At 38.6% G+C, this 121,321-nt stretch overlaps 2 protein-coding genes, 1 long non-coding RNA gene and 1 pseudogene across 3 annotated transcripts; 2 read left to right on the top strand and 2 right to left on the bottom strand.

Moving 5' to 3' along the window:
- The first annotated feature begins 6,292 nt into the window (after positions 1-6,292).
- Positions 6,293-11,292, top strand: LOC141571544 (uncharacterized). The gene is made up of 2 exons (XR_012496349.1): positions 6,293-8,434; positions 10,453-11,292. It is a non-coding gene; the product is annotated as an uncharacterized LOC141571544 (long non-coding RNA).
- Positions 11,293-19,143: 7,851 nt separating this feature from the next.
- Positions 19,144-81,332, bottom strand: MSH2 (mutS homolog 2). Its single transcript, XM_019748649.2, has 16 exons — positions 81,037-81,332; positions 72,927-73,081; positions 69,624-69,902; positions 68,570-68,716; positions 64,795-64,944; positions 64,204-64,337; positions 55,217-55,416; positions 43,513-43,622; positions 33,128-33,251; positions 31,476-31,626; positions 29,187-29,284; positions 26,624-26,869; positions 25,338-25,542; positions 23,952-24,199; positions 21,800-21,975; positions 19,144-19,455 (listed from the first exon to the last, which is right to left on the bottom strand). Exons 1-16 carry the CDS (start codon positions 81,245-81,247, stop codon positions 19,285-19,287), a joined length of 2,805 nt encoding a protein of 934 aa, XP_019604208.1. The 5' UTR covers positions 81,248-81,332; the 3' UTR covers positions 19,144-19,284.
- On the top strand, positions 75,609-77,113 carry LOC141571752 (cyclin-dependent kinases regulatory subunit 2 pseudogene; annotated as a pseudogene).
- A 7,214-nt stretch (positions 81,333-88,546) lies between the features above and the next one.
- On the bottom strand, positions 88,547-99,037 carry EPCAM (epithelial cell adhesion molecule). The gene is made up of 9 exons (XM_019748593.2): positions 98,759-99,037; positions 96,505-96,612; positions 95,988-96,228; positions 95,089-95,154; positions 93,977-94,040; positions 93,007-93,108; positions 92,139-92,339; positions 90,240-90,284; positions 88,547-89,019 (listed from the first exon to the last, which is right to left on the bottom strand). The coding sequence occupies exons 1-9, from the start codon at positions 98,832-98,834 to the stop codon at positions 88,978-88,980; spliced, it is 945 nt and encodes a 314-aa protein (XP_019604152.2). The 5' UTR covers positions 98,835-99,037; the 3' UTR covers positions 88,547-88,977.
- Between the last annotated feature and the right edge of the window lie 22,284 nt (positions 99,038-121,321).

The following is a 121,321-nucleotide window of genomic DNA, read 5'->3' as shown; positions in this document are numbered from 1 at the left end:
GGTCCTATTTTCTAGTCTGGTCTTTTGGTCTTTTTAATGCTGGTCAAAGCTACTACATTGATTTCATGACCTGCCTATGAATCACCCCCAGCAGTTTGAAAAACACTAGCCTACAGTGTTTCTGAAAAGAAACCTCCCTTTTATGCTGCTTCCAGCTAAGCCCCATTAGCTCTCAGTGGAGGGGTCTGGGCTCTGGCCACCCATCAGCCCTCCCTTCTCTTTGGGTCTCCTGCCCCAGCTGTGTAATCAGCTCAGATAGGTGTTTCGACTGCATGGAGTGGACCTTCCCTTGCCAAGTTCTAAGGCCTGTGATTCCTATGACATTCTAGACTCCCAGCCAGCATCCCTGGATGGACTGCCAACCCTCTCTCTTCCACGATCGTTACCTTTCTGTGCATATATTTGTTTTCCTAATGAGAAGATTAGAAAAAGGAACTTACATTTATCAATCAGACCCTGGGACAAAAAGATTTGCCTATTTCTCTCACTATCCTCTACCAACCCTAGGAATTTGGTACTTTCCCCCCATTGTGTACTGGGTCAGAGAGGTTAAGTAACTTGTCTAGTTTGGGTGCAGCACCGCCACCACCACCCCACCCGCCCACCCCCTGCCTCCCAGGGTGAGGAGCTGGAGAGAAAAGGGTGAGAAAGGCAGCACAGCCCTTGCTCTCCTGAACCCCAGGCTCGTGAGAGGCTAACAGGAGACAGGACAGGGCACCCAGCACGGCAGGATGAGGGCTGTACGCCACGGGGTAGTCTGGGCTGTCAGGGGCACCCAGGGACAGCCAGCCAGCCTGCCTGGGCAGCCAGGAAAGGCTCTCAGAGGCAGGCTGTCCACGCTGAGCCCAAGAGGGAGCCTCAGTGAGCCTGCTGAGGGGGGCAGGAGGTGTCCAGGCAGAAGGGACAGGAGATGAGAAGATCAGAGAGGGACCTGCATGCAGGTCCACAGGACTGAGCCTGCAGAGTACTTTTTTGACTATAAGAACTGGAGTCTGGGCCAAGAAAATTACATTCCTGGCCTTTTCCTACCCCATTCTGTGGGAAATGTTCACAGAAGGGATGTTGGTGGAATCGCTAAAGAAAGGCTTAACCATAAGGCAACAAACGCGCGGTAATGAGAGCTCGCTTCTGCTCACTTCTGGCTGACTGTGAGCAGATCCCTTTCCCTCACTAACCTCCTTTTCCCCGTCAGCAAAATGCGGGGCTGTCCTTTCTGCTCAGTCGCTCTGAGGCTCGGGAGGGCGGGGAGGAGAACTGTAAGGGTTCCACGGGGATTCCTATCAAGAACCACCCTTAGCAAACACCTGCCAAGTGTCTGAACCAATGTGAACAATGTGTGCCAGTTCTCTTTCCATGGACTGGGCTGAGCAGGACCGCCATCCGGATGCAGGATGGAAGGATATGTGTCCTGCTGAGGACTGACCGGCTTCCTGCTGAAAGCTGCAGCTTCTACACACATACCCAACCCTGCAGGAACCTTTCCGAGCTGCAGGTCTCTGCTGTCATTGGTCTCTGCTTCCTCTAGGACAACTACAGTCCATTTTCTAGAGATGTCCAATGCAGTAGCCATATACAACTATTTAATTTTCAATGAATTAAAATTAAATTAAAAGTTTAGCTCTTCAGTTGCACTAACCACGCTTCAAGAGCTCAACAGCTACATATGGTTAACGGCTACCATATTGGACAGCACACAGAACATTCCTGTCGTTGCAGCAAGGTCTCTTACATAGTGTCCCTCTAGAGCAGGGGTGTCCAAACTGCGGCCTGCGGGCCAACTGCGGCCCACAATTGATTTTTAATTGGCCCTCAGCAAATTCCAAAACTATATTTACTTAAATAAACCAGGTGAGGCAATATGTACTTTACCTCGAGTGAGTGGCCTGGCTGTTTGTGTATTTTACTGCATATGGCCCTTGGTGAAAAATGTTGAAAACAGTTTGGACACCCCTGCTCTAGAGAGATCTCTGAGACCAGAAATCTTGAAGTCCGTGGCAGCCCTGGGATGGGTCGGGGGCGCTGTGGCAGAAGCGGAAGCCCTTCCCTAACCACAGAGCAGCATTGTGGTCTTCTCTGCCTCCAGGTGGCCTTTCTTCCTTGTCCTCTATGGAAAGCCCCCAGCTGCTGTTCACCACGAGGCACCCATCCCCCCACCCCCAGGGCCTCCCTTAGGACTTTAAACCAGCGTGGGTAACGTCCATGCTCTATTGGCATCTCCCAATAAAGGGGGAGGCTCTCTCACCAAGGCCACTGCAGATGTTGGGGTTATGGGTACATTTCTTTGGGATACATGTACCTACACAGATGAGAGCCATTGCTTCAAATACATATATGCACAGGCACACAAACATTTATATTAAAAGCCTAGTTCTAGGAAGTGCTGCAAGTAAGACATGGAGTAAAACTTTATGGAACAGGCCGGCCCGGTGGCTCAGGAGGTTGGAGCTCTGTGCTCTTAACTCCGAAGGCTGCCAGTTCTATTCCCACATGGGCCAGAAGGCTCTCAACCACAAGGTTGCCAGTTCAACTCCTCAAGTCCCACAAGGGATGGTGGGCAGCGCCCCCTGCAACTAAAATTGAACAAGAAAACGGCAACTGGACCTGGAGCTGAGCTGTGCCCTCCACAACTAAAACTGAAAGGACAACAACTTGAAGGTGAATGGCACCCTCCACAACTAAGATTGAAAAGACAACAACTTGACTTGGAAAAAAGTCCTGGAAGGACACACTGTTCCCCAAGTTCCCCAATAAAGTCCTGTTCCTCTTCCCCAATAAAATCTCTAAAAAAAAACCTTTATGGAGCTGCTCCCTTAGACTCAGACCTTCATTGTGGAATATTCTGGCAGAGGGGCAACAAAAGAGGAGCATTCACTTGACTCTGCAGGTGGAGATGAATGAGGCCCAGCAAGAAGTTGACATAGCAATTCACTAATCTCCAGCAGAAGCCAGATATCCTTCCTTCCAGCTCACAGCTCAGTCCAGCCCGTTTGTTTGGTCTTGAGTTCATTCATTCAACATATACACATGAGCACCTACTGTGTGCACAATCTGTGCTAGGCCCTATGGAGATTACAGGCAATAAGACATGAATCTGGCCCACTATAGTCTAGGAGCCAGGACATGGTGGCAGATGACCATAGAAGCAGGTACATCCAAGGCAGGTACAGAAGCAGGTACATCAGAGAGGCTGCTTCAGGGCTGAGCCCCATACCCAGCACTGAGTTGCTCTGTACTTCACCCCCAGCTCTGCTCCTTTGCCCCCACTTCCTCATCTACCTTCCATCAGGCAAAGAAGAGATACATTCTTTGTTTATCAAAATCTCAGCAACCAGTTAACACCAGTTTATAGCCCTCTTCTGCCTATACTCCGTCCTCTCTGCTTCTCCATCTAACATTGGTCCAGGCTCATCAAGTTCTCCTCAGACCCAAGTCACAGCAGACCTTTGCCAGGTGGAGTGTCTGCTGCAGGAGGGGAGAAGGCGGCCACTGTGCAGAGGACGGCAGAGTCTAGCTGCGTGCCTGAGTCCAGCGGTGGTCCCAGAGGCCTGGCGCCTGCAGTTTTTCCTCCAAATCTGGAGCCTCCTCAGCTTTCTTCCCACCAGTGTGAGCCAGTCACTTCCCCCTTTGGCTATGGGGTGAGTTAGGTTCCCTTGCAACTGAAAACATTGGGGCTAACACTGTCTCTTTACCCAAAACAAACTCCTTCCTTGCCCCTGGAGTGCCAAAATGCCTTTTACAGCAATAGCAACTTTCATGGGAATGTTCAATCATGGAATGCAGTCATCCCTGGGACTGAGAATACAAATGACACTGTCACACTAAAGTGTAAATGACTGGCAGTGGAGCCTCTCCTGGGACCAGGTTCTGAAGGAGTAGAGGGAGGGAAAAGCCTTGGGTCCTGGCAGATAGAGACGGGAACCCTACTAATCAGATACAGGCCACAGGAAAGGCCATTTGAGCCTCGTGAATCAACTGTGCTGACTTCCAGTTTCAGAGAAATTAAGCGGAGTGTAAGCCTTAACACTCTTTCCCTTAAAAAATAAATTTCTAGGGGCCGGCCGGTGGCTCAGGTGGTTAGAGCTCCGTGCTCCTAACTCTGAAGGCTGCCAGTGGGCTCTCAACCACAATGTTGCCAGTTCAATTCCTCGAGTCCCGCAAGGGATGGTGAGTAGCGCCCCCTGCAATTAAAATTGAACACAGCACCTTGAACAGAGCTGTGGCTGAGCTCCCGGATGGCTCAGTTGGTTGGAGCGAATCCTCTCAACCACAAGGTTGCCAGTTCAACTCCCACAAAGGATGGTGGGCTGTGCCCCCTGCAACTAGAAAACGGCAACTGGACCTGGAGCTGAGCTGCGCCCTCCACAACTAAGATTGAAAGGACAACAACTTGACTTGGAAAAAAGTCCTGGAAGTACACACTGTTCCCCAATAAAGTCCTGTTCCCCTTCCCCAATAAAATCTTAAAAAAAGAAAAAAAAAACAACTTTCTAGCCATTCCCGGATACATTTCTAACAAATGCTTGGTCTCCAGTGTTGACTTAATGTTTATGTGACAGGGTCTCTGCGTCCTGCCCCCAGCTTCAAATACTGTTAACCAAACACCCCGATATTTGCAGGAGTCTGTCAATCTGTCTACCTCTTCTGTGTTCTGACTTCCCTAGATTCTTCTCGGAGCATCCATTGGGGGGTGGGGGGGATTTCCACTAACAGGAGAGACAGAGAACATCTCTGTTTCAGAAACTTTGAATGTTTGCCCCTTCTAGTCCCCCTATCCGCACCCCACCCTCCCTAATAAGGGATTTCCATTTCCATTGGTTAAAATTCAAAATAATAAAAAGGGAGAAGAATATTACTCTGGAAAGTTTATTCACTGTAAACAGGTTAATGAGAATGATGCAAAGGCATGACAGGCAGATCAAGCTTTTGGGCCCCGAGACGTCTTGGGATGCAACCTTCTCTAGATGTTGCTATCCCCTCAGCCCCTTTTCCTGAAGGCATCAAGGCACCCCTCTCTCCTCTCACAGCGTCATGTGCAGTGGGCGCCCGTCCTCCCTGCACCATGACTGTGGGGGCTGCACCAGGATGCCAGGCAGGGCTCAGGCCCAGCTGCTTCACCATTGATGTGATTTAGCTTTGCTCCTGCTGCAGAAACTCCAGACAGATTTGCCACCAGGTCCCAGTGTCTTCTTAGAGGCAGTGGTAAAACAAGTCATCTGACCCCAGGGGGAGCAAGCCGAGGGTCACTGGCCTCTCATTCCCTGCTTCGGCTCACCTGCTGTCCATTGGGGCACCTACCTAGAGCCGCACAGAAGAGCTGTCTATGGATGAGGCCAGATTGCAGCCTGGGTCGGCCCCTCTCTCCTGGAAAGCAGATACCTGCACAGGCCGCCCTAAGCCCTGGTTTACTCTGACCCTCTTACGTCGCAGATGAGGCACGGGGTGGGGGGGAGAAGTGAAGCGACTTGCTCAAGCCTCCTGGTTATATGTGGGGAAAGCCTGGACTCGAAGCAGAACAGCTGGCACTTCTGACAGAGAGCCTCTGCTTTTTCCACCATACCAGCCATAGCTAGGAGAACGTGGCCCTCACTCCCAAGGGGATGCTCTACGCCGCTGCTGTGGGTTCCCTCTTTTAACATTTCCTTTCCATTACTCATGTCAAGGCCTTCAAGGTCTAACCCCAGGTGACCCCAGCCCACCTGGCTCCCTAACCCCTCTGCCCAGTGGCACTACACTGTGTCATACCCAAAAGTACTTCTCCCCACAGGACTTCAAGATCCAGTACCAGTGCCTTAAGTCTTTGCAACCTCACAGGGAGTTTCCTCTCTCCCTTGACAACTTCCTGCTGGATGGGAGGAAACAATCTCTTTCCTCCATCTTGGGGGGTGCGTTCCAGGCACCAAGCACCTACACCAAAGGCCACGAGAACCCCTGAGAGTCCCTTTACAAATAGATGCCAATACTACCTGGGCCTCCCAGAGTTGTCAGGTAAGCAAATGAGCCCCCCACAGGGGTACCAGTAAGACAAGGTTATAACAATCCATGCCCAAAAGATGGCATATGTGAAATGATAGTGTCTATTATTGAAGGCCATATGAATAGACATGAAGATTACTATTCTTTTTGCTGACAGAAACATTTTTCTCCACAATATGATTTGCGGTATAAATAACAAGAGAGAAAGGAGATATTATGGTTTCCACTTACACTTCCATAAATAAATGACTGATAACAGAACCCTACATAGGACTGTTTATGGCAAAGCTAAAAGCAGAAACAACAGGCCTCACTGGCACCTCCAGGGGCTGGAGGGGGGGGGGGGGAGTGGGCACAAGGCTAAGCAGCTTCCCCGTTTATCAGAAGCTCAGAAGCCCAGCCTCGAGGAGGACAGAGCAGCCACAGCAGCTTGTTTCATCAGGGGTGGGCCTGCTGACGGGAGCCTCAATCCCCAAGTCACCAAGACGGCTTCTGGGAGGTACAGCCAACAGCCAGGATGGGGATAGGCTTTGGGACCAGGACACTTCAGCAGGTCAGGCCACGATCTCTCTGGGCTGTCACACCCAGAATTCAGTCTCTAGAATTAAATCCACAGTCGGGGCTTCCAAACCCTTTTGTCCATTGGCTTCTGTCTCCTCTGATAGTGACATCAACGTGAGGCCAGTCCTGGGTTGTTCCTGGGCCACCTCCACACACACAATGAAGCCTCATCTCTCCTCCCCCGAGGCGTGCCCATTCAGGTGACACCTCTCTCAGCTTTTACACTCTGGAATAAGCATTGAGAAGGGTCGAGTCAGCTGCCTGTGGGGAAGGCTAGGCTGTGGGAGGGGAGGAGGGCTGAGATAGGCAGGGCCAGCTAGTCTGGGCCCGGGCTCCACCTGGCCCAGCACACAGCATTCTAGGACAGGTCCGTTGAGAGCAAGGCCCCACCTGTCCTCACACTCCTGTCTAACCAAGGAGGGGAACAGTTTTCTGAGACTGACACTTGAGATCCCCAGGCCTGGGGGAGGCCAGCTCTCTCCTCAGCCCCTACTGCAGACCCTCAGTCATGCCCAAGTCCTCTCTACTTGAAGCCACTTTAATCCAACATCGACACACTTTCTGGGTAAACCACGTCATACAAATCAACTTTCGGTGTCTACTTGGTGACAGGTTGACTTTTAGAGTGGGGCTGAAGTAGATGAGGGTCCCAGTAAGCAAATTCTTGAAGCCCTCTGAGCATCAGTTTCAACATCTTGAAATAGGAAAAGAAACCTACCTTCCGCATCGGTGTGAGGATTAACGGAAATGATGGTTATAAGGGGGCACAGTGTGTACCACTGATTATCAGTGCCCGTCTTCCCTCCCCTCATCATTCCACAAGTTCTACTTTTCCTGTGCCAACCCGACTACCAGGGGCCATCCAATCAACCATCTACCCATCCATTCATCTAGCCATCTAGCCATCCAAGCATTTATATTACATCATTTATTGAGCACCTTCTATGTACAAGCTGCTGCAAGCTGTCCACAGACGTGGACAGAGAAACATACAATCTACAAGCAAAAATTGAATATTATGACCAGCATATAAATAACTTGGCAGAAAGTGAAAAGTGTCCTAAGGGAGGTACAGAGAAAGCGTGGGGAGATTAAACACTCCCAGGCTTCTCCTCAAGCTCCAATAGAAGAAAATTGTCAGGATGACTATGACTTTTTATTGGATAAAACATTTTTCTCTAATATCAACGACCAGGACTCTTTTTTTCCTTTTACACAAGGACGAAGCCTCCGATTCTAATTATCCTAACCTGGGCAATGGCTTTGTCTCACCTTTCATTTTACTGTGCTCAGCTTAGTCACTTCACCAAGGACCACATACAGAGGCCAGCTTCCTTCCAAGATTTTAATTGGACCATCCTATCTATGAGGGATTATGAAGCCAACAAAATGAGCTAAATAAAGAGATGACGGATACATTAAAGACAGCTGCCTCAGACTAGACATTCCCCACACAACAGTGTGCAGGTGAGTCAGTGAAGGGAGGGTTTTGCAGTGTCAGCAGCCAACCTCCAGCTACTTATAGACCTTCCCCCACTACCTGAGTTCTGCCCACACTTCAGTCAAGAATTAAGGGATAAATATCTCCCTACAGAAAGTGCCTGATAAACAGCATGGAGCTGCATTTCTCAGCAAATGGAAAAGGAAAATATCACACATTTTGTTGCCACAGTGGGAAACGAGAACCCAGCAACATGAGGAATGAAACGGTCTGCACAGGCCTCTACTTACCCCTGCAGGAGGAATCTGACCGCAAGAGTCCTGCAAACACATTGCCAAGAAAATGCTGCCAGATGCTGCACCAGCTGAGTCGTTTGGTGCTGTGGATTTAGAGACAGAAGACCAGCCGTGTGAGTTTGGGCAAGGCCCTTCACCTCTCTGAATCTCCATTTACTAGTCGGTAAGTGGGGAAATCACCTGCCTCGCCCACATTAGGCAGCTTGTTTGATTGTGACCGTGCTTTCTCTGGGAGCACAGGAGGAGCAAGGCATGGTGGGAAGCCAGGCCTTCCATCGTTCATTAGCTCAGGAACCTTGAGCAAGTGACTTCACTTTCCTGAGCCTCCATTTCGTGTCTGTATAGATTACAGGTTTGTGTGCAGGTTAACTGAGATGTGTGCAGAAGCATGGCTCAAGCCTGGAAGCCCTAGAAGAGGAACTAGAGAGGGTAAAAGCTACACGTGGAATGAAAACAACTCAGTTTCAAGCCAAGGGGGTGGTCCTTTCATTACTAGGTTGTTGGGCTGCCAGGGCCCAGCTGGGATGTACAAGAGAATGTCTTAAAGTTTTAAGAGGCCAAGTCCCCAGAGCTCCCAGGGGATGCTGCCCTCTCTTGAGCTGTTACCTGGGATCTCTGATGACCATAGAATCTGGGCAGGAGTCACCATGGGACTAGCTCCGAAGGACACTGTGGGGCCTGCACACGCTCACCAAGTGTCCTTAGCCAGAGAGACGGAATTGCTCACTAACCCGAGAGACTTGGAGGAAGGGCTGCCTTTGAAACGCGTGAGGCCAGTTGAGGACAAACAGGCGTCTACGTCATCTAAGAAGGAACGAAGAGACAGACCTGGATGGATTCCCACGGTCTGAGAGATAATGTTAAGAGAGTCACAAGAAAGCAGAAATGGCCTCAAAGAACCCTCTGAGGTGACTCTCTATCAGCAGGATTCTGGGAAGGACAGCATTTGGCCAATGACCATGTATGTCCTGAACTGGCCATTCTTCCCCAGAGCTTGCTCTCCAGTGAGGTGTCCTAGAAGCACAATTTTGTCCCCAAAGAGAGCATGGTACTTCCAGCACTGCCCTTTAGAAATTTGACACACTCCTAGAAAAAAGGAACTGTTCTTTCTTCCAGCACCTTTATTTTCTGGCTTGTCAGTTCTCACACCAAAGGAAAAACTGGTGGGAGAGTAGATGAGAGAAAAGGATCATCTTAATAAGTATTATGGTCTTTCTAAAGTCTATAAACAAGGTACAAGTAATTACCACTTAGATCTAGTGCTCAAAGAAAAATCAGTTCAGTTTCATTATTTCCAGCAAGGTTAATCAATCCCAAGAGGAGGGGAGGAGAGAAACAATTTCTGAATACATAAAAATTTATTACCCATTTCTATTTTATTTAATGACTGTGTGATGAGGCTCTGCCTGGAAATCAGTGCTTGATTGAGAAGCTCTGTAGACAGGGTAGGTGGCTGGGGGTCAGGAGGACCACCAACCAGGTCAGCTCTGCAGCTCAGCTCTGCCACCAACCAGCCCTGAGACTTAGGACATGTCACCTGACCTCTGCATTCTGGCTTCAGTCCTCTACCAGTCTGCTCTGTGGAGGGTCATTTCGTTCCAGCCATGCCAATGTTCCAATGCCCCACTACCCTTCAGGACAGCCCAGAGGGAAAAGCATATACGTTGGGGCATATCAGAGTCCCTGCTCAAAGGTGTCAATAATCCAGGTCCACAGGGAGCTGATACTATACACAAGTATTCCTGAGCGCATACTCCATGTCTACTGTGCTCAGAACTGTGGGCAAGACAGACAAGGTCCTGAGTTGGATTCAGTGGAAACAGTGATCACAGAACAGAATGGAGTCCAAAGAATTATGAGGGAAAGAGAAGGAAAGAACAGAAGTCAAGTGATGCTTTGAAGGGGAAATAAAAATTAAAGACTAGGTGGGGCTGTGAAGACAATGGGTAGAAGAGGAAACATTATCATACGAAAGCATTTACTAAGCACTAAATTAAAAATCTCTGGCCATTCTCAAAGCATAGTTTTCAAAATGAGTCTTGGTCAATTGCCCTTACGAGGTGGGGAGATCTGATAAAAGGCTCCACTTCCCAAGTTCTCTCAGTGTAGACATGTGGCTCAATTCTGGCCAAGAAGATGCAAGTGGAAGCAATGTGTACAACTTTCGTGTTTTCTTTCAAGGTGGGAATGAGCCTCCTGTACGCTGTTCCTTCCTGCGGCCTAAACTGTGGATGCATTGGTTGGAGCCCCAGCAGTTGTTTGGGGCCATGAGGAGACTTTGGAAAAAGAAACCATAACAAGTAGAGGAACAAGCTCAAAGGATCCAGGGTCCCCAGTGCTCACGGAGCCACCTTACCTAGACTTCCTACCTCCAGATTTCTTTTATGTGAAAGAAAAGTAACTTCTGTCCTAATCTCCTCATGTATGATGATCTTAGGCAAGTCACTTAGCTTCTCTATACCCCAGTTTTCTTATTCGTAAAACAGAATAATAGTATCTACCTAATATGTTGTTGAGATGAAACTGAGTGCCAGACACATAGCACAATAAAAGTGTTGGTTATTATTATGTCTTATTTAAGCTACTATTTTGGACAGCTTTATTGAAATATTATTTACATACCACATAGTTTGCCCATTTAAAAGGTACAATTCCGTGGTTTCTAGTATACTTACAGAAATTTGCAATTATCACCATAATCTAATTTTAGAACATTTTTATCATCACCCCAAGAAATCTCATAGTCTCTAGCAGTCACCCCCCATATCCCCCCTTCCTCCTCTCCAGCCTTTGATATGTTTTTTTTTTTTTAAATAGTATTCTCTTTAGTCACAATTTTAAGGGCACTTGAAGATATTTTGTGATACTCCTTGATTTGAGACAGATTTTTCCTGTCAATTTAGATTGTCTCCAAGAGAAGGACCTTAATTATACAGTAATGCAACCACAATGGACATGTGTTTGTTGGATTTTTCTTTAGCTGTTAACATGCAAAATAAGAAAGATCACTATTTAAATGTACTTTGAGTTTTCTTCTGTGTTCATTTCAATTCAATATTGCTTTTTATCAAAGTAATTAATGTAATTTTTAAAATTCTAATTGTAGTATCATGAGGTTTCTAATGAAAAACAACAGCCTCCTTTTCGGTGCTGCCCTGTTCCCTGGCCCAGAGGGAGCCACTTTCAGTTCTTAGAATCCTCTGGCATTTATTTCCACATTTTTAAATAACATGCTTATACGGCTATTTCCTAATTTCTAATTTTAGACATTATCTCACAGAAACAGTGGCAGATTTACTCTTACACCCCTCCTCCTCCCAATTATTTGTAGTCGTTTTATACTATTTTTCTTAAATCACTTGTTGGTGTTTAAATTATTATAATTAAATGAGTAAAATTCGCAGTTGAGGTAGGCAGTGTACTCTCTTGATATTTACTGTTTAAAAATAACTTTCGATATTCCTGGAGTTAATCCCACTCCCTTCCCCCAGTGGCTGTTACTCTGTAGCTGTTATTAACTCAACCCCAAACTCCTCTCATTGCACTGACACAGCAGGTCCGCTCGTTCCATTTTCTTCTTGTCCATCCTTCCAGGGATTCCTGTCCTCCAGCTAGTTGATGTTTAGATTTGTTTCAAGCTACTAGTTTTCAGTCTTGAAGGTTGGTTAAGTCACCTCCAATTCTGGCAGATACAGCCTGCTTTGTCTCCTGACCCGTTAAGATGGGCTCTCCCCAAAACCTAGACTTAAGCTCATGGAGCTGAAAAAGCACGGAGCTGCTTTGATCTAACCACCTTGCCTTGCCTTTCTCAGAGGTCCTCTCCCTTTCTATCTACTTGGAATTCATTGGGTCTTTTTTTCTCCATGTCTGATTCTAGTGAAAGGGCCACCAAAAGTGTTTCAGTGAAAAGCATTATCAATGAATATTTCCAAGCCTCAATGTACTTAGATCACAGCTAATAAAAAATAAAGCAGCTGAAAAAAAAAAAAAAAAGGAAATGAAATAAAAAGAAAAAATACAAAGCAATGAAAAGATTTTAAAAAACAGAAAAAACAAAAAATAGAAAGCAGCAAAATGCTGCTGCTGATTAGAGAATAGCAAGTTAAGACTATTAACATGGAACTTAAAAGGGGAGGGCTGAGGGCAGGACCATGTTGGGCTGGCTATTTGGATGCTGGCACAGACTAACTGAAACAGGCTTCAGCTCTGTCTAGCATGTATGGAAAAATCATTTCATATAATCAAGAAATATTAGATACCAACCCAGGGAACAAAATCAGACCTGCACTCCTTTTCTTGATCAGCAGTGTTTTTAAATTTTTGAATGCTTTCGGGTTGGGGTGTTTACCTTAACCCCACTATTCTCTGCACCTCGCAACTGCCTGGACCTGAAGATGTGGCATTTGACAACTCTAATAATCTAACCCCCTTAAATTACAGAAGAGGGGAAAGAAATCCAAGGAGTAGTTTCAAGACACCAGCTAGATGGCAATGCAAGGACTAACCCCACTCAGCCTTCCTCATACACCACATTGTTGCTCCCTTTAACTCCATGTTTCCAGGTCTGTGCAGGCTCCCTAAGCACATACTCAGAGCAGAGTGATGGAGAGAATCTCTAGGGTTATTCCCCATACGCTGGATAAAACATTCCTGGCTCAAGACAGAACATACATAACCTCCCAGTCCCGTGACCAGAAGATGAGTGCACCATCTTCAGTGTCTTGTTCCAAACACTGTGGACATTCAATTCTAACTCATTTTCCAGGCATGTGGCTGCCATCTTTCTCTCCTCACTGAAATATAATCCTTTGCCCAAACACAGTACATTGCAATCCCTTGATTAGATGTCAGCATTTGGTGACTGGTGGACTTCTGAAATAATGCAGCTTCTTCATGGCTGGGTTTCCCAAGTGGGCAGTGCGTGCCCAGGTAGATGCCTCTTGCAGTGTCTTTGGCAGCCAAGAGACAAGCCTTCCACAACAGAATTAGAAATGCATAACATCTGTACCACACCTTCCTCTACTTTCCTTAACTCCTGTTGCATTGCCTACAGCTCTCGTTTTTACATTAATATTTAGAAAGATTAAATTTATCATGTGTGCATCTCAGGTTCCTAACTATATTTTAAGCCTCTGAATTTAAAAAAGAAAAAAAGGTCTTGGAGATGCATTGCTGGGGGTCAAATCCCAGCTCTATTAATTTTGGTTCTGTGACCTTGGCAAGTGATTGAACCTGAGCCTAGGGGTTGTCAATCTATGAAGCACAGAGAATAGAAGTACATACCTACCTTTCAGTATTGTTTAAGAGGAGCCTTTTGAGGAGCCCAGCACACTACCTTACCCTTTTCAAAGTATTTAATCGTGCCAAATTGTTCACCCACATTGTAATATCAAGGATTCAATGTGGAAAGTCTATTTCCATGATTGACGTGGCTGAGCCAACATTGAGCAATAAAACATCACATTAAAATTGATAATATATGAGTACTGATTGTTATGTGAAGAAAAAAATGAATAAAATACATCTTGCTGGATGGATGATGTGTATTAAAATTTCAGATCAGTGGCTAAATTGAAAATAGTTGTATTGTCTTAGATTTAACGACCCTTGATTTGGTTTTAAGCTATCTCCATTCAAAATTATTCATAAAGTGAAAGTGACTGATAATCTTAACTGGGAACTGTCAATAAAATTCTAGGAAATAAACACAATAGTAATAGTGTGATAATATTGGTTAATTGCTATGGTTTTGTTTACTGATTGATTCTGAATTCAGCCCATTGTTGTGTTAGAATAAGAAATTGTCCACTGACAGCTTTTGCCTTCTTCATTTAACCATTTAATGGAGCGTATAGTTTTTATCGCTTTGAGGTGAACCAAAGGCGGCAGCAGTGTAGTCTTCTATTCACCAAGTCTAGAAATAAGAGCCGTTTGGTCCAACATCCCATACTGTTCATGCCACTGCTGAATTTCCCACATAGCTGGATGAAAGGTGTGTGGGCACTTCTGTTTGGACCAGCTACAAGCCAAAGCAAAAATAAGCTAACACCCATTGAGTCTGGACCATGTTCTGAATGTTGTCAGCCACCACGAATGCTGTGCATGCAGAGGTGGGGGAGCCGCGAGGCGAGAGCTCCCCACTGCCCTCCTGAGAGGACAGGAGGCATTGCTACCAGCAATGAGACATTGTTGACAAGAGACTCCTTCCTCTGATACCTGCGCACTCACACTAAAATGTTCAGACATCTGAAAACTGGCAAAATAGGGAAATTCTGCAGCAGAACAATGAGAGAAAGCAGCAGCCTATGTATCAAGGAGAGTGGAGAGAACATCAGTCAGAAAACGATTATTTTAAGTTGGGTTCCACTTCCAGTTTTAGTCTAAAAATATGTGTATCATTATGGGCATTTTTATCATCTTCCCTGGCCACACCCTGTCACCTTAACCCAACACACTGAGCCTAGGAAGGCAGTAACAGAGCTTTCCTTTGTAAACGAAAACTCTCCTTACTCACTTGTTTTTCCCCATAAGCTGATTAGCATTATTTCAGACCAGGGACTGGTTTTTCTTCTGCACACCATTTTAATCAACAGAATGTAACTAACAAGCTTAAAGAGCCACTCAGTACTGAATCAGCAGCTCATACCATATGCTGTGGGTACAAACATAACTTCCCAAAAAAGCTAAATACAGAAAGACCAAGGATAGAAGATGCATTGAATACTCAAGAAGTCTAACAGGATGTGCTTAGTATGTGGAACATAGAGATTTTAAGAAGAAAAAGTTATTCTTTAAATATATATCTATCCTAAAACATCTTTCTTCTGTTCTGTTACAATTTTTACCCTCAAAACAGTATTTTTAAGGAAAAAAATCAAATTACAAAAACAATTGCATCTTGGACGGATTCTTAGTGCTCACTTTAAAAAAAAATGCAAACCAATATAATCTCCTGTATAAATTTAGATGTAGAGTTTATGAATTACGTGTAGCATAATTCCAAAGTAAGAATTTTTGTATTTCCATCTGCTTTTTTCTTATGTCTCTTGTTGACTTACATTTGTTTTCTCTTCCATTTTATTATTGAAATATGTTCAAATGTCCATTACTTATGCTCTACTAAGTGTACAAACTGGGTTAAGCAGATATAGGCCTCATTCTTTAGGAATTAATGCAGTTCAGTAAGAACAGACATGAAAGACAGAGAAACCTGTACAGATATCAAATACATATTCTGCCTCAAAAAGATGCAAAAACTCATGTATTTTCTCAGAAAAAGGTTATGTGACCAACAGATTTCATGATAAAGTATGGTTGAGTTCACAATCTTGGATATTTCTATATTTGCCATTATTCTGGAGTTACCCAAGTTCATGTCCGAGTGAAGAAAAAAGCCACATTACAATTAAAAATTTTATATGCAACTGTCTTTTCACAGATCAGAAATTAGTTTATCTTTTGCTTTACATCTATCACTCCAAAGAGAGATTCACTGAAGGCCTGGTTGCTTCATTAGCATATTCATGTAATAAGCACGGCTTCAGTCTGAAACATCTTAAACAGGTCTATTATGTTTTTTCATTTTCAAAAACATCTTAGGACTAAACACTAAGTGTCTTTTAGAGAAATGAATGCAGCCTGATTTATCAGAGCTTCATAGACTAGTTCTCAGAATCAACACCCCTGCCCCATTGTTGTAGCCCTCACAACTGAAACCGTGGACAGATTTCCATTTTACACATGCTTTTCTGCAGCAATCTAAACTCTCTCACAGCTAACCAGGAGATGAGATATTTCACTGGAATTTTAAAGTTGCTTTTTGACCCAGTGTTTCACTTATAAATGACTAAATTATTTTGTTAACCAATAAAAATGTCTGCATTTAAATTTTTCCTGTTGAGTTTGTCTTGTTCCCAAGTTTTTGATATCTAGAAAAGAAAAACTGATCTAACTCACTCTAATGATAAAAAAAGAGCACGGTAAATGAAGACGAGCATTTTAAACGGCTCATTGGTCTTAAATTTTCATTTGTAGTCATACCAAACTTTAAGTACAATTACATAGTTTAACATTATAAGCACCTGCAAAACCACCACTCAGGTCAAAAAACAGCATGCTGTAGTGCCCCAGAAGCCCTCCAGCATTTCATACCCCTGGGCAGATAAAACCACTCAGACTTATGAATGACAAAAACTTGTATTATTTCTTGTCATTTGCTTACTGTTTTGAAGATCCCATCTATGCTGTGTAGCTGTAGTTCATTTTCGTAGGGGGGTTGTTCCCATACTATCACCTTCTTGTATGTGCCGTACGTGGCACATGTGTATAAGCATCTAGACTATGCACCTAGGAGCAGAGCTGTGGGGTCATGTGTGTATTTTCAGCTTTACTAATCATTCCCACCAACAGAGATGTCGCACACCCTCACCAGCAGTTGGCACTGTCACACTTGAAAGGCTGTGAACCTGGGGAGGGGGTCGTGAGGGGTAACTTAGCATGGTTTTCATTTTTCTGACCGGTGCTTGAAGACCTTTTCATGTGTACGGACCATTTAGAGTTCCTCTTGGGTAAAGTCCCTGAATTTTTTGAAAAACGAGCTTTGAGATATAATTCACATGCCACACAATGCACCCATTTAAAGTTTAAGGTTCAGTGGCTTTTAGTACATGCAAATACGTGCAACCATCACCAATTTTAGAACATTTTCATCTCAAAAAGAAAACCCATACCCGTTAGCTATCACCTCCCCAGCCACCCTCATCCCTGCCTGCCAGCCCCATGCAACTGCTAACCACTGTTTCTGTACTTTCTCTATTTGGACTCACGTGAACGGAATCACATACTCTCAGGACTGGCTTCCTCATTGTTTCCCAAGTTCATCAAAGTTGTAACCTGTAATCAGTACCTCATTCTATTATGGCAGAGTAATATTCCATTGTATGGATATCCCACATCTTGTATATCCCTTCATTCATTGACATTAGGGTTAGTTCCACTTTTTGCTATTATAATACTGCTATAAAATTTGTGTACAAGTTTTTGTGTGGCCATGTTTATTTCTCTTAGATATACTTGTATACCTAAGAATGGAAATACTGGGTCATATGGAAACTGAAGAAATGCTAGACTGTTTTCCAAAGCAACTGCACCATTTTACTCTTCCAGAAGTAGTGTATGCGAGTTCGTTTCCCCACATCCTTAATACTTGTTACCCGACTTTTGATTTTAGATATCGTAACGGGTATGAAGTGACAGCTCATTGTGGTTTTGCTTTGCATTACATGATGACATCCTGCATCTTTCCATGTGCTCATTAGCCATTTGTATATCTTCCTTGGAAAAATCAGATCCTTTGCCTTTTAATTGGGTTGTCTTTTTGTTACTTAGTTGTATTAAGACTCTGAAGTATCTGTTTTCTTAGTAACGTTATAGTTCTTTATATAGTCTGGATATAAATCCTTTAATATTTTATGTGGTACCAATATGTTCTCCCATTATGGATCTAGTCTTTGCACTTTGTGATGTCTTTTAATGAAAAAAAAGTTAATTTCAATATAGCTAAGTGTTCAAATTTTATGGATGGTGTTTGTGACTTAAGAAATCTTTCCCAGGGCCGGCCTGGTGGCTCAGGCGGTTGGAGCTCTGTGCTCCTAACTCTGAAGGCTGCCGGTTCTATTCCCACATAGGCCAGTGGGCTCAGCCACAAGGTTGCCAGTTCAACTCAAGTGCCCGCAAGGGATGGTGGGCAGCACCCCCTGCAATGAAGATTGAACACGGCACCTTAAGCTGAGCTGCTGCAAAGCTCCCTGATGGCTCAGTTGGTTGGAACGCGGCCTCTCAACCAAGGTTGCCGGTTCAACTCCCGCATGGGATGGTGGGCAGCGCCCCCTGCAACTAGCAATGGCAACTGGACCTGGAGCTGAGCTGCACCCTCCACAACTAAGACTGAAAGGACAACAACTTGAAGCTGAATGGCACGCTCCACAATTAAGATTGAAAGGACAACTTGACTTGGAAAAAAAGTCCTTGAAGTACACACTGTTCCCCAATAAAGTCCTGTTCCCCTTAAAAAAGAAAAAAAGAAAGAAATCTTTCCCAAGGCCGAGGTCATAAAAATATTTCCCTTATTATTTACTATAGAACTATAAAACTAAACACTAAAAGCTTAGTAGTTTTGCCTTGTACATTTGGGTCAAAAATTCACTGGAGTTGATTTTTGTTTGATATGGAGCAGGGATCCAAATTCATTGTTTCTATATAGAAACGCCATCATCCCATCACTATTTATTGAAAAGACTGCCCTTTCCTCCCATGTTCAGCAGGGCTCGTCACTAACTTTTAACCTCTCCATCTCTTTCCTTTAAAACAAGAGGAGTTAGACTAAGTCAGGGTTCCCAATATAAAATGTTTTGTTAAAATCCAGATTCTAAGTCTCCCCACAAATTGGGGATGGAAGAAGGGCAGCAGACAGGATGGAGGATGACTAGGCCTCTGGATTCATAGTAAGTACCCTGGCTAATGTGGATGCAGCCAACTCCTGCCAACACAGAAAATTATTTCCCGGTATTATTTTCTATAGGACACTAGAGAAATCACTGGAAATAATTTTCATGGTTTCTTCTGGCTTTAAGATCTTTCACTTTTATAAAACCTCTGGGCTACTTATTTCTTCCCCACCATGTGGGAATAAATATGTGTACGAGTCCTGTTACAAAGAAATACAATGCACATCAAATTTCACAAACTACATGATTTTATTTATAAAACTCAACATATTGCCTACTATTGCCCATGTCCATTGAAGTAGTCCTCAGTTACGACTATCATTTGTCAAAATAAAAATCTTTGAAAACACACTCAAGTAGAGCAAAGTATTACTAAAGATTTTATTAAGTTGATATCCCATGGGCATCAATTGCCAACACTATGGAAAAGAGGTTAATATAAAACAATACAAAAGGATTACAAACAACAGCTTGTCAGTATTATGTTCATTCCATTGGTGGGATTTTCTCACGTAGAAACCTTTATTCGCGAAATGATTTTATTTACAAACCCATTATTCTTTGCTATCACCTCAGCTTTCAGCTGTTTTAACTTTAATGTGATGTCTTCTTCCGACATTTCAGTCAAAGGCATTTGCTTCACCTTGCATAAAAACTCCTGAATAATTTTTTCACCTTCCTGAAAAACGTGAACATTCCATTAGTCCTTAAAATACCTTTTCTAAAAGTCACATTAAATAGTAATGCATTGTTTCATTAAATTTCCATCTCAAAATGCCATCGAATATTTAAAGAACATTCTTTAAATTTTAAGCGTGTACTGTCTAGAATATCCAGTTGACCCCTGAACAAAGCGGAGGTCAGGACTGCTGACCTCCCCGGGTAGACTCCAATCCTTGTGTAACTTTTGACTCCTCAAAAACTTTACTATTAGCCTACTGGTGACCGGAAGCCCTACCCAAAACATAAACAGTCAATTAACACATATGTTAACATATGTTATGTTATATTTATTATATACTGTATTCCTAAAATAAACTAGAGAAAAAAAATGTTAAGACTATCATAAGCAAGAGAAAATACATTTACAGTATTGAAAGAAACCCATGTATAAGTGAACCCATGCAAATGTAAACCCATGCTGTTTAAGGGTCAACTGTATAGCAGAGCCCTTAGTTGACCATATTTCTTCATAGGAGACCATTAAAAGGATATTCAGCTGCTAATGCATTTTCAGCTGCTAATGACAAAGGGGCTGAACACATATTAGCAGTTCCTAGATCCCTCAGTGTTACAAATGATAAAATCTTAGTCTTCCGGGAAAAAAGAATACCATAAGGCATAAACAGTAACTGAAATTTAATACTCATACACAGGATGTTTCTTTTATTTATTTTACTGCCCAGTTATTGTCATTCTAAAGAATGTTTATTATTTGCCGTATGACCTTATCCACATTCCTCACCCATAAAAAGGGGAAAACAGTATTACCAACCTCACCGGGCTGTTGTGAGAATTAAAAGAGTTAATCTGTGTAAAGCGCAGTGCTGGGTAATGGGTAAGCACGGTGTAAGTGTTTATTATTGCATATGTAGCAGAACTAAAATATCTGCCTTTCACACAGGAAGCTATTAGGTTGGTGCAAAAGTCATTGCAGTTTAAAAGGTTAAAAATGATTGCAAAAACTGCAATGACTTTTGCACCAACCTAATAGTTGGTAATAAGTACCCTAAAGGTGAAAGATAGCTATCAAAATAAGATAAAGGAAAAACAGTTCTCTATTAAACAAGTGCACTTTTGTCTCCCCTAGCTTAAATTTTTTTCAAAATACTTTGTAATTAATATTATCGAAAGTACATCATTTCTGTTCCAACTGGAAACTAGATTATCTAAAAGAACCTTCCTAATCCCAGATCACTGATAGCTGTCGTGCTGATACCACGACCATTTCCAACTGAACATAGCAATCTTCCATATTTAAAACTGTTAACAAAACTATAACCCATTTTTCCTGCTTATATGGGTACAACAGATAAAACCACACTTTAAAGCTCAAAAACCATACACATCAGCGATTACCACATCAATTATCCTTCAAGTAAGAACAAAAAGTTCACTTGGTGAAAGCTAAAAGTGTGACAAGTAAGAAGTTGTCACAATGAGTACCACAGTAAATGTTACCAGGACCCAGCAGTGAACTAAGGTCCTTTTATTTTCATTATTACAGAGAACTAATAATCCCTTAATTTTTAAAAAGTACATTGGGCATAGGCTTGTACCTCTAAATTTCACCCATCACGCAGAGAAGGCCCACTTCTTCGATGACAACTGAAACATCCTGCCCACAAAGAGCTTTCCCCAGTAAACATTTCTCATATTCGTTATTCTTATCTCTCCAACTAGATTCCAGACAACGCGAGGGCAGGAACTATTTTTATTTCTTTGGTATTCTCTTAACTGAACACTGAGCAAGTATGCAACCTAAGTGAACTTGATCTATTCATTTATGAAGTAGTCAAAGATCTGCTGGACATCTATTAACTCCCTGGAATTATTTTAAACCTAGACTAATACTCCTATCCTCCTCCTTTTTAACTCTGGTATTTAAGAATGTTATCTTTCGGTCATGCAGACGTGTTTCCCTGAAAATAAGACCTAGCCGGACAATCAGCCCTCATGTGTCTTTTGGAGCAAAAATTAATATAAGATGCAATATTGTATTACATTATAATTATACTATATTATATTATATAATTATATATTATTAGTAAAATAAGACCAGGTTTTATATTAATTTTTGCTCCAAAAGACACATTAAAGCTGATTGTCCGACTAGGTCTTATTCTCGGGGAAACACGGTAGTACAGAAATCAAAATGAAAGATTCTTTGCCATGCCAAGAAATGTTAAGTGAAAGCCAATAATGAATGAACAATAAATATTACAATCATATGGAACAAAAATAACTCCTCTTGTAACCTCTTGTAACAGAGGTTAAATAACTACAAAAGCAATCTGACAAACCTCTCTTTCCAGATAGCACCTCTTTGCTGCTGGTTCCATTTCGTCATTTTCTTGTGATTCTCCAATATTCTGAAACTCCTCCAGTTCCAGGGCTTTTTGTTTAGCACACTCTATTACATGCTTAGGGAAATTAGCAAGCTCTGCAACATGAATCCCAAAACTTTGATCACAGACACCTACAACAAAATTGGCAAGTGTGAAGGGTAGGGTCGGAAGAAACAACAATTTATGCAAATGGCACTTTTCCTTCTTACCTTGTCATTAGAAAACTCAATTTTGTATTATTTCAAACATATTAGCCAACTGTTTCAGAGTAACTTAGACAAAGGAATTTTAATTAAGCCTCCAGCGAAAAGTGATTATGACTTGGCACATAGTGCTATTATTTTATCCTTGACAAATGTAGTAGGAAAAATAAAAATAGCAGAGAAAAAGGCTTGACAGATAATCCTCAAAGGCCTAGGCAAATATCTAAATCCAAAAAAATTAATCAACCCAATATCTCTCTAAGGTTTTCTCATTTCCTAAGGGAGGAACTAAAGTACTAAGAAAAATAAATAAATGTAAGAGTGTCACTAATTAGGAGGTGCATTTAATTCAAAATATACTGACTTATTATTAGTGAATGGTCTGTTCTCTGGATCTACCTACAGCATTTTCTAGAGATGTTGACTCCGGAAAACTGGCTGGATAAATCTATTTAAATATTTACAATACTTTTCTTGGAAAAGTTACCTACTATTCTTACATAATCTCATTCTGATTCTGCAAACAAATGACATTGGAATTTCTTTTTTTTTTTTAAACATTTATTTAAGTGTGTTTTTCAGGATCCATCAGCTCCAAGTCAATCTAGTTGTGGAGGGCACAGCTCACACTGGCCCATCTGGGGATCGAACCGGCAACCATGGTGTTACAAGCATTGCACTCCAACCAACTGAGCCAACCAGACCCTGACAATGGAATTTTTGACCCAAATCACTAATAAACTTATAGACTAGGTAGGTGATCTCCATCCCCATTCACAGAAAATAAACTGACTTAAGACATTACTTCCAAACATTTAATACAAATGATGCGAAGTTATTATGGAGCTTCCATTTTTGCCTCAATTATGTAGCAACTGTAAATTTTGGGGGTGCCTAGTAATGTACTCCATGCATTCTTGAGCTGGATACTTTGCACAACTAAGACAAACAAATAAAAATAAAACAGAAGCCAGTGTTTGATAAACAACCACAGTGAAGGACAAACTTTTTCCTACCTTCTCGGTACTTCACCTGGCCTTTTTTAAATATTCTAAACCCATTTCTGTATCATACAAAACACAATGATTTATAAGCAAACCCTCAATTTCATGCTAAATGCCAAGTCCAACTAAAAGTGTCTATTTTTTGTGTCAATAATAATGTAAACACAGTAACTCAAAAGGATTCTCACTAAAACATAAATAACAAATGATAAAAGACCAAAAATAATGCACCATTTATGTGCAACCAACTGATGCAGAAAAACATGTTCATGGAAAATCAGAAAGCCATATTAAATGTTATTCTGATGACTGGTGAAATGTTTAATAACGTACTTTATAGTATGTTGATCTTGACTTAGTAATCTGATTAGCTGCCAGACCCACAAATGACAAACTTTTCTGAAAAGATGAAATGCCAACAAATAAGTCATTCCTTATGTGCTAACTACTAACAATTTCAGGATTTCTGGAAACCCCAGTTTTAAATGAACCCGTTTAGGTAACACACACTAACAATCAGATACTCCCAATAAGTAGTTTATTAAATAGTTAACAGCTGGAGCCTTAGAACGTCAAGGCTTACTGTTACTATCTGTTATAGTAGCTAATTTGACAAGAAAATGTACTGCCACGGGAGGTAGTATAAAACCCCTCTGAGATGATGTTCAGGAGTATAACTCATTCTTTCTGTGATTGTTTTAGAATGAATGGTCCTATTACGAGACACAGAAATAGAAATAATGTACCACATCCCTGCCCCCAGACTGCGAATTAAAAGTAAATGTGTTCTGTAAAAACACCAATTAATTCATACTAATCTAGAATAAGGTCATTACTGATGATTTCAAGTCTCCCACTGTCACACTCTGAATTCACGGTACACCAGCGGTATACACTCACCTTTCTTCACCTGATAAAGCATAGTTAAGGTCTCTTCAGTAGTTAGTGCTGTGACATGTAGATTATTAACAGTTGGTATCTGATTAGCCAAGGCAGTAAGTTCATGAAAGTGGGTCGCAAACATGCAAAAAGCACCGATCTTTGTTGCAATGTACTCTGATATAGCCCATGCTAACCCAAATCCATCATAGGTAGAGGTTCCTCTTCCCAATTCATCTATGATTATTAAAGAATCTTTGGTCGCAGACCTGAAACACATGGTTACATGAAAATTTCCCATGACACAGTATGTGGTAATGCAAAAAAATATATATATGACAACACAATTGGAAAAATGTGCAACAAACCTAACAAATTCATTATCTTAACATATTTAAAAAATTACAACAAAGTCAATAAAGGGCACTAAAACTTCAGTAGAAAAATGGGCATGGACATGAAAAGTGATGGAAGAAGAAACAAAAGGTGAATACATTATTTTTAAATTACCAATCTCACTAGTAATAAAGAATTTCCAAATAAAGCAGCTATCATTCATTTCTTACCAATCAAATCAGTAAAATTAAAAAACAATAATACCACCTGAAGATGGAACAAGGGTACGATGACATGAACAGTGGGATACACAGCTGATTGTCATGAAAATTTGTGTGCCTGCCACAATGCGAGATATTAGCAGTCTTTCTTTTTCCTATCTTTAACCAAATGTAAGAGGGGGGAAATTATTTTTAATTAGAGAATTTGACAGTTCTTCATGTACTTATTAGTCATTTATTTTTTTCTGTGAATTGCCACTGAATTTTAACTTGTTGACTAATTATTATACCAAACAAATAATAGATACATAATTTACTAAGGACACCAAGAATCAGAAGGCATGGCCTCCCTTCCTTCAAAGAAACTCGCAAAAAGTGAAATACAAGTAAGAGATTTCAGTAACCTCTAAAATAAAAACCTAGTAAATTAGAAGCATGTCAGAGTTCAATGAAGAAACACCCATGACCTTAGGCTCATGTGACAGAGAAAATCACTGGAGAAGTAGAATATTTCTGTCATTAGGACCTGTGCACATGGGAAAGGACTTGAGTTAAAGACAAGGAGGGACCATGCGGGTAGTGTGAACAGTGCAGGCAAAAGCATGGCGGTGGGGCAGATTTACAAGGTGAACAACTACCAGAAATCTTAAGACAACTTTAAAAAATCAAAGAAGCATTCCACAACTATCACCAATCACCCTTTTAAGATAATACAAAGTACATAAAGTTCACAGGAAAACTATTAAACTACATAAAAGTTCTCATATGATTTATAGATGAATCTGCAAATGTACCTTCATAGGACAGGGACATTTATTTCCATTTTCAGGGGACTCAGAAATGCACTCACCTGAGAATAGAAGCAGTTTCTAACATTTCAGCCATGAAGGTGGAGACTCCTTTCAACTGACTGTCACCAGCCCCGACCCGGGCCAAGATACAGTCCACGATGGACACTTCTGCTGACTCACATGGCACAAAACACCCAATTTGGGCCATGAGAACTATCACCCCAGTTTGGCGAATATATGTTGATTTACCTCCCATATTGGGGCCTATGAGACAAATTACATCAAAAAGCAAGATTATTCATTTATTTCTGCTACTAATAAATTAACTTTGAGTCCTAAATTACACATTGGTGACTAATCACCTAGGTGACGTGATATGGCACACAAGCAGAACGATAAACTGCCCAAAGACACGGAAAAGTCACCGCCCACACTATTCCCTGAAGTAACACTACTTTCTCTTTGACAAACCTACACTGCTCCCTTCATGGAAAAGGACCCATAAAAAATATACCATAACTGTAATTTGACCACAACCTAGAAAGACCATATAGACATTTTCCCATAGCTCACAGAACTGCTTGCAGCATCATCTTAAAGGCTTAATTGACTAATTAAACTAAACACTGTAACTCATTAATAAATGGGCTTTTAGTGAACAGATCAGTATGGTCAAGTCCTTCAAATCACTTAAACTCCACACTAAAGCCCTAAGACATGACCCTACTTTTGGACAATGTACAATTTACATGTCTGGATTAGATATATGAGCAACTTGAAAATCCATTTGGAGAAAGAACGCAATCACTGACGATTTCCCCAATACACTTGCCCAAAGAATCTTAATTCCCTCCCCTTTGTTTTTAAGAATGTAGTTAAGATCTCTCAAAACACTTTAGTAGTTTGAGACACATTACACTCGTCTATAAGCAGGTTACTTTTTTTGAGTTTCACACAAATCTAGTGCCACGTCTTTAAAAGAACTGCTACCCTAAGCTGAAGTCATTCCAGCAGCCAATTCTGCTTGGCCTTCAATGACCTCACTATTGAAAGGTCTGACTCAAAGGTAAGATTTGAGGGTGAAAGAGTGTTCATTTTCAAATGCACTGAACCCCTGGAACAGAAGTTTCACATAAATACAATATCATCTTATAAGCTTTCCCTCGTCTTCCAAATCTTCCCTCTAACCCAAATGTGAATACATTACTCACTAGTATGAATAACATGTTCTTTTTCTAATGTCAAGGACTATGATTTTCTTCATCAATTTTAAACATACTTCTCCAACATTTAAAAAAAAAAAGGAAACATTATCCAAAAAAAGCCCATAAACTAGGTTTTTTACCAGTGATGATGTGGAACATCTGTTTATCTTTTTCAAAGTGAACGTCATTAGGAATAAATGCAACTTCATCTTGAACTTCAACACAAGCATGTCTGGATGCTTTTAATTTAATTCTTCCTTGTCCTTTCTCCAAAATGACCGGCCGCACATATGGGACAGGTGCTCCATTTGACACATGAGCAAAGCTGACAACAGCATCTAGCTGAGCTAGCACATCATTGAGCGTCTGCATTGGTTCTACGTAGCCTATATAAAACAGAAAATGTGCACAGAAATATTGAATAAAAAAATACATATAGGCAGCTGTAAGAAGAAATGTAACTTACCCATTGGGAATTCAAACTCTATCTCCTAATTTATATAATTTTAAAAAATTAATAGACGTTTGCCATAACTAAACTTGAAAGTAACACCTAAAACTCACATGAGGTTAAAATGTGTTGCTAAATCTTCCCCCAGTATAAACAGATTTCAAAAATACAAAGAGTTATGCCCCTCCCTTACCAAAACCATTAAAATATAAAAGCACACACTGCCCATAAAGAAATGAGGTAGAGATTAAAAAAAAAAAAAACCTAACAAGGAAGCTTTCATAATATGTTGGTAAGGTGAGAAAAGCAGGGTGCAGTAACATCTGAGGCATTCTTGCAACTCTAAGACACACCTTTTACTAATTTTTTAGAGTCTGAAACCAGGAAGGCATTTCACAATTAACGTAAAAAACATACAAACACCAGGTAATAGATATAATGTGACCTTCAGGTCTACACATGTAAAACCTGACCGTCAGACTTTTACTTGAGCCTTTTTTCCCCATTGATATCACATGCAATTGAATTTTAGCATAAATTTAGTTCCACAACTGTCACTTAAAATACTTCCAACAGCATTCTACTCTGCTAGAGCATTAAAACTAAAAGCTAATTAATCGAGGGGTATCGTTGCCCCTTAGAATAGTAACAGTCAATATGTTTCTTGGCTTCCCTCAAATACTCATTTGATAAAATATGATTTGCCTCTTAGGAACTTGTAAATAAAACTCTGCTTCTATTTAACAGTTCTTATTTGATACTGGACACCAGTATGACACTTATAAGCTTAAGGGACTTTTCATTAGAAACAAAAGCAGATCAGAGAACATGTCTTATGGTTAAGGGTAAACAAAATTGAGAACTAGATGTGATCTAAGTTTTTCACGGTAGTAATGTCTGGATTGAAACTCTAAGCATTTCTCTAAAACTATTTTTATTCCATAGAGAAAAAAATCTTAACACATAAAATGAAAAACAAAACAAAACAAAAAAACCTAAGGGCTAGTATGTACATTAAAAAGTCACTGACACACGCTGGGCAAAGCATGTTTAGGCAATAAAACTGTCAAAATTTCAGAATAGATTCTAAAATTTTAATAGGTTGGAGGGGTTTAACAGACCCACATTTATGTAGAACTGTCACATAGACATCAATGTGCCAAAAGCTTCAAGGGACATTCAAGAGAATAGTGTTCAATTTTAGAAAAATAAAATTTGAGTAGTCAAATGATAGTAATTTTGACTCATCATTAATTCCCTTGCTCCTCATAAGTGATAAAATGTTTTGAAAATAAAAATTAACTATGACTGGCCAAATACAAATAATTCTGTTTCACCACTTTAAAAAAACAAAGGAAATACAGTTCACACTACACTATCATGTAGTAAATAGGACCCTGTGAGAATTACTTACACATTAGTCATTTCTAATTACTTTAAAACTCACAAAACTTCTAACAAATCAATAAGCATATGTTTATAATCGCTGTTAACAGCACCTCTTCTGGTTTAAGAGCAAGATAGAAAACTATAAAAATGACCCATTACATTTTTAAATATAGTTGTAAATGTGTGTACTAAACCAAGATTTCATTTAAATTCAAGGTGACTCCAAATACAAAACCTTCAATTTAAATGTTTAAATCTAGCGGCTTTAACTTACTAGGTGCTTAATGAATATTAATTAGTTTTTGAGAAAGATTCACAGTTTGCAGATATAGTGTTTACAGGGTTCTTAAAAATGCAGTCTAGGCTAAGGAACATGATTCAACAAGGAGATTATAATGCTACAGTTACCTGATACCACCAAGCAAAAATGTAACCTTTACAAATCTCATTCATCTCATAACCAATATAAGTTCTATGTCTCATGAGTAATTTCTATTTGCGTTTTGGTGGTATTTGTTTCCATAACCCAGAGCATGAGCCTGCGGATAATCTGCTGCTGCCTGGTGTTTCTTGCCCTTGTTACACCTACAATAAGTTTTGTGCTTTTCTCTACACTTGTTTTTCAGGGTATTCTCATTCCTTAGGCTGCACTAGCTTCTCTTTCTATGTACCAGGGTAATTTCCAATTACTTTTCCCACCACAATATAGCAGGCATTATTTGGTAGGTAACCTAACATAACAAACAGTCACAGTGTGTAAAAGCTTTTTAAAAGAACCACTCTTCAAGCATCCTGATGTTTTTCTATTATCAAAAATCAGGTCACATTTAGAATATTTAATATATTGACTCCATTAAATTTACCTGAAGAAATATTGACAATTTCTTTAACAATAGCATCCTGCGCTTCCTCATACTCAGTTTTATTTTTGGTATACTCTTCATTGAGAGATGTCAATGTGCTGCAAATCAAGATAATGATATTATTAAAAAGATTAAAACATCTACTAAAGGTAATGTGCACTACATAAATATATCTAGATCCTATAAAGCATCAAACCAATAATTAAAATGAAAATATCACTAGAAAATGAGCAACTCATTAGAGGCAAATGTGGCTGGAATTCAGTGTATCAATATTTATGCTATTCACAACAGTTCACTGGAATAATTCTTCCTGTAACAATAGTTATTCAGTTACATAAAATTATAATCTGTGATCTTTTCTAAAATGTTTAAATGGAGTAAGTCCTCATCCTGTTAGGATAGAGGCCATCCCCCTTTTAAAACACACACGTGCACGGGCGTGCATACACACACATGGATATACACATATACAAACACACACAGTTTCTCTCATTACTGTAATTATCTTTTGATACTGAAGGCTGTCAAAGTAAGGAGAATGTTTCGAAAACTAAATCTTATTGAGGAATTTAAAGAGAAAATAAACAAGGTAGAAATAAAAAATGCTGCAGATGAGAATAAAGTGAAAAATACTCACTGGTATCAAAGGAAGGGGTTGAAATTAAAGACAAGTGAGGAGGCATAAAGAGAAAGAGGGGGAAGTACTTATCAGAAGAAGGGTATCGGTAAACCAAGGCAATAATTGTGAACTTGATGGAATTAGTTAATGACCTAAAACACATAGCTTACAACTCAAGAACAGTACATGGGCAAGTGGCAGCACAAAAAGACTACTAGGAAACAGGTAAATGGAAAGAATTACAGGAAGAAAAAGCAAGAGGTAAAGACATTATAAAGTGAGACCACTATGTGAAAGAAAGGGAAGCAAGAGATAAAAGCAGAGGTGGACAGCAATCAGATTGTATAGGTCATTATAAACATTTTAGTTTTCTGGATGACAGATACTGGAAGATTTAAGAAGAAAAATTAAATGAGCAAAGTCAGATACAAAAGCATTCAATTGTTGGAAAAAAGATCAACGAAATGAATTTTTCACAACTTTTGGAATCACTGTAGTCATTCAGTTCAATCTCTTTTATATGTTATAACTAACAAACGGGTTACTTGAAGATGATTGTAACACCCACGAAGTTCTATCTCGTCTAAGCTAAAATATATACACATTTCTTCAATCAGGGATATAGTGTGATAGAAAAACAACAACTATTAAATTTGGCGAGATGTAGGTTTGAGTATCTAGCGTGACTAGCTGTTTAACCCTGGGGAATTGGGAGTTTCAGCTTCTTCATCTAAGAAATTAGAAAAATATACCCCAAGCTATTATTTCAGAGAACTGTTATGAGGAACAAACTAAACTGACTGTTTTCATTACTGGGGTGTCTGAACACCTAATAATGTCTGCACATAATAGACACTCAAAATACTTGTTAAATAAACGGATAAAAGGGAATCGTGTCTATATAAAAGCTACCTGTAAAATACTGGGAATATTCAGGAGAGGTGAAAAGCAAGGCTCGCCATAAGTTCTAGCACAGTACAGAAGAGAAAGGAAAAACGCTCTCCCTCTCCACTCCCAAAGCCACATATTTATTTTAAAATAATTATCTTTCTTCACCTATGAATAACTTGCTTATGTTAGAGATTCCTAACATCAGCAAGGGAAAAGGTAGGAAAAAAAACTGGGAAGGTTTTTTTCAACATGGAACATGATTTTTTTAAAAAGCTGTAGTCTAATGAGTGGCCTCATTAAGGCGGGGAGACATCTCCCTAAACTAATGTATACGGCCACTTAATACAGCAGAAGAATGTTTTTACTTGACAAATGATAACAAAGTTTTCTTAGGAAAAAAGTAAAGGTGAAAATAACTAAAGCAGAACTATGAGCGGGAACTAACTCTTAACGGATATGGAAACATAAAATAAATGTAATACAATCTATTTCATATTGACAAAAGAATGGTGAGACAGGTGAAAATCTAATCTTATAAACAAAAGTGTCAAAGTGCCACTTCTCTCAATGAGGAAGAGAGGGATAGTTTTAACAAGTGGTGATGGGACACCTGACTAGCCTCCTGTAAGAAAACAAAGCTTCAATCTTACCTTATGCTTTATATCAATTAATATTAAATCAGGTAAAACTTCCTTATCATCGAACATTCACATCAGAGAATAATTTAGTTCTGTGGAACTACTGAAGGCTTAACAATATAATACAGGCTTACAAACCTATTGGTAAATTTAACACCATTCTTCTGTATATCTACTGTACTGAAGTTTTTATTGTTACGAAGGACTTTTTCTTCCTTACACGTTACGCGAAAGTAATATCCAAACTGTGAGTTGGAATCCAGTTTAATCTGTTTGCCAGAATCCAAGCCTTAATGATCAGGAAAAAAAAGAATAAGTTTGTCATGGATATCCACAGCCATTTTTCCATGTAAATGTTTAAAATAATTAAATCTAAAGGGTGAAAAACATAGTTTTATTACATGACAGCATACTGGAAATTATTAATATTATCTAACTAGGAAGGACATAAATCTTACTTCACTTCACTAAAAAATTACATGGATTAAGGGGTATCCATAAAATCCTTAAACTCCCTTATTAATGTTAGCTTCTGGTGTGGAAGTGCTTTCTGGGTAAACCCATCCACGGCTGCAGAGCACCAGCAGTGGGCAGCACAGGCTGTTCTAGATGCTCGGGGCATGAGGATGAAGAAGGCATGCATGGCCCCTGCCTTGAGAAATTCTGACGAGGGTTCTTAGTTAACCAAAGTATTTCTCTGGAAAACAGAGCAAATTAAAGTAAACAAATACACTTTCCAAACAAAAACTTGAGACTCTGACAATGAAACTCTAGAAAAACTAGGACATATATTTTCTGTTAAGTGTAGGAAACGTCACAAACAAGCAATGATTGATCAGCTAGACTTTATGCAACAAAGATTTTTGAGTTTTTGTAAGTCTGTCCTCATAATCTTATTCATGAATGTGATCTTTAGACCACAAACCATAGTATCTACAAATTTATTTGCTGAAATGTGACTCTCGAATGTTAGTAGAAGCAAACAACTATAGACAGACCTCATTGACAGGAGGGAAAGGACTGTAGAGAGCTACGATGTGAGGACAGTAAACTTCACTATTCTTCAAAAGCAAAATTGTTAAATCCAGGATCAAGTCCATATATGGACTCTCCATGGAAAACCGTGCACATTTTTTTTAAATATGAAGACATGGGCATATTTCTGGGAAAAAGATCTGTAACTTCCATCAGATTCTCCAAAAGTTTTACTGCTCTGAGGGGTCTTCTAGTTCTTATGCTAAGATTCATTTATTCATTCAACACACATGTGAGAGATGCACAGAACAAAGAGGTTTACAAATTCAGAAAACAGAACAAAACAGTATGAACAGTGTGAGACAAATTAGGGAATTAATACCTGATATGGAAGGCAGACATTAAAAAAAACAAACCAACTTGATATTAATGAAGTGCTTGGGTACCCCAAAGCCAAATCAATTAACTTTACTAGTAGAATTAGACTATAGAGGAGGTGACATTTAAAACAGGTCTTATTATTATAAAAAGGCAAGATGCAAGGATCTGTAGGGTGATTTGTTTGGCAGGAATGTGGAGTTATTTGGGGCTTGAGGGAATAAGAGAACAGTCTGGAAGGGGAGGCAAGGATCTGAATGTAAAGTTCCCTATATGTGAACTCTAAGTGTTTGTAATTTTATTCTGTAGAAAAAGGGGTTGGCACTTTAAACAAGGAAGTGGTATAATCAGCTATCTTCTGGGAAAATAATGCTGGCACCAGTATGGATACTATGCAGACAAAACAATTATTCAAACCTCCAACAGCCCATTCTTACCTAGATCTCTAGCTGTACTTATTAATGTTGATTGCATCTTCTTTTCTAAATCATCCATTATTTCTCTTAGTTCACTCAAATTAGGATCAAATGAAGGTTTTACAAGGAATTCATGATTTTCCACCTACAGACCAAAGAGTAGCTAAATTTTATAAACAATAGGTAAAGATGGAAGTCATGAAGCAAGCATTTTCTTTTACTGAATTTAAATTTCACTCAAATTTTACGTTAAATGATTCAATACCCATAAGTTACTCAGTCACAACCATAAGGAGTTTCTATTTAATCAAGAGATGTAACGTTGTTTATTAGCTTAGAGTTCTAGATGTACAAAAAGTATTCATATGAAACAGACAGAGTGCTATTGATGCATGTCACTAATAGTATTCATTATTTTTATTTACATTTTTCCCCCTAAACAATGTTCAAAACATTTTCCCTAAATATTATAAAACAATATTCAATGTTCAAAGCCTATTAACAGAATGTGTAGTTTTTGTCCAAACCAAAGGTCCAACTTAGGAATCTCAAAAAGTCAGTTCTAAACCAAACTATAGAATTTTATTTCTTCAAACTGAAAGTTCATCAAAATCTCATAATTTAAAAACATACGCCTAATACTTTGTTTCCTTAAATTCTTACCAGTAATAACCATCAATAAATCAAAATGAAAAACCAATAAATCAAAATGAAAAACAGACCTCACTTACAATGGAAAAATATATACAAAACATTGAAAAACAAAGTCAATTATATAGAACTTTTATAAAGATAACTGCATATAGCAAGATTTAAAATAATTGATGTGAAGAGACAAACTATGAAAAGAGAAAACTAAATCAAATATTAAGATTTCTAACCACTGTCCAACAGGAATTGCTTTTTGAAAGAAAACAAAATGACTGAAGTTTAAACACAAAATTATGAAACATTTTTTTAAAAATAAAGCCTATCCTTACAGATATTAAGAACTATTAAAAAGACGTATATAAAAAAAAGCATAATATAAGAGTTTTCTAAAACAAGGAGATTTTAAAAAATTCAGTAAGTGGGATTGATATAAATTCCCAATTACTATCCACTTAATCAGATCATACCTCCACACACCATGTGACCACAAGAATAAGGAGGTAAAATCAAATAACAGAAAGTTAGCAAAAAATAAAACATTTATCAATAACTTTCTCAATTTAAACTAACAAAATCAAAGACAGATTTAATTATATATTAAAATTTAAGTTTTTGAATAAACCTAACTTGAAAAAAATGTTTTGCAAAGTATGAAAATATAAAGGTCAATATATTTTTTTTAACAGCACTTGTTTGTACGTATAAGAAAAACAGCAAGATCATTAAATGGGCAAGTATAAAAACATACAACTCAGATGAGAAAATAGGTAGTAAGCAAACCCAAAGGAAAATGTTAGAAGTGCCATAATAATAAAAGACATGAATATTTAAGCACCAAAGATATGAATAATTTAAGATATTATTCTACAGCTTTTTTTTTTTTTTTTTAGAAAAAAGAACCCACCAACAAATACTAATGAAGCTAAGTGAAATTGGTATACTCATTCATTTCTAGTGAGACTCTAAAAGTTGGTATAACCTTTGAAAAAGAAAAAAGCAATATACAACAAGACTCAGATATTTGTTATTCTCCTTGGCACAGCAATTCTCCTAGAAATCCAAACTAAGGAAAAAATGCAACAGAAGCAAAACAACACAGGGATGAATAAAACCTCTGCAGATTTATTTGTTATAGTAAAACCCAGAAATAATAAAACATCACTATATTTGCACAATGGTGTATCAATAGAATATTAAAGTTATTTAAACAGACAATGAAGATGATCTAGAAACAAGGAGCAAGACTTATAATTCCAGGGGGAAAAAATAACACTACAATGGTGGACTGACATGACTACAGAACTTGCCTCTTCCAATGAACTTAAGAGAAAAAGCACAGCACAGCCAAGTTCCTATCCTCATCCTCACCTTCCAGAAACCCAATGGTGAGTCCACAAAGGCGTGAGGATTCTCACTAACAATCCTAAATCTAGAGAGAAACAAGTTGAGTGGGTATCCTTCCATTTTTCTCCCTTGGATGGGGGAATACTGCTTTGAAAGCACTGCTGGGGAGACCCAAGTGGAACAAGGGAAAGTGAATGACTGCGCTCTAACTTACTAAAGTAAATACTCTAAGGGTCACACATCAAAATGAGTATCTTTCAGGATTACATCACTCCTCCCAAACAATTTGGGGTAATAAAATTAGGGTTTCCAGGCAGGAATCCCTGCCCATTCTCAGGAATTTTTGCTTTCCCGTTCCAGAACCCTGAGATATAAACTGTTTTCTGTTCTCCAAGATGAATCTTCCCACAAAGTGATGGCTGGTACTACCAACCACCTGGGTTTAAGGAGCCAATTTTCCCGATTTCCCGACCAACTTTTCTTGGGATTCGGAACGGAAAAGCAAAAAAAAAAAAAAGTTCCGAGAACAGGCGGGAATTCCTGCCTGGAAACCCTAGCAATAAATAGGAAAAATGTCTAAGAGATACACTGCTAGTACATTTATTTCCCATTGTGGGTATCACTGGGTTCAAGGAGCCGGTTTTCCTGATTTCCCAACCAACTTTTCTTGGGATTCGGAAATGGGAAAGCGAAAAATATTCCTGAGAACGGGCAGGAATTCCTTCCTGGAAACCCTAAACAAAATATACCATCCAACGCACCCATTGCATTAGACTGCACAAAGCTAGAACAAAATAAACCCAGGCTTGAAACTCTGAAATGGGAAAATGAAACCAAGAAGCAAAAAGAATGAGGAAGGGAAGTTAGGTCCTAACAATAGCATTAAAATACAAATAAATACAACATCGCAAAGAAAAAAAAGAGATACTATTGAATCATATTACCTGTACTAACATAATAGAAAGGCTTGATATAACCTGAAAGAATTCACATGAAAGCTAGAGATTAAAGTAATTGGAGAGGAGAAAATATGAAGGATACTATATATCTTTAAAAAAAGCTCCACTATCCTAGAAATACTCAATAAAATATAAGCTTCCCCCCCCAAAAAAAATGTATAGATTAAGAGAAAACCAGAGGTATGAGCTCCTGCAAAGAGGAGACTCCTGAGCATAAAGTCAGGCCAAGGCGGGGCATTTAAAAAACCCACCTCTTGACAAACAGCAACCATAGGGAAACCTGCATCTGTCAGCCTGGGCCCCTGGGAAAGGGAAGGCAGAGTCTACTCCCTGACAATGTGTGACTAAAGGCCTGCCTTCACTGGGATTTGGATTTCAAACATCTACTATTGGTGTTGGCAGTGAAAAAGACTACGGGTTGTTGCCATTTCTATTATCTCCTCCTCCTACAGTGATGGAACTGACAAACTTTCACAGGACACATAACTACTAAGAACAAAGAATACATTTTGCAACTTCCCTTGCAGCTAGGTGTGAGCATGATGAAATTCTGGCCAATAGAATGTGAGCAGAAATTTGTGCCATTTCCAGACTGTGTCGTCCTCTTTTCCCTCTGTCCTCTCCATTGGCTGGAATGAAGGTAATACCTGTGCATAACTGTTCTTAAGAGCACCATTCATAATAACCAAAAGATAGAAACAACCTAAATACCCATCAACAAGTGAATAACCCATGGTATATCCAGACAATGGGTTATTGAGCCATAAAAGGGAATGAAGTACTGCCACATCCAACAATGTGGATGAACCTCGAACACATTATTTTAAGTACAGGCGACAGTCACAGAAGACCACATATTGTATGCTTCCATTTATAAGAAATATCCAGACCTGAAGACCATAGAGACAAACAGTAGGTTAGTGGTTCCCAGCATCTGGGAAATAAGGCAAGGGGAGTGACTGCTAATGGGTACAGATTTTCTTTTGGTGATAATGAAAATATTTTGGAACTAGATAGAGTTAATGGTTGCACAATTCGTGAATGTACAATTTTGTGTTATGTAAATTCACCTCAATTTTTAAAAGTGGTAATAGATATATACGATGTCAGAAGGGCAATAGATTGGGGAAGGGGGGTTATCACTTTGTGAGGGGTGCATTGTTTTGTACACCTGAAACTAAAAAAGTGGTAATCATTGGAAAGGAAAATACGTAATGTTCATGGATAGACAGACTCAATGTTGTAATGACAGATTATCCCCTAAGTTAATTCATATGCAATTTAATCAAAATACAGACATTATTTATAAAGTTTAGAAATAGTGCACTTCATTGTAATGAAACACATGAAAATGATAATACACACCAATTTCAGGATAGCATGTATTTCTGTGCAGGGATGTGTGCAAACTGGACTCTATAGTGAATATGTAAATGTTGATTATATTAGTAATTGTATGACAAGTACTTTACAACCAAAATTTTAAACTTTTAAATACCTCAAAAAGGAGAAAAGTGGGTGGATAAATTAGTGGGGGAAAGGATGTGAGTAGGAAGAAAGATGGGGGAAGAAAGGAACAAAAGTTTTGTAAAAGCTCAGGGGCCAGACAGAGGAAAAGGGGGACAGTGAAAGTGGAGAAAGACAAAGAGGGGAAAAGATTAAAGGAGTGAACAACAAGTATGAGGAATTCTTCAGGCATCCAGGCAGAAAAAGTAAATCACCTCGAATGTGGGGTGGGTAGGGGTGGTGGCAAATCAAAGTGGTTAACAGACATTTTATTAATACTGAACGTCGGAGGATTGTAGTGCATCACCCTCAACGTTTGGGAAAGCTGTAAATAAAATTCTCAAGATTTGTTCGAAAATAAAGCTAAAAGCCATATATCAAGCATGAAATAATTCAAGGACTATAATATCCACCAACCTTTCTTTAAAAAAAACAAAACCAAACAAACCCCAAAATACCTGAAAAACAAATCCAGCCAAATAAAAGTGAAAATCAAAAATTTTAACCCCAGGAATGGTAAAAAGGACTGATGGTGAGCACTGAATCCATTTATATATAAACATAAACATTAAACAACACTAGAAATTGCAATTATAGCTACAGGCATATTGTGCATGTTTTAGACCTGAACGATGTAAAAATATAACCATTAAAAATGAAGAAGTATGAGGAGAGGTAGAAGCACATAAAAGGGTGGTTAGTGCTCAATTTTCATAATACTGTCCAAAATTGAAACATGTCATTCAAAGAAATCTCCAATCTCTTCACATTTTTTTCTAATTTAGTTTCTTTAAGAAACTAAACCTATCTTTTAGATTATTTTCCCTCTCTGTGAAAATCATTCATTTGAAGTTCAATAATTCCATAATATTTTTTGTTACACTGAAAAACATTAAGTTGAATCTTTTCAAAATTAAAACTACAGTATAACCTCCTATGCATCTGTCTGTATATAACCATAAAAACACCATTAGCTGTGTCTCAATAGGGGCGTTACTGGCACTCTGACTGGAACAATGCTTTGTTATAAGGGAATAAAACGCAAACCTTCAACACCAGTCCTCAGAACCTCAAACACTGCCCCTACTTGATTGAGAACAGGCTAAATGTTTCTACGACTTTAAACTTTCATCTCTACCTTTCTGCGTTGTTTGAATGATTTATATAGATACCAGTTTTACAACAGTGTTTTGTTTTGTTTTCTAAAGGGTAACTATAAACAAAAATATTGACATGTTTTGAGAATTAATTCTAGATGGAAAAATATGAATACTTCTTTTTAAATTCCTTTTTTGTTTCCAAGAACATTTTAAAGCATTTATTATACATTATCTTTAAAACTTACATATACTCATACAATAATGATACAGTTTTATCAGGATCATGCAATTTTTAAAAATTATTTTAATTTTTTTCTGTCCGAGCATTTAGTAAAAATTTATCTAAAGTTACTACTTTTCCAATAATAAATTAAATATCAGTAAGTGTATGTGAAAACTAATATTAAAATATAAAATGGTCAAAACTCTATATAAGAAGTTTTAAAAATGTATTGGGTTGGTGCAAAAGTAATTGTGGTTTAAAAGGTTAAAAATCACAAAAACTGCAGTTTAAAAGGTTAAAAATAACTGCAAAAACTGCAATTACTTTTGCACCAACCTAATAATACATTTCACTGAATCACCCAATCTAACTGAAATTATTTACCTTTCAGTGAAAAATCATTATTTTTGAACCATGTCTTGGGGTGATTTTTATCTACATTTACTTCAAAAATAGAAAATCTTTCTATAAGATTTATGGAAAGCAGCCACAAAAATACCTGAAGTGTTATATATAAAGCTAAGCCTAAAAAGAGAAAAAATTAACCTAACCACTTGTGTAATGACTGCTTCCTTCATCACGCAAATTCTAAGTGCACAGCTGGAAAACATGAGCAAAGCTTTCAGAAATCACACATGAAACAATTGCTATCCTCTTGAGATTTTCTCAAAGTGGCTCTGAGTCACGCAATTTTAAATGCCTAAATTCATTACAAATATCTACAACAGTGAAAGACTGAATTCACCTTATAACCTAAGACAAGTTTAAAGGTTTATAACTGAGAATAAAGATATTATTTATTAGGTCAACTCTCTCGAGACTCTAGAACAGGTTTCAGCTAGGAATCTGACTTATTTAAAAGACAGTATCATACTACAGAGCATGAAAGCCTATCGTTACAGGACGTTATAGTTAGTTACGCCCCGTGATCTATGCAACAGTTGTTCCCCTGCTTCCCCCTTTCGCGTATCTCCAACTAGCAGGACAACACAGCCCGAGTTATGTTAGGCCAACGATCACTAACCTCTATTTCTGGGGCCACAATCAGTGTTTAAATGGTCCCCCATCAAGGCAAACTGCAGGACTCTTACTTGGAATGTTGTACGTACTGTTACTGGTAGGTAGCCATACTAGGGCCAAATGAAGAACCAGACTTAGGTTGAAATTACAATCACAAAAGATAGAACAGATCAAGAAATTAGCTCCTTTGGATGGCATCACTGAGCTGCAGGATCAAGCAACTGTAAAACAAAGGCTGCCCTATCTCTAGACTTTTAATTTCATGCCCACAGTGTACTGAGTTTTAGATTACCTGCAAAATTAGAGTCCTAGCTGGTATTAAGTTTAACCTCATTCTACTCAGGAAAAAAAACGGAAACCCACAACGCTCATCTTAATGGCATAGTACTTAATGTTGAAGGGCCCACAATACGCCACTGGAGAATAAAAATTATTTTGAAACAAAAGCATTTGAGAATAGACTATTTTTGAGCTCTCTTACCTGCCTATAAGCAGAGCCTCTCAAAAGAATTCAATTGTCATAAATCTCTTCCTAGGGAGTTTTATAACCAGGAAAGTGGAAGCTGTATGTCCCATCTAGTCTCCAAAGGGCTCATGTATCTTTCCTACAAATTATTTGTTTTCCCATGTGTACCCTTTCTCCCCACCCCTTTCCCCCATTTAGACAGTATGAAGTCCTAAACTCTAAAAGCTTCTTTGAGTCACATTCTTTTGTGAATTCAAAAATCTGTCTGTTCTCCTATTAATCTGTGTGGGATTTTTTTGTTGTTATTTTTTTGTTGTTGTTTTTGGGTTTTTTTGGTCAGTTTAATTCGTAGGCCCTCAAACACTGAACCTAAGAGAGCAGAAGGAAAATTTTTCCTCCCCTATAATGTTAACTGCTTAATGTTCTCCTTTCAGATTAAGAAACTGGGGTTTAAAAAACAAAAAAAAGAAAGAAACTGGGGTTTGTCACATCTAAAGTGACAGCAATAAAATTAGGACAAATTACCTCTTCTTTTCCAGTTTATATTCATCTAATTGCACTGCTTACCTTCCCAAAATCCAGACACACTCTAATCCCACAGCATCAAGAATTAACACTTACTACTATTTTACAATCAGAGTAAACAGGTATGTGTCAAGTATTTTAGGTCAAAGTAAAAACCCTTAACCCACAATACGGTAAGTTAGTATAACGGAATTGGAAGAAGCACACCAGGTTGTCAACTTAACTTTGTTCGTCTGAAAAAAGGAAAGAAATATTAAGATGGTTACCTTTGCCTCTATACTTGTTTGTATCATTTGTTCTAATACCATGCGTTATGTTTGTAAGTAGACAAGCATCAAATAAAGAAGAACACTTAAAACTTATATTCTGGCATTTTAAATATCATTTTGAAAAACTACCTACAAGCATACTAAATGAAAACTACAAACGGGAGCCCATTAAATCACTAACGGTACATCATCGCTTGTGAGGGGAAGTTTAGCTTATTTGCTGTCAAGCAGGTACAGATCCCAAAGGACGGATCTATGCAGTCAAAATACTACATAACAAGGCGGGAGGGAGAGAGGGAGGGAAAAAGAAGGAAATGAAAAGGCATAATATAAAGTAAGAGTATCCAAGGTTTTATTATATTGCTGTCTTTTTTTAAATTATCATAGTAGTGGCTAATATCCTGTGCGTAACAAAAACAAACTGTTCATTGCAGGAAGACGGCTTTAACTGTCCAAAAGGCATGGCATCCTTTGGGCTGGCTGTGAATGAGGATCTGTACCCTGATAGAGGGGCCACACATTTTAAGAAACTCTTAACCATTTTCAACCATCCAAAATAACTTTTGGCCAGATATTACCCAGTGATTGCCCAAGAGTATAGCATTTCAGCTAGGCTACAAACTGTTGGGAAGAAAATCAAACACGCATTGTCGAATGCACTAATGTATTAAGCAAGTAGTATTCAAAGTGTGGTCCCCAGACAAGCAGCACCATTTGGGTACATGTTAGAAATACAAGTTTAGTTTGCTTAGTTTGATACATGCTTAGTTTGAGACCCCCAGTATTAGGGCAAGGAGATAGCAAACTAGAAGAATAAAGGTGGCCACGTGGGCAAAACCAACTGCAGCATTTCAGCAGGACTTTGCCTGGCTTCTGGGTTCCTTTATGTGTGTACAGCTGCAGAGACATTGAAAAGCTCAATTCTTGCCATCCCACCTCCTTATTTTAGTCTGAGTTTTTGTTAACCACAGAGAACTACACCTTTACATGCTTTCATTTAAAGAAATGTTTACAAATATCCAACTCTGCCCACAGAAAAGGCCACATCCTCAGCTGCAGGGAGGTGGTGATGGTTTCAGCCTCCAGATGTCTCTGAAACAGTTTTTTTGGCCTCCCACTGATAAAGTTGTGCACCTAAAATCATTCCACTAATAGCAACATTACAGAGGAAAACAATAGCTAAAATGAATGTTTTCCTACACAAGTGGTGAACAAATCGTTTTTTGGTTGCTTACCCTACAGATAAATGGAAGATTGCCTTATCACTGACAAAATATCACCAGAAAAGTGAAGCATTTATACCTATACATACACACACTCAAGCACTTCTAAAATCCAAACAGCACAGAGTAAATGGGGTTTAACTTCTTTAAGCCTCAATTAATAATCCAGAAAAACCAAAACAAATCAACTCACATAGGACAAATGTTAACTCAGATTCAGTCATTAAGAAGAACGCAAAAAAAAAACACCAACTAACAATTAGCAAGCCAAACTGTTACCTTTGTTTGAATAATGTGAGTATATATTTCCTGCATGATCATTTTTTAGCAGGAAATTTAGTGTGGGAAATTTTCAAAATATTTTTAAAGTCACATAATTTAACAATAGGACTACATTCAATGGCCCCCTATTAAATTTGTTCTATAAACAAACTTTTAGCAGACACAAAACAGAACTTTTACTATTTCATAAATTTTGCCTTTAAATTCATTTTCAATAAGGGTATTTTCAACTATTTCAGAAACTATTCCCACTTTATATTTACATATAAATCACTGTTTAAAATTGTTAAAGATCTGAGGATATAAATAACAAACCCCAAGTGTTCTTCTCAACTAACGAGAAATTTGGAACAAAAAGGTATTTAGAGTCATGGCTAACTTTTCAGTTACATCAACAAGCATTTAGGAGACGCACACATACTCTACCCTCCTCACCCAAAGAGCTTCCCTGTGTGGAAAGTAAACAAAGGAGAAGTTATTCTCGTATTCCGTCTTTACCTCTATCCTCTTTCCTTTTCCAGTAACTATAATTTTCCTTCTCTCTTAGAATTCAGCAAAACTCAGCTTGCATATCTTTTATTTATGAGGTGTCCTTTCACCAGGCCAGTTATGCCCAATATTCATTTTCTCTTTTAATCTTTCTTAATTTTTATCCACTGCAATGATGTAAAAAACAAAAACCTCTTCCCATCTATCCCTTAACCTTACATCTGCTATCTGAAAGGTGCCTTACAAAAGGGCCAAAATTACATACTAAAAAGAGAAATGAAAAGTTTTCTGATATGCCTCTGCTTTTCAAAAATATTCTGCTGCTTGAATTAAAGAGTATATTACATACCTGATCCATATCTAAAGTTGTCTCTATCATTTCCTGAAACTTGGAGAAATCAGAGCGAAGATCAATAAGAGGAGTCACAAAAACTGCCAACAACAATGTCTGATGTTTTCCTAAAAGAAATAAAAAAATATATAAAGGTCCCATTTTTAAAAATATAAGACTACAGATCATAAAAATCTGCCTGAGAGAATGAGCATCATTTAATCCAAAAGCACAGATAGCACAGTAGGTCTCCAAAATTACTATTTACCCAGGTCTAATTCAAATGTGTTCAGTACTTGTTTTATAGAAAGGGAGCCGATCTGTCACCCAAAGCTTCCTACCACGGTAATAAAGCACTGCCTCTCCCATCTGTCTGTCATCTCCCTCGGAAGGAGTACTAGAGATGAGAGAGGTGACATTAACTGTAACTAAATAAACTGCATTTCTTTGCAGTTTTAGTAACTCTTTTAGTAACTCAAGTCATTAAAATAAAATACCTTTAACTTACTTATATCCCTAATTTCCATTAACAATACTACAGTGTTCCAATAACAGATTAAATCAAGACAAGTATTTACACTGGAACTTTGCTTGATGCCATTTAAGAGTACATGCTGGGAAATTATGTGAGGAATAAGTGAAGTAACAGTCTACTGTGCAAAAAACACCAGTCAAGACCTAGGCGTCGACCCCAGCTCTGCTAGCTACTGGCTTTTGTGAACTGAAGCACGTTCCTCTGAGCCCCCTTTTCCTTGTCTGTTATGGTGGGAGTAACAAAAATAACTACCAAGAAGATGAATAAATGAGATAACTTTACACAACATTTAGTATAGTGCTTAACACTTAACAGGAGCTTAAGTGTCAATGTATTACTATTATACTCTTACACTGCAAAGGATTTTTTTTTCTGCTCCAATAAATTCTCTTAGAAGAATTCTGTAACTGACCTCTAGCACTCTGTATTTCACCTGTAAACAATAGTTCCCAACCTCTTCCAGAAACATCAGTAGTAGCTCTTGATTGAAAAAAATGATGAAAAACTACTATGAACTCAACAAAATCGTTTTAAGAATTTGTTTCATTATTAATCACAACAGCATCTATACATATTTAGAAAATAGTACATATGTGTGAAACATTATTTAGACAGCCGATAAACAACACGCTGCCCACCTAATGTCTGTTGTGCTACAACGCCTGGTTCTTTATTCTGAATTAGCTCATACGCCATTAGTAAATAGGGGAACGACACCAGCAAAACACAAAGGTAGCACTGATTCACAAATTTTTTTCCCCAGCCCACTAATATTTTGAAGTGATCAAGAGCAAATTTCCACACAATTGAAGAGTAAGTTTAGCAATATATGAAGACGTCAGAGTAGATGGCTTAATGTACTCCACTATGTTAAGACATGCAGGAAAGCTGAGTATAGATAAAGGGTGCAACAACATTTGAGGTGTGTAATATTTTTTTTTGACTGAATTCTACACCCTGGTTCAGATTTTTAACTTTGATGAAGCTGATCTTTATTAGAAGCAAATGCCCTCGAAGGGCATCTCAAAGAAGGAAACAAGAGCCCCAGACTTGAAGGTTGCAAAGTCATCTGACGCTGGTGCGGGGGGCAAATGCAATGGAGGTTCACGTAGGCTACCTTTTTCTTAAAGTTTGTAATGCTTTCATTAGTAATCATTTAACAAAATTCATATATTTTGAGATCTACCTTAACCCTATTTTTATTATAAGGTCTGTTTATGGTTCTACCACATGATGTTAAAGAAGGTGAGGTTTTCCAAGAATACACGTTGTATTTTTATAGAACTACCTGTTAAGAAGCTTCAGAACTTGTCATCCTCAGCATGTCCTCTGGTCCCTCAGACAGATTCGATAAAGCCCCTTCTGCACTCCCTGCTCCTTATCCTGAAAGCTTTCACTAGCACCTTAAATTCTTTCTCCTGTTTGTAATTTGCACTGAACCCCAGTTGCCAATTTCCAACTGGGTTTTTTTTTTCCAATTGATTATGTTTTTTTAATTAAAAATAACAGCTTCATCAGGCTATAATTCATATACCAAAAAATCCTACATTTTAAAGTGTACGATTCAATGGTTTCAGGTATATTCACAGATTTTGCAACCATCGCCACAATCTATTTTATTAGAACAGTGTCATCACTCCCAAAAGTAATAAGGAGCCCTGTATTTAGGGGAAGTAACTTTCCATTTCCCTCCAACCTCCTGTCCCTCCTCCAAGCCCAGGTAACCACTAATGCACTTTCTGTATCTACAGATTTGCCTATTCTGGACATTTCCTATAAATGGATCATAATTATTGTGACAGCCTTCTTTCACTTAGTGTAACATTTTCTATAATGTTTTCAAGGTTCATGCACACATATTGTACCACCATGCATCAGCATTTCATTCCTTTTTATTGACAAATATTCCATTGTATGGATATACCACATTTTATTTATCCACTCATCAATTAATGAGCACCAGCTGGGTTCTGATAAACTCCATTCTCCAGTAGTTACCTCAGCCTAGAAAACCCTACACAATCTATCCCAGCAAGGTTACCAAAGATCACATGGAGAAACACTGTTAGTTTCTTAATCTAGTCATTACATAATTTTTGCTAAGAACTCCAAATTCACTGTCAGCAGCCAGATTCATATATAACTCCTGGAAGATTTCACTTTTAAGAATGTTGCTGTGTACCTCACCTCATCAATTGCTGCAATAAGCCTAACTACTTACATTCCTGTAACAACCTAAAGCATAATTTAATCACTGTTAAATGCTTCATCATCATTTACTATGATAAAAATTATATTCCAGGATAAACTGAAAGCCCGTGAGTCTATCAAGAGTTAAGTGGTTCACTAAAATATACTCCTGGAAGGCTGCCCAGACCAATCTAAATCTAAACCCTACTGATGTATCAACACTAATTCTGGGACTTATTTTCTCCATCTTACCTATGTTCGTGCCTTATTCATAGACTCAAGAGAAATACCAAGGAGACTGCCTTTAGTGAATTTAGAACGGTTAACGTGCAAGTGGCAAAACACCAATGAAAACTACTTTGGCATGTGTATTATAAAAAAAAAGTGTTGCATTCTCTTGCTATAGCACTTCAACATTTCCCTTTTATAACATCTATCAAAATTATATTTTTGGAAGATGCAATATACAGCATGCTGAGTAGTTAATAATATTAATTGTGTATTTGAAAGTTGCTGAGAGTACATCTTAGAAGTTCCCATCACAAGAAAACAATCTGTAACTCAGTATGATGATGGATGTTAACTAGACTATCGTGATGATCATTTCACAACATATACAAAAATCGCATCACTGTGTTGTACGTCTGAATCTAATATGTCAATTACATCTCAACTTTTTAAATTCTATGTTTGTGTAACTAGTTGTCGAATGTCTGCTGCCCTTGCTGTTTATAGGCAAAGAGAAGACTGTTTTGGCGTCCGAGCACAGCCTAAGCAACCAGCAGTGCGGTGAGTACTCCAGTGTTTGCTGAACCTTCTTGTTATTTGTTTCTATTTCCTTATCTTCTGTAACAGCCTCTGGATCCTAGTTCTTTGTTATGATGTAAACAAATAATTAATTTTTGCCTTTATCAGCACAGAGACTATAAAGTATTAACATACATAACACTGTAAGCTTTCAGAATCTCTTAAATACCAAAGGGAAGACAAAGCATCTTGAAATCCTGGCAAAACCATTCATAATTAAGTAGTTTCCCATTCTCACACTGCTAAATTTTCAGTTTCCCTTCTCACATGTTAACACTCTCTCCCCTACATTAAATGGTACCTTCATTCTCCCCAAAGAAGTTACTGAGTCCCTACTGCATATAAGGAACTGGGCTAGAATCCTCACTCATTCCTCATGCACATGCTGTGTACTCTTAGGGAGATGGGGTAGGGGATGGGAGAGCTGACACAGCCATCAAACAACTAATTACAAAGAAGGGTGGCAAGTATAATGATAGGGAAAAGCAGGGTCCTTTGAAAACACATAACCAGGGCAGGAGTGTACCCAAAAGTAGGGACAAGGGAAGCTTTCCCAAAGAAATAAGTTTTAGGGGCAGCCAGATGGCTCAGTTGGTTAGAGCACAAGATCTCAACAAGGTTGCCGGTTCAATTCCCACATGGGACAGTGGGCTGTGCCCACTTCAACTAAGATTGAAAAAAGCGACTGGACTTGGAGCTGAGCTGCGCCCTCTACAACTAGATTGAAAGACAATGACTTGGAGCTGATGGACCCTGGAGAAACACACTGTTCCCCAATATAAATTTAATAAATAAATAAATAAATGTTTTAAAGTGAAATCCAAAGATGAGAAGAAAGCCAGGTAAGACAGAAAGGACCGATGTCTGCATCTAAAGGAACAGCACACAAAAGGCCTGCAGAAGAAACTGTGCAGCATATGTGACATCGGATGGATGTTCAAGTTCATTTGGACTGATGCAAAACACAAATGCAATTTGTTTTTTCAAAGTGCAGACCTTCCTCCGTCATAAAATTTAGTAAATATTTAGCATTTTTTCAATGAAATTAAGTGTGCCCAAGTACATAGAAGGGTTGTTTGTTTCAGTTTTCTACAATTTACTATGTAATTATTTGTTTTTATATATACAATGTGTGTACGTACACACACACACACACACACACACACACACACACACAGGTATGCACTGAGTCACAATGAAAATACAACCAAGTCAGAAACACCAGCAATGAGTACTAGGAGGGAAAGGAGAAAGAGAGAGGCAAGGGCAACAATTTATGAGGGGCCTTTTAAGCCAGTTTAGACTTTAATCCTAAAGGCAGTTTAAAAAAACAAAACAAACCTAACTGGCTTTAAGCAGATTAATGACATATTTATATTTGAGAAAGACCGTTGGCTGGAGCAAAGAGAATGGGTTAAAGGGAGCCAAGACAAGGGGCAGCAAGAGGAACAGAAGGCTGGCAGTAGTTTGGATAAGAAACAACTATAGCCTGAACTGGGGTGCTAGCAGTGGGGATGGGAAGTTGTCCAAGGTGAAGAATATTTATGACGTGTTATCACGAGGACTTGGTGATTGAGTGAATGCAATGATAGGCAGGAAAGGTCTTACGGCTGGTTCCCAAGGCTTAGGTAACTGGGTAGATAATGGGGCCATTTACTGAGAAAGAGAACTCTAAAAGTAGAGTTTAGAGAGATGAATTCAGATTAGACAATGAAACAGGATCATCTGGGAAATGCTCGGTCAGAATTCCCATACAGCAGTACTGGACAATCGAACCAATAGCAGTCCACTTTAGTCACAACCATGAGTTCATTAGCTCATCAGAGTATCAGCCAACCATTCTGCTTCATTTATCTGCAACTTGCTTGGCCCCTTTAGGCATCTGTGCTTGCAATACCTGGTCTTATCCACAAGACAGCCACCAACTATGCCACAGGCCTCTAAAGAAACCTCAAAGAAACTTTCCCACCTCAAAGAAGCCTTTTCTAGACCTGTGTCTGGCAAAACTAAGGTTGCTAAGCAGACTGTCTACTCATGTAACTGCATTTAATTTACTGGTAACTGTCTTCTCAAATCATTTACATTTTATTTAAAACCACTGAGAAATAAATTGGAAATGACTGGCAAAATAATTAAGAAAAGACACTAAGACTTTCTAATCAGGTTAAACGAGCAAGTAGCACTAGTTCTGGTAGCACATATGAAGTACCTCCTTACAGGTGCCCTCCTGACACCTCAGATCCAAGGCCTAGTACTAGTCACAGGTCTGTTGAATCTGACTTTTCAAAATAGTCTATATAACTGAGAAAAATCAACCTAAAGTCTAAATTAATCATAAAGTTAATGTTAACACTTTTTATTCTATTAAATATTTTGGTAATAGGTAATAAAAGGACGTGTTCCAATTACCAAAGACTTAAACAATTTGTTCTATGCCCACATTCCCTTGACTAATTTTACACAAATTCTTTGTAATATTAATTTCAATCCAGACATTTTATTAAGTATAATTAAACTTTATCTGACCCTTTTAATATATTTATGAAGTGGATTTTAAAAATCCATGTAAGTGGGAAAAGGGCTGGTTAAGATACCGCTAATGAAAGTTTTCAGTATTCACACAAAGATGAAGCTGGATCCAATAAATTATCAAATTAGCAAAGAAGCCAACAACAGAAATGCAGGTGAATCACAGCAAAATATCAAACTAATTCCATCGCTCTAAATAATGACCTTCAACATAAGGCTGTCTCTGTTCTTCTTCTGGTGTCACTGTCTTGGCCTGTTACCCTTCCTCACAGCCCCTGCCCTCTTCCTTTACTCGTCTTCTTTTCCAATTCTATGGTCCTGTCACCCCTTCTGTTAGGCACAGCCACTCGACCCGGTTCCCCCATTTGTAAGTAATACTTTCTCTGTAATACTTTTTCCTTTACTGCTAGTCATTCTGACAAAATAGTACTTTTCGTTTCTATGCTAACTTTTTCTTCTGATGCCATTGATTATTTGAGTATCATTTTATATTCGTGTTAGTCCCAACTTTGTGAGATTATTTTTCCTTCCTCTCACCCATCACTTACAACAATTTTCTCATCTCATTTTTTGATAGAGCAGTTTTAACGTCTACTTTCCTCTCTTCCCATTATTAATTAGATAATCACCTGCACTATCGTCAGTGTCCATCTCCAATGATAAAAGCTTTCACATGACAATTATATTCTTGGGCTAAAAGTCATTATTTATCCCTGTGTCTCTGTCACTCCATTCAAATGACCCAGATCCCACTAAACATTTCCAACAAAATGTACTAACTAATCACCATAACAAAAAGCAAATGGTCAATGTTGGTGAGGATGCAAAGAAATTTTCCTGTGAATTTTACGATAGGAACTATAAATTAGTACGACCTTCCTGAAAAAACAATTTGTGAATATATAAATATTTGCCACTAAAATGCAGACCAAAAGGCAAAACTGGATGCAACTTTCTGCTTTCACCTAGTGTTATCCACAGACAAAACTGTGCATAAGCAATGCAAAATTCACATTAAACTCAAATAATTCCCTAATATATTAACCACACTGGAACAAATCTATGCTTTGAAAACAAGTGTTACAGCAGAACTGACTACATATAATTTTGTGTAAAGCCTGAAACGACATATACCAAAATGTGAATGATTATCATCTTTGGAAGGCATGATAATTACCTGCAAAGAATTTATGTTGCTTTTATAAACTGATAAAGATGAAAATCAAAGACAATATCTCCAAAATACAAAATCCAACCAAATCTTAAACAGTGGCTTCAAAGGCTGAAGTTTAAAAAGTGCTAAATTAGTAAAGCAGATTCCTTTCCAGAAATGCCAAATAAATTGATCTTATATTCTCTTCCATTCAGAAGGAAACTAAGCAATCAAATAAAAAAATGTGATTACTTATTAGATTTGCTTACCATGTAGCTTGTGTTAAAAGAGCAATGGAAATAAAGCACAAGGTGCTATAGAAACCAGAGAAAGAAACTTTCAGCTCTGTAGAAGGCCCGAGCTCATTGTTGAAAATACTAGTAGGGGCTCATCACGTGGACGCAGTAATAAAGAACATTTAAGACGGGAACAAACACACACAAAAGCGTAACAGGGCACAGCATGTCTCGAGACTGAAACTACTATACTGAGGCAGAGGGTGCAGGTGAGGAAACACAGGGGAGGCTGGAGAGGAAGCAGCAGCAAAGCTGTGTGAAGGAACAAGGACCTTTTCCTGTAGGTTATGGGAAACAAAGTGCTCTGAAGTGAAGGAGGGGGGATGTCATGATCAGATGTGCTAATAAGATTACTATGAGTTCACTGAGGAGGATGCACAGACCAGGAAAGGGAAACTAGCAAATGTGAGGTGTTTGAGAAGTATATTAAACAGCAACAGATGATTAATTAATTGCATACGGGGAGAGGGAAGAGTTATGAACCTCAGGATGATACTCGTTACAACAAAATAATCTGCATACTTAAGAGTTGTTTCAAGCACTATCAGAAATTTGCCCGAAATGTATAATACCATTGTTTAAGGTTTTACCTCAACTTTTCCATTTTAAGAGAAATGAGAAATAAGGAGGCCAAGTGTATTTTTCAAATAGCTATTTCTGATAGGCTAAAGATGATTTAGAGCTTTTATCACACAGTGCAAATCTACTTTCCATCCTGTTGCTGCCCTCTGCTGACTCTGAATTTATTTTTTTTCAATAACATCATCACTAAATCTAAAGTTAACCAAAAACATCACAAGATGTCAGAATTTCTAGCAATATACTAATATATTTTTAAAACTTGTCATGATTTTGCTTCTAAAGACAGGCATTTGGTTTATTTTCTTCATATATTAGCCCTACTTTTGGCTTTCTCCATGATTCAGTAGGCTAAGAGGGTATGCTAAACTCTGCAAAATGCCATTCCATTGTTTTGTTGAAATTCCAGAGGTCAGACCGGTTCCCAACGACTATGGTACACGTAGGGTACCCTATGTTCTGTTTGAGAAAGAGATGAACACAGCTCTCAGCACCACACCACCTGGAACAGTCTCCCTCCTCTAATATTTTCTAGGATAAGTGACTTCAAATACCTTCACTGGACATCAGTTGCCAAACAGGCCATGTGAAGCATTTGATTTAGATACTGTTATGATCTCTCACAGGTCTATGTAACTTACGGGTACAAAAGCAGTGAACTGCTGGTGTTGCAAAACTCATCAAATTCATTATGTCACACATTAGCAGGGGAGTTGAAGAAGAGAGCCAAACTACTCTCAACCCCAACTCCGGACTTCCATGCTTATCCCAGGGACTGGGAAAGATTACCCAAGGAATGTGCAGTGAAGTATTTACCTTTTTAATGGGGGGTGGGGGGGTTAACATATGCTTTTGAATATCTGAAAGTTACAGATCTTTTCTCCAGAAAAAATACATACATGCAAAATTTTGCATAAAATTTCAGGACACTTCTAAGAACTCATTCAGAATCCCAGTTGTAAAGTTCCTGATATTGAGTGAAAAAAGGGCCAAAAATAGAACGGGGGGGCAAATTGGGGGGAGAACTCAAGCAAAATGTAAAAAAATATGATCCAGCAATTCTTTTTTTTAACTTTTTAAAAATTTATTTTAAGTGTGTTACTCCAGGATCCATCAGCTCCAAGTCAAGTATTGTTTCAATCTCATCATGGAGGGCGCAGCTCACAGTGGCCCATGTGGGGATCGAACTGGCAACCTTGTTAAGAGCACCGCCCTCTAACCAACTGAGCTACCGGCCGCCCCCGATCCAGCAATTCTCATTCGGGGTGTGTTTGCGCGCACGCGTGTCCAAAAACAGCCAAGAAATGGAAACAACCTAGTTGTCCATCAATGAATACGTGGATAAAGAACAAGAGATGTATACATACACATACACACATACACACACACACACACTCACACACAGAGGAATATCACTCAGTTATAAAAAAGGAAATCAAATACTGTATGATCTCACTCATATGTGGAATGTAATAAAACAACTCATAAAAACAGAACAGACTGCTGGTTGCCAGAGGAAAAAGTGGGTGAACTAAAAGAGTAGATCTTAAAAGTTCTCATCACAAGAAAAAACAAAAATTGCAGCTGTGGGTGATGGATGTTAACTAAATTTTTTGTGGTACACCTTAAATAAATAAGATGTCATATGTTCATTACATTTCAATAAAATTGAAGAATAAAAGATTGTCAACAGTGAAACCTGGTAAGATGAGAAATGGACCACTTTCACTGAATTTAGCAAGCAGCAGTCACTTAGCAAATGCCCTTTCAGCACTGTGGTCAGGGCAGGAAGCCAGCTGAGTGAATGAAAGACAGAAATGCAGGCTTTCAGAAACCTGCCTGGGAATGGAAAGAGAGACAGGTGGCACAAGAGGACACAGACACAAGGATGCTTTTTTCAAAAAATAGGATAGATGTGAACTATTTTTACAATGCTTTCTGTGGTAAAGAGCCAGTAGAGATGAAAGGGAAATGAGAAATAAGAAGTAAAGCGGTGGGGATGGGGACGTGGGAGACAGAAAATTAAGGGAGTCCCTAACTCAAGGTCAGTACTTTCTCGGGGAAATAAAAGAATATTTATTTACTCTGAAAGGGAAGAGACATGAGAAAAGGTTCAAAAGAGCTGGTGTAAGTGGTAAGAGTGAATTAGAGAGCCTATCTCTATAACTGTATCCTGATTATAACCCTAAGAGTGGTCAATGCCCTTGCTTCCAGTCGGTACTGTTGGAATGGGGCTGGAAGTTACGGAATCAGAAAAACATAGAAGTAGAAGATAATTTTAAAAATGAGGAAATTGAGGCACAAGGATAAATCGTTGCTAAGCCACACTAAACAAGTGTGGGAATTGGAAAAAAACCCTCATTTTCTTTAATTCCACTTTGGTGGAACTAAATGCAGGTATTCAAGTCTCATTAGTCTAATAAGGAGCCTTGACTAGAATGGGAATAGTTTTTATACACTGGTACCTTGAAAAGATAAGCACTTAGTTATCTTTTTACACTTTGCTAGATAAATAAGGGAAAAGGTTACTACCATAAAATATATCTTGAATCTATACTTATTTTGTATCCTGTCATCATCAAGTTGTTTCTATAAGTCTATCTGCAAAAGAAGAATAAAGCTTTCTCATAATATTGAAAGGTTTGTTTTCATAGTTCTAAGAGATGTTGCTTTCTAACTCAAACTTAAAATGCTTTATGTATTAGGCATATGGCTCTATAATTACTAAAATATTTACTGTAGAAATTTATGTTAAGAACTATGCAATAACTATCATTAACTATATGTGACTCTGCTCACTTTATTCTGATAAATTCACTTTGACTTCACCTGTCAGAGAGCATGAAGACCCTGTCTTAACTTTTTTTCACAGGTGTGCGGGAAAGGTTCATTCCAGCCGGCCTGGAATTAGCCTGTGCCCGTTTTCTTCAAGTTCCTGCATGGCAATAACCCCTGGTCAAGGCATGAAACATACTAATTGCGTTGTTTTGTAACATATTCAGGGTGGCTTGTTCATCTTTTTAGCATTATTTATTATGATTGCTCATTTGTCAGTGAGAACCCCAGAGGGCTCTACTGTAGAACCTAGTTACAGGTCAGAAATGCGGCCATGAGGCCAGTAAAATAAGTATTAAAAAACCCAGCCAAAACTCCATTTTAGGCTCCCCGGTTCCAAGGCGCTCTGCACACACTGGTCCCTGACCTGAGAAGTGCACCTCACCACCGCGCTTTCAAAGGAAGGACACTAGGTGGAAACCTATACCTGCCCTCTGGCTCCCTTGCCGTGAGGGATGCTTATCCTTACTTCAGTGCTGCTGCTGGACTGTATCCTTGTCCTATAAAAAACTGTAGATTTGTAAGCACCCTCATTCGGGATCCTGTGAGTCTTCTTTAGCAACTGAACCCCGTTCAACTGTCATTGTTACTATTAATAAACCCAGTAACCCTAACATTCATTTCTAAAGTGCAATTTTCTAAGTTGTCCCATGACTTCTGTGATATAGCTATAGTTCAATACAAACCTGTTATTAGAAAAACTTAGAATGAGTCACCAGAACCACATGTGCTATATGTATGGGCAGTACATTTGCTAAGTACATCGAGTGAAGAAAAATAAAAACAACATCATTTTACCTTCATATTTTTCCAGAGCCCCAATAACATGAGGGAGTTGATTTATACCCTGATAGAGTCGGTAACAATCTTGTAAGTTGGCTGCTTGTCTTTGAAATTTCTTGGCAAGTCTGTTAAGATCTGGGAATCGACGAAGTAAATCTTCTTGTAAACTTTGCCTCAATTCTGCATCTTCTACAAAAGCTTCCACTAAATTTAATCTGAAATAAATTACACTAGAGTTAATCATAAATATATTTTAGTATAAAATTAAAATTTGTCAACCAGGTACATAAACCAGCTAAATGAACTAAAAATTTCCAGTAAGAAGCTTAAATCTATTCTGAAATGTCAGCTTTTTATAGAGGATGGAAAGCTCTGTAACACTGATGTAAGTAAGCACTTTCTAACTAGTTAATAACCAAATTAATGTTAAGTACTATCTTAAGATACTGAAATATACACAATATTTTTCGACTTTCATCAAACTGATATTTCTTAAATAGAAGAATTTCATTATTGGGACACCATTGTTACTGATACATACTACACATGTAAACTATAATCTTTAATGAAACAGAATTACAATTCAAGAAGATCGCCAAATCCAGTACTTATTCTATCAGGTCTTATAAATTGCCCCAGGTTGAGAACCACTGGTTTAAAGGAATCTGAATAAAAATTCACTTTTCAAAAGATGAAAAGAGAAAAATAACTAAAACTCTATACAATGTCAATATCTAGGCAGCTGGCAGCAGACTTATTTGTTGTAGCGAATGCCAAATTATTGGGAAAATATTCTACTACCAAGCTTGTATTATGAACCAGTCACTGGGGCTATAAACAAACAAAAATTATTCACGGACTTACTGCTCCAGAAAAGATTTCTATGGCATGTACTCTGCATTTGAAAAAAACGAAACAATGAGGAACGGATGCAGCTAAGTCACAAATCCAATAAAGCAAATGTGGGTCTTTCTAGCTAAGCCTATGGCTCTACTTGGGCTTTTCCAAGTTTGGTCCAAGATCACCAGCATCAAAATCACTAGTAGGTGGATAATAATACAGAATCCCTGGGGGAGGGCCCCAGCTGTGAAATTTCAATGAGCTTTCCAAGACTCCTACGCATACAAGAAAATCCTGAGCTCTCATGATAAAGAGGGAAGAGAGGCGTAAGGGGTGAAGAAAGGAAGAAACCTGACGTTGGCTGATATACCTCTTCATTTTTTTTTCTTCTTTCCCTAAAATCCCAAAATCTTAGGCCACTCTCAGATAAATGGTAAGAATCCATAGAGAAGATATTTCTGATCAAGAATCTTCCTACGTCTTCCCAGTTCCAAGTATCTCAGTACTGTTTCCTCTCAAACTGACCAGAAAATGAATCAGAAGTAATCAACTCTGTTCAAGTGCATAAAGTTCCAATAAGAGTATTAAGAAAACATCAAAGGAAGGAAAAAGCTCCTAAAACACATAGGACAAGGCAATATACAAAACGCCCTCAGTCTTTGGTGTAGGTATCATTAAAAGCCTAATAAATTGCTAGTTTCACAAGTCTATTCAGTATGCCTTTTCAGAATTAATTACAGTGTCAAGTTTACGTGATGGTTAACCGACTTTTTAAAAAGATTGTTCTGCTACTGTTTCCATGACAATGACACTTTTCCATCACAGTTTTAGAAGTACCAAAGTTACTATTGGCATAACATAGTATACCTGTCATTTCTAGCCAATAAAATTATTCAGCTGTACACAATTTGATACATTAATTTGCATATTGACTGGAATAGAAAATAATGTTTTAGGGTCAGTTAATCTCTAAAATTCCAACAGATTAAATCATGAAATTAACCATGAAATATTTGGTATGTTTAAAATCAACATTGTGTCCTTTCTTTAAAACTAAAATTTCTGATCTCTCATTGTTAGAACAGTTGACGGGAATTTCATGACAGTGTATTTATATAGCTAAGAACAAATCTGGTATTTAAAGAATTGCAATTACAACTTTCTGAGTCTCTTTTTTTCTGTTCTTTACATAGTTTAATGTAATCAGAACCACTTATTTAATACATTAAGTGGGAAATATTCTGCTAGGCCTAAGATTAAAAAAGAAAAATAAAGTATGGCAAGACATAAAAGAGAGGAACACGCTTTTAAGGAATATTCAGTCTAACAGAGGACAAGGAGGCTTCTTGTCACAGCTAGTGCTGAGGTAATGAGTGACAATGAGATGCAAATGCAATGAAATGGGGTCGGGATAAGAAATAAGGAATTGTATGGGAGCTGGGAAACTCCATTCTGGGGAACTTCATTTGCCTATATTCTGGATAGTTGTGATTTACAGAGATAGGATTCTAGGGCATACACTTGGGATGGAAGAAGAGGCAGCAGCAAAAACTTGAAGGGAGAAAAATAGAGGGTGCACTGGAAGAAAACTGAAGCAGAGAAGGAATAGGAAAAAACTATAATCAGAGGTAAAATGGAAAGACTGTTGGCTTTGGAAGCAAAAAGCATTATTTCTTCTTCTGAGAAAGAGTCAGAGTGAAAGACTGAAAATATAGATACATTTTGAGATTGTAAGGATTAAGGAGGTCATCATGTACTTAGATGCAGGACGCAGCTGAAGGCTTTCAGGGGAAGTAAAAAGTTTTAGACTCGTCACTGTAATGAGTCAAAAAAGAAAGTATCATAATACCAGGTATCAATGAGAGCTAGACAGATTGAAAATACAATAGGTCCAATCAGCATTGTGTGACCTTCTCTAGCAACTTTTGAGAAAGAAAGCTAAGAAGAGAGGGGCCAGTATAACAAAGGACAAATGGGGCAAGAAATTCTATGGTCCCCATGAAAACACTAGAAAAACAGATGCCTTTGTGGTACATGCTGGGCAGGAAGGCAAATGAAATTCAAAGAAGCTAGCAGATCAACCCAGAGACCAGAATAAAGAAGTCTCCCGTAAACTTGATTTAGAAGTAGAGACAACAGTGGTTGGAAAGCAATGGATTGGAAGCTCTCCTGTTCTTCAGAGGCCAGAGCAATGCTTGTTTTCTAGAAACTACACTCACTGCATGACCTCCAGACCTGTTTCTACAGAATATGAATCACTAAAGATTACTAAAGATATTCTTGCACAAAAGAATAATGTAACCTGAAAAGAAGTCCGGGGACCCTACGAGTACACTGCCTCAAAAAGCATGATATACAATCACATAAGCACCACCACCATCTCTAAATTTACAGGAGCCATATTTCTATTTGGAGACTTATGTTTCTCACAAGATTGCTATATTAATTACATTAATTTTATATTAAAAAATGTTCGTAAGAAATAGAAAAACTATGTAATCCTATGATAGTTTAAAAATCTAAGTCAGTAATTTGAAATCTTCCCATAAAAGGAAAACTAAGCTAAGATGGTTTCATAGGCAAATTCCACCAAATATCAAAAATTCAATTCCAGTCCTACATAAACTATCCCAGATTATAGAAATAAAAAAAGAGAGGGGAACACTAACTCATTTTATGAAGAATAACATTGATAGCAAAATGCCATCTAAAAATAGGAAAATTATAGGCCAAATACACTCAACACGGATAATATTCCTTAAGACATTAACTAAATCAAAATTAAATTTCTATAAACCAGCAACAGAAAGTAATCATACTGTGTATAATAATGGAAACAACCCAAATGCTTATCAATAGTAAAATGATATTGAAAATTATCGTATGTTAATATAATGGAATATATTCAGCAATAAAAATCAATGAAATACATCTACAAACAATAATACATGTAAATCACCGGAGTACAATATTGAAAAAGTCAGTCATGAAAGAAGACATAATAAAATTCCACACGCTAGTCTAAAAACATGCAAAATCGGGCCGGCCCGGTGGCTCAGGTGGTTAGAGCTCCATGCTCCTAACTCCGAAGGCTGCCTGTTCGATTCCCACATGGGCCAGTGGGCTCTCAACCACAAGGTTGCCAGTTCAATTCCTCGAGTCCCGCAAGGGATGGTGGACAGCGCTCCCTGCAACTATAATTGAACACGGCACCTTGAGCTGAGCTGCCGCTGAGCTCCCAGATGGCTCAGTTGGTTGGAGCGTGCCCTCCACAACTAACACTGAAAGGACAACAACTTGAAGCTGAACAGCACCCTCCACAACTAAGATTGAAAGGACAACAACTTGACTTGGAAAAAAAAAAAAAGGCCTGGAAGTACACACTGTTCCCCAATAAAGTCCTGTTCCCCTTCCCCAATAAAATCTTTAAAAAAAAAAAAAGCAAAATCATTCAAATATATGATAAAGCTAAAAAGAAAAGCAAAATACAAAATCCAGGATAGTGCTCTCTCTAAGGGAAAAGGTAATAAAATCAGGGAGGGGCACATAAGAACAGTAATAGTAATGTTCTTTATACCTTCTACATACTTCATAAGAAATGTTACTCAATATTTAACTTAAAAACCTCAAAACAACTAACAATGAACACACAGCTCATAGCATGATTCTCCTCCCTCTAACGTGCTCTAAATTTGTCCAGTGTTTGAAGCACTGACTGTGGCTCACCATTCTATAATAGATGAGAATTTTCTCCAAGATCTCCTTAACGCTGTTTGTTTTTTAAAAACAATTTTTTTTTTAATTTTATTGGGGAATATTGGGGAACAGTGTGTTTCTCCAGGGCCCATCAGCTCCAAGTCGCTGTCCTTCAGTCTAGTTGTGGAGGGCGCAGCTCAGCTCCAAGTCCAGTGGCTGTTTTCCATCTTTAGTTGCAGGGGGCGCAGGCCACCCTCCCAGGCGGGAATTGAACCGGCAACCTCGTTGTTGAGAGCTTGTGCTCTAACCAGCTGAGCCATCTGGCCGCCCCAGCGGAAGCTCAGCGGCAGTTCGTTGTCTTCAATTTAGTTGTGGAGGGTGCAGCTCACTGGTCTGTGTGGGAATCAAACCGGCAACCCTGTTGTTCAGGGCTCGCATTCTAACTAACTGAGCCATTCGGCCACCCCATCCTTATGCTGATTTTTAGAACAAATCCAGGAATACACACCCAATAGAGTTCGTTCATAATGCTGATTATCTAGCCACATATTAAAACAGCCATAATTTGCTGTGATTTTAATAAGTATGTTTCAATCTTACTATATTCCACCCACAGTTTAAAAAACTTGAAAGCTATTCAAGTTTTGCCAAAATCAGTCACATTAACATCAAAACCTGTCCAGTGATTTTGAGTTTACCCAATCTAAGTACCAGAGACAAAAAAAAATTTTTGCTTGAATTTTTTTAATTCAGTTTTAAAATAGAAGGCACTAAGAATACCAAATTCTACATAAGCAAATTATTTCATTAGCAATTTCATAAGAGTAAAATATTTCCCATGCTAAAACATATTCAATGTTCTTTAGATAATTCTTTGAAAAACTGGGAAAATTACCAAGGCTTCAAACGAATCTATGAAAAGACAAAAACAAAAAAACCCCTACAAGATTAAAAGCAACAGTTCTAGTGCATATGCTAACATGAGGACTCTTGGAACCTATCAGAAAATAAGTGAAAACATAGTAATATGGACAGAGTTCTTATCATTTCTCGTTTGATTGTTAGATAAAGTACAAAAAGGAAGAAGTACCTAGAAATTCACTCATAAAAGATAATAACATTCTCACTGGAGATAAAAGCATTTAAGCCATTACTAAAAAGTATTTGTAGTCTCGGTGCAAGCAGGGTTTAATGAACGGAAAAATGAACACCAAAGTGATTCCATGGATATAACTTAAATAAAAACCAAAATAATACATTTCATTTCTGATGATAAAATCCAATTTGGATCAAATTAAATACAATTGATAGACATAATAAATGGTACAGCAATAAAGGGCATGGGCTCTGGAGTCACGCTGGCCTTGGCTTGAAATCCAGTCCCCACCACATTACAGGTGATAAACACGAGATGCTTAGCAAAGTGCCAGGCATACAGTAAATACCAATCTTATCACCCTCCTCCTGCTAATAGCTTGACAATCATTTATAAGTAATCCCATTTTCATCATTCCTCAACTTATCACTGGCCTATAGTCCTTGATAAGATGTATGAACCGAAAAGATCTAGTAACACCTGTACCAATGTCTGCTCTTATAAAAATAGAAGAAAAAAGAGAAATCTTTGCTTCCCTTAATGGAGTTTACCCCACAGCCACATATTTTAAAATTAAATCCTCATTTCTGGTTCCAACAGGGTAAAGAGATTTCCATTATCTTCTCTTACAGAAAATCATCCCAAAACAGTAATGACAGTAAGAAACAGAAAAACTTGATTTGATATGTAACCCTGAAGATCAATCCTAAGTGCTCAGAAGAAAATCAGATTTGCCGAGAACCCCAGAAAGGCAGCATGAGGTATCACAGCAGGCAGAGCTGAGAAAGGATGATAAAAATAAGGAGACTGCCCAAACAAAAGCCTGCATAAGGATAATAAATTTCCCTTCCTACTGTGGAATTTTAGTATTTGGCCTTGAAAACCAAGGCCAAACCTTCCTTCCTACTTACTGATTCCAAAAAAAGGAACTCACCAAAATAAAAGAAGAAAATATTTCCTCTTACCCTACCAGGATAAGCAGATGATATTCTGACTCATAAAGCCATCCTGACAAATATAATTTCTAATACATAAGTCTAATGAGACCACCAGATTTTGGAAATTACTGCTATGTCCTGTGAAAGTAACTTTTATTTACCCTCTAAAAGAAAATCTAATTTGGTATCGTGCTTTATAAATAATGTTACTCTGATATTAATATGTAAGCGACATCTCAGGTTTCTAAAGGGTCTAAATATAAGTACATGCATGCTCTAGTTATTAAGCTGTATGTAAGGGGACCACTCACACTTGCTGTTCCCACAGCCCAAAATTAAAAATATAACCAATGTCCCAGAACGTGAGACTTATTTAAATTAGCTAATTTCTTTAAAAACAAAAAGGTGAGAGAAGAGACATAAATTTTTGCTTGTTTAGCCAGACTTTCCATGGGAGGACACTAAAGAAACTGATTAAGACTGGTTGTCCCCAGGGCAGTGGTGGCAATTCACATAAAGTACAATAAGAAATGTATCCCTGCTGGCCCGGTGGCTCAAGTGGTTGGAGTGCGGAGCTTCTAATGCCAAGGTCTCCGGTTCGATTCCCACAGGACCAGTAAGCTGTGCCCTCTACAGCTAAGATTGTGAACAATGGCTCTCTCTGGAGCTGGGCTGCCATGAGGAGCCGGAGGTTGGCGTGAGTTGCCACGGGCTGCTGTGTGCTGCTGTGGGCTACAGTGTGCTGCCAGGAGCAGCCGGTGGCCAGCGTGAGAGGCCGGCAGCCGGCTGGAGCTATACAACACAGAGGCCCTAAGGAAGGGTCCTCGGGAGCTGGAAGCCTAGGAGACTTATCACTGTATTTTGACACATATAAATGTAGTTACTTATAAATAATTAAAATTAAAAATTGTACACTGAAAAAATAAAAATTGTAAACTGCCTTAATTACTTGCAAATATCTAATCCTTCCTATTTCTTATTTTACGTCATTAAACCTCACTCTTCCCCAACAAATGTAGCTTCAGAAAGTTACCTTAGCATTTCAACTTCTGCATTTTCAATAAAATATCAGCATACTCACATTCGTTAACCTCATGAGTTATTTTTATTTAAAGGATTTTGGGAATCCACAGGATCAACACTTAGCCTGGTAATTATTTGTAGGGTGTCTTATGATACTGATCAACTATTTTATGTTTGCTGGCATCTTACGAAAGGGTCAAGAGATCATTATGCACTTGTATACCATCAGTATTCAGTAGGCATCCAACAAATTCTTAAATGATTAGACAACATCAAAACTATAAAAATACTGAATCTTTTACCCATTCCGGCAATATCTTAATTTGCCAAATAGAAAATACTAAGTACACAATAAGGTCATTAGAAATAATCTAATTATTGAAAAAGGTACAGTAAAGGGTATTCAATCAATAAAAAAAAATATTACGTGCTTTGAATCTGACAATAAAACAGCAACACTAAAAAATATAAGCATAATTGAGGAAAAAATGGGATTTTTTATTAGGATTACAACTATGTTTAAAAAGACTGGCTAACCTAAGAACTGACTATATAAAATGATTATTTTTACATCAGTTCAAAAACTAATCTGTGCTGTCAGGGCAGTGATTACTCTTGGAGTGAGGAGGGGTAGGAAGTAGCAGGAGAACCAAGAGGAGTTTCTGAGATGCTAGTCATGTTGTTTCTTGACATAATGTGTTGTTACACTGATGTGTCTATTCACTTTGTGAAAATCCATCAAGCTGCACACTTAGAATTTGTGCTCGGATGCACATTATACTTCATTTGAAAGTTTTCAAACTCATCTAAAACAAAGATAAAAACTAAGTATAATCGAATGCTAATCATATTAAAGTAGCAGGATTATAACTTTTTCTTTTTTATTTCTTCAATTTTAAAGATTCTCTGAAATGTATGTTTAGGCTGCCTTAAATCCTTTCTAGAATAATGAAGAGTAAGTGCTTCCTATGTACTAAATCCTGTTCAAAGTACTTAATACATATTAAAATCACCTAATCCTCATAACAACCCTATGAATCTGATATGTTATTACTGTCATTATAAAAGTAAAGAAACTGTGACACAGAGGTTGAATAACTTGCCCAAGATAACAAATAAGGGGCAAAGCTATAATTTCAACCAAAGTACTCTGGCTCCCAAGTTCATGCTCTGAAACATTACCCATACCATGTCTCCAAAACAATTTTACCTTTTTATAGTGCAAAAAACAGTTAAGAAAATAAGTTATTTAATCAATCTAAATAATTACCACTCTATTACTATGTAGCTCTCTGTGCAGTTAGATGTTAAAATATAGGTACAAAACTGCTTATCAGGATAAGTGGTATAATTAAATGGAGTAACTGTGTATTACTCAAAGCTTCCAAAAGTATATACTAGTAATATACCTCTCTTCTATTCTGTTCTTATCCATGAGAGGTTGCTTAATCCACTGGTTAACCAGTCTTTGTCCTTGAGGAGTTTTGCATTTATTCAGCAATGCAGCCAGAGACTGAGAGCCAGTGGTGTCTTCAACAGAACCCTAGTAAACAAAAAATAAAATAGAATGGCATGGTGATTATTAAAAATCTTACTATGCCATGAAAAATAATTTTTGGAACAAGAACACTTAATATTCTTTAAGTATTAAATGAGAAATTTGCACAAAACTTCTTCCTAAAACCAAATTTTCATCCTCTTAATTTGTATTTTCTGTTATACATTTTTCCCCAAACCAAAACCACTTCACAATTATTACGTTTTAGACATAAAATTTATCAGGATGTAATTTTTTTAGACTGCCATAATATAAAAAAATTATTAATAAAGCCAGGACAAATACTATTTACATAGCTTACAACTAGAAAAATATAGTACTTCAAAACTACTTATGTAAGTATAATATTTCAAAATGTTTAAGCTCCTTAGTAAGATTCTTCAGGATATATCAGAGGAAACACTTTTTTAACCATTCTATGTTTTTTGGGGGGTTTTTTTACCTGAAAAAGATTAAGGGCTCTGACTGCTGCAATATCCAATTTCATGTACTGGCTGAAGTCAAAAGTAGTCATTTCAAACTGTCCAAAGTTTGAATCATCTGATAAGAGTTCTAAATACTTGATTACTGCCGACAATGATGAAACTGCAACCTAAAATTAAGAATTTAAAATAAAAAGCTGCTATTAGTAGAATTCTAGAGATTTTTTTAAAAAACAAATGGCAAAATAAAAGTAAATTCCAAACATTTTCCTTAGTGTTCCTTTCCAATCCAAACCAAGAAAATCAAAGTTTAAATAAATCCCTTAAGATTGGAAAATGATTTTTAGAAAGGGAAAATTTACTGTAATAGCAGTACTACCTATAGTAGCCAAAAGTAGAAAATACTCAAATGCCTATTAAGAGCAAAATGGATAAAATCTGGCATGTTCACACTATGGAATAAAACATAACAACAGATATAGAAACAAACAATCCACAACTTCACACAATATGGATACGTCTCCCAAACATAATACTGAACAAAAGAAACCAGACACAAATGAGTATATGCTATATGGTTCCATTTACATAAACTACAAAATAGGCCAAATTAATCTACACTGTCAGAGGTAAGAACAAGGGTTACCCTGGGTGGGGATAATGACTGAAGGAAGCATAAAAGGGTCTTTAAGGTGCTAGTACAATTTTGTTTCATGGATGCTGATTATGTGGGTATGTGCATGTTATGAAAACCCAGTTACGCACTTATGATATATGCACTTTGCTATATGTATATTTAAGTAAGTTTAAATAAATTATTATTGTGTGTGGTCTGACTGCTCCACCGATCATCCGTTTCCCTGGTCTCTCGCCCTCTCCTCGAGACTATATCCTGAGACACAATGATATTGAAATTAAGCCAATTAATAACCCTATAATGCAATATACAGATGATGCATTACGGAAGTGTACACTTGAAACTTACATGTTATTAGCCAATGCCACCACAATAAAGTTAATAAATTTTAAAAAATAAATAACTCCACAATGGCCTCTAGGTGTTGAAAGAAGAAACGTTTGCAGCTAACAGGGGTTGTTGGTTCGTGAGGTTTACAGGAAAAAGCCATCTTTACAACATACAAGTGCAAAGTGAAGCAGCAAGTGCTGATGATATAGACGCTATAAGTTATCCAGAAGGTCTAGCTAATTAATGAAGGTAGCTATACTAAAAAAGGAAATTTCAATGTAAATGAAACAGCCTTATATAGGAAAAAGATCCCATCTAAGAGTTTCATAGCTAGAGAGAAGTCAATGCCTTGCTTCAAAGCTTCAAAGGACAGACTGATTCTCCTTAGGGGCTAAAGCAGCAGGTGACTAAGTTGAAGCCAATGCTCATTTACCATTCCAAAACTCCTAGGGCCCATAAAGAATCATGTGAAATCTATTCTGCCTGTGCTCTATACATGGAACAAAGCCTGGATTACAGCACATCTGTTTACAAGACGGTTTTCTGAATTTTTAAGCCCACTATTGGGACCTAGTGCTCAGGGGAAAAAAAGATTCCTTTCCAAATACGACTGCTCATTGACAATGTACCTGGTCATTCATCCAAGAGCTCTGATGGAGCTATACTGACCAGATTAATGTTGTTTCATGCCTGCTAACACAACATCCACTCTGCAGCCCATGGATCAGAGTAATTTTGACGTTCAAATCTTATTATTTAAGAAATACATTTCATAACACTATACTGCCATAGATAGTATTCCTCTGATGGATCTGGGCAAAGTAAATTGAAAATCTTCTGGAATGGATTCACCAATCTAGATGTCATTAAAAACATTTCTAATTCACAGGAAGGGGTCGAAATATCAACATTAACAGGAGTTTGGAAGAAGCTGATTCCAACTCTCATGGATGACTGAGAAGTTCAAGACTTCAGTGGGGGAAGTAACTGCAGATGTCATGGAAACAGCAAGAGAACTAGAATTAGAAGTGGAGCCTGAAGACATGACTAAATTGCTGAAATTTCATGATAAAATTTTTAATGGGTGAGGAATTGCTTCTTACGGATGAGCAAAGAAAGTGGTTTCTTGAAATGGAATCTACTTGTGAAGATGCTGTTCAACTTGCTGAAATGACAACAAAGGATATTTAGGATATTACGTAAACTTAGTTAATAAAGCAGTAGGGTTTGAGAGGATTGACTCCAATTTTGAAGGTAGTTCTGTGGATAAAATGCTATCAAACACTATCACATGGTACAGAGAAGTTGTTCATGAAAGAAAAAGTCAATCAATTTGGCAACTTCATTATGTTCTTATTTTAAGAAATCGCCACAGACATAGTGAGCAGCTATCAACATCAGAACCAGACCCTCCACCAGCAAAAAGATTATGACTCGCTGCAGGCGCACATGATGGTTAGCATTTTAGCAATAAAGCACTTTTAATTAAGGTATGTAAATTTTGACATAATGCTATTGCACTACAATATAGTGTAAACATAACTTTTATATACACCAGGAAACAAAAAAAATTTATGACTTGCTTTACTGAGACACACGCTTTATTGTGGTGGTCTGAAATGAACCTGCAGTATCTCCTAAGCATACCTGTACGGAATATAAAATAAGCAGCTCAGGACATCAAACTGACAGCCCAATAACAAATTCTACTTATTAAACTATACCCGATACTAGATTCACTGTAAATGTACATATTTTTCCTAAGTGATAACATAGTAATCCATCTGTCCTTGCCAGACTAACAAATTTGAGGCTGTCACAAGCATCTGCTCCTGTGTCACCAGGAGGCACAGATAAAAACACCTTTCAGTACCCCTAAAAGCTTCCTCCTATTTTCAATAGAGAGATACGTTTCTCTACTATTGGAATTACTGCTCATCCATATTGGCTTTTGATTATGTCACAAAAAAAGGTAAAACAGATAAACTCAGTTTATAAGGATCAAACTATTATGTGATAAGCATTCACTGCAAAATCATAATTGTCATAAAAGTCTCAGCTCATTCTAGTCTGAAATCTACTTTGAAAATTATAAGTTATAAAGTTTGTTGTCTTATTTAAATATACAATAGAATTTTTCATTTTACTTAAGTGATCCACAAATATTTCATCAAGAGCTTCCAATATTTTACCATAAAAATACCTCTCAAGTCATACCCACCTCAAAGAGTTGAACAGTAAGATAACCTTTAAACACTGAAAATCCCAGTTACATTTTTTGCATATTCATTTTCTACCACTGAATGTAAATAACCAGTGCCCATTTTTTAGCCAAACTGTTTAAATGTAGCATTTATTATGCAATTACGTGCTGTATATACTTTCACCTTTTACTTCCTAATCTCGGTAACAATCCTTAAGACAGGTATTTTTAACCTTATTTAACAAATAATGAAACTGCCTCTCAGAAAGGTGATGTAATTTATAAAAGACCCCATAGCTTGTACATTATAAAACTTTGACAGGTCTTGTTTCCCCTCTAGTCACCATGCTATCTCACATACTTTAAGTGACAGTAATCAGGCTCTTTCACACAAAACCAAAGTCTTCTTCACCCCAGGGACATATGTTGTTGTATAAATATTATGAAAGTATATTTAACGTTATGTTTAAATTTTTCTAGTCATTTCCACAAGCTTCATTATAGATAAAATAAGCTTACTATATCAGCGATTCAGTTTTAGGTTTGAGATATATGTGACAGATGTAACATTCTTAAAAAGTCACTATTATAATTTAAGATAAATTCACATTTGTAATCCACATACCTGATTCTCCATTTCTGGCAAGACAGCACTATTCACCTGTTCTCCCTTTTTGCCTTTCAACAACCGGTTGAGGTCCTGATAAATATCTTTTGTGGAAAAGTCAGTTCTTTTTCTTTCTGTGATCAGTATGCCTCCTCTCTGAATAATCTATTTTACAAGAAACATTTTAAATTATTATGAGAAAAGGAAATGATAACACTGACGAATGTAAAGTGACAACAGCTAACAAATTATTAACCCACCTTAAGTTTTTATACAACATGCAACACATTGGTAAAACATATATGTATTAACACACATTTTCAAAACCTATAAACTAAATTTTCATGGATATTTAAAATAATGTTCACATAAAGCTTTCAAAAAATAGACCCAATAGTTAGAAAATCTTAACAGAATAGTCTTGGAAAGTTGTTTAGATACTACCTATGCTAATAGTGCCCATCACAGATTTGCTAACAAGCAGTCCCTATGGTATTTGAGGCCCACCAAAACAAAAGAATCCTTGGGGAATAAAAGATCCCTTAAGATATATCTAAATAATAAACCATACACTTATACAAATGGCACAATCAGAATTTTGTTAAAAGAATCAGTAAAATAAGAGGCTAACATTCCACTCGAACTATCAAAAAATAATCCTGAAGAATTGCATCTTATTTATTTGATAAATACCCATGCTAAATAGAGTAATAAATAGTTTTGGTTTTTTTATGTCCCTAAATCACCTCTTTTTCCCCCTGAACTGTGAAAGCATTCCTTGTATCAATTGTGAGTTGATTTGAACCCTTTGTGGTTGGCATTCTGTTACTCTTTTGGAAGGGAGGGATGGCGGGGGGAAATGATCTGAGTAGAAAAAGTTTTAAATAAGAAACAGTTTATTCTAAAGTCCTATTCAAGATACAAAGTTTATGTCAAAAATAAAACATTATGATAACTAGATTTTTAAAAGTTTGACTTCTAAATTATTTTTTCCTTAAATAAAACAGTATCATGTTAATTAGAGCCTTTCCTAGGCTTGGTTTCTCCTCTATTGCTGGACTTATTCCCTTACCTGCCTCAGTTTTCCCATGTCGCCAGCAGTCTCTCCTCCTGGTAAAACACATTCCTTTGGTCCAATCTGAATCAGGAGCGCCTCCAGAGTGGAGAACTGATCGTTATCAGGGAACTCACACAGTCCTAGTTTCCTCTGCACGGAGTCAACATACCCAACTCCGACCTGTCTTTGGCCATCAACCGTAGACATTTTAACACCCACAACACCAATGGAAGTTGACAAATCACTGTTACCAAAGAGAATGTCTTCAAACTGAGAAAGATTACCTGGAGAAGCCTAAGCAAAAGTAAAGAAAAAGTATAAGAAACTGTTGTATGTACTTTAAAATTTTACTAGCAAACAAGAATTATTCAACCTGGATGAATTTTATTAACAAGATGTTTCCTTACAAAAAAAATAATTGCTTATAACCATATATTTCCAATAATTATTACCAAGTTTCTATAAAGTATCCTCCCTGTTTTTCCAATTATTTTCAGAATACTTGGGCATATCTAAAAATAGTTTTATTAAGTGATTTTTCAGTTTGAAATTTGGCAGCTGGGTTTATACACACACAATCATTAAGGAACCCAGTGATAATACTGCCAATGCGATACTTAAATTTTTACATTCTGCCAAACTATCCATTGGTGGCACATACAAATATTTTCATCAAGTAGCTATACCTCATAGGAGAACAGTATTATTAGCTTAAATATTGACCTTGGAAAGTCATCTCTCTGTATCAGTATATTTACCTGTGAAATGCAGATTGTTTTAAATCAGTGATTTCCAAATAAAGGGTCCTTGACCTATTTTCAATATTTCAAAAAGGTTAGAAGTATCTCTTTAAGATTGCATAAAATAACTTAAGGGTTAAGTTTCTTTGCTTTGGGCTGGACACATTGGTGGGTGACACTGAATATTTCAACTGACAAGCTGACATTAACACGAGGCATCCCGGGGCGATTGGTAACCATGGTATGAAACAAGAGATAGTAACAAATAATCCAGATGAGCACAGTGACAGCCAAATTTAAGCAACCAATAGCTATCAATAGTTCTTAAATGTCATTAGCGGCATAGTCATAATTATTTACTTTTTCACAATATGATTCTGAATCTCCTATAACTATGGACTGTTAATTACAATCTGGATCAAAAATGAAATGGAAATAATTATTTGATATTCAAATAAAAAAACAATGATTCAATCATAAGTATAAATGTCATGTTTTCACATACATGCTTTGGATTTACACACAAAGGTTATGGAGCACACCTTAAAAAAAACTCTCAAAAGTGAACCAGTAGCTAGTAAAATTGGGTTCTTGGGGGTCCGTGAAAATGAAATGACTGGTAATCTCTGAACTAGATGGTATCTAAGGTCCTTTCCTACTTCAAACATACAAAGAAATCAATCATAGAGATCCACTATTTCAAATATAATTAATACTTTACAATAGAATCAATAAGCTAAAAAATGTAAAACAGAAATACACCCATAGATACAGAGAAAAAAACTGATGGTTGCTAGATGGGAAGGGGGTTAGGAGATGTGGGAGAAGGTGAAGGGATTGCAAAGTACAAATTAGTAGTCACAAAACAGTCACGGGGCTGTGATATGGGGAATATAATCGATAATGTTGTAAAGACTATGTAGGGTGTCAGATGGGCACTGGACTTGTTAGGGGGATCACTTCATAGATTATATAAGTGCCTAACCACTGTGCTGTACACCTGAAACTAATATAAAATAATACTGAATGTCAACTACACTTAAATATATATATAGTCATGGGATGGAAAGTACAGCATAGGGAATATAGTCAACGGTATTGTTATAGCTGTGTACGACGTCAAAGGGTAGTAGACTTGGGGGTTTTCACTTTGTGAGGGGTGTAAATGTCTTATCATTATGTTGTTTTATACACCTGAAACTAATTTAAAAAAAGGAAAAAAGAGAAATACAAAATAATGTAAATTAGTTTCTAGCAGTTTTAGATCTGAACTTCTTCAAATGTCAGGATGAAGATGCCACCTTTTAACCTGATAAAGATACGTATTTTAACATTTTCTTCCCCATGACCTAAAAGGAGTTAAAAAGAATTCATTGTGAAAGATTCTGATGTGACATAAAGGAATGCCGTTTGACAGACTGATAACCGTGGTAATAACCTGAACTTATGATTCCACATTCCGTTGTTACTGAGTTGTCAGGAATGAGACAGAAACTATCACTTAGTGGTACCCTCAATTTTCTGTCAAACAAGACATGGGCTAAAACTCTTAAGTAAAAGACCCCACTTTCTCAGGATAACAGCAATGAAATTTCCAGAAATCTCCATAATGTAGAATGCTAAATTCTCCCAAACATAATCTTCAGTAAACGTCTATATTTACAAATTGGGGTGGGAGGATAGAGAATGAAGACTGACGAATATTATATCTGAAGCAGCACCAACATCAAATGTTTATTGTATTAAACTCTGCAAGAAAGAAAAAACTCACAGGACTTTCAAGTGGGAAAACATCTTTAAAACCTTCTAATTTCTGTTTATGAAGAAAAAGATGCAGGAGAAGGTTGGGAAATTTGCAACGTCACTCAGGAGACAGAAAAGAAATGAAAAATGCCAACTGGGAGCCCAGAACATTGTCCCTCTTACCACACACTTATTCCAAGGGGAAATCTCACACCCTCAACATTTTCACCACTAATTTATTCTAGTATTTACTGAGAACCTATTCTATGAGGGTATTGTGTGAACAAACAAAAGGACGATTTCAAAGAATAATAAGGATGACAGCTATTAAATAAATAAAAATAGCACTATCTCCTTGAAGGCATTAGAAGCACGCATGTCAATCACCCTCTAGGCACACCACCAAATATGATCACCATTAAAGTTCCACTTATAAAAAAATTACAATCGAATGGAAGAGAAAGGCACATAAAAAGATATACATTACAAATGTGTATACATGCTATCTGGAATACTGTAAATTTGTGTAAAACTAGTTCAAAAACAGTAAAATCAAATCCTTGTTTAATGCTGTATTCAACTTTACGTAACAGCTATGTATTATTTGTTTCAGGGACAGTGACAATGGTCAAAATGTTCATAGTCTTAATAAAGATCCACCAAATTTCTGAGTTGTTATTAAATCGTAATTTTTAAAAATAACATGCTAAAGAATATTAAAGCTTCCCAAAGCATTTTGCTATCACACCTGGTTAAAATACTAAAACACACAAAAGAATTCTCTTACATTTTAATTTTTATCTATTCTTAATAAATTATAAAGGAACAGAATTACCTTAAATGCCAAATACCAATCATTCTCCTTGGAAGCCTTATTTCCAGCTCTATTCTTATAAACTTCAACTCTATACTGACGAACTAGAAGAAGATCTTTTACAAAAGATTCAAAATTCATTTTACTAAGCACAACACTCTCCAGAGTCTTTGCTCCTAAAAAATATTAAAAATATGTGTTACAGATTTGAGGATTTAAATACATTCCAAGTAGTAATACAATGCCTCCTCTTCCCCCAGCCAAGCTGTTCTCTCAGTAATTCATTCATTCAACACTTACCAAACACCTATTATATGTCCTAGGGACTTTGGTAGAAGAGAAACCTAAAATGGTGAATGAATAAACATAGCCCCCCTGTTCCCGTGGAGCCTGTGAATCAAAACTAAAAATTGAAAAGATACAAAGACAAGAAAGTGAGTAAAGCTATATAGGTAATCTTACTTGTTCTTTCTGATATTTTTTATAAGTTTGAATACAAGTCTTATGTCATAACTATATAGTATTTTATATAGAACAGAATTAACTTTTTCCAAAGGTCCAAAAAAAATATCACTTAGTCATTGCAACATGTTCCAGGTAATATATTCACATAGTTTAAAGTTCAAAGGTTCAAAAAGGTACAGCAAAGTCTCCCTTTCACTGCTGTCCCTTACATATCCAGTTCTCCCCTATAGTATTACCAGTTCATAAAATACATTCCTGAACATAGTCTATGTACATACAACAAATATAAAGCATCATTTTTCCCTTTTACATGTATTATAGTTGCATAATATTCACACTGTTCTGTATCTTCATGTTTTTAACTTTAATATTAATTTTGGAGAGTGTTCCATTAGTACTTAATCAGCTTCTTTCAGTTTATAGCTACAATCAATCCAATGGTTTTAAGGATGTTCGATAATTTAATCTCTAACTGATGGACATATAGGTTGTTTTTTAGTCCGTTATTGTAACAGTGCTATATAAAGAGCCTTGCCTGTGCTTCATTCTCCGAACATGTGAGTATATTAGTGAGTTAAAGTCCTAAAACTGGGTTTTGTCAAAGGGTACGTATGATTTTGATAAATTATTACCAGACTATCCCTCTGGTTGGCTATGTCAGTTAACACGACCACCCATAAAGTATGAGTGCCTACACTTCATTTCCCATAGCCAGTCAACAGTTTTCAAACTTTCTGGTCTTCATCTTAGATCAAAGGTCCTCAACTGGGGGTGATTTTGCTCCCCTAGCAGACATTTGGCAATGCCTGGGGACATTTGAGTTGTCACAACTGGGGGAGACACTAATGGAATCTAACAGGTAGAGGCAGAGATGCTGTTAAAAATACATAGGACAGCCCCTGGAAAAAACATTAATTATTCAGTCCAAAATATCAATACTGCCAAAGTTCAGACCATCTTAGATGGAAAACAGTATCTCAGTTTAGCTGTGATTTGCAAATTCCAATTTCTTTACATAAGTAAATAAAATCACCCACACCATCAAATGGAATCAAAACTCAGTTTTCATACAATACCAGTTATTCACTTAAAGGCAATCCAGAATATACCTGTATATTATTCTGACAATTCTGGATCTTATGATGTAACCTCAATTTAACAGTAGATCATGCCAAGGACACATACCAAATACAAATAAGCATAAAGATTGTATTACATAAGGTTTGTTTTATACAGCACTTGAGATACAGCTGATACTTCCAATAGCAGTTAATTATAAGTATTAGACAGGAATCCCCATGTAACAGACACTGAAAACTGGTTCAAATCTTGCCTGAGGTTCTTCCCTAGAACATTCCTTATGATCTAACGTAGGACTGGCAAATACCTACTGGGATCAGGTGTAACAAATGAGCAAAGGACACCAAAAGAAGACTAACAGAAGAGTTAACGGATAGGATAACAAATGGCTTCATAAGAAACCATATGGAATGCGGGGAACTGACAAAATGAGTAAAGTACATCAGGCAAAGGAGGAATCTAGATTCACTAGGTCTAAGGAAGCAAGCTCCTCAGCTCCAACACACTGGTGAATCCCAAATTTTTTTCTTTCAAAAATTGGGATATTTTTGCCCAAAGTCTCCAACTACACGAATTTTTTGAAAGAAGCTCAAATATCTAAATTTTTTCATGAAATCTCCCAATCTTAAAATTGTAGGCAATTCAAATTTTTATCAAAATACCAGCTAAGCCACCAATTTTCAACTCTATAAGTTCAAGACAGCCACACTTTTTTACAGACTTGACTAGATTGCTTTCTTTAGCTTGCATTTAAAAAGCAAGTTACATGAAAATTATGTTTATCCAAGAATCCCATTCAGCAAGGCACTACTCACTCACGTTCTCACAGGCACATGTGGGAATTAAGGCATCTAGGCTACAGCAGACTCCCATCTCCTGACTAACACTCACTCAGGATCAGAACCTCAGAGCGGAAGAGTAGACCCCATTTAAGTTATTTCCCGTTAGTGCCTAGCACACAGGGTAACCAAGCTGGCTTGTTTGCCCGACTTTCCCAGGTTTAGCACTGAAGTCCCAGGCAAACCAGGATGACTGCAAACCTTATCAGCCCGTCCAGCTAAATCCCACCTCAGTATCATCATTCACGATGAAACATCATCATCAAAAAAAACCAAACAACTTGCTCAAGGAAAGCACTGAACCAGAGTTAATACAAAAATGAGGAATTTCTCCCAGAAACACTTACAAATGCCAAGGTATCGTCAGCAACTTCCAGTAAGTACAGCAATGAGTTTCAAAACACTTTTTATATCATCCTTCAATGTAAAAGGCAAAATGTAAAGTCCAACCCAGCAAAAACCATTCTGGGGAAAGGAAAAAAACATTGCTCTAGTGTAATTCTTAAACAGCTCTTAAAATCATTATCCAGTAGTTGATGCCAGCGGAACTGCCTGGCCAGCAGTTTGTGAGGCATTTGAATGCTTATCACAGGCTGAACGAGCACGCTCAGATCTACAAGCCCTACCTGACTACTGTGCACAGCAATGTTACCTGCCTGGCCCTGAGTAGAACTTTCCAGAGCAACAGTTCTTTTTATTGACACAGATACCAGAACAGATTCACAACTGTGCTGATGTCTGAACAGTGGATGGGGAGAAGAGGCAAATGCGGTGATACCCCTCCCTCGCATCATCTCCCCTCCCTCCATCACTAACCTACACTGAAGTTGCCCAACCTCCAAGGTCATCCTCACAAGACACTATCCATCTCTCTCAAAGGAGTTTTTGTGACACACTGGGTGCCAGTGTATTTTAAGTCACATTTACCAAGGAGCATCTGAAGTGCAGCTACTTCCTGGTGAAGAGCTAGACCACATGCTTAAGGCAGACGAACTGGGAAGCAGGACTGACCTGGTGTGAAATAAGGGGAACAGGAAGAGAAAGCTACCCAGCCTCCACCTGGGGTACAGCACAAGGAATAACCTCAGGTTGGTACATTATTCTTTAAGAATAATTTGGAGGCTTCCTCTTCATTCAGCTGACAACTACCGTGTCTGCTTCATGCGGGCATTGTGCCAGGTTCAGAGGTGGAGACTGGTTAAGACAAAGTTCGTGCCCTCCAGGGGCTTTCGGTTTATTGGGATGATGGGCAAGAGTATAATAAGTGCCTAAGGTAGGAATAAGGTCCGGTCGGGGGGACCACCTAACAGGGGCAGCCTTAACATGGGAGTTAAGACAGGCTTCCAAGAGGAGATAGAAGACATCTCTTGGAAGCCTTTCTTAACTGCCTTCTAAGCTCTGAACCAAGAGGCAAAACGAAGTAACTTTCTTTTTCTGTGACTCAGATTCCTTATCTATAAATTGGAGCTGGGTACTAACCCATCTCACAGGGCTTTATTATAAAAACCTATCACCAGGGTTGGTTGCAGTCCAGTCATTGCCTCGGCCGGACGTGGCTGCACCAGCCAAACGCGGGTGCACCCTCCGCACCACCCGCCCGCCGGCAGGACGGCCCACAAGCAGATCTACTGCTCAGACAAGTACTTCCATGTGCACAAGCACCCACATGTGATGTTATCCAGGGAACTTTCCAAACAAGCACCCTCTGAAGAGTGGAGGAGACTTGGTGTCCAACAGAGTCTGGCTGGGTTCATTACATGATTCATGAGCTAGAACCACACAGGCTTCTTTGGACAACCTCTTCCAAAAGGTCAACAAAAATGAAGTGCATCTGGGGATCGTCAATTAAATCTTTTTCAAGTTTAACGTATATGTGGATATAAGGAAGTAGTCAATAAATACTTGAAAAATGTACAAATCATTCATCTATACCTGTGCATGAGCAGTATTCTTCACAGCAACAGAGCTCAGTTAAATGCAGCTACAAGGTTTACTGTAAGGTCTTTAAGATAAAATTTCTTCTAGTCAGTTTTTCTCTTAATGTAAGTGCCTATTTGATTTTACCTGTTACTTTTGTTAAACAAAGTTTGTATGTTGCATTTAAAAAAAAAGTATCACTAGATTAAAAGTAGTTAAAAGGAGGTAAGTATAAATGCCAATAAAATAAAGCAGACGGAGAAAAGGGAGAAAATGATCAACAGAAAGTTATCTCTGAGAGGAGAGGATGGGATCTACAGCACATTTTTTCACTGGCACAATAGGGAAAGACTGGATACAGGAGAAATTAGAAGTACAGGTTCAAGAAATAACTCAAATGTCCATCAACTGCCAAATGGATTAACAAATGCGGTATATCCATACAATGGGATATTTGGCAAAAAGGAATGAAGTACTGATTACCTTAATGAACCCTGAAAATATTGTTAAGTAAAAGAAACCAGTAGAAGACCACATATTGTATGGTTCCACTTAGTCAAGCCCTCTGTCTGTATCTGCGTACCACATCCTCAGGATCAAAAATATTCAGAAGGGTCAGCCCCGTGGTTCAGGTGGTTGGAGCACTGCGCTACTAACGCCAAGATTGCCAGTTCGATTCCCATATGGGCCAGTGAGCTGCGCCCTCTACAGCTAAGATTGTGAACAACAGCTCTCCCGGGAGCTGTGCTGCTGTAAGCAGCCAGAAGAGCTGCCACGGGTTGCTGTGTGCTGCCCGTGGGCTGCCGTGTGCAGCCAGCGGCCAGCGTGAGTGGCCGGCAACCATCGTGGGCTACCGTGGGCTGCCGAGAGCAGCCGGCAGCCGTGAGCTGCTGAAAGGCAGACGGAAAACTGGCGACCCACTGCCTCAGCTGGGGGGGGAGGGGGCGCAAGGCTCATAATAACCAGCATGGGCCAGGGAACTGTGTCCTACACAACTAAACTGAGGTGGGGGACAGAAGGAAGGGGGGGAAAAAAAAGAAAATATTCAGGCAAAAAGTTAAGTTGTTGCTGATGTTTACTATGTGGTTACACATATAATGGTTATGTCTATACTGAACATGTACAGACTTTTTTCTTGTCATTATTCCCTAAATACAACATAACAACTATTTACATTGTACTAATAATCTAGAGATTATTTAAAGTATACCAGAGGATGTGCTAATGGATACATGGTGTTTTGCGGTTGATGAAAATGTTCTAAAATTTATTGAGGTAACAGCTGCTTAACTGTGAATATACTAAAAACAGTGAACTGTACACTTTAAGTGGGTGAATAGCATTATATGTAAATGATATCTCAACAAACCCGTTATATTAAAAAAAAGTATCGGTTTGAGAGCAGGAAATTGAGGGAGTCCTCTAATGATTTCTATTTTCAAGACTGCTAAAGAACGTAGGGAAAAGGGACAGGGTCCAAGATTTGTCAAGACTGGGGTGCACGGGATCCTCATCAGGTATTTATAGTTCAAGTCCAGATGTAATTTACAATCTGGGGTCATTTTTGCAATAATAATGCCTAGAAAACAATGGAAACAGAGCAGCAAAGAAAAAGGTTTTGTTAACCTTTCCCCCAGATGGCATAATATTAAAGTGAAGGAAATTCCTCCCAAGAAACAAGTATTGGCAGCCTTACATCAACATACATTATAAAACATATCCTCAGTCACAGATCACCTGGAACAGAAGAAACTGCAAAGCATTAGCTTTTGGGATCCAAGGTACTTTTTTGTTTTTGAGCTCCTCCCTTTTTCATTACTCAAGCATATTTCTAGTGACAAATCACCCATCCATCTTTTTATAACTCTTCATTATCCTACCCAAATAAATGTTAGGACAATTCTTCACCTAAAATGTGCATTTGGCATAAATTTCTAATTAAGAAACAGATCCTTGGGAATAACATTTACTTGCTAATTGCCTTTAATCACATTTTCAATATGATTAACATGAGGTGACGTCTAGGTTACTCTATTCCTAGGAATGTCCCTGGCTAAACCCATATTTTAACTTTCATGGGCAACAAAAGGAAAAATTCTGTTTTGCTTTTTTTTTAATAAAAATCTACACTCCTATATAAAAGATTCGTGGATTTTCATATTAAATTCTCTTCCCAATAAATAGATGTAATGCTTAGCATCCATCCATTATTCCTTTCAATCTAAATCAGTGATCCAATTAATACAAATATACAAATATGTTTAGAACTTTTACACCATTTTAAATGCTTAAACTATTCTAAACCGCACAGTACAAAGACAAAAGAAGAAAGTGTACTTACTAGCTTAGAATAACAAGTCACATAATCACTTTAAAACTGGAAAGCAATTTAGACCCTCATTAACTATGAAGCCACCCATAACTATCTCTGGCTGGTCTTAACTGGTCCCCATATCTTTCCTCTTGCCTCTTTTACCCCATCCTCCACATTACAGCAGAAATGATCCAACACACCATTCCATCTTTGCTTAAATTAAGTCTTCAGACCTCTTACTGCCTACAGCATAAAACTCTAGCATCTCAGCACAACATAAAAAGCCTTTCATCCTCTCACTCCACCTACCTGGGCCACTCGCCTCACTCATTATTTCCTGCTTCAACAATACCAACCTACTTCTTTTCAGGCCCAAACCTCAGGAAACTCCTAGTCCTTCAAGACTCCAGCGGAATGGAACCTCTAATATAATGCCTTCCCTGATGTCTCCAGTCTTTGGTGATCCTGCCTCTACGCCTCTTCAACAACTTTTTATGGCGTATACCTCCATAGTTCTTCACCTTGAATTGTAATTTTTTCTGCCTTGCTCTCCACCAGAATGAGCTCTGTGAAGAAGATGTGAATATCGCCTTTTCATCTATGTACTCCCAGTGTCCATAACCCTGCCAGACACAGCAGCATTCAATAAACTTCTATCTAATGAATTAAACATCTTTTGTCAATAACATCCCATCTACACGTGGCAGAGGCAAGACTAGAAACCCGTAACTCCTTACTCCCCCTAAAATACTCTTTCCTCTATCACAATGGAGCCAGGAAGGAAAGAGATCAACATACAACACAACATCTAGAACACCTAACCCACGTAGGGTGAGCTTTCCAGGAAGAGATGATGTTGAAGATGGGGCTGTATTACAGAGGGCACAGAATGCTGAGCTGAGGCACAAACATACATTACTAGCCCACGGTCACACAACTAGTAAGTGGAGGAACCGCAACTTTCATCAAAGCAATCTCGCTCAGAGTACGCGGTCCTGACCACTTGGTCACACCTCCTAATAGTTCATTACAGGTCCCTGCGCTGGCCCAGCGGTCCAAATCGAGTGTGGGCAAGATGATGTTAGTGACATAAAATGGTCTCCAAACCCCCTTCTAGTCTAAATCGCACTTCTGAACTGGCGTTTGTGATAGAGAGATTTGGTGGTGTTCGTGATGAGACTTACAGGGCCCAGGCGAGGCCGTGGAGCAGAGACCCACACGACTGCTGGAAAATTAAATAGAACAATCTATTAAAACGCCTCGCACAACATCTGGCACGCAGTAAACGGTCCCCTACGTGTTCGTTATTAGTTCGACTCCGACAGCTGCAGAGGAACAGACTCAAGGCGGAGGCAGGGCAGGGGGCGAGCTGGCAGCGCCTCACCTGGCCAGGCAGGGGCGGGGAAAGCGCGATTCCCCACAGGGCACCCACGTCCCCGCCCCCGCTCCCCCTCGCCTCCACGCCGGAGGCCACTCCGCAGGATCTCTCCAGAGCCCGCGCCGTCCCGGTCCTCACCTGCGGGTCCCATGTACTTGACCACCCCCTGGGTCTTGAACACCTCCCGGGCGGCCAGCAGCGCGTCCTCGCGGTGCGCTGTATAGAAGTCGCCCCGGTCGAAGAGGCGCACCGTGGTGGTCGGCTTCTCTGGCATGCCCTGGAAGAACCGCACGAAGCCATACTCGGCCACGCTATCCAGCTGCAGCGTCTCCTTCGGCTGCACCGCCATTTCGGAACCTCTCCACAGCCTAGCGGAGGGAACTGCGCGACCCCGCACCCACCGAGCTGTTTCCCGCCTCCCCTCCCTCACCCCCCGCGTGGCGTCCGGCCTCTGCGATCCGCCCAATCAGCATCCAGCTTTGCGTTTGGGTGGGTGGGAGTCCGCCGCCGCAGCCAATCATAAACGGACGCGGCCCAGCTTCCCGCGCACGCTGGTTACTATCAACTGCGCATGCTTGAGCCTAGGTCGCGCATCGACCCTGACGGATGCCGGTCCTTAAAAGGATTCAGTTCTCCGCGTTTTCTCCGCTGCACAGACTAGAAACCCAGGTGAACTGATACCAGAAATAACAAGGTTAGGCAGTCAGGTGGGACGTTCAGGAGGATTTTGCGATTATTACGTACCCGGAAGCGTGAGAGTGGAATCAGAAAGAAACTTGAAAACACGGGAAAAGTAGCCTTCTTTCCCATCACAGTATTTTTAAACCTGCACCCCTCTCCTCCAACTGCCTCCCTCTTCCTTTTTAAGCAAACTGCCAACATCGAGATTACAGGTTTATTCTTCACAACCTCCTTACTGCTCCGTACTAGACAAATTATCTCTCATTTAGTCCACTCCTTGATTCATTCATTCAAAAATATTTATATGGCCTGCTCTATGCCAGACTCTTCTAGGATCTAAGGATCACTAGAAAAGAAAAACCAATGCCTTTGCTCAGCTTACCTTCTAATGACCGGATTCAGATAATACACGTAGTAAGTAAAATAAATGATGTTTTAGAAATTAAGCGTTTAGATTAAAAAAAATAAAGATGGGGAAGGGGGGATGAAATTTTTTAAAATGTTGAGCAAAGACCTGTAAGAGGCCCTGCATCGTTACCTGCCTTTGAAAAGTATCACGCTTCCCGTTTGGCTCACCCTTCCCCCATGGAAACGACCCCAAACCCCGCTTTAGCAAGCAGAATTACCCTCCGGGGTTTTCAAACTAATTCCCGGGCCCCACCCATATACAATGGGTTGGAATTTCTGAAGGTGGAGCCTCCGGATCTTTTAAAAGCTTCATGGGTAAGTCTGATAATCAGCTCAATTTAGAAACTTTGGCCTGCAGGTTAAATTCAAATCCCTTGGGGAGTAGAGAAAGTTTGGATCCTCTGATCATTTTCCAGCAACATCTCCTACATCCAGCCGCGCTCCCTCCTCTCACCCAAACTCTTTGATCTAGGGGAAGTTCCCCTTCCCCCTCGACACGTGTGACTCAAACACAAACTTGTCCCTTAGCTCTGGAATGGCCCTTCTGGATGAACAGGCAAACTCCTAGTCATCCTTCCTCAGATTTCCTCAGAGAAACCTGCCCAGTCTCCCCAAGTGTAATTAGTTGCATTATCTTCTGGGGTCCAACCTTATTCATATCTCTATTATAATGTTGCTTTGTTTTAGAAATAACTATTCACCTATCCTACCTGGAAAGGACATGGATGGATATTTATTTATAGTTAATAATGGCTAATGTTCATCAATATTTATTGACTCTTGGAAGTTTTCGTTATTTTCACATGTATTTACTGTTTTAAGCTTTGCAACTCTTAAGTGTTGGGAACTAGTACTCTTATTTTACAGTAAGGAAACTAAAACTCAGAGATGTAAAGTAGCTTGCCTAACATCACAGAGCTAGTAAGTAATAGAACTAGAGGTTCAGTCTTGTTCCAGATTCTGTATGCTTAACCCTCTGTGCCATTGGGCCTGGCACATACAGGTGTGCAAAAAATATGTAAACAAATAAGCTGTACCTCATAATAACCACTTCTATATGATAACCTGACCTTCGGTGTCATTCTGAGAGAGGTAAGTTACTATGAAATCAAGCAGTTAGAAATTCCTTGGTAGACTGAGCAAAAACAGAACAAAAACAGAACCCAGGGCAACGGTACCACGACAACCGTACCAAGACAAAAATGTCATCAATCACCCTCTGGGACAAATAGGTTTGTTTCAAAGGCCTCCCCCAACCTGAACAATAGAGCGAGTCTGGGAAACATTGTATCCATAGGCACCCACAACCCAACATCCCTCTCCCAGGTAGAATAAAGGTATATAAACACAAGCTTTTGCCTTAGCTAGTGGGCATCCCAGGTTCCGGTACCTTTTTTTCCCAAGTCGAGTTGCTGTCCTTTCAATCTTAGTTGTGGAGGGCACAGCTCAGCTCCAGGTCCAGTTGCTAGTTGCTAGTTGCAGGAAGCACAGCCCACCATCCCTTGGCAGGACTCGAGGAATTGAATTGGCAACCTTGTGGTTGAGAGCCCACTGGCCCATGTGAGAATCGAACCAGCGGCCTTCGGAGTTAGGAGCACGGAGCTTTAACCACCTGAGCCACTGGCTGGCCCCAGGAGCTGTAACTCTTTGCTTGCTATAATAAATTATCTTCCTGTGCATCTCTTTGCCGCTTCCTGGTCCATGTCTCCAGTCTTTGGCTCCACGAGACTACAAACCAACCGCGCATTCACTAAGCAACATCCTACATCAATTCCATCTCTCCCCTTTCCTAGTTCACATTCTAAATAGTGAATTCAAAGGGAAACAACATGGTAATGAGAATATCTACCTCCAGGGTTCATGTGGGGAGCAAATGAGGTAATAATTTTGAAAGTATTTTTTAATCTTGTAAACAACCTTTATACTGTTTATCATCACAGTTACCCCCACCCAGACTATATCTGTCTCTCATTTACTTATTCATTTATGTATCAATTGAGTCTATTAATTCTAAAAATAAAGAGAATGCCCACACTTGCCCTGATCTGTCTGGAGAGTCAGTACCCAGACACACAACACTATCGGACAATTCAAAGTAATGTGAAGAGCTATAGAGAATGTCAAAACATAAGCCTCTTAAGGCAGTTTAAGAAAGACAGGGTTTACAGGGGAGGGCCTTATGGGAAGGGATTTGTGTTAATCTAGGTGAGGGCAGTGGATTTTATTCTGGTCTTTAAAAATGAACAACGTTGAAAAAAATCCACTTTAGGTTGTGAGCTAGACACCCCTCTTCAGAATATTTATACAGTTTTGGGCCATAGGTCAGTGGGAATTTATAAAGTGGTGGAAGGGACGTTTTAGGGTGGTGGGAAAGATTTGTGAGATTATGTTGTATCTACTGAAACTGTTGCATTTGTTGGAGAGGAAAAAACTTTACCTTCTTAGGTTCGGTGACTAGGAACTTGTGAATTAAACTGATAAGACAGATTAAGAGGAGAAAAATCATATAATTTTTATTAATATGTGCACAGGAGTTCACAGAAAAGAAGTAAATCTCAAAGAAGCAGTTAACTCAGGGGCTTATATAACCTTTTTAACAAAGGGAAGAGGATTTAGAGTTCAAGGGATGATAAATTGTGGGGAAGTAACTAGAAATACATGGCAGAATTAATGGAAGATAGGGCTATTTTAGTAAGGTCTGCTTATGTAAATTCGTCTCCGTGTGGACTCACCATCTCTGGTGATAAATTGCTCTTCCCGCCCTTGGTACAAGGGGAAACACCTTCACGAGGGAAATTTATGCCCTGCTTTTAGACAGATAAGGGGAGGGCAGAGAACCCTTCCTGCACCTGCTGATTCTCAATTGCTTTCAGCTCAAAATAATCCTTATGCCAAAGTGGCATATTTCAGGGGGGCATATCGTGATCCTCTTCATGTTGAAAGAAGTAGAAAGAGCTGAAGCGAAAGTGTTAAGAAAGGCTTCGGGAAAGAAGGGGATCTTAAGCCGGGCTTCGACTAAGTAGAGGGTATAGTGGGAAATAAGGTAGATTGTGATCAGATTATAGTTGTTCTGGAGGATGATATACAGAGGGATTGAGAGTGGGAAGAGGTTGGTTGTGGGAAAGGCAAAAATTACATTAATCCAGGCAATTTAGGTAAAGTTTGGGAGCGGGATATTGGCAGTAGAGAGGAAGGAGGACCAAGGGAGGCCACACAGAGCAACCAGGGCTAGGATGTCACCCCTGGGACACTCCTATGGCTGCCATTGGTCTCACCCCATTGGTGTCCATGAGTGTTTTCTCAACTGTTCTTCCTTCTTTTTATCACAAGATTCCAAGTCTTACATGGATGTGACTGTGCCCTGGATACTCAGAACAGAGGGACGATCTCCACTCTTAAACATCTACAGAGGGAAGTAGAGAAGTGTCTCTCACCAATACCACACACAGGAGAATTCTCCCCAAATTGAAAAGGGACAGCCAGAAGGGGAAAGAACACCCGCTACAGGGCCAGACTGTGCAAGGCCTTGTATGCCCCTCTGGCAGGGGAGAGGAGTAGATTTCATGTTTTATAAAATGGTCTGATCAGCTTTTGGCAAATAATTCTGGAAGCAATGTATGGTTTGGGATAGAATAGATTGTTGGCAAAGAGACCAGTGAAAATGTGTAAGAGAAGGCAGAAGGGAATTATTTCTGAGGGAGAATTACAGGATCTGATGACTAAAGGAACAGAGAAGGTAACAGAAAGAAAAGAATTTTGGGCTTGTTAGATGGTAGTGATGTCATTAACTGATTCTGAGAATACAAGAGACAAACTAGGTTTGTGAAGGAAGGTAATCAGACCATTCCAGGCTAGTGAAGTGAAACATAGTATAGTGTATAACTCAGGATGAAGGGCAAAAATGGTGATGGTATTTCTATTATCATCTAGGCCTAGATGGTAACTAAGGCGAGGGAATGGATGAAATCCTCCAGGAAGAAAAAGAGGACAAATCCTGAGAACATTGCTAATTCAGTCAGGAGAAGAGGAAAACAGCCGGGAAAGACTAATGCCAATAAAGCCAAAGAAAATTTTAAGCAACATACTGGGGTAGGAAATGGGGTAGTCAATATGGTAATAAGCTGTGGAGAGATCAAATGTTGAAAACACTCGGTGAAAACGGCCACTGGCAATTAGCAGGTCAGTGTCGCCCTTAAAAAGAATAACTTTATTTTTTTGAATTGTTATAATAGTTTATTTAAGCCAAGCTGATGACACACCAGGAAGCAAGATCTCAAATGCTCCCCAACAAAAGTAACTTTAGAAGATATAGGACAGAAACTAGAGGGCATTGGGTTGAAGTGTGCAAGTTAGTTATTGACGTACCCATTAGCTCCAAATTCGCCTTTTGCCCACTCTGTGAAAATGAATCTGAAGCTTTGTCAGTAGAGGGCGCTGGAGAGACACTGGAAGAGGAGAGTGTTCTCTTGCAGCTCCGGTGGCTTCCCCAGTGCCCAATTCCTGCAGACCTAGGGCTTCTCCATCATCTCCTGGGTGGCTTCTCCAGCACAACGCTGCTCCTGCAAAGGACAGCAGCCCGCAGCTTCCCTGAGCACCTGCCCCACACCCCAACTCTAAAAGGCAGTTTTATAGAGTGGCTTTGGTGTCTGGTGAGGCACCTCCGTATGAGTAGCTTCTCCCAGCACCCTAGAGCACCTGACAGCAAACTTCTTCTATAAAGAACAGTAAATATTTCAGGTTTTTGCCAGCCATCCATCAACGCTGCCATTGTTGTTGGAAAAAGCCACACACCTCATGTAAAAAATAAAACTTTATGGACACTGAAATTTTTATTCCATATAATTTTCACAATATCACAAATAATTCTGATTTTTTCCAACCATTTAAAAATGCAAACACCATCCTTAGGTCACTAGCTGTATAAACAGGTGGTGATGGGCCAGCCTGCAGGCTGTCATTTGATGACTCCTGCCCTAGAGGGCTGATTTCCAAGTTCTGCCAGTGCCGCACCACAGCAACTTCTCTGCTTTTTATTGTGAATATTTTGTCATTTTTGTCTACAACTGAAACTGGGAATTCAAAATTAACATCCTTGCCCATGAGCTTCTTATAGACACCAGAAAGTTTCAACCTACAAGAAATAATTCATCACAAAACTTTTTAAATACACGTCTTAAAGCCTAATTTTGTGAGATTGTGCCCTGTATAGTTTTTGTCTCAGCAACCAGGTACTGAGAAGATAAAAGAATATATAGGATATGTCCTCCAGTCTCAAGACTGGGGACCAGCTCATCTCGTGTTGTGAAACAGGACTACACCACTCACCCAAGTGCTGTGCTCCTCGGACCACACGGGCAGAACTTCTCTGCTCTTCAGAGGCACAATGCCTCTCCTTCAAGGTCTGGGGCTCAGCGTGTGGGATTTGGGGGCAGTAGAGGTCTCTTCTTTGGGTGCTCTGTCCTAGAGGGAGTGGCTGCCCCTTTATAGCCACTATTCCTGTTGTCTTTAAAGTTCTCATTACTTACTACTAGCTAGTATTTTTTATCACTGTGTAACAAATTACCACAAATTTAGCATCTTAATAAACATTTAATATTTGTTTCCATGGGTCAAGAGTCCAAGCATATAACTGGGTCCTTTTGTCAGGGTCTCAAGACTGCAGTGATATCTGCCATGGCTGTCATGGCATCTGGACTTGGGGTCCTCTTCCAGGCTCATTGGTATTCGGCAGAATTCAGTTCCTGTTGTTCTGGGGCTGTTTGCTGATAGGCCCCTCTCCACAACATGGTAGTCTGCTTTAAGGCTAATAGTACATCTGTGGTTTCTGCTGCTTGTCTGTTACCTTTAGACATGCTGAGAAGACTCACTGATTAGGCCAGGCCCACCCACAGAGATCTTTTTAACTGATTAGGGTTCTTAATTACATCTGCAAAATCCTTTGCCATATAACGTAATTTAATCTTGTGACAGCCCATATTCACAGGCCTTGCCCATACTCTCAGGGAGGGGTTTACATATGGCATATATATTAATATGGTATGAAAGGATATGAAATCTTGGGGGCCATCCTAGAATTCTACCTACTACAGTAGAGATAAAAATCATATTTAAATCTTTTTATATTTTATTTTTATATTTTCTTTAGTGTTCTTTTCATAGTGTCTTCAAAATATTCCTATCAAAAGGAAATCATTTCTTTAACTTCATATAAAATGTTATTTGCACCGTAACTATTCATCACATAAGATGTTGAAAAACTGGTGTTTCTAACTCAGCCAACCACAGAATTCATGGTTTACAACGTTCTCCATCAATTCTGCCTTAAGGTTTCCCAAAATGCCCATTTGTCTAAAACAGAACCTTAGATTCATTTAGAATAAAACTGAATTTTCTGCGTTGAAGTTACATATTATAGGTTATACACACTATATTAAATATACATGATTAGTACTTATGCAAAACTCTAATTTGTAGTTAGCATTCAGAGCATTTCTTAACCTAATATCTTACATGTATACTATGAAAGTTGATTCAATATAATTCAAATAAAGTTAGGAAATTCAGGTTTAAAATTTTTATTTCATAGTTCATAAAAAAGGCATATATATACACAACTCAACGTAAATAGGAAGGCAGCTTTCAATCACAAATGGATGAGACAGTAGTCACTCAAACTCTACTGTGAAAGCATATTTAATGCACACTCTTCAATGTTATGTATAAATAATTTTAACTATTCCGTCCAAGTTCTAGGACAATCAGATTCTGGGATATCAGATCTATATATATATGACACTTGTGGTCAAATTTTAAGATTGGTAAAGTCAATTTCAGCTGCTTATATTTTGAGTGCAGGTTTCACTATTACAAATATATGTTAACTAACAAAATATTAGTCCTCAGAGATTTCTTTGTCCCATGCTCATATATTTGTAATCTGAGTCCGTTTGCTAATTTCCCTTCTTGTAGTTACTATTCAAATTACAGTAGTTATCCATGGAGCTCCCTGTGCATCTCACCCATCTCCTTTATCTGAAATGGAGGAGAAAAGAGAAAAAAAATTTAAATAATTTCCCAATCGTTTGCTCATTCTGTAAAGTTAAAAAAAAAAAAAACATTAATGAGGAAAGCAAGATGATTCTCTTCCACATCTATGAGACTTATTTAAACTTTTCTTTAAAAAGTTATATTACAAGGAAGCACACATTGAGCGCTCGATCTAAACTGCTATTTAGAGATAAGATGGCTAAAGAGACGGGAAGGTAGCAGGTAAACTGGATCTTTAAAAATGGATAAAATTTTTATTAAATGCATACCATTTTTACATTTAGGAGGAACCAATTCGTTTTCTATTATCAATCTTGTATTTTATAGATGAGGAAATTGAAGAATTAAGTGACTAGTTCCAGATCACAGTTAGTTATAGGTAGAACTGAGACATGGTGACAACTACCAGTTTGCAAACATTTTGTCTGTGGCAGGCATAGGACCAACACTTGACAAAGATTACTTTGTTCAACCTTCACAATGGGTCTGTACTACTATCCCCATTTTACAGATAAGGAAACATGGAGGCTTAAAGAAGTTAGATAACTTGCCCCACTAAAAAGTAGTCAAACCCGGGTCTATATTGCTCTTACCCACAACACTACATTGTCATTCTGACTTTGTTATGATTCAGTTCAGGGATAGTCCCCTAGACGTGTGGTCACCAATCCAGGTAAGCTAGATGATCAACTATGTAATGCAAGATGTTAAAATTTTCTAGATTTTTTTCAATATTCTTTTATATTTCTGTGTTCTTTGGTAAAACATCAGTAAATAGCACATATACAGTTATAAATAAACACATAAATATACAGTAAGTGGAGAATATACTGAAAATATTATTGATAGGGTTCAAGGACAAGTGTGTTCATATCAAATTCCAAGTGACTGAAACACACTAGCAATCTCACACTTTAATTTCACTCTAGTGGACGTGACTAGTTAGTATGCAACAGATTTACTAAGACACAAATAAATTCGTTTTTAATTATTATGATTTCACTGGCAGACACAATAAATAAATCAGGTCATTAGTCACACTTTCTTCTCTAATGTGACTCCACTAGAGTATGCCTCTAAAAGAACTTAGGCAAGGGTGCACCCTAAGGACCATACTAAAAATGTACCCCAGTACCTAGGAATTTACAGTGATTATCAGGAGTAAGAGATTAAACAAGGGCCTTTTTACTAAGTAATCCATTTACCTCAGCCTTCTTATACTTTGCCGTTCTGTTCTTTCTGGAAAGAACCTAAATGGAAGGAAAAAGATTACTATTTTAGGATTGCTACCCAAACAAAAAGTTGGTCTAAACTGACATATATGCTTTTAATGGACCTAATTCCTATCTAAACAAATTTAATTTTAAAATCTATCTACAGACATTATTGACTAAATTAAAATCCACTACTAAACTAAAAAAAAAAAAAAAAGTCTACCACAACTAGTGAAACAAACCAAAAAGAAAAAAATTTACTGAGAAAAAAATGAATTATCTTGAATGAAATTTAACTGCTTGGTGTGCATTCTTCCACATCTTGTTCCATCCCAATGCAAGCATATATAAACATACGGGATCATGCAATATTTTTTGGACAACCTGTATCGTCATAGGAACTCTACCAGCTCAAAAGCTATACACTGAATTCATCCTTTTTAATAGCTACATTATTCCATAGCATGGATGTACCACAACTTACTCATCCATTCTCCTGATGTACACTCAGATTGTTTCCAGATTCACCCTCACTAGCAACACTGCAATATATAACCTTGACCATGCTTCTTTATGTAGTTGTGCTTTCATTTATACAGGACAATTAGATTTCTACGATTAATCTTTCATGTGTTCATTTGCCATCTGGAATTCCTCTTCTATAAATTGCCTGTCCATACCTGTTACCATTTTTTCTTTACTTTCCTCATCAATTTGTTAAGAATTCTTTATACTCATATACCATGTTTCCCTGAAAATAAGGCCTAGCCAGACAATCAGCTCTAATGTGTCTCTTGGAGTAAAAATTAATATAAGACCCAGTCTTATATTATAGTACAATAAGATCCGGTATATTATATTAAAATAAGACCGGGTATAATATATTAATATTAATTTTTGCTCCAAAAGACACATTAGAGCTGATGGTTTGGCTAGGTCTTATTTTCTGGTAAACACAGTATTATATATGATACCCTTTTTTGTTTTATACATGTTAAGTATTTTCCCCCAGCCTATCAATGATATTTCTTACTCTACAGTATCTTTGCCATACAAAAGGTTTAATTTCAATGACATCAAATACATTATCTTTTCCTTCAGATTTCAGATTTCTTGCTTTACTTGGTTTCCTTTACCCAAGGTTATATAAATATTTCCTAAATTAATTGTGAGATTTATTTTTTTTTTACATTTTTAATGATACTTCATCTGGAATTTGTATTTCAACACAGGTGCACTGCCCAACTCCTTTCACATCACTGTGCTCCAGGACGTGCAGTTCACACACAGTTAGGCAATATGGTCAGCCCTGGTGGGATGACATAGGAATTCAACTCTTGTTTTCTTCCAGATGAATAGCCAAGTGTGGTAATTCCATTGAACTGAAAATATAAGTTCCCACATATCCTCAAATCTATTTCTGAATTCTGTTATGTTGGTAAGAGTTTCTGATGCTGCAGCATCCTTACATTTCTAGAATAAACCCTTCTTACTCAGGTGATATTCTTCTTCTGAAGCGCTGCTAAATGTAATTTGCTAATCTTTTATTTAGAACTGCTGCTTCACATTTATCACTTTTAACTCCTTTCTATGCTAATCTGTGTTCTGTTGTTTCAATTCAACTTGATGGCAACATATCTTGTTTTAAAATATGTGAAGGGCTCAGCTACAAGGTTTTCTCAGATTAGTATCCTTCCTTCCTTCATGGCTGTTTTATAAAAAGAGGCCAGAAAACCAATAGATTCACTCACTATAGAGAATTATAAAAAAAAAATGAAGGTTTTTGTTTTATTAGTATGTTTTGGAAAATGAATGTAGCCTTTTCATATTGTCACCTTTTCTTGCAAATGTATAACACCCTTAAATAAAATTTCACTTGTTCTAACTCACCAGCACAACGATTCCAGCAATAATTGCTATTGTCACAACCACAATGACAGCAATAATACCAGCTTTTAGACCTTGCATTGAAAATTCAGGTGGCTTTTCATCAACATAGTAAATTGCAGTTCGACCAGGATCCAGATCCAGTTGTTCCCCATCTACTCTCAGGTCCATTCTCTTGGAATAGAACAAGGATTCATCTTTAACCTATATTGAGAAAAAGGAAAACAATTTAAAATATTTAAGAAAACCTGGCCACACAGAATTACACGCCAATTACAAACCAAAAGAACTGTTGCCAAGAATCTTTACGGTTTTAGTGATAACAATCTCATACACTGAAACTTGTAAAAACATACTGGGAAATTTCCACACATATACAAAAGTAAAAAGACTACTATAATGAAGTCCCATGTACCTATCACTAGATTCAACAATACAAACACATGGCAAATCTTATTTTACTTATTCTTCCTTCTGTCCCACCCCATAATATATTAAAGATTAAACAAACTATTTTATCACAGCAGTTACATAGCATTTCTCACACAGCCTCTTATTCATGGAAACAGTTAATAGGGAAAGGCTATACATACAAACTAAGTAACTACCAAGGAGGTAATAGATAAGAATTACGAGAAGATATTCTAGGCAGAACAATTTGATTAAAGGCATAAATATACAAACAAGAAAGACGTGTAAGAAAGGTACATGTCAGTGATAGGGAAGACATTAATTGCAGCACAGAAACCACTTGGGGAATAGAGATATGGTTGATCTAGAGAAATAGATGATGAAAGATCTTGAATCCATTGAGGCATGTTAGGTATTACATTTCTAAACACAGGAATAAAATGAGGAAGATTATACTCACATCTTTTTCAAAATAATAAGCTACATCAGCTATGTCCACATCATTCTCAGTTTTCTGAGAAGAATTTTGCATCAGATCAATAGTGATAATATCATTTTCATACTGGTTGGGGAGGGAATTGAAAAATATAAATTAATAGTAACATAACCAAATTTGTATGAAAATATCTTTGTTCAATAAGCAGAATATTCAGTGTAATTTTCTGTAATCTACATGTGTCAGTGTTCCTTTCCGTTAGTAGATAATTGAGTTTATCACTAATAATTTAAAAATCTTTGGAAGGTCTTTAAATCTATCCAAAGAAAATAAGACAGCAATGCAAACAAAGACAATTACACTGCATATTTTTTCAAGAATTTTTTTTTCCTGAAAAGATTTTAAAACAAACTATTAAAACACCACATTTAGTTGGAACTACTTCAAAACTAAAATGCAATCCGAAATGCAGTATCCATTTACCATGTTCCGCTTTTAGAAAACAAAAAGTATATTCCTTCCAAAGTCTTTTAAAAAATGACATCAGTTTTAATCTAGAAGAATTTAAGAATAAATTCCTACTGCCTTGAAAGCGTTCCATCACACTATTCAAGCATGTTTCAACCAGAGTTGAAAAAGGAAGGACTAATTGGTTAAGGACTAGCTAGCTCCTTAAAACGAGAAGACGGGGGCTAGGTAGCACCCTAAAGTATGTATGTGTCAAAAGCAATCATAGAGAGCGGTTTCCACGTAAGACTGGCATGTGTTAAGGATACTAAAAGATACTATGGTTTCTTTAAGGATAAACTGAAGTTTTCAAAGGGTATGGAAGGAAAACAAAATAGGGAATTTGCTTTATCAAGTGCCCAAAACTGAAACTATTACTCAAATGCAGTTTAATCTTTACCACCAAAAATCAGACCCAAACTATACTGCTGTTCCACCAACTTTCTGCTAAAGCTCATTTACTAAATTAAAAAAAGAGAGAACTTACCAGAATATTTGTGATATATTTTGGATCCAGTTGATAACGAGTTGTGATTACCTCCTTGAGTGCACTATAAATAATTAAAAATCATGTTTTTAAAAAAAGTGGTTGTACTACACAACATTAAGCACTACTTTTTAAGCAGATAGCTCAATGTCTGGAATCATCATTAACCAAACTTGTTTAAAATGGTATGCCATTTTTCAACAATCTTAATAATTGATTCAGGCTAGAATCACCCATTGATGCTAGACTTTGATTAGAAACAGGGTATCAAGTATCTGCCCACAGATTATATATTTATTAATTTAAAAAAAAGGAAAATGGTAACTCTACAGTGGAGAAACCTGGCAGACACTACCTTAACCACAGTTAACATCACTAGTAAAGGGATAAGCTGACATGTGCCTCCTGATGTGAAGTACTTCAGAGGACATAACATCACCTAAGTGGTTTTTCTGTCAAAAACGCATAACCTGTACTTAATTATGACAAAACACCAGACAAATCCAAATCTGAGGGACATTCAATAAAACAAGACAAAGAAAGGCCAAAACAGTGTTCCATATTAAAACAGACTAAACAGTCATGATGACTAAATGCCAATACATGATTTTAGACTGGGTCCTGGATTAGACAATAAAAAATTGTTACAAAGGACAATATTGGGAAAACTGGCACAATATGGTATAACAATAAATTTCCTGAATTTGATTAAGTGTATACTAGTTATGTAAGAGAATGCCCTTTGTTTCTAAGAAAAATACACAAAAGTCTTTAGGGGTCAAGGGGCATGCATGGTGTCTACAATTTGGTCTCAAATGGTTCTGGCAAAAAAATATTTATACTGCTTAAATATAGAAAGTATACACATATGCATACACATATAAAAAAGGAAAATATGGCAAATGTTCATTTGTGAATCTAAGTGAAGGATATTACAGAAATCTATACTATTCTTGTAATCCCATTTCAAAATAAGGTTAAAAATATTTTGTATAGTATCTTATTTTTCAGAAATACTAAAAAGCATTGAGACTTGTTTTAGTTTTCTAATGGTGTGGGATGGAAGAGTTGAGCACCAACTGTGTAAATATAACACATTGAACAGCACTTACATCTGCAAACTTTTAGTATCATAAGGTTTTTCTCTTGTTCTGTGTTTTAGTTCAATGATGATCCAGCTGTAAAGTAAAAAGACTGTGTTGACTGACTATAAAAACTCAGACTTTTATATTATTTTCCTAATAAGCTAATAATAAAACTCCCAAGTGAAATTACAGTAAACAGCGAAAGATTTATGCAATAGATATGCCTTTAATTTCTTCCTTGGCCCTCACACATCTTTCATAAAGAACTCATCCAGGAGGAAACACCCTTTCTAACACTGACCCGCTGGCCTCTGGCCACAACACACAAAGTCATGTCAAATCAAGGCTTAGCTGATCATGTTGGGCCACATTCAAGTGAAGACACAGAAAGGCACTGAGAAACAGAAAAATCACCTCAAGGTTCCAGAAGACAGAAGTGCAAAGTGTGCCTGCCTTGGTCTTGATGCCTTTCCAGTTTTTAGTCCTTTAGTCTTATGCTAGCTTGAGAGTGTGTTTCTGTTCCTTTTCATTACATAATCCCTAAGACAACCCTATTTCCCTTTAAAACACAATAAATGAGCAAGTAGATTAAATCATTCATATACATTTCATACTAATCCAACTGTAAAATACTGCACAGTGTTAAATAAAAATATAAAAAGGAAAATTGTGTTTAGTATGCTACCATAAGAAAAAATACATTGCCAGTAAATTCATAAAATATCTCTGGAAGGTTATGGAATAAACTGGCGACATCAGTTCTATGGAGGTAAACTGGGTAGCGGTGGGATTGAGATGGATGGAGACTTTTTACTGTACACCCTTTTCTATCTTTCGAATTCCAAATCATGAAATTGAATTACATATTCAAAAGTAAGTTTAATTAAACAAATTTGAAAACAAGTAATACAGGCAGCTCAACTCACTAGGTCCTCACTCGTTCGGAGCAAGATTTTTCAGTGTCCTTATCCGTTCTTCTGACGCCAGCAGTGTTCACACACCAGCACGTGGTGGTGCCATTGCACTGCTTGGCTTTAAAGAGCCCGTTCTCATCACACTCAGGATCATAGAGTCCGTCGTTATTCTGGATAGCATCTTCAGGTTTCGGTCTTCTCCCAGACTTTGAGTGACTCATTTCTGCCTTCATCACCAAACATTTGCTAGCCACTGCAAAGAAAGCGTAATGTCAAACTGAAAAATAACTGCAGTTTTATGCTTAAGGAAAAATAATTTTAATTTAACTCTAAACTCCCAGGGCCAAAGGTTATTGTAGACTTACATGTTCCACAGTCAGTTTCTAAAGATTCATGAAGCTTCAGGTATGAGATAATTTTGACAAAATTCAGACTTGAGCCCAATTAACGGCTTCCCAACTCAAAACACATCCATTAAAGAAATATAATTCAAAATAAAGTTTAAAGGCAATGAGGATATTCTACTCACGTTTTGTGCAAATGACAGAATTTTGTGTACCAATTGCAGTACACTGGCATTCTCCATGCATGTTCTCAGAGCAGTTTGTGGTCAATTTGTAATTTTCACAGATACATTCTAGAAAAAATTTTTTTAAAAATTCACTTTAAAATGTGAATCCAACTATCAACCGTGGGTCCCAGCTAAATTATATTTTGACAATAATGCCCAAGTTACAGGGATACAAAGCCTTAAAAAAGTGGTCCTGAGTATTTTTTCTATAATTTGAGTGGCTGACACTATGCTAAATAGTTTGTATGTATTATATACAGTTTAATTTGCATGCTTTCCCATTTTGATTTTTTAAAACCAAGAATACAGCCCTCAAAACATCATATTCAGCTTTGCCTTTATGATACGCCCAGTGTCAGATGCTTCCCTCCTTCCTATGAAGAAAAACCCTTGCCTGTCAGTTACTCTTTTCCCCAAATCAACAATTCCAATTCTAGGATCTGTGAATAGCTCACATTCCCTCCTTCACACCCCCATCCCCATCTTCTTAATAAAGAGGCTTACTTTTGGGCTTAATGGGAACATATTTAACCCTCGGACTGTATCTTAGAAAACTTATGGTTTCTCGAATTAGGGGGCACCTCTGTATGTGGGTTTCCTAATTAAACTAAACCCTGGCACCCAATTTTGAAAGTGATACTAAGCTGCCCATCCTGAGTATTGATGTCAGTAGAAATTATATCCTTAACTATCTCAAAAGTTCACTTTAACTTCAAAATGGCAAGTCCACCTAATTCCTTTTATTTGTCTAGCTAAGAATTTTAATATTGATCCCTTGTCCCAAGTTGGCTTTAATTTTTCCATTTAAATTATATAATCAATAGGGACCATCTATATAATCTGACCAGCACTAAACTCAATATTGGGTTCACAAAAGGGGAAAGTATAGTGGCTGTCACATCGATATCCCATCCCCAGGGTGCCTGTGCGACCTATGACCTATCTTATAGGAGCAGCGGGCTGGTCAGGGTCAGTAGCTGTCCGGGGGAGGGAGCCTGACTAACTCTTTGTCCCTACAGTGGCTGTCCTCAAGGAGTTAAAAGCTTAAGCAGCACTACACTGCACCTGCTCAAAGCACACTTTTCCTGCCCAATGTGAAATTTAAAACAGGCCAATCAGGTACAGACTTTCTCTGAATGCATGGCTATAGCAGCTATCATCATTTGAAAGCAATTTAAGTATACAGCCCCCGACTGACACTAGAACATCATGAATTGGTTAAACTGCATTATTTTGAAAGTGTAATGAATTAGGCTTGCCCTGCTGGTGAAGATATAAAAAGCCTTTCCAGAAAGCTTTGGCCAACTGCCATGTCACTTCTAGCCACCATCTTACAAATTTATAAATAAGAGATAGCAACCAAGATGTTTATCCCAGAGTAAGAAAAACTGGAATCAAACTACATGTCTGACTTTTGAATAATGGTGTGATTTTCCAAGCAACAGATTCCTTCTGTCACCACTTAAATCGTGTTTTTCACGACTAAAAGAAAACGGGAAAAATCTGGATGGGAGGAGGGATCGAGATATTAAAAAAAAACTACGTGTTTAGGTTTAGGACAATGTTTAGAGCAATATACGAAAGAAAAATATACCGAATTATTAACTACGGGATTCTGTTGAAGTGGCGGGATTATAGTTTTTTTACTCTTTAAGGTTATAAGTATTTCCAGGTTCCCTACAATAAAACTGGCATTACTTATATGATCTTTAGAAAAAGGAAGACATCTACACGCCCCGAAGTCAAGGTCCAGGAGGAGATTCTCGCCGGCGCAGATGCGTCGCGGGCCCGGCGGCCTCCCCGCAACCACAAGTCCCCACCTAAGACGGACAAGCGGGGCCCGCCGCAGATACCCCAGGAGGAGCAGGCCGTCAGGCCGACGTCGCAGACTCCCGCCCTGGCCCGAGCTGGTTTCGGCCACTCCAGATCCCCAAGTGCGCCCCGGACCTTGTCGCACACTCAGAGGCCGAAGAATCCCAGTACGTGGCCACTCCGTCCCTAGTCTGCCCCTCTGCCCCTACCTCGGGCCATTTCCCTAGAGAGGAGTGCAAAGCGACCAAGCGAGGATGCTCCCTCCCGCCGGCAAGAGTGGGCGCCTTCCCGCCGCCTCCCGGGCGCCGTCCAGTCTCCAGGCGGGAAAACGCGGCCGCCCGCCCCTTCCCCAGTCTTCGTCCCATGCGCCGGGGGCCAACCCCACAATTCTGCTCCGCACCTTTCTCAGCGATGGCCACAGTCGCCGTCGCCGCCGCGAGCAGGAGCCCGAACGCGAGGACCTGAGGGGGCGCCATGCCAAGCGCGCGCGCCGAGGAGGGGGTCGCGAGGCGGGCCACAGCTCACGGGAGAACGCGCGGGAAGAGTGGGGCCTCGGGAGCCCACTAGCAGGCCGGGAGGGGCGAGGTGTGGGACGCGCGAGTCCTCGTCGAGGGGACTGTGGCAGGATACTCCCCGTACCAGGCAGACGACGCGAGGTCGCCGAGGGACTGCGCACTCTGGGAGCGGGGCGGGGCGGCGCGGACCTGCCGGACCTGAGGCCCCGCCTCCCGGCGCAGGCGGGGGGCTGCTCACCTCTGCCCGCGGGTTCTGCGCGATGAGTCACCGCCTTAGGGGCGGAGGGTAGAGAGGGAGCAGGCTCCCCTCCTCCCACCCCAGCGCTGCTGTCGGGGCGCCACCCACTGCCCAGGTGTGCGCCCCGCCCCGCTCGGCTACCTGGTTCTTCTTCCTGCTGTGTCTGGTGGGGGCACAAAGGAGGTGGGCTCCTCCGGTGAGAGCCTGCGGGCACCCTTGGTGGCCCGAAGAAGGTTTGAAAATACTGCAACTTCCTTTTACCCAGGGAGCACGACTGTGAAACCTTCAAGAAGGGGGGCCTGGAGGAAAGAGTGGGGCGGCTAGGAAAAGGAACGTGGAAGCTAAAAGGGAATACAAAGAGAAGCGGAGCACCATCGAACCACAATAAAAAAGACGACCTTTGAGCTTTACCTGGCAATTTAATTGTACTCCATTGAAACTAGAACAAAAAATCTCCCTCGCTCTTCGGGGATGACAAATTCATGTGTTCTTTATAATTATTCTCTATTATTTCCCCCTTTTGAAAATAAGCATTTTTAGCCCCTGAAGATGTAAGGTATTTTCACTGAGCCAAATACTGGGAACAGATTCTTCTGGTTTTGATTAATGTTAGAGAACAATATTGGTTTTGAAAAGACAGGAAAGTAGAAACGGAGGACAATTTATATTAGTGTAAATGAATTCAAATCACAACACGCTATTATTACAGTCTTAAAATAACTAGTGACTAAAAGTATTTAATAACTTACAGTATTTAGTGTCTAATTTTTTGTTAGCTGTAATATCATTATAATGTCTTTAAAAACCTTTTCTGCGTTAAGAAACCATTGGAATAAGTTCAAAAGAGGAAGGATGAAAAAGCAATTTTAAGATTGAACTAAATTTGATTAATTTTTACAAGTATATATATCTAGTCAAAAGTTATGCTTTTATTGAGCAATCATTTAAGTGTATTGTACTCTCCTCTTGCAATATTGATTAATGTAAATTGTTACAGTAAGTACTTGTATAATTTGAATTTTACTTGGACATTAAATAAGCTATTTTATTACTGACATGTTAAGGAAATTCTATCACATTTAAATCTGTAAATCTGAGTTGCTAGACCTAGTTTTGGAACTTTGTGATCTGTTCAGCAATGTGTTTAAGTGAAAAGAATATAGTACCATCAAATCAGGAACAGGTTATCAACCAAATTTTCTGTTGCTTTCTGCATTTGGGTTGCTTTCAGGAAGTTGCACACAGCCAGCCTAAAACTATACATACTTTTTCCAAGAAAAATCTAACTGGTTATTGTGGCTTTTCTTGCAAGATGTTCCATTGCATCTAAATCTGTTACCTAATTAAGAAGAACCTCATCTTATAAATTTGACAGCTGTTTAATTATTAAATTATTCATTGTAATAAAGTGAATTGAGTAAACATGATTATTAAATAAATGACAAAATGCCACACTAAGTTCTGACTCATAGTATCTGAGTATACATCCACGACATTTATTTTTATAGCTCTTTTTAACACCTTCTCAATTTGTCACTCATTGCTCAAAATTACTCATTTTATGCTATGATTGTGAATCTTTTGTAGTTCCAGTGCTATATTTAAGACCATTTCTTAATATTTTTGGAAGATTTCATACTCAAGTATATTCCTATAATTATCACCAAATTTTATAGATGTTGCTTTTTAATTTTGACAGTCAAAATTTGACAATAGGGATTTTGGTTATGACCTTTCTCTTGAGTGTTAAGGAATACTTCTAAATCTAAATCATAACGTTAAATGTAAACAGTACTGGACAAAAGTTAGTATCATGTGTCTTAAACAATTAGGGATGCTATTTAAGAAAATTACTTAGTTGGGGCGGCTGGATGGCTCAGTTGGTTAGAGCACGCACGAGCCCTCAACAACAAGGTTGCTGGTTCAATTCCTGCATGGGATGGTGGGCTATGCCTCCTGCAACTAAAGATTGAAAACAGCGACTGGACTTGGAGCAGAGCTGCACCCTCCACAACTAGATTGAAGGACAATGACTGATGGGTCCTGGAGAAACACACTGTTCCCGAATATTCCCCAATAAAATTTAAAAAAGAAAATTACTTAGTCAATATCCTATAGTATAGTTTCCACATAGATTTGAGAGAGATAGAGAGACAGACATAGGGAGGAAAAAATAGGTAAAATTTAATGAAAATTTAAGTGGGATGAATGTTATTCTTGCAGATGGCTAATGGAAAGTGTAATGTGTAAACATTTACTATAAGGGGCTACTAATTCTTAAAATTTTTGTTATTTCATAAGTAATACATGAAGTAGAAAATAAAAGTACTTTATACAGAATGAAGCATGAAAGCTCTTCTTGACCACTACCCAGCAAATTCCTCTCCTAGAAATCACTGTTAAGAGTTTGATATTTATTCTACTTGTTCATCAACTCTTCTCATATTCTAAAGAACCTGGTTTCATAGGATGCACTCTCTGGGGGTTATTATGACTTTGTTTCAGGTTTATAAAATGGTTCACTTTTATATATTCAGAATCCACCTTAATATATATGTATGTATGTACATATTATATATATGTATGCAACATATTATATATGCATATACATATATACACACATGTATGTATAATTTTTTCAAGTGTCATTTTGTCATTAAAAATTAACTTTGTCTCCAAAAGCAAAAGTTCTAACCCCTCAATCATGAGAAAACCCTTTTTCATCTTTCTACACTTGAAATTCTTTTATAAAATATAAAGCAGTGCATAATAAACACTTAGTATTCTGTTTAAAAGATTAATATGTATTATTAATATGTATTATAATTAAAAATAATACAGGAAAATTTTACTTTTATGAAATGCACGTACATAGTGTAAAAGTCAAATAATACTACAAGTTTTAAAATAAAAAATGGGAGCTCCTTTCCCATTCCTGATTGCTCTTCCTCCAGAGGTAACCGCTTTCTTCAGCTGTTTTCCCCCCAATTTCACATGGTATCAATCCATTTCCTACCATGGAAGGCAATTATTTTTCTCTTACAAAGTTCCCTTCCCCACATCTCTCCATATTATTGCTTATGTGGAAATCATCCCACTTCTTATTTGGCTCCTCCTCACTGTTTTCTTCTAGAACTTTTTATAGTTTTAGCTTTTTAGATCTATGATCTATTTCAAGTTAATTTTTATGTATGATATAAGAGTCAAAGTTTCCCGGGGGGGGGGTTAACCCATATTTCTGACTAGTTGTTACAGCACCATACGATGAAAAGACTACCTTTTCTCCGTTGAATTACTTGCCACCTGTGAAAATTAATACACAGAAACCTCATTTAAAATGGAGTTGGGAGGTTAAAAGAGAAAAGTCTCACACACTGGTCATTCAACACACACTACTGACCCCAACAGGAAGAGACATACCTTGTATCTTGGACGGGAAGTGAAAGGTACTACATTACTACCTTCCTTCCCCAATAACAGCTGAACCAATGGGAGATTGCCATAACTCAGTCAATGAAAAGTTGCTGTACATCAAACTTCCAGTTTCCTTCAGTGGACTCCCCTTTGCAAGTCCATAAAAGAGGTTTTCCTTTGTTTCTCTGGACTTGCTCGTGGTTCACCATTAGACAGCATGCCTGGAATTGCAATTCTTTGCTGTTTCTTAATAAATCCATTTTGCTGGAGAAATATCTGGCTATTTGTTAAAGGTCAACATATCTATCAAAAATCAGTTAATTATATATGTGTGGGTTTTATTTCTGACTCTACTGTTCATTGATCTATATGTCTATCCTTGTTACATTACTATACTGTCTTTTTTTTTTTTTTTAAGATTTTGTTGGGGAAAGGGAACAGGACTTTTATTGGGGAACAGTGTGTACTTCCAGGATTTTTTCCAAGTCAAGTTGTTGTCCTTTCAATCAACATTACTATACTGTCTTGATTGCAGTAGTCGTGAAATCATGTAGTAGGAGTTCTCCAGTGTTGTGGGTGTTTTTCAAAGTTGTCTTGGTTATTCATGGTCCTTTGTATTTACATATAAATTTTAGAATAGGCTTACTAATTTCTACCAAAAAAGTTTGCTGGGATTTTGATTGGGATCACATTGAGTCTATATATCAATTTTGGGAGGATATTTTAGTAATATTGAGTTTTCTAGTTCATGTTCATGGCCTATGTCTCCAGTTATTTAGATCTCACTTTAACTTCTCTCAAAATGTCTTGTCATTTCAGTGTAAAGATCTTACACGTTTTGTTAAATTTAACCATAAACATTTTGTCTTTTTTTTTTTTTTTTTAAAGATTTTATTGGGGAAGGGGAACAGGACTTTATTGGGGAACAGTGTGTACTTCCAGGCCTTTTTTCCAAGTCAAGTTGTTGTCCTTTCAATCTTAATTGTGGAGGGTGCTGTTCAGCTTCAAGTTGTTGTCCTTTCAGTCTTAGTTGTGGAGGGCTCAGCTCAGCTCCAGGTCCAGTTGCCGTTGCTAGTTGCAGGGGGCACAGCCCACCATCCCTTGCGGGACTCGAGGAATTGAACTGGCAACCTTGTGGTTGAGAGCCCACTGGACCATGTGGGAATCAAATCGGCAGCCTTCGGAGTTAGGAGCATGGAGCTCTAACCTCCTGAGCCACCGGGCCGGCCCAACATTTTGTCTTTTGATGTTACTGTAAATTTATTTTCCAATAGGTCATTACTAGTATATACACATATACAATTTATTTTTATGTATTGACTTATACGAGTGAGTATCCCGCAACCTTGCTAAATTTATTAATTCTAGTAGGTTTTTCGTTTTTGTTTTTTTGGTGGATTCCTTAGGATTTGATATGTACACAATCATGTCATCTTCAAAGAAATTTTTCCTTCTTTTTTTAAAATTTTGTTTATTGCATTGACTAGAATCTCCAGTATAATATCGAATAGAAGTGATTAAAATACATACCCTTGTCCTATTCCTGACCTTAGGGTGAAAACATTCAATTATTTACTACTAAATATTGTGTTAGCTGCAGGTTTTGTTGTGGCTGCCCTTTACAGGTTGAAATTTTTTTCTATTTCTAGTTTCCTGAGAGTTTTGTGTTTTGTTTTGTTTTTATCACAAATAGGTGTGTTAAATTTTGTCAAATGCTTTTTCTCCCTCTATTGAGATAATCATATTGGTTTTCTTCTTTATTCTGTTTATATGGCAAATTACATTGATTTTTGAATGTTAAACTAAGCTGGCATTCCTGGGAAAATTCACTTGGTCAAACTATGCTATTTTTGTTATAAATTCTGATTCTATTTGCTTCTTTTAGATTTAATTTGCTCTCCCCTTTTTTACTTCCTAAGTTAAAAGCTTAGATCAATGATTTTTAGACCTTTCTTCTCTTATAAGCATTTAAACCTGTAACATCTGCTCTAAGAACAACTTTAGCTGCAGCCCACAAATTTTTATTTGTTATACTATAATCCTCATTCAATTAAAAATAATTTCTAGTTTCCCTTATGATTTTCATTAATTCATAGGTTATTAAGCAGTTTGTTGTTTAATTTCCAAATATTTAGGGATTTTCCAGGTATCTTTTTGTTATTTATTTCTAATTTAATTTCACTGGTGCCAGAGAACAAATTGTGGGTGACTTCAATATGAAATTCATTAAGACTTGTTTTATGACACAGCATATGGTCTATCTTAGTGAATGTTCTATGTGCATTTGTAAAGAATAAGTATTTTGTTAGGTGGAGTGTTTACTTGGTTGATGGTGTTGTTCAGGTCATGTATATTCCTTCTGATTTTGTGTCTATTTCTTTTTTTTAATTTTTAATTTTTCAATTACAATTGACATTCTATATTATAGGTGTATAGCATAGTGGTTAGACATTTATATAACTTATGAAGTGATCCCCCCAATAAATCTAGTAGCTACCTGGCACCATACATAGTTATTACAATGTTATTGACTATATTCCCTATACTATACATCCCCGTGACTATTTTGTAACTGCCAATTTGTACTTCTTAATCCCTTCACCTTTTTCACCCACCCCCCCAATCCTCCTTGCATCTCTTCTATCAATTATTGAGAGAAGAATATTGAAATATGCAACTATAGTGGTGGATATTATAGACAAATCTATTGTGAATAAGTTATTTTTTCTTTTAGGTCTATCAGATTTGCTTCATGTATGTTGAAACTCTGTTATTAGATGTACACAGCTTTTATTTTCAATATTATATAATAAAAGTGTTCAAACATAAAGAAAAATCAAAAGAATTTTACAGTGAACACCTGTATGCCCACCAGCTATATAATACCACTAACATTTTACTGTGGTTGCTTTCCCACATACCTATCCATCTATTTACCCATCTATCTTACTATTTTGATACACTTCTAAGTCAATTGCAAATTTCAGTACACACTTTTCTCTATTTCAGCATGTATATCATTAACTAGAGATCTGTGTTTTTTAGCGTTTTTTTTCCTTTTGCAGTAAAACAATAAAAATAAAAAAAATTTTAAGTGTAACATTAAATGAGTTTGGCAAATGCATACATCTATGATCTAGACTCTTATCAAGACAAATATAACCATCATTTCTAGAAAGTTCTATTTTTCCCTTTCCTTTCTTTTTTTTTTTTTTTAATTGGGGAACAGTGTGTTCTTCCAGGCCTTTTTTCCAAGTCAAGTTGTTGTCCTTTCAATCTTAGTTGTGGAGGGTGCCATTCAGCTTCAAGTTGTTGTCCTTTCAGTCTTAGTAGTGCAGGGCGCAGCTCAGCTCCAGGTCCAGTTGCCGTTTTCTAGTTGCAGGGGGCACAGCCCACCATCCCTTGCAGGAATCGAACCCGCAACCTTGTGGTTGAGAGGACGCACTCCAACCAGGAGCTCAGCGGCAGCTCAGCTCAAGGTGCCATGTTCAATTTTAGTTGCAGGGGGCGCTGCCCACCATCTCTTGCGGGAGTCAAGGAATTGAACTGGCAACCTTGTGGTTGAGAGCCCGCGCTCCAACAAACTGAGCCATCCGGGAGGCAGCTCAGCTCAAGGTGCCGTGTTCATAGTTGCAGGGGGCAGAGCCCACCATCCCTTGCGGGTTGAAACAGCAACCTTGTGGTTGAGAGCCCACTGGGCCATGTGGGAATTGAACCGGCGGCCTTCGGAGTTAGGAGCATGGAGCTCTAACCGCCTGAGCCACCGGGCCAGCCCCTTTCCCTTTCCTTTCAATACCTGCTCTGTTCAGATGCAATGCTAATTCTGATTTTTTTCCCACCATAAGTCAGTTTGACTCTTCTAGCACTCAAGGCCAGCTTCTTGGGCATGCAACCTGTGCAGTCACATGGGACCACATGCTTAGAAAGGACTCACACTTGGTACAATGCTCTGCTGTAATAATTTTGAAATTCATAATTTTTTTTTTGAAATTCATAATATTTTAACAAGGGGCCCACCTTTTCATTTTGTACTAGGCCCTGGAAATTATGTAGCATGTCCTGCTAGCACTTCCATATAAATGGAATCAAACCGTATGTAATTTTTCCTGTAAAGCTTCTTTCATTCAGCATAATGTTCTTAATGTTTAATACTGTTTTTGAGATTCATCATGTTGCATGTGTTGATAATTTTTTCTGTTTTATTGCTGAACAGTATTTAATTGTATGAATATGCCACAGTTTATCTATGCTCCTATTGATGAACACCTGGGATATTTCCAGGTTTTGTCTGTTATGAGTAAAGTTGCCATGTACAGTCTTGCACAAGTCTTTTTACGGACACAAGAATACATTAGAGTAGATATCTCAACATGGGGCACTATTGGAATTTTGGATAGACTATTCTTCAAAATGTTTCAAGGAGATTACCTCTACCCACTCAATCCCCTCAGTCATTTGGAAAAACCCCCAAAAGGCCTCCATACATTTCCAACCCTTCAGGGAACACAGTACCACTTCTGATTAAAAGCTTTGCCTTAAATAATAGCATACCTTACCTTGATTTTTGACCTAATTCAATAGTGCTGTAGATAAGATAGAAAAATGTGGACTATATACAAACTAGAAGAACAGAAAGGAGGTCATTGGGAGCAAAATGTGGTGGTTGAAAGCGGAAGGGCTTCAGGGCTGCAAAGGAGCCAGATATTTAGAAGGAGGAACGTAAAGAAATCGTTTAGACCTGAAATCTATGTAATTTTACTAACAATTGTCACCCCAATAAATTTAATTAAAAAAAAAAAAAAGAAATCGTTTAGAAATGGCAAGCAGAACACCTACTACCCCCCCCCCAGGCCCTGAGGTGCCTAGGATATGAGGCAAAAAGTAAAACCAGCTTCTACCTGAGAGGAATACTCAGAAAATGGGGTACTCAGGGGCAGCCAGGTTCACTTACTGCCGGGAGTTGGAGGGGTTACCAGGACTTTTGATGGTGACAGACCTGGAGTTGCAAAGGGCACAGTGGAAGAGTTTGGGGAGGGCAGGGAGGGGTTTCTTCAGACTAGATGATGAACTCAGGGGAACTGGGATGAGTATCCAGTGTTGATTTCGGGTGACCTAGAAGGCTCATCCTGTCAGTGACTGAGGTAAATGGGAATATGAGGCACATAGGCCCTTGGAGAGAGATGGGATATGACACTGAGCTCTGTGGGTTTTGAAGAGTTAGTAGGAAGGTCCAGGAGCTCCAGGATGACTACCTTCCCCTGCACAGTGTAGAGCTGGTAGCAGACTTTGTAGAGAGGGGCAGAAGTACATTCTCTGGGAGGATATAGTAAAGTAGGGGCTGGGGGTGATGTGTTTAGCTTAATGACTACCTGAATGGTTGAATCATGATCATTAATATTTGTTGGGCATCTATTTTTCTTTGGGGGTGGGGTGGGTGTCAGTGTGCTTTTTTCCAGGACCCATCAGTTCCAAGTCTTCTTCAATCTAGTGGGCATCTACTTTGTGCATGACTTAACCATTCAACACGGTAAAAAGAATATTGTTCTTAGAGCCAGCAGAGAGAAGAACCAGTTGGTTCCAAAGATTGTGTTCTGTCTTAGACAGAAGGAAATAGAATGTGGTAAATAGATCCGGACCTTAACCTTTGCCTTATCAGGATCAGAGAGGGGTGGGTCTTTATGATGGGTCATTTACAGTGTATACAATAGCTCTGATGAACTCTGAGAGCTTTTTTCAGTGTTGTTTTTTTAATGACATCTCCGAAGCAACCGATCATGCTATACAACTGTGAGGAAACTCCTTCTCCTGGTCACTGGACAGAGCCAGACAGGGCTGTCTACATGGGTTCTCATGTTGCTTGTTGGGAACTACTGCATTGGTGCCTTGCAAGGCATGATAAGGAAACGACAAAGGAAAAATACATACTTAGATCGCTTTCCTTTCTGGAATTATCTGTGTGTCCCCATAGGGACGCTTGAGATGTCTCTAGAAAATCAGAGTGTGTGATAAGAATGAACTAAATGTCACAAACTTAGTATCATTGGTACTCTTACTCAGGATGAGTTAGTTATCAAGTGTCACAGTCCAGCTGAGCCATGAGCAATGCACATTACTGTGTACAATACTGACTCAGAATGTACGGAACTTGATAATGCTCCTGGGAATCTGGGTTGTCCCCTGTCCTAGTGCTAAGGATCAGCATTCACTGAGGAGTGAGTGAGTAAGAGGGAGAACGATTGTTGTGAATGGGTAGGAGGAACTGAAAGAAGAAGGAACTAAAGAATATGGATACGGGAAGTGGGGTGGGAGATATGTCACTTCTTTGTTGGTTCCTTGTTTGTGAGAGAAAAAAAAAAGGCGGGGGGGAACTTTCCAGGAGTCTGTAGGGAAGTCTTGTGAACTGAGAATGACCATATTTCCATTTCTGTGCAGGACGTATTAGGTGAACTAGCAGCAGGTTATAACAGCGGTGGTACCAGTGGCAATAGTGATGATGATATAAAGTCCTACAGAAAGCAAATCTACCATTAGCGTTTCCCTCCATGGTCTGCAGCTGACAGAACTTGCTGGAATATAGCTAGCAGCGACTGGGTGGTGAGTTGAGTCACTTACACAGTTGGAGCACTGTCAGGGACCAAGTTTCTATCTCCAATGTGGTCCAAAAGACAGCCCAGAAAAACATAGCATGTGGGTTTAAATGCTAAAAGTAGCTCAGAGCATATCTCAGACTGGTGAAGGGTTAGAGAGCCATCTTGACATGAGGATATTACGGTTTGCTTCTGTCCTTAAGTAAAGAAGGTTTTGTAGGAGAAAACAGAGGGTCCATTGAATGGAGATTGCTAACCAGTGGAATTGTGTCAAGTATAGATAAGGACACAGGCATATCTTGGCTTGTGGCCCAAGCTGGTTCACTCCTATAGAAACAGTCTGTCGGAAAGGACAGGTAAGTTCGTGTGATGTATGTTGTTGGGCATAACATGGGGGCAAAAATGTGAAAGTTGGCCTGAGTAAGCCCGAGGGGATCCAAAATTAGCTAAGGAGAATGGTATTTCAGGACTAATTGGTGGGGGTGAGGGGTAAAATGATTCAGTTTTCATCAACAATCAAACCAGGGTAGCCCTGTGGAGATTCGGGTTCAGCAAGACAGGTTCTTAGCATTCTCGGTCCCCATACATTCCCTCTAGGAGTTTCTAATGTCAGTGGTAAGATAAATACCAACACAGATAACCCCAGTCCATAGAATCAACAAAACGAGGATCGGTCTGGCTACCATCCAGTTCTAGACCATTGTAAATGTTCATGAAACAGACTGCTTTCTTTTTTGAAACTTATTTTTTAGACTCTCTACCTTGAGGATTTTCAAAGCCCTATTTGGCTAGTGGTCAGAAATCTTCCTTAGTAGTTAATTCAGCTGATCATTTAGAATGGAAGAGAAGGGAAAATGAATACTTTGTAAGCACTCACAATGTGCTTTCTTCACATTATCGTATTTCATCTTCACAGAGACTATATCACTTATTTCCATTTTACAAATGAGAGAGCTATTAGGCAAAGTTAGACAACACCTCAGATCCTAGGTGAATAGCTGACACTAGGTCTGTGCAACTAACTGCAAGACCTAAACTCTCTCACACCACATAGCTGCAGGGCTATTAACTCGAAAATTTGTATCTTAATAGTCAAAACTTAAAGAAATGTTTGTGTGTCAGATAAGCTCTGGAACTTAATAACTTTCTATTGATTCCCAAAGGAGCTCGTAATTAGATGCTCATCTTTGTAGGGGGCCTTTATTCTTTGAAATGTGTCATACTTTCTATCTGAAAGGCTATAAAATATTTTGTACTTTGCTTATGACTTGTAAAAACATTCATAGAATGAAAGTAATAAAGTGGCCAAGCCCTTGTAACCATAGGGAACTTCGCTGTCTACTTCCTGCTGGGGGTTGGTAGAGGAGAGAGGACCCAGCGTGGTGGCCATGAACTGTCCACTTACTTTGGGACGCTGCTGACTTCTGACTCCTGCCCATCATGCTAGCAAGCAATTTATAGAAACAAATCCTGGAATTATATGCCCAGAGGCACTTAGGCATAGGTATATCACATGTGGGCGTAGGTGTGTACATGTACAGATCACTGAGGATTCAGAACCTATATTGATTGTGGGTCAAGGGCCATACAACATCAATCCATCCCCCCATGATTTTGGGGGGCAATTGCAGATGAGAACTTGAGTTAATGAAGCCCTCTACTTACACCAGAAATTGTTTCTCTCTGCTCCGCTGCTTTGGTTTTCATTGCAATTACAATGAGATTAACAGTTATTCTGAAAGTAGAACAGGTTGCAAAGAGTGCTAGCCTAGCTCTTAGTCACCACTCAGACAATGCTCTGAGCGTAACCTTGGATCAGTCATTTGTCCACCTTGGTCAAAAGGGAATCCATTCACTTGAATATTTGGTTCATAACCAACAGCGCTTGGTTAGCCTGTGAAAGCTCTATGCTACATATCAATTCTGGTTGTATCAAGATGCTTGCTAGCCCAGGTAGGCATTCCCCTGCCCCACCCCACAGGTGCCTAGCCCAGTGGACTCATGCTCCATACTCCACCCTTCATCTGCCACAGCTGTCATTGGGGTGCTCTACCTAGTCCACACCCCAAAGTGGGAGCCTAGGTTCTCTGGCTATTTCCCTGGACACAATCCTGGGCCCAAGCTCTCTGCCAGGAACCTGTTAAAGACAATGTGCTAACCAGTGACACTTCCCAGGTTAGATATTTACATTTTAATGTAGACCTTCTGGAGACAATGTTTCACCCAAAAGAGCCAAGTGATGGTGGGAATCTTAGGCACAGAAGCATGTCACTGAGGGAGGTATTTGAGGCAGTGGGGTATCAAATCATTCCACGGAAGCCCAGGGCTGGCTGGCATGGGATTAATTTATACCATGTTTATTTAATACATCTTTACTAAGCACTTAAGTTACTTAACTTAAGTTACGCAACTCTGTGCTAAGCTTTAATGGCGTCTAGGAAGTAAAAGACATAGGCCCTCAAGAACCTCCAGTCCAGTTGGGAGAGATCAGACATACAGGTGAAGTTAAAAATTAAAGAGCTGGGGGCAGCCAGATACCTCAGTTGGTTAGAACGCAGTGCTCTTAACAACAAGGTTGCCAGTTCAATCCCCACATGGGCCACTGTGAGCTGCGTCCCCCACAACTAGACTGAAACAACTACTTGACTTGGAGCTGATGGGTCCTAGAAAAACACACTGAAATAAATAAAAGTTAAAAAAAAATTAAAGGGCTGTATATTAACACTAGACAATACTACAAGGGTACAATACAACATTGAGCTTTTTAGGAGAAAGATACACCATGGAGTTCAAATCCATTTTGAGACTGGGGTCTAGGGAGTCCATAAATTAATCTCCAGAAGAATCTTTCAGGAGAACTTAATTTTTTCAGGGCTCCAGAGTTCAGTCTGGATACAGATCTAAACATCAAAGAAAGTAATTATTATTTGAACACATTCGTGGTAGACCAATGAGTAAGTATTTCAGTGGAGAGAACACTTTGACTAATAATTAAGCATCATTTGTATTATAATTTCTCATGCAAGTCCAGTTTTAACAAATTGCAACCATTTGGATCTCAACTTACAAAATTTCAATAATTTGTGACATCATAGCTAGCATTAACTTATTGAATGCTTTATCAACCCTAAAATTTACATCCAAGTCATGAAAACTGAGAAAAACGTTTACTTGTGTTATCAGATAACTCTGGCACTTAATAACTTCTGATGTGATTCCAAAAGACTTGTATACCAGGTGTTTGAATAGAGCTGTTTCATTATAACATTGATGAGATGCAGTATCAATTGCAATGAATTGTTTATATCAATTTGTCTATGGTCAAATTGGTTTCATTATACATCATTTTCCTTAAAATCACGGAACCTATTGACAATGTTAAATGAGGACTTACTGTAATTGGGGACTCATCTTTGCAGGGGATCTTCATTCTTTGAAATTGGGGTCAAGTGTTACCACTACTGCCTCCATTTTATATTATAAATACATGTATAGCAGTCAGGTAAGCTAGCTTCCCAAGAGTAGAGAGAGTGATAGAGAGTGGCAGAGCCAGCTGGAAGTGGTACTATACCACTTCTCCATGAGCTAGCTCTCCCAAAGATACATGCCCAGTTGGCAGAAGCATAGTTTTCTAACTGATGCTGGTAACTTACGAATCTGCAGTGGATGGAAAGGCTAGAAGTGAACATGGCATTACCCACAAGTACCTGTGGAGCAGTCAGATTTACTTGATGGACCTCATCTTCATATGGACGTTAGCTTCCCTTCAAACCTACATTGTCAAAAAAAGAACAAAACTGATTTGCAAGGATAAAAATAACATATGCTCAGAGGACTATTTAGAAGCATAAAGAAGAAAACCATAAAAAAAAGAAGAAAACCATAATCAACCATGATTCCACATATATATTTATTTAGTTTTCTAGAATATTTGTTTATATTCATATTTAGAAATTATAGAACATTTATGTTTTTAAAAAGTTGGATCACATGGTATATAGTTTTTGTTTGTTTGTTTGTTTGTTTTTTTAAAGATTTTATTGGGGAAGGGGAACAGGACTTTATTGGGGAACACTGTGTACTTCCAGGCCTTTTTTTCCAAGTCAAGTTGTTGTCCTTTCAATCTCAGTTGTGGAGGGTGCTGTTCAGCTTCAAGTTGTTGTCCTTTCAGTCTTAGTTGTGGAGGGCGCAGCTCAGCTCCAGGTCCAGTTGCCGTTGCTAGTTGCAGGGGGCACAGCCCACCATCCTTGCCGGAGTCGAGCCGGCAACCTTGTGGTTGAGAGCCCACGCTCCAACCAACTGAGCCATCCAGGAGGCAGCTCAGCTCAAGGTGCCGTGTTCAATCTTAGTTGCAGGGGGCAGAGCCCACCATTCCTTGCGGGACTAGAGGAATTGAACTGGCAACCTTGTGGTTGAGAGCCCACTGGCCCATGTGGGAATCGAACTGGCAGCCTTCGGAGTTAGGAGCATGGAGCTCTAACCGCCTGAGCCACCGGGCCGGCCCGGTATATAGTTTTATACACCGATTATTTAATGTACATTATGTCATAAATATTTTCCATGTCATTAATTATTTGTCAGAAACATGATTTTTTAAAAAATTATTCCATAGTATTCCTTGTATGAATATGCTATAATTAAGCTGTAATTTCTTTATTGTTGGACATTTAGATTGCTTCTATTTTTCCACTATTATATGAGATAATAAGATAACTGCATTTACAAATAAACCTTTACTTACACCTCTTTTTTCTTCATAGAGTAGATTCTTGAAATGGAATTAATTGGTAAGAGGATGTGAGCATTTTTAGCCTGTTGATACTTATTTACAAATTGCTTCCCTGAAACTTATTGTTTAAACTTCTGCTGCCCATGAGTGTGTGGCTCATTGGAATTTTATTTTCACTGACTATCATTATCTTTAAAATTTTTGACAATTTGATGGGCAAAAAACCCAGTATTTAACCATTGTTTTAATTTGCATTTCTTTGATAACAAATTATGGTAATTTGTTTATTAACCATTATAATTTATTTTCTTTAAATTACGTATAGGCGTCCTTTGCTTATTTTCTATTGAAATCTCAGCGGTTTTTAAAATCAATTTTTATAAGCACTTATGTGAAATCCTTTGTCATATTTATAAACCGTAAGTTTTTTCCCCCAGTTTGTTGCTTGACTTTTAATTTTATATTTTTTATTTGCAGGAGATTTATATTTTTATATAGTCATGTGTATTAGTCTTTTTTAGGTTTTTTTCTTCCATTGTTGTTATGCTTAGAAAGAGATTTCCCATCCAGAAGGCAAATAACTATTTGATACACTTTTCTTCTAGTTTTAAAAAATGATTTTATTATTTACAGTAATTCTTTAATTCATCTGGACTTAATCTTGAGGCATGGCATGAGGTCAGGATTTTAAATTAATACATTAAAAATAATTAATTTTTCAATATCATTCAATGAATCATCCACCTTTTATCAATAGACTCATGATGCCTGTCATATCAGTTAAGTCCTGATCTTAGTCTAATGGCATTTTATTAATTTCCATTCACTTGCACATAGCTCTATATTCCTTTTCCATTTTTATTTACATACTAGCTTTATTTACCCAATAGTCAATTTCTTGACTGAAGAGGCTTTCTTTTCACCTAATCATCCATCATCAACATTTACTGGATTATCCACAGTGTTGGGCACTGAAGATCTTAAGACAAAAGAGACAGGGTCAGTCTGCTCAAAGAATTCACAGTCCAGGACTCAGGCAGGTCAAGATGACTGCAACAGAACATACGTGGTATGGTACAGAAATGTCCAGGTGCTATGAGAGCACAGAGAGGACTACAGAGGAGGGCTGCCCAAATTGTCCTGAAAATGAACAGGAATTTGTCAGGCCAATAGGTGGGGAAAGAGCATGTGGAGCAGAAGGTACAGCTTATATAAAGATCTAAAGACGGAGAAACTGTGTGACAAGTTTGGGAAACTACAAGTATTATAGTTGAATATAGTGAGAGTATAGGGTACATATAGGGAGATGAGGCTGAAAGTAAAGGCCAGATGATAAAGGAGTTTGGATTTTATCTAAGTGATGACTAATCCAGGAAGTGACGTGGTCAGGCATGTGGATAACTTCCTTTGGTAGTGATATAGAGGACTGATAAGAGGGACAGAAGACTGAGCTAGGGAGACCATATAAAAGCAGAGAGTAAACAAGGGCCTCAACTGACGTTGCTGGGGCGGAGGTCTTGCAGAAGAGGACAGAGACCTATGAGGCACTTGGGATGTAGAGTCAACAGGATGTTGGAGATAAGAAAAGAGAGCAATTTAGGAGGACTCTAGTTTTCTGGACATGGTGACAAGGTAAATTGTTGTACCATTTACAGAAATGAGGATTGAAGGGGAGGGAGCTGGTTGGGCAGTAGAGTCTAAGGAGAGGATGAGTCTGTATTTGAGTCTGAGGTGCTTGTACATCTCAGTACACATATTTAGTACACTGTTGAAGTCACATATCCAAAGCGAAGAAAAAAGTTTTCAGATGAATATATGGACAGATATTAGAGTTATTAGTATTTAAGGTCACAATTGAAATTGTAAGTTATGTATGAATTAATCATCCAAGAAGAGAAGAAAAGAAAGCTGAGACTGGATTTCTGGGAACACCTATATTTAAAGGATAGATAGAGGAACTAGAGTCTTTAAATGATATTGAGAAGAAACAATTAAAGGGTTAAAGTAACGGTGGAGAGTGGGGTTACAGAAACTAGGGCAGAGAAGTTGTCAAAAAGGAGAGAACAGTTCAAAGAAACTAATGAGCAGTGTTTAAGCTAAAGCAAGAACTGAAATTGTCCATCGTGGTTGGCCACTAGAAGGTTGTAGCAATTTTTGCAAGAGAAGTTTTAGTGGAGTGTTGTGGGGCAGAATATACAGTAGGTGAGAATGAATGGGAGATAAAGAGGTAGAGGCAATGTGTACAGACTTTCCCTGACCTTGGAGTAAAAACTGGAGGAAGATACACTTCAGGTCTACATTTAATTGAGAACCTACTATGTATCAAGCATTAGGCTAAAAATACTGGGGGAAGGGGGAAAGAAGGTGAGAAAGGGAGAGAAGTGAAGGAGACATAGTCATTGCCATTGAGAAGTGTTTATGTTAATAAAAGAGACAATAATAATACGCTAAAATGAATGCTGGAGTAGAGGTAGAAACAGGGGATTCTGAGACCACCAAGGAGGAACAGAGAAATGGATGAAGGAGTATGGGGATGAATGGTGTGAGATGAAAATATACTTAATGAGGGCACCCAGGAACACCTGAATCCTGGTCTCAACTAGCCTCCCCTTCCTACATCCACTCATGTACCCTTCCCAACTCATTCTTTACACAACATCTAGAGGTACGTTCCAAAACACAAATCTGTTACCCTACCCCCATTCCAGTGGCTTCCTGTTGTTCTAAGGATGAAACCCTGATTCCTAACACCTCCAAGGCTCTGCATGGTGTGATCCCTGCAGCCTGACCAGCCTCACCAAATCCTTGCCACTCTAGTCTTGTTCGTCCTCCTCCTGCACTCTCACTGTGCTCTCCCTCGCTCCTCCCCACCCCTGCAGAACTTTGCCCATGTTCTCCCCGCTGTCCGTAATGTTCTGCCCCTTCAATTTTGTCTAATTAATACCTACTCATCCTGCAAACTTCCGCATGACCATTGTCTCTTCAAAGAAGCCTTTACTGACCCTACAGGAAGGTCAGATCCATCTAGAGTTCTAAGCAGCTCTCTGTTGCCATGCTTTGTACACATGCAATTTAGTGTTTGAAGATGATTTGAATAATGTCCATCTCTCATACCAGACTGTGAATCCCGTGAAGCAAGGACTAGATCTTTGTTGTCCATTATATCTTCAGCAATTAATGCAATTCGTTGTTTATGCAGGCAATAAATATGTGATGCATGAATAAATTATTGAATGAATGAAGGTTCGATGAGTGAAAAAAAGAGCAATTTCTTAATCCCCAGGCATCTGACCAGAATCCAATTTGCAACTCCCTTGCAGTTTTTACTGGTGACACATAAAGCCCCAGGCCGAGTCTGAATTCAGAATCTGGAGGTAACATTACCTTCAAACAGACCAGACCCCAGGAAACGATGTCACGATGTCAGCCCTCAAACCGGCCTGACCGGCTCCCCCATTCCTATGGAAGAAAAAGCTCACCTGAAGTAGGGGCAGCTGTCTTAATCGAGACACTGCCACTGGCATCCTGTCTCTAATAAAACCTTTCAGCTTCTTTACTTTTCTGAGTCTCAGAAATTCCTCCACTTTCCACGAATGACCAGGGGCATTTTAAGCCAATACAAGGTCCTCATAAGAAATCATACCCAGAGGTGTACGGCTAGCAAAGGAACGCAATGCTATAAGTGAGGCTTTGGCCTCAAAACTCAGGTTCTAGAAGGATCCAGTAAGCTAAGATAAAAAATATGAGGAACTACTTTTACTTGTGCTAGGGGTGGCTAAAATCAAAAACCAAAACAGACCTGTCTTTCCTCTTTCTCTGCTAATTTGTTACCTAAATCTTGGCTCTTCTCACTCCAGAGAAACAAGGCCAGTGTTTTGAGAGTGCGATAGCCCAAGCAATAACCACAGTGTTTGCTCCTATGCTTGGATGTTCTCAGCTCAAGAGTGATATATTTTCAAAATGGGCAAAATTTGAGCGCACTTGGTGGTTGAGGGAAGAAGACAAGGAAGAAAATGAAGATATAGGAAAGAGAGGTAGTTGATGAAGCTTCTGCAGAGCAACCATAAGTAACCTTACCCAAATCTGGCTGTTGGAGGAAAATCACATCAAAGCACAGTTCGGTCAAATAGCTGGAGGCATATAGGGTTCATGGTTTGCAGAGCCGATGTTCAAATGGACAATACTGTCCAATCTTATTTTCAAAAATTTAAATGTGATTCTGATACAAATATAAAATGAGTGTGTCAAAGATTCATCAGCTAATGAGTGAACCAGTAAAATGGTGAAGATTGTCCCAAGAGCATCAAGAAATTGGGTATTTAGAGGCAAAAAAAGAATAAAAGGCAATGTTAGAATACATTTTCTAAGTTAGATATAAAACTAGATGATGTCCTATAGGGCAACAAAACCATAGTTTGTCTTTGCCACTGGACAGAAGTCACTTGCATCTCTATTGAACAAAAAACTGTAAGCTAACGTGACTTCAGGGTGTCTGGGCTGCAATCAATAGCAAATAGCAAAGTCAAACTTGGATTCTTTCTTCTAGGTAACAAAATAATCTTGGGTAAGCCTGTTAAGCCACGCTAAACATTGAAAGTACATGCAGTTGGGGTTGGGTGAAAACGGTGAATGGACTAGGAAGTACAAATTGGTGGTTATAAAACAGTCAAAGGGATGTAAACCACAGCATAGGGAATACAGTCAATAATGTAGCAACACCTATGTATTGTGTCAGGTGGGTACTAGACTTATGGGGGGGATCATTTCGTAAATTATGTAAATGTGTAACCACTATGCTGTACACCTGAAACTAATATAAAATAATACTGAATGTCAACTGTAATTGAAAAATAAAAACACAAATAAATACAAAAAAAGAGAAAGAAATTATACGCACTCATTCTCCTGCTTTGTTTCCAAGTTTGGAGAATTTTTAAACAGCACTGAAACTGCTGGCAGGTGATATTCTATGAGATGTAGACGCGAGAAGAGATACATAGAAGCCAGAAGGAGGCGATGGACTGACATAAAAGGGAGAAGTCAAAGGTAGGCAGTCTAGATGAGGTCCAGGAGCAGGTGCACAAAGGGAAAGGGAGTAAGAACATTGGAAGAACAAGAATTTGTACTGGGAGATAAAGGGGAGCAATTCCAGGGGTTCTGATTGTCCAGGATGTAGCTGCAGCAGGATCACCAAAGGGGACCGCTGGGTTCCAAATCTAAGGAGGTAGGAGGCTCGGTTTCATGTGGGATGCATTGCCCAGATGGATGTTGATTTCTAGTCCTTCCTGAATCAGTCAGGCTTTGACCAGAGAAGCAGAAACTTTATGAAGGATATACAGTAAAGAATTTATTATAGGGATTATATAGAATGATGCAATTTTGGGGACTGGTGGAAGACAGCAAGACCGTTGCCTCTGAACTACTGTCTAGCCTTCAGTCACCAGAAGTCACCATAGTGGCAATCAGAAAAAAAAGCTGGGCTTGAATGAGAGGTAGGACAAACGGGAACTCATGAGGACAAACTAAAACCCAGGTCTGATTTTCCAACCTTGATGCTCTGAGGGCCCTGAAGGAGACGCTGGCACCCTTCACCTGGAGCCACATGCACTGGACCCAGCTGGTGGAGAAGCTACAGGAGTTATGGTGGGAGCTAGAAGAACTGCAGTTCTGGGTGTTGCCTCCGCAGTGCACTAGCAGAGCATGTAAACTGCCTCAGTGCCTGGTGGACCCTCCGAGCATTAAGAACATGGTGGCTGCTATATTTACATCTTCCAAATACCATGCAAATTTCTCTTGTAACCAACATTTACATGGAATAGACAGCTCAGCTAAGCTGACACAGAACTAAGCCACCACAAGCTTCCAACACCAAGCACAGAGCCAAACATCAGACTCTCTATAGAGGGTACCCAGTAAGTTGTGGGGTTTTGTTATCAAAACTCCCTTTAAAATGTGGGGGCTAAAAAAGTAGTTAATCCTTTTCCTCCCACCTTCTAAATTCTTCTAGCTGGGCTAATAATCAAATTAACAGAGACAGATTAACAAGAGAAAATCAAGTGCGTAATACATGTGCATGGGAAATTCACATAAGAATGAAAATTCCAAAGACAATGAGGCAACATTGGAGATATAAGACCTTTGGACAAAGGAGAAAGTGGGGGAGGGGTATTAGATTTCAGAAGTGAGAATGGGTGATTTGCAGGTAGGTGAGGCGAGCCGAACAGCCAGGGCAGGCAAATTCTTGCGAGGCAACTCAAAAACAATAGGACACAGTGGGTATCTAGCTAACAGGCGCCTGCCTGAGGTCCTCTTATTTACCATATTTAATTCAAATTGGGCAGCATTCTAGGATTTCCTTCCTGAAACAGGTTTCTCGATCTGAATCTCATGGGCAGGAAAGGGGGAGGAGGGGGCGGGTGGATGCGGGGGGAGATGGTCAAAGGTTCTTTCGGAAGCTTGTTTCTTAATAAACAGTTTAAAGTTAATATCCCAAAAAGCAGCTTCAGGGTGGCAAAATTTTGGTTCCTTTCAAAAACAAACTACAGAGAGGTGAATCTCAAGAACATTATGCTCAGCAATAAAAGGCAGATTGAAAGTACATACTGGATGATTCCATTTGTATGGAATCGCAGAACAGGCAAAGCTAGTCTAAAGTGATAAAAATCAGAACAAAGTTGCCTAGGACAAGGGTTGCGTTGTGAGAGGAGTGACCAGGGAAGAGCACAGGAAATTGGGGGGGCGGGGGCTGGGTAATGAAAATGTTATTTTCATATAGGTGTGAGTTACACACGTATACACATTTGTCAAAAGTTCTTGAACTGTACCCCTAAGATCTGTGCATTTCATTGTGCGTGAATTATATCTCAATTTGAAAAAAATGAAAAGCAAACTGGTGCCTTTAGAGCTAATGACAAACTAATAAACAATTAAGGAACACATATGATATGCTGTTCCCTTGTATCTGCCTACCGGGCCACTTTTAAGAGACTGGCCTCATCCATGGGCGTCCCCACTCTAAGACTGGAAAAGGATCAGAAGAGGCTGCCACTCCAAGATTCCTCTCCTTCATCCAGAAGAGATATTGGAGGGAGAGAGAAGGAGGTAGGAGCCAAGATGAAACCACTAGTAAAACGACGAGGCAAATAAACTCGCATTGAACTATAGAATGGGGATTTTTATTCGTTTTCTCCAAAATTTATATTCATAGACTGTTCAAGAGAGATTTGATTTTAAACTGCATCTAGCTCTGTGTGTGTGTATGCCAGAGAGAGAAACTCAAACATTCCAAATGATGGAAATCATCAAAAATGTGAAGCTAGAGAATATAGTTTTTTGTACCCAGAGAAAATGGGTTCCATGACTATGCAGGGACCTGAATCTCTATCCTGCTTTTCACGTGTGTAGACTGGCCTCATTACTATGGTATTTGCATTTTTGTAAACAATCAAGTAACAACAACAAAAGATCTTTCCCACCATTT

The sequence above is a fragment of the Rhinolophus sinicus genome, linkage group LG05 (assembly GCF_036562045.2).
Source record: "Rhinolophus sinicus isolate RSC01 linkage group LG05, ASM3656204v1, whole genome shotgun sequence".
NCBI lineage: Eukaryota > Metazoa > Chordata > Mammalia > Chiroptera > Rhinolophidae > Rhinolophus > Rhinolophus sinicus.
Note: the sequence above shows the minus strand (reverse complement) of the source record. Positions and strands in the feature narration are given on the sequence as shown.

Excerpts from the sequence above, each read along its gene's own strand:
- MSH2 (XM_019748649.2), bottom strand. The coding sequence starts at position 81,247 with ATGGCGGTGCAGCCGAAGGAGACGCTGCAGCTGGATAGCGTGGCCGAG. Across the intron at positions 73,082-81,036 it reads CAAGTACATGGGACCCGCAG|GAGCAAAGACTCTGGAGAGT; the intron begins GTGAGGACCGGG and ends AATATTTTTTAG. Across the intron at positions 21,976-23,951 it reads GCTTTATCAGGTGAAGAAAG|GTGTCTGTGATCAAAGTTTT; the intron begins GTGAGTGTATAC and ends ATTTTGTTGTAG.
- EPCAM (XM_019748593.2), bottom strand. The coding sequence starts at position 98,834 with ATGGCGCCCCCTCAGGTCCTCGCGTTCGGGCTCCTGCTCGCGGCGGCG. Across the intron at positions 96,229-96,504 it reads TTCTGTCATTTGCACAAAAC|TGGCTAGCAAATGTTTGGTG; the intron begins GTGAGTAGAATA and ends CTTTCTTTGCAG. Across the intron at positions 92,340-93,006 it reads CTTATTATTTTGAAAAAGAT|GTTAAAGATGAATCCTTGTT; the intron begins GTGAGTATAATC and ends TTCTCAATATAG.